Source organism: Vanessa atalanta, chromosome 24, assembly GCF_905147765.1.
Source record: "Vanessa atalanta chromosome 24, ilVanAtal1.2, whole genome shotgun sequence".
In the NCBI taxonomy this organism is placed as follows: domain Eukaryota; kingdom Metazoa; phylum Arthropoda; class Insecta; order Lepidoptera; family Nymphalidae; genus Vanessa; species Vanessa atalanta.
The window spans coordinates 8,486,207-8,630,385 of NC_061894.1; the positions used below are offsets into that span (position 1 = coordinate 8,486,207).

Consider the following 144,179-nt stretch of genomic DNA (forward strand, 5'->3'; position numbering starts at 1 on the left):
GTGAATTGATTTTGAAGCTCCATTTGGAACTTTTCGGAGCCTTGAGCAGCCTGGAGCATGGTAGGTCGGAGAGTAGACCTCATCATCTTTCATCATCATCGATCTTTCGGCTTTGAAGTCGATATCTAGAGTGCCTCTAACCAAGCGGTGATCACTACCGGTATTAAACCTGTTGATCACTGAGACATCTCTAAATATGTGCCTTTTATTCGAAATGATAAAGTCTATCTCGTTCCTTGTCACGTTATCGGGGCTTCGCCAGGTCCACTTCCTCTGGGGCTTCTTTTCAAAGAAAGAATTCATCAAAAAGAGCCCCTGCGCTTCGAGAAAGTTTACCAGCATTTGCCCCCTGTGATTTCTGCAGCCCAAGCCGTAAGGTCCGACTTTCGATTCACCTATATCTTGTACTCCCACTTTAGCATTAAAGTCTCCCATAACAACATTGCAGTGGGCCTTCGGGGTGTTGTTGAGGGCCTTTGCGATGTCCTCGTACATCGCTTCTACCACATCATCAGAGTATGCCGAAGTTGGCGCATATACCTGTACGACCTTCAGGGAGAACCTGTCGGAAAGTTTTAGGACAAGGTATGCTACCCGGTTCGACACACTACTGATTTCTACAATGCTGCTAATGAGATCCTTTTTGACCAGAAAACCGACACCACCCTGGGAGAGTTTATCACCTTCGCGGAAGTAGAGTAAGTTACCGGACTCTAGAGTTATCGTGTCCTCCCCCTGTCTTCGGACTTCAGATAACCCCAGTATATGCCAGTTTATATGACTTAACTCTACTTCTAATTCGGCGAGGTGATGGTCCAGCCTTATCGAGCGTCCATTATACGTTGCCATATGTAGTCGTCTTTTGTGGTAGCCTGCCATGAACCGGTGATTCTTTGCACCCCCTGCCCTGCCGATACCGCGACCGCTACCTTGGTCGGGCCAAGCGGGCTTGCCGGTAACTGGGGGCCTTTTTTTATGCGCATCTACCATGTAAGAGGATTTGCCCATACTCGCCATGCTGGGCAGGCGTGTTGGCGAGCGCAGTAGGGGTAAGTTGTTTACGGGGGAGACGCTGCTGCCCATCCCCCCTTTTCCCCGTCCCTTAGTCGCCTCTTACGACACCCACGGGAAGAGATGGGGGAGTGCTATTCTAAGCCCAGCACTCCACGAGTAATTACTTAATAAATAAAAAAAAAATGTAAATAAAATAAACTATTAAATATAATTCGTCGCTCGTCACATCTCGTTTATAAATATGATTTTCGATATAAATCTAGTGGGTTTTAAGGCTAAACGATAAGTTTAAAGGTTACATCATTATTTTTATAGTATTGTTGTGTTCGATTTTGAAGGTTGAGTGGGTTAGTGTAACTACAGGCACAAGGACATGAGGTTTATAATTTAATATTTAACATTAAGTTAAGTGCCACGGTAAGTCTATCTACCTGTTTTAATTCTCAGTGGGGACATATAAATTTAATTGTATTTAAATAACAGTCTACGTAATTTAGTTGGTGGAAAAAAGTAAAAGGAAGATGTCAAATAAAAATATATTTATACTTAAGTTACTATATTTCAATTCCACTGGAATTATCTTTAGGAATGATTGTCAGAATAACGGGACTCTACTGGATGAGGAGGTCAGAGAATCGGAAGCCAAAGCGTTTTTTGAGAAGGCCTAATTTATTTTAAAGGCGCTTACCAATAGGCTGATGGAATTTACGAAACTTACATATAACATCTAGCTATGATTACTCATGAAAATGAATGTATAACAATAAACATTGTAATTATTATGATTGCATGTATTTTTTAATAATCAATGTGATACTAATTAAGAATTCATTTGACCTAAGCCATGAATTTCTAGATTAAAAGGTACCCCAAATCTTTTAATTTTTTGATTGAGACTTTTACGCCATGCCAGTTTTGGAATAGTTTTCGTTTGTTTGTTTAACAATCTATCTCTTTGCTGAGTAGTTAAAGGTAAAATCCGCTTTTGACTCCTTAAGTCTCTCCTAAATTGTAAGAGACTATTGTAGTGCCACCTGGGAATGTAAATATTATCGTTATTTTCAATGTGGGGGTAAATCTTCGTTTCGCTTTGGTCTCCGAAAACAATCCGAACTATTTCAGATGGCAATTTATCTTCAGCCACTCGACCTTTCTTGTACTTCATTTTTAAAGTTCTAAGAAGTTGTTTTTGTTTTTCATGTAGATGCTTTAATGGAATCGGTGCATTGTTTTGTATGTAATGCCTGAGTTGTTCGATCACGTCATTTTTAACAGTTTGGTAGTGACTGACAAATTCATCTGGAGTAGGATCGCTTTCGGACGATTGAAGATCAGTTGCTTTTGCATTTTGATTTAATTCTAAAATATATGATCCTTGTTTGTTAGTTGCTTCATCTAAATCGACGAATAAACTATTTCTTGTAAGATCTACAAATTCGCTTTCTTCATTACTTGGTCTCTGCTTATTAAATATTACAATATCGATGTCATTATTGTCTGGTCTACCATCGTAATCAACACTGTACCTTCCATATCCGCACCTGTCTCCAACGCAACGTAATCTTTTGTCTAATTCTATATCGTAGGAATCATCGTTGTCTCTTTCGTTCGGTTTAAATTCCTTTCTCTCTAATTGCTCATTAAGTTCATTGACAATTTCATCAACTTCATTTGCTACTTCATCTTCTCTGTTCATGTCACCACATCTAGTCCCAGTGCATCCACACCTACCAGTTTTTTTACATATTCTATCGGTCTCCGTTCTTAAAATATTGTCCAGATTGTATCTCTGTGTACGGGGCTTCACATAAAGATTCATTGTCTGTATGTTCATAAGATTGGGATTATTTGTTTTGTGACCATGTCTGTGATGACTTGGTCTATTGTGATTTAGTTGACCGAACTCCAAGTCCCTGTTTTCTAATGTACCTTGCGCATGAATACTATGTAATAATTTCTCTATGTCTAGTATAGTATTTAAGTTCTGAGAAACACTTATTCCGAAAATGCTACATATTACTAGAATCGTTAATAAATTTCGAGACATTGTTTTAGTTTGGGAGTATCAAAAGTAATATACCATCGTTATTATTAAGAATTGAAATCAATTCCATATGTTACATCATAATCAAAGAATGTTAAATTAACCGTATAATTGAAAAAAAGTATTAAATTTTTAACAAACATGCGTAATGATTTTTATGGTTGACGTAGGTGAAATTAACTTAGCTAAGTTTAGTAGTAGTTACTAGTTTCAGTAGATACATAATGTTAAAGACTTTTAAAAAATTTAGGACAGCAGATGTTCCTCCCTAAGTGGTTGTTAGGAATATAACAATAATTATAATATAGTAAAATTGTCTATGTCTACATTTCATTGTCTTTGATCTAATATGTGACAGTACGCCAAAAGGCTATGTTAGAGAAGGATTTATGCCGGAGGAATCTGTAGTAATATTAATACAGTGTAATTACTAACTAAACAAGACCAAGAACTCAATAGTGATAATAATATCTTAATTACCTTTGTTTATAAATACTGGCACTGTCAGAAGTATCCTTACACCACCAAAGTGTCTTAAATCCTGTGATCTAAGACCCTATATCCCTTGAGTCCGTCATTCGAACTGGATAACAGCTGCAAAACGGAATAGGTTGATTAAATGGCATTAGAATTGCTGGTACGAAGATAGATCATAATTTTTCTTTTTTAGGGACCTGTAAGGAATTTACATTGTATCGAAAAAAACTGGCTAGAAAATTAACTTGTACTTATTTCTATGAATTAAAATTATAATTATTATTTTAAATTACTAATCCTGCTAGAAAATTCATCATTTTAACTTTTTTATATAGGTAGACAAACAAATGGGCAAATGGGCCTTCGACACTGGACATTTGAAAATGTTTCAGCAAATAATCGACCACTATACTCTTGATTTATTTTGACTTCCTCTCCAAGTAACCGTTACCTATGAGAATAATTAATTCAAACAAGACTTATAAATACGCACTGTACGAAATGAATATACAGCTGTTACAATTTTCGCGATTAGGACTCTATAAGATTTTTTTTCATCTGATAATAAGTGGTCACCACCGCCCATAGACAAAGGCGCTGTAAGAAATATTAACCATTCCTTACATCATCTATGCGCCACCAACCTTGGGATCGACGATGTTATGTCCCTTGTGCCTGTGATTAAACTGGCTCACTCACCCTCACAGAGTACTGTTATGTGGCGGTAGAATATCTGATGAGTGGGTGGTACCTACCCAGACGGGCTTGCACAAAGCTCTACCACCAAGAGGAATTTATCAGTGTCGTTGTATTCACCTTCCTAAAAGTAGATGGAATGCATTTGATTCGTTCAAATAACAGTCTTTATTAAATTATTTTAATTAAATAAAGGAAAATATAAAAAATGTTAAAAATAAACGATTGTGAAAAGTTTTAAAATTATTATTTTGATAATTACTACAATATCTCGCTATAATGATACAATATAAAGTCTAAAAGGTAAGTTAATCTGATTATCTCGACCTTAAGTTGATACATTATCAACTTAAGGTCTCTGCAAAAAACCTTCAATTTTAACATCTAAGGGGAAGGCGTAGTGTAACAGTATTTCTCTCTCTGGATCAGATATCATACGTCGACTTTGTTTCGACCCATGCAATTCATCAACTATATGCTGCAGTCTTCTAGCAGATACTCCATGTTCATCATCGTGTTCTCTTAAATCCTTAAATCCAGCATCAAAATTCTTTAGATTAGCATTATAATCGTCCACATCGCCACCTCCGCTGTTCATGTTGTCATGATAAGCGAAATTGTCATCAAATCTTCTCATAGATCTCATTTTCGTTATAATCGTATTCGCCAATTGACTGACATGGTCTTCAATTTTCTTTATAATCTTCTTTCTTATACTTTTCCTTCCCTTTCTCGTGTTCAGAAGGTCTACCCAAGACTGTGATTTAGGATTATCTGAATCATAATTTCCATATTTATCTTGAGGTTCAATATTTTTATATTTATTTTTCCCTCGTCTTCTATATTCTTCTTCAGATTGCGCATCGAGCATGACATCTTTGTAGGAGTTCTTCTGCTGTCGAAGGATGTTCGCGACGTCAAATCTGTCATTTCGATCGCCAAACGTAACATCTGGCCTCATACCGGCGAATTGACTCAATGACGGAGTGATGAAAAAGAGAACGAATAAATATTTCTGAAATAGTACCATAATCTGTTAATAAAATAAAACGCGAATGAAAATAAATGAATCAATAAAAAAGAAAATAAACGTCAGCTAAATAAAGTGGACCAAAAGCTGGAGGACGTTTTAAATATTTTGCCGTTAGTGACGCACAATATCTTTTGTTTGATAATTAAAAAAGACAGTCGAGCAAATACGCCACCTAATAGTCAGCCTACCTTTGTCTATACATATTAACTTTGCAAAGAAATATAAACCACTCCTTACACCATTAATATGCTATCAATATGCCGTAAACTTCAATTGAAGATGTTAGATGTTATATTTCTTGTAACTATAATTACTCTGGCTCACTCGCCTTCAATTGGAACCCAGTAACACAGAGTATCAATGTTTGGTAGTAGAATAATTGGCGGCTTTACCAGTTAACTAGGTTACCTAGTTACATCGGCTAACCTGTTACATAAAAATGCAACAGACAAATCCTATAGGAGGCAAGGAACTATTTTATACTATTATATTGTTTACGTCATAATACTTTATTTCATTGAATTTAACTAAAAAACTATGACACATGTTTTATTTACCATTGTAATCCAATTTATCTCGCGTTAATAAAATACTAAAAGACTAAAACCTTGTTGGTATCTACCAAAGTTTCTGCTTATTCGGTAAGTCATAAATATATATTTTTAAACGCGAAATGAAATACGCACGGATGTAATGTCATAAAAATAATAATTTTTTGTTATGTATATAATTCAACTAGATTTTTAATTGAAAATCAAATGAAACCATAAAATTGTCAATTATTTTTTAATTTATTTCTATGATGAAGAATTTTAAAAATTATCACGTCTTCGAGGAGTACGGTAGCCAGGAAGTGCATATGAATCAGGCAAAAATCCCACACGACCCGGTTTTTCTCTCAGAGGCCTTTCTTATTGTTTCAGTTGCCTGAAAAAAAAAACTTAACCCGTGCGGTCTGGTTACCAGATTTGTATAAGCCTAAATTTTGCGCTGTTAGATATTCTACCGCCAAGCAACTATTCCTAGTATTGGTCCGTTCCGGTTTGAAGCCAGCTCCAGAATCAAATGAAATCAAAATATACTTTATTCAAGTAGGCTTTTACAAGCACTTTTGAATCGTCATTTAACAAATTATTTAAAATAAAGCTACCATCGGTTCGGAATGTAGATTCTACTGAAAAGAACCGACAAGAAACTCAGTAGTTACTCGTTTTCTATATTTAAAAATACAGTCATGTTAGTTAAATACAATTATATATGTATGTTATGTCTCCTGCCTGGAAGTCAGCAAGCATTAACTCCACGCTTTTTTATCATAGATATAATCGTGTATCGAATAATATGCCTTCTTTTCCAATGTATTTTTTACGATTGACTTGAATCTATGAAATGGAAAAGTTAAAAATGTCTACGGTGCCAGTGTAACAGCAGGCATAAGGAATTTAACATCTTATATGCAACGTTTGGTGCGCTTTGGAGATGACTCCGAGCTGTTAATGAGAATTTTTCGACAGAAACACCCATAATGTTTTATCGCCCCGACCTGGTGCTTCAATAAAGGACATATATATGCTCTTATACATTTAGCTATTAATGGTATTTTTGAATTCGGTCTTATCGTTAAGATCGCTCACTTATGTTAGAGTGGTGGTGAAATTCATAATCCAGAGAGATACGAGTAGAGAGACAAATAAAGAGAAAGAAAAAGGTAAGAAAAATAATTTCATTAAAAAATTAACAATTATCGTAAAGAAAGTATGTATAAAGTATATATGTAATTATCACAATAACACTTTTAATAATAATAATAATAACCCCCCCATGGGACCACCTTGCCGTGGTGGGGGGGCTTAAGGGAAGGGACGAATGGTCATCAAGAACTAAACCATATATACCCTGTTAATAAACGAAACAGGAGATACATAAATTTAATAACCGCTAATACCTTGGCTATGCCCTTCACAACTAACGGTCCCAAACCCAAAACCCAAATGGAGATGAGTAAAAAAGAATACAATTTACGGCCGCTTCCCGGGGTTCGCCGGGGCGCATCTGGAGCCGATGCTGGATGCTACAGCATGCGAACCATCGGTGGTGAGGAGCTGAGCAGGCGGGCACTCATCAACAAAAATGTTACAGCCGGTCGCTGTGAGTTGAACAGGCGGACTCACAACGTAGAAGCTACAGCCGATCCCTTGGGCAACGAAACAAATACCCCTTCGACTCGCCCCCAGCATATGACCCAAGCAGAACACGAAAAGGATTCCGATATGCTTAACGATATAATTTCAGCTTCACCTTCACCCTTCAACTCATATGAATCACCTAGTTCATCTCAACTTTCATACCAGGTTTCATCAAGATCAAACACAATTTCACCTATGTCTGTGGATGTTGTGCAGGAGGCACATGCTATTGAACCTGCACCCGCCACAGGTACAAATCGTGCGCGTAAAAGATGGTCAGACGAAATGAATAAATTCATCTGGCGCACGTACCTCATTGCTACAAAATTGAACACCAGTAAAATATACCTTGCTCATCTACACCACGAATTTTCACTAAAATTTCCTCAGATGCAGGCATCTAGACAGAGACTAGGTGACCAATGCCGAGCTATAGTCAGAAATAAATTACTTTCTCAAGAAATATTAGAACAAATAAAAGAAGAAGTAACAGAGAGCCTACAACAAACCAACAACCAAGATAGAACACAAAATATTCAAACTAATTTAAGCATGCAAATACACAATAGCCACCAACAAGGTATAAAGCAGAGAAGAAGATGGACCACTGAGTATAATGAAACCATTATTAGAAACTACTACACAATTACAGAATTAGAAGCAAATAGATCAGCTTACCGTCAACCCCTTCATCAAGCGGTAATCGCAGAACACCCGGAATTATCAGAAGTAAGTGAACAGCGAATATCAGATCAGCTTAGAGTTATTTTAAATAACAAAATGATTAGTGATCAAAAACTTAAAGAAATCCGTGAAGAAATATCAAACGATCTTCGTTTGCGTCGTAACCATCTTGAAAATACTTCACAACACTTGACTATACCACAAAATACGGCATCCGCAGAAAACAACAACCACCCACATATATCACCACAAACACAACCAATACTAGACATTTCTACAATAGCTGAACAGGACCAAACCCCTAATTATCTAGATGTGGAAAAAATTAAAAAACAATACAACATTACATTAGAAAAATTTCAAAACACCAACCCAATTAGCCGTCCCTACATACCAAAACAAAACAGCTCAAGAAAACTAGCCCAAATTATTAATGTCATTAACACCAAAGTACTGCCTCAACATATTTCAGTCGAACAAGATTTTGTGACCACTCATACACTTATTTACTGTGCTGCCTACACAGCGGCTACCTGCAATGGAACTAACATTAAGGACATAACTAGCCAACCTTGCCAACTCCAGAAAAGAATACCCGCATGGCAGAAAAGGTTACAGAAAAAGATACAGAATCTCAGAAGAGACATCGGAAGACTCACAGAACATATTAACGGCAATAGGACAAATAGGCTTACCTTACTAGTAGAAACGATAAAAAATAAATACAAAATACACTCTCAACATGAAGAACCTAACTCTAGTAACGAACATTTTCTTGACACCCTCAAACAAAAACTAAATGCCGCATCTAGTAGGCTGAAAAGATATTTAAATTGCACTCTTAGAAAATCACAAAACACACAATTCTGTAATAATGAGAAAAAGTTTTATAGAATCTTATCATCTGCCACACAACGCAACACTAATACAAATACACAAGACATAACACCACCACCAGCCAATGCAATACATACTTTCTGGTCTAACATATGGAGTGATCCAGTATGTCACAATACAGACGCTGCGTGGCTAGATACAGACCACGAAGTAATTAATTCTATCGAACCTATGAATTTTGAACATATATCTGTAGAAGTTTTCATGCGAGTACTCAATAAGGCGAACAACTGGAAATCACCTGGTAGTGACCATATACACAACTATTGGTATAAAAAGTTCACATCAACCCATTCATTACTACACAAACACATGAACAATTTCATTCAAACACCAAACATAATGCCGCACTTTGTTACACAGGGCCTTACCTTCATGATACCAAAAGACACTGACCATCAAAATCCAGCTAAATATCGTCCAATTACTTGCCTGCAAACCATTTACAAAATACTTACAGGATGTATCACTGAACTCCTACACGAACATATTGCCGTTAACAATATTCTTGCTGAAGAACAAAAAGGATGCCGAAAAGGTAGACAAGGTTGCAAAGAACAGCTCGTAATAGACTCAGTAACAATGAAACATGCTATTTCTAAGAAAAAAAATATTAATACCATGTATATAGACTACAGGAAAGCTTTTGACTCCATACCACATAGCTGGCTTCTTTATGTATTACATCACTATAAAGTTCACCCACAACTTATTTATTTCCTTGAAAACTCTATGCAAAACTGGAAAACAACTCTTAAAATCACGGGACATGCTAATACTGAAACACCTGACATCTTAATACGACGAGGAATCTTTCAAGGCGACGCCCTTAGCCCACTGTGGTTTTGCCTAGCGCTAAATCCTCTCTCAAATATGCTCCAAAAATCCAATCTCGGCTACATTATTACCACTCCACACAAAGACACCACTCTCACACACCTCATGTACATGGATGATATTAAGTTATACAGTAACACAATACAATCACTACATCACCTTGCAGATATCACCCAAACTTTCTCAAAGGACATACACATGGAATTTGGAATAGATAAGTGTAAAACATTTTCGGTCAAAAATGGAATAATCGTCCCAAATAGCTACATGTTAGAATCAGGAAATATTATTGAACCTTTAGAAGAAGAAACTACTTATAAATACTTAGGCTTTCAACAAGCTCGGAAGATTAACCAAAAAGAAACAAAAAATAGCCTTAAAACTAAATTCAAACACCGCCTAAATATCCTTTTCCGATCTCAACTCAACTCCCACAATTTATTTAAAGCAATCAATAGTTACGCAATCCCAGTACTTACATATTCTTTCGGCATAATTAACTGGTCCCAATGTGAGCTCCACAACCTTCAACGTATCATTAATACTACTCTAACTGCCCACCGAAAACACCATCCTAGATCTTGTGTCCAAAGAATGACTCTACCCAGAGGTGAAGGCGGACGAGGCTTAATAGATATAGTCAATCTGCATAACAAGCAAATTACATCCCTGAGACACTACTTCCATCAACGCTCAGAATACTCTCCACTTCATGAAACAGTAACGCTCGCAGACAAACGCTTCACCCCACTAAACCTTAAAGACCGACACCCGCAAAAAAACGAACGGATTACTGACATGAACGAAAAAACTGCTTTATGGAGACAGAAATCCCTTCATGGAAGACACCACCACGATTTACAGCAATCATATGTTGACAAAGCAGCGTCAAACGCTTGGCTGAGGCGTGGTGAACTGTTCCCAGAAACGGAAGCTTTTATGTTAGCGATCCAGGATCAAGTCATTGACACCCGGAACTACCAGAAGCACATAATACGCTCTAATCTTCAATCAGATGCATGCCGACACTGTCATTCTAGTCCTGAAACCATTCAACATATAACTTCTGCTTGCCGAGCCCTTGCGCAAACTGATTATAAACATCGACACGACCAAGTGAGCGCTATTATACACCAACATCTAGCACACAAGTATAATTTTATAGATAAGAAGATCCCATACTATAAATACAAACCCGACACCATACTAGAAAATAACAGATACAGGATATACTGGGATAGAACCATAATCACAGATAAAACAATACATTTCAATAGACCCGATATCACACTACATGACAAAATTAATAAAACTGTTTATCTTATTGACATAGCTATCCCTAACACTCACAACATACAGTTGACAATTTCGGAAAAGCTTAGTAAATATCAAGACTTAGCAATAGAACTGAAACGTCAGTGGCGTGCAGACACCATTCATATTGTTCCCATAGTCATCTCATCAACTGGGATCGTACCTAAAAGCCTACAACGCAGTCTCGATATATTACACATATCTCATCACACTAATCATTTACTCCAAAAGGCAGTAATCCTCAACACTTGCCGCCTCACCCGCAAGTTCCTTACGACCTCATCCATCTCAGCTGCCATTACCTAGCTCCTACTAGCGCTTGGCTACGGCCCGTGTGTGTAGGATTTAGTTACCTCATAAGAGAGAAAAAGTAAAATAACAATATAATAATAATAATATTTTCTCGTAACTTTGTTTAAGCCCTTTACAACGTGTGCAGAAATTTGATATTAATTGTACTAATATTACAAAGGAAATATAATTTTCTAACAAAGCTAGCAGGTTGAGTATAATGTACTAAATATAAATAGGTATAAAATAAAAACGCAAAAGTTACTACTAAAACTATTTTCCTCGTAATCCGTCGCATATGACCACGCGCGGTCGGTTTGGCGGGAAAAAATGCAAATGGCGGCGCAACGTGACGTCACGTCCGCACAGATGGCGCGCTCTGATGTTGTTTTAATTACAGCAATGTTTTATTTCATTTCCAGCTTTCCCGTGCATCTGGATTCTTCTTGCGTGATGTTGGATAGAAACCATTGCAGCTTGTTATATTTATCTGTGGAAATGAATGGTTCATGTTAGATTACGCCTAGACTCGTATATAAGTAACATACAGGAACAAATTAATTAATTTGCGAATTTCGTTGGTATTAAAATAACATTGTTTTTTTTTAAAAAGCATTTTTAATTTATTAAATTATTAATAATTAATTTAGATAAGTGAGTAGTTTGAAGATATTATTTTTCTTTAAATTGTCGAACGTTGGCTTAAATTTTTAATAAAATTGAAGTTTTTTTTTTAATTTGACAGTAAGGCAAACGCGTAGATTATTTCGTTCATTGGTACTATAAGAATATGAAATAATATATTTTTTTACAAAATTATTACATTTATTCAATCCAGGTATGTTTTGGTATGCTTTTATCGCCTAATCGGAGTTAAGTTTTCCCATGACCCATTCGATTAAAGTAATTAAGTTTTGAAATTATTCAACAGCAATAAGATCCGGTAAGCATTATTGATTGCAAGTTTCCAGTTTCCATTTTCATGTATTATCTGTGTTTACTATACATCTCGTGCTCGGCGGCGAAGAAAAACATCGTGAGGAAATCTGCTTGTGTCTAATTTCAACGCAATTCTGCAACATGTATTTACATCAGAATTAATGAGAAATAGAGTGCTTGAAGACTCTTCAAACTTTCTCCTCAAAGGGAGAGCCTTAGCCCTGAAGTAGAAAATTTACAGTACAGTAAATACAGTATTTTTAAAAGCTTTTATTTAACGTGCATTGTACTAAGTTTATTAGTTTACCGGATTAGTAAGCTGAAGTGGCAGTGGGCTGGCCATATTTGTCGTAGAACCGATAACCGTTGGGGAAAACGTGTTCTAGAGTGGAGACCGCGTCTCGGCAAACGTAGTGTAGGACGTCCTCAGGCACGGTGGAGTGACGATTTGCGCAAGACGGCTGGCAGGAGCTGGATGCGAGTTGCTGAAGAAAGACCACAGTGGCGTGCATTTGGTGAGGCCTATGTCCAGCAGTGGACGAATGCGGGCTGATGTGTGTGTGTGTACTAAGTTTATTCGGATGGAATCTTTCCATTCAATTTTTAAGCAGATAACTTCATCCAATTGACTAGCTTTAATCTCAAACAAATTGTGCAATGACGTTGTATAAGTTGATAGTAAAAGTTTTACAGGAAAATTTTAGCGCAAGCTTCGTTTTAATAAAGGATATTTGGCTTTTAATTTATTTAGTTTAGTATGTCTCTTTGGTCTAGTCGTCACTATAAGTAGAATATATATGAGGGGGTGCATCTTACCAGAAAATCTTAGCTGTACAAAGCCCTACCACCAAGTATTTGGGTCAAACTGGTTCAAAATACGATTGCAAGATTTAAACCAAACATACTAGTACATACGAAGTCAAATAAAAGCAAATATTAAATTCTATACGCATAATCTATGACAATCAATGTTAAACCCTAGATGACCTTTTGCAAGCAAGACAAAAAGGAATAACACTTCATTAATATTGCACGGAGTTAATGATTGAAGCGAACAGACGCACCTGAGCCCGGTCTGGACACGTGTGCGCAGGTGTGCGTTACACGAGACACGTGCGCACGTATAGCTCACCAGTCGTTGTTTTACGTGAAGTTTGGGATTAATTAAAAGTCACATAAATTAAAATGTCGATTTTTTTATAGAATAGAAGTTTCGTATTGTATGTGTATATTAATTATATTTTATGTTGCTAAATAAATTTCCGGATTTCCTTCAATTTATGTCGTTCTTGTGAGTTGGAACATCTTGGATGAATAGTGCAAAAACCTCCATTAAAAGTATTGTTTCCACTGGTGACAGGAGGGCTGGGTCATTTTTTGCCCAGACGATCGGAATTGCGGTTCAAAGAGGAAATTTCATGTTAGCATTGTTGCCACTATTCTACGCGGTCATTATTTGTACAGTAACTGTTTTTAATTTTTCTTTGTGTATAGTTTAGGAATAGTTTAGTTTTTCTAAAGAAAAAACGATTTCAATGATTTCAAGATTAAATTTATGTCGTTGTTCTGTTACGAGTTGGAAAATTTGATACTTGGTATAATAGTGCAAAAATATTCATTAAAAATATATCAGCCCGTCTTAACCTCCTCTGGTTACAGGAGGTTGCTTATTTTTCCTTCAGAGAATTGGAATAAAAAAATATAAAAATAATTCAATGGGAAAATGCTGCTAGCATTTTTGTGACCATTCCACAATCGTGATTTGACTACTACTCAAATCACGATTGTGGAATGGTATTTTTAATTGTATTTTGTATATATATATTATATGTTATAGGTTGGCGGATGAGCAGATCGAACATCTGATTGTAAGTGGTTACCATAGCCTATAGATCTTGGAGCTGTGAGAGATATAAACCATTTATATATCCTTAATGCGCCATCAAGCTTGGGAACTAAAATGTTATGTCAGTTGTCACTGTTATTACACTGGCTCATTCACCATTTAAACCGCACCACAATAATGTTACGTATTGCTGTTTGAACCTGGTCTTATAGTAGTGTATTTAATGAGTGGATAGTTCCTACCCAGACGAGCTTGCAAAAATTTTTTGTATTATAGACCATCCTCAACAACTATGCAGGATATTTTATTGTAAAAGAGTTTAAGTAAACATGTGCATTAGTTATCGCCTTACTTTTATAATCCGATAGGGCGTCATTTCGACACGACAGTAGAAATTTAATTTCTAAGTATCTTGTGCTTCTCAGATGTTCTCCCCATAGAAATTCGGTAACTTTTGATTGACTCAACTTGGCACAAATACAGGACATCGGGATGTAAGCTTATATTACTAGACTCTAATTTTATCTGAGATACACAAATGACCGACTTAAAATCAAACTTTACTTTTATATCGATGTTATGAATTTCATCAAAGTCAACACATATTAACTTACCTCTTTTTCATCATCTATGTAATATTTTAGTTTTTTTTTTTGCTTTTTTTTTTAAATATTGGAAAACATCACATACATTACTCTTATCCCAATGTAAGTAGCTAAAGCACTTGTGTTATGGAAAATCAGAAGCAACGATGACACCACATACATGATCGTGTAAAATTTTGGTTTGAAATAAATGAAAATGTCCCAAAATATCGTCCAAAATCTGTACAATTATATGTACAGACGACGTCTATAATTATAAATAAGGATACGTTTTTTTTTATTTTGCATATCATAAATATAGACCATCGATAAATAAGCACGAAATGAATTTTCTTTTCAAAAAATATTTAAAATATATTGTTAAATTGGACTTGGTAAATAAATGATCTTATCAGACGTCAGTCTATTTTAGCACGTGCCCTGTTAAGATCTCATAATTATTCAAGTGTTACAAAGCTATTGTGAATTTATGGCACGCAAAACCACCTGTACAAACCGTAACGTGTTCACTTGTTCCAACAATTCGCTACGCACAAAACAGATGTCAAAATAAACGTGGAGACAATAAGGATGGCTGTTCACTATTAATATAGCACCGTATCGCGTTACGCAATCAAATCTAAATCTTTGTTTTGTCATAGCATAATATTTGCTAATTGATCTGTCTAAAATCTTTTGACTTTTAGATATGTGTAATACCAGAGAAGAATACGAAAAAAAACTTAGTTTTTTTTTTAATAGGTACCTACTACATTATAGGGCTTTAGTTTTGATTGTGTGATTATAAGACACACACACGTAACTACTGGTACAAGGATGATGACGCAATTAATGTAAGGGATTGTGAATATTTATTACAGACCTTGCCAATTTATGGATGGTTGTGACAACTTATAGGTATCCCCATTTGCCATTGGGTTTAAATATCTATTTGAAATAATTACAAAATAACTAATAAACACAGACTGTTTACCTTTATATACCTAATATAAATTTGAATATAGACTTATATCAGTTTGTATCATTAAACTCCGTGGATTGTTGAGTTAAGAGACACGTCGCAGATTTAATCAAACTTCAACAATTTGAAACGCTGTCGTCAAGTATATCGGTATTATATAGGTTATTTTTTGGAGTATGTGCCCTGTGCACAGCGTTACAGGACTTAATACCAAGACAAATAGACGACGTTAGAGCCTACATCTTCACATCAATGTTATTCCTCGAAGCGTTTCTATTTATTATTTCTCATGTGCACAACCATGACGTGGAACGTCCATCCAGCGTATTGTTTCTTGAGCATTACAATCTGAGTATCTACAAAGTTATACTGAATGGGCAGGGCAAGGCTTGTCTTCTAGGTGAGCACATTCCATATTAGGCTGCATCAGTACTTATCAAGTGAGATTATTATATTGTTAAGATAGTGCGAATTATAGCTGACCAGTGAAGAGTTACCCTTATATAAGAAGTATTTAGAAATATCTAATATCCGTTCTACGGCAATTATTTATTTGTTTTGTATATTCCTCATACCAAGTTAAGAGTCTTTAAATAAGCACTGGATTCTATTTGCGTGTTATGATTGCATGTGGTCACAGGTTCGATTCTCTCTTGTACGCATTATTATTATTTCAGTGAAGCATTGTCATGAAAAAGCTCGTTATGAACATTATTATGGACAAGCTGTTACTAATATTAATTTTATAGGCTTATATTAAATGCAAAGACTGAGAAGGTAAGAAACTGGTAAGAAACTCATTTAATACTTTATGTAATCAATCAGTATGCTGAATCTATATATACTTAATAATAATTTAATTGTCTCTACCTAAATTAACTTAATCAATCTCAAGAAATAATCTCTACTATGGAACATAATTTCTCATTCGTCAAATCATGGTTTGTAAATTAATCTATTAATAAATAATAGGCCATTTGGTAAAGCCTAATTGAAAAATCTACTAAACCAATATACATAAATCTTATACCTGGAGATGCAGCGGTTTTCGGAGAATTTTCTCGGATATATAAAATTGAATGAATGAAGAGAACGAAATAACAAACGAGCTACTATGCGGTGCAAGAGAGCTGATATAACAGCAAAATCTCTCTATAGCCTTCTAAAAGACCTTGACATGTCGAGATCGGTAGTAAGTTGAATGATAGAACGAATTTCCAAAGCTTACTTGTTATATTTGATTAGGCGGGAAGAGAAACACGAGGCAAGAAGGTGAGCGTTGATGCGATGCACAGGGGCCTTAAACTTAGGCCTTAAACCCAGGTCACAAGTTCGAGGAACTGATTCAAGTTGATAGAAACGCAAACGTACAGTGAATCCATGGAATGTTAGGTTGACTTGGTAGGGTTATGCCAGCCCGTCTGGGCAGGTTTCACCCACTCATCAGATAATCTGCAGTCAAACAGCAATACTTAGATTTGTCACACGAAAAACACGCATTGGTGTGATGTAAGGAATAGTTATTATTTCTTACAGCGACAATGTCTATGGGCGGGGTGACCACTTACTATCAGATGGTCTATTTGCCAGACCGCCTTCCTATCACAAAAATAAATTAAATGAAACTACTCATAAATATAAGTTGGAAATAGATTTGATTTTATATTTTATGAGAGTAACATGCTGTCACGATTTATACGTTCAACATTTTTAATGTATAATTTTACCTGCAGCATTACGCGCCCTAACACTCACAAAAACCTTTACCTCCTTTTTAAATAAATAAAATTATAACCCCTCGAGGGGTGAATTAAAAAAAATTGCCTGGGTCCTTTAAGGGGCTTAAGCTTATTTCGATATAACGAATTTCATCAAAATCTGTTCAATGGCTGAGTCGTGAAAGCGTAGCAGACAGATAGTTACTTTTTCATTTATAATATTAGTACTGTAATTAGTAGTATATCAATCACCGTACAATTGTAAATACCGATAGATTGTAATCTATCTCGCGAGATTGTAAACTGCCGAAACATTGTGAACTGTGATTGAACTCAAAGTAAAACGTCAAAAAATTCGATAGTTGATGATATTTCGGTTAGGTTAAGTTAGAGTTTTTATAATTTAATTTTAATTAGCTTCGGTAGATTATAATCTACCGAAAAGCATTAGCATTAGCAGCCCGTAAATGTCCCACTGGACATTTACGGGGGAGAAGGTTTGGAGCATATTCCACCACGCTGCTCCAATCCGGGTTGGCGGAATACACATGTGGCAGAATTTCGTTGAAATTAGACACATGCAGGTTTCCTCACGATGTTTTCCTTCACCGCCGAGCACGAGATGAATTATAAACACAAATTTAGCACATGAAATTTCAGTGGTGCCTGCCTGGGTTTGAACCCGAAATCATCGGTTAAGATGCACGCGTTCTAACCACTGGGCCATCTCGGCTCCTACCGAAAAGTAATGCGTTAAATTGTAAGCCGTATGTTACGGTTCACAACGCACCGAGAACAAGCAGCCGAATGAGTCGGCCTAATTACAAGGAAAAATACACAACTACCCACATCCTGGACATAGTCCACCTAATATTCAGTCACGTCGTCAATCCCACCAGAGACAAGACACTCACTCACGGATGTGCGTGTGTGTGTGTAATTCGTGTGTAAAAACAGGTGCAATGTTTATATTCTACTACCATGATGTAAGTAACTGCTCGTATATACCCCAGCGTAAAGGCCAGCCCTCTTAAGGGTGACCTATTAAATGTATCTAATGGATTGTATGATTTCTGTATAAATCAAATTATGATATTTAAGTAGTTTATTGTTAACTAGCTACCCGTCCCGGCTTCACATGGGTGTAATAAGGGTCTAATAATTTTATTTAGAGTGAAAAACAAGAGTAAAGTAAAATTCTAGATTTTCCTTTTAAACATTTAAAATTCTCGGCGTTATTATAAAATGCATGTTTACTTGGTAGGTGGGCTTTTGTGTATGGGTACCTCCCACTCATTAGGTATACTGACGCCAAAATATAGCAATACACATTACTGTTCTGTTCCAGATTGAAGGGTGAGTGAGCTAGTGTAACTACAGGCACAAGGGACATAACATCTGAGTACCCCATGTTGGCATAAGGAATTTTTAATATATCTTACAGTGCCGATGTCTATGGTGGTGACCATTTAATATCCATTTGACCCATTTCCCCGACCGTTTACCTATAACTTTAAAAAAAAAAGTATTGTGCATATAAACCTTCCTCAGGTATCATACTGATGATGAAAATTGCTTTAAAATCCGTTGCGTAGCTTATAATTGTAAGCAGCTGCAGCATGTAAATCTCTAAGTATAAAAGCATCCATTAGTTTGGAAAATGCCTCTCCTCTCTTAAGGTTTAAAGGTTATTCTTCCACGTTGATTCATTTCGGATACACATGGGGCAAATTTTTTTACAACTGGGTGCATATTTCCCCAGGATTTCATTATTTGTCTCTTCAACGCTAAACACGATATTAATTGTGATCACAATTTAATTGTATTTCAATTGCGGATTTGTGTAAACGATCTTTTGACGCAATATGGATAATTTTGTAAGGAGAAATTCGGAACTCACCGCAGATGCCTAACGTGAAATGTCAGATTGTTACATATGATTATAATCATTACGAAATGGCGTATCATTGTAAGATTGACAACATTCCACGAGTGATACTCGAAGTGTATTCCTACGGAACAACGCTGCCTCGGGCTTTTATCAACAAAACGAAGTGTATTCTTTAAGACGTCGTCTACCTTCACACTTCTGCCGCGCGTTCATTAAAAAAATGTCTAGAATTGTTAAATTCAGTTCAAAACAAAGTCTCCTAAAATTTTTTTTCAAGTTACTTTTCATTTTTGAATACAATGAGTAGGTATATTTATATTTTTATATAAGTAATATATAAACTATTTACAGATAATAAAATATATACACAATATCTTAGTAATAAAATAATTAATTCCAATTTTAATAATAAGCGACACTCAATTAAAATATATTTTACTTTCGAAGATTGGTACCGATAATTGTGTAGTTTATATTTTCATCTAACAAAATTGATAGAATTTAAAAATATATTTAAAACAATTTGAAAAGTTTCAAAGATTTAAAGTAAGTTAAGTCTTCAAGCCCAGAGGTTGAACAGAATTCGCACCCTATAAATGCTTTCAACGAAAAACAAACGGGGCATGCCGCCTAACAACAGTTTTCATTAAAAAAATCAGTTTTCAGCGTCGGGCGGGCTTCCCGCCCTCAGTCGCCTTCCGAGCGCGCTACCGGAAGGACGTCACGATAATTTGCCGCGCGATTAAACGTAGCAACGATAAAAAATTGCGTTTAGAAATTTTGATTGTATATATATTTGAGTTATACAAATTATAATTATTATTCGTGTTTGGTTAATTTTGTGTGTGATTTATTATACTAGTGGATGCGAGTGTAATAAAAATCGGGGGAAAGCTGCTGGCTGTCAGCTGTCAAAACGTTGAGGTGAGCTCGGATAAAATTTATCGGCGTACTATAAATTAAGGGAATATGTTTTATGTAATCTTTTTCATGTTTTCGTGATAAGTTGAATTAAAAAAAAATCCTTTTTTAAACGGCTGCATTGCTATAACACTGAAGAAAATGTTCAATACGATTTTATTTCAAAACCAAAACATTTAAATCAAAACCATAAAAGTAAGCAAACTAATATTAGATTAAGCTACTAGATTTTTTATCTGTGGGATAAATTATTTTTTTGAATTTTGACAAACAATTTATCACACAGACTATAAAAACGACATATATAATATTTCATTATATTTTCATATCAAATAATTAAATTGTTTTTAAAACATTAAATGATGTAAATATATAATCAAGTTGGTCTTAAAAGTACTTTAAAACAGTAATTTAACAAAATGTTTCACTTCAACATAGGATTTAACGTTAGAGATATCAATTTAGTGAAACTCTGTAGTTACTCTGTTTTTACTCAAAAACACAGAAGATAGAAATACTTTGGTCACGCTATAACTTGAGAACTACTTTACCGATGTCATTCGTCGTATATAAAGTTCTGGCCGAAGGAAAAATTAAGAAAAAATGTTTACACATTTTTTTTTTTATATTCCATTTCGCATTGAAGATTCGGAGCTAAGGCAGGACGTCTGTCGGGTCAGCTGTAATAACTATGAAATAATGCATTACACATTCCCAGTGACTATGTACATATGATATTTAAGTTATATATTTTCAGTATATACAGCACAATATCAGTAAAAATAAATATAAAATATTATTATGTGTCGTGGAACGCCACCTGTGTCCCAGCTGGCTTCAATCGAGTCTTACGCAGAACCGATTTACACAATATTGTCTTATTTTAAACTAGCGTACCGACCAGGGTTTGTATGCACTACATCATCCCTCATGTGTGTTATCCCAAAATATGTTTAGATTACGAGCATTTTACTAGTTCTAGTCTATTAAGTAAAACTTAAACAAAGAAATGTACAAGAGATTACGTTTTTTTAATAGACTTAAAAAAGTGGGATGTTCCAAGTTCACCTGGTTCATGTGTAGCTTTCTTTTGTTCGTTTTTTACGTTGAATTCAGTACTTCATAAAAGTCCCGTCTCTATTCATGTTATTTTAATTAATTGGGATGGTGGATGATCAAATGGATCACCTTGGGTAAGACACGTTCACTAAAAATGAAAATAACTTTTTACAGCAGCTCTACACCCCCAAAATAGGGTTTTAACGTCTCTTGTTTCTGTATTTACGTTTGCTCAAACAGCGAACCGGAATACTTCAGAAAGTAGAATAATTGGTGGTACCACTAAGACCTGTAAACACAACACACACAGTAAAAAATAGTTATAGACTATGTAAATAAAAATATATATATTTTATATAAAAAAAAAAAATATTTTACTGTGTCTGATTTTTTTTATTACCTAGCGGGATCAAGTTTTATCTTTTTACTTTAAAAATTAAAATATTGTTCATTCAGCTCAGTTGAATTTATTTTATTAAATCGCCTATAAACCTGAGCTGTTTTTATACGACCTAATAATTTCTGTACCCGATTATTTTATTAAATGACTATTGGGTTATCTTAAATATTGTAAAGGTACTTGTATTTTATGATGTAGGTAGGCGGACGGGAAAATGAGCCCCAAAATGGTAAGTTGTCAACACCCTTAGACATTACCGCTGTAAGAAGTATTCAACTTACATCACTGTTGTTACACTGGCTCACTCACCCTGCAAATCGGAACACAACAATATTAAGTATTGCTGCTTGGCGGTAGAATATTACTTTAAGTGGGAGGTACCTACCCAGATGAGTGTGCACAAAACCATTCCACCAACCAAGTCATATCACACTCAAACTACTATTGGTTTGATTCTAGTGAAATTTCAAATAAAAGTAGATTATGTAGGTGCATGCATAGGATGCTTTATTTAAATAAAAAACAGTTAAAAAATTAGTCAAATTTACAGCTAATGGGTATATTAAGCCCTTTCAGATTGTTTATGTTTAGAAGGAGAGATAATTTATAAGTTTATAATTAAGACTTTTTATATAATATAGTTGGTGAACGGAAATATTCTACTTATTTTACTTATATCTGCGAAAAACGCAAGTTTAAGAGACTGTCTCACGTTGTACACGGGTTCAATAAATATTTAGGCATTTAACATATTATTGCCTACAATTTAAATGATTAATTTATAAATTAAGCATTATATCTTTTTTTTTTTAATTTAGATCTGTCAAACTTCATCGCGCCAAAATTGTGCTATAATACTGTCAATACTCATACTAAAGTTTTTTTTTTAACATTAGTTATTAAAATCGGCAAGGAGTCTCGTGCGTAATGCCTTAAATAAATATAAATAAACGATTTTATTTTATCGGTAAAGTGTAGTTCGATATCGGTGAATATAAATAAAAGGTTATTAGATTTAATAAAGGCGGCACCTGGTAGCAGCTGTGCTCCGCGACATTAAACCCTTCAGCCGGTGCCTACGCTCGGATTTTTATTATTTTCATCTACAAATCTTAAATCCATACTTTCTTTAGTAGGAAAAAGTCTAAAAAACACACTTAAGTGCAGATATTACTCGCACACTAAGTTGTCTGTAGTGTTTTATTGATTACTAGTTGTTGCATGCGGCTTTGCTCGCTCGTTTTAGGGGTTACTCGTCAGGTGTTAGGTATAAAAAGTAGCCTATGTCCTTCCTTGGAGTTCAAGCTTGCTTTATACTTAACTTTATCAAATTCGGTTTAGTGGTTTAGAGCCGCAGAAGACAGGCTAAGTAACTTTGGCGTTTATAATATTAGTAAATAAGGAAAGATTACGCTATAGACATTCGAAGAAATTAAAATTTTTCTTTCTATCACATCGACGCAAGTTTCTCTAACTTATTGTCGCTCTAAATGCAATAGTAAGAGTCTGCTAAGATGCTTGTGGTGAAACGACTCCTCTTCTCTTAACGAGAAAGATTGGAAGACACATTTAATTGTACGATATCTTTTATAGGAACATCTCACAGGAGCATTTATTTTTTATAAGAAAAATGTATAATCTTCTCACTCACTGATTAATCACGAAACTATAACACAAACTTGAAATTTGGCAATTTCCTTATAGTGCGTAGACATCCGCAAAGAACGGATTTTACGAAACTCTACCCCTAAGGGGGTAAAACGTGGGTTGCACATATCACAGTATGCTGGATGAATGTGTGTGTAAATAATAGTGCTCTCTATTCGGATATGAGTAGGAAGAGTTCAGGCGCAGGACCACTGGCAGCTTTCAGATTCTAGCTGCTGCTGAATCATCAGTCAATGCTAAGATTATCTGTCAAGTTCTATCGTCGACAGGAAAAGCATATATTAGGTATTTATGAGAAATATAACTTGAATTTAAGACATTAATCGGTTTTAACATCTTAATTAGATTATATGTTGTCTGTTTGTGTATAAGTACTCATTGTCATAGCGTTAGGTTGAGCGTTTTGAAAGCCGAAGTGATGCAGCGTCATCTGTCGAGGTAGTAGTTTTTAATAAAACCTATAAAGCCTGTAAATATCTCACTCTTGGGATAAGGCCTCTTTCTTTTGAGAAGGCTTGGAGTTGCCTCGCTGGATACACAGGTACCAAACTTTCATACGATACATGCAGGTTTCTGAATCATAAAAATAATTAAGCACATTAAAATTCAGATGTCAATCTTCGGTCAAGATGTACGTGTCCAACCACTGGGCCATCTCAGCTCTACGCTTCATAGAATAATATATTTATTAATTCAATGCCTAACTAAGCTAATTTCCTGCAAAATATATATTAAGATTTTGATTTTGATATTTATTGTAATATTTTTAATGTGAAATTGTTTCAATGTTAAAGAATAAGTTGTTAAATATATTTTAAAATGCGGGTCGTGTATAAATTACGATGCGGGTACTCTAAGGTGTGAGATGTGAGCGTCTGAATGCGGGCGGTCAAGATTTATTACAAGCTGGTCTTAAACCCGCAGTCTAATTGTTGAATAATTGTAAATCACGATAGCATTGGCTTTAAAATTTACAACAATATTATATATATTTACGAGAATATAGATCTCTTCGAAAACGGCGACAATCATTGTATAGACACGAGGAGGAAAGGTATACTAATAACACCTAGTTTCCGACTTCGCAGAGTTAATACGTTTTCCTTGGGTAGGGTATGCGTTTCTACGAGTATAATAAGAATCCACAGCTATTTTTAAATTGGCCTATTAATAATAACCTTGATAAATAAGGCATATTACTCAATGACAAACTCTGTTATTAAAATAGTGATACTACTGAGTTTCTTGTCGGTTCTTCTTGGTAGAATCTATTTTCCGTTTAACTTTACGTTTAATTCAACACTCCAGCGTTGACTTGACACTACCTGACGATTCAAAAGGGCTTCAATGAGCGTATTTGAATTGAGAATATTTTGATACTGCGTTAAATCTGTGTTACTATTATGGAAGTCACTTCGAAACATAATTAGGAAATGATGATAACATAACAATACGCTATTCTGACGCGTGTGTCAAAACATATACCATCGCGGACTTTTTTGAAGACATTTTTAAGGTGTTTAATACTGTAGGACGTTATTTTGATCTATCTCGTAGGGTTCAGCCAGCGTTTGCTATGTAAACGCAGAAAAGTCTTTATTTACGACATCACTTTAGAAACCTCTAAAATAATTGTTTCTCTATTATACTGTGCATGTATTATACATAAAAGTGTTCCTCTTGAATTAATCTATCTATTAAAAAAAACCGCTTCAAAAACCGTTGGTTAATGTTAAAGATCAAATAATACACAGGGACAGACAGCAGTAAGCGAATTTGATTTATACTACATACACATGTAGTGATAATTAATATAGTCAGTATCACATATCATACACTGACATTTTAATATTCGTGTTCTGCGGTGAGGTTCGAGTTTTTTGTTACAGAATAGCTTTACAGAACTAGTTAAAATTGTATGACAGAACTCGTTTTAAATACAATTTAAAATGAAATCTCTTACAAAGCGCATGTGTTGTGAACAATGGGCTTACACCATAGAAAAGTCCCCATATTATTGGGGGGTTGTAACAACTTATATTCGTATCGTCCGTGTCACCGCACCTGCGCTGCTGACGATGCAATACCGTAGGGTTGGGGGAAAACTTATCCTATATCATTTATATTTGAGTTAAATTTTCGCCATTTTTCGAAACAGATTTCGTGTTCATTTATTTAATTCACGAGTCTCCAACAACAGATAAACACACTAAATACATATTCTTAAAATTAAACAATGCAAGGGTTACATTCGTGTGCTCCTTTAATTATAGGAGACCACAGCGTGTACTAAATAATAATTTAAATCCGATTAAGATAAAAAGTGAAAAAAATATACGTAGCAGTAAAAAACAAATATAAATTAGTAACTTAAAATTAAGATTAGCTTATTAATAACCGTAGGATTCTGGATTACTAAGGTCTGGGTGGTGTTAAGAGAGACTGTCATGTTAGGTTTTTGCTCGTTATGGATCACCATTGTTAAATGGGAGTCCAGAATGTCCATCATCTTACAGGATATACCAACACAGCGAAACTCCAAAAATTATTGAGGTAAAATTATTGGGTATTAATTAAGCAAGCTTGAAGTCCAAGGATAGGCTTCTTTTATAACGCCCCTGACGACCTAGTCGTCAAATATACATATATATATATATATATATAATGACCATCTAGTTACATATATATTTGACGTATCTCATTATCGTAAGTCAAACTTTTAATTATCATAAACAAAACATGAGTTTAATTAGGAATATATTTTCAGATAAAATATACAATAACAATTAATTTATTTTCGTGTGGCAACCCTACACGGATGTGCACACATGTGGATGTGGCATCGAGCTACCGTGGGCGGTTTATTTAATGCCTGTGTATCGTATCGTTGCCACTTCCCTTCACGATATATTTTATTTTCATACATCTGTTTAGTTTTTAAATTCGGAACGTTCTTAATTAGAACACTGAATGATCTTTAAACTAGTTTTAATTCAAGTCAAATCGAAATATTTTATTTTATTTCGAAAATACTTTTGAGTGTTACCAGTTCAAAATATATGTTAATGTTATAAGAATTATTTGTTTATAAATGAGATAAACGAGAAATAAAAATTATCTTTCGTATGTTGTGAGACTTTGGTCCGAGACAGTCATATTGCGATGTTTGATTTTGTTAGCAGAAAATGACGTCACAGACAATTGAAGTATTGTATAGAATAATTAAGATTAGCACTTTATTATTATTATTTATTTATTTTATGATATAGGTAGGCGGACGAGCATATGCCACCTGATGTTAAGTGGTCACCACCGCCCATAGACAATGGAGCTATAAGAAATATTAACCATTCCTCACACCGCCAATGCACCACCAACCTTGGGAACTAAGGTATAAGATATAACATCTTATACCTTAGTTCCCAAGTGTAATCCCTTGTGCCTAAACTGACTCACTCACCCTTCAAACCGGAACACAACAATACTAGGTACTGCTGTTTAGCGGTAGAATATCTGATGAGTGGTACCCAGACTTACTAGCACAAGGCCCTACTACCAAGTAATTTTAACTAACTTCAATGGCTTCCTCAGAGTTGCCGAAACAACTTATTACACGAACAATAACTTGATGAAAATGCTAGGAACATTAAAATAACAGATAATTTCCGTTTAGACGCCGTCCATTATATATGTCACGCAGCCCTTTCGATATTTTTCGCCCCTTTTACATTTCGTCATGTTCTCTCCCCTATTACGTATCATTTCGTAATTTGTAATAAGAAAACTGTATACATATAATTTATTCTTAAAAAAAAAACAACCTGTTTATATGAAACTGCTGGCCTCTAGGATTTTTCTCATTTTTGAAGAGAAGGTTTGTAGTTTGTCCCCCCCCCCACGCTGCATTAATGGGGGTTGATAAGGTTCCTCACGAGATTTTCCTTCAACACTGATCACAACGTAAATTATAAATACAAATTAAGCTCTTTAATTCAGTGTTTCGTACTCTGAATATTTTTTTAAAATTCACGTCTTTTTTACCACTAGGTCTTAATGTAAAAAATATTTATATTAAGACCTTATATATATAAATAAAAATAGCTTCTATACAAATCACGACCGCGTTGAATGGTGGCATGAATGTTAGCAGCATTTCCTCGTGGAATCGCAATTCCGACCCTCTGGTTAAAAAATTAACTCCTGTCACCAAAGAAGGCAATAAGGCGAGGTGTTAACTTTTAATAAAGGTTCTTGCAATATTACATATAGGGCAAAAGTAAAACATTTTTGCGTGATTAGAACATGATATTCAAGCTTATCTGATAATTTTATATACTAAAACCGTTTCTTTACTTTTACGTTTTACTTTTAAATACTAAATAGCGAATTGCCGCTATAATGGCCGCACACTAAGTCATGCAAGTCATCATTAAATTTGTTTTTATTATACTGTTTGTTTCCTAAAATATTAATAAATATAAATAGATCCCGTTTATCCATATACGCAAATTATAAAACGGCCTACCTAACGCTGAACGCATAGGGCGTTCGAATGTGGGGCGGCTTTTATAATAAAAATTAAAAGTCTGTATTACTTTTTTGAATTTATAATTTTTTGGTGCGCTATTACTATGAGTGAGTTTTTATGGTGCGCCCACTGGGTGACATTAACGATACACGATGAAGTTGCTCCCTAAACCGAGAATTAAGTGTCAATTCGCTCGAAATAGACAACTTCGAACCTTATTTTTTTTAGAAATTTTAATTTTTAAATTTATGCTTATTTTAATTTTAATCTTGAATTTTAGAAGTTATCATTGTATTGAAAACAATCATAAGGACAATATTTTTATCGGGTGCAGGACCAGCGGCATTATACACCAATTTAATGGTTTCCAATGCACATACACTGTACACACTTCCTTCTTCCAGATTTCGAGCTGGTAATGAGAATTTTTCGCTAGAAAAACTATATAACTTTTTTATATACCTGATCTCGACGTCCTGGGTCCAAGGCCCAGGACATCGAGATTTGTGGCCTTATATCTAGACTATTATCTTTTTATTGTAATTTATTATTTGCGTGCAATTAATAAAATATATTTTTAATAATTTAACGTAATACTATGTATTATTTATGTAATGAGTGTTTTCTTTTTATTTTGACTTTTATTTGAGTCGAGAGGGCACAAATTATTTCGCCAATGTCAAGTGACATTGACGTTTAAAACGGCGCCATTCTTGCGTTTGCTCGGGTCAGCGCTGACAGTTGACACTAAGCCATTTGATATTTAAAATAGATTTAAAATTAACTACACAAATCTTTTGACCCAAAGACGTCGACAAATAAAAATAGCGTCAGTGAAAACGTTGCTCAGAAATAGTGCTCAATTTAAACCACGTTCACAAGTCAATTTTCATCTATGTTAAATAAAAAATGATTTGAACCGTCTGAACGAGACATTCAATCAAATTGTTCGGCCTTTCAACTTTCGTTCACTCAATTTAAAATATTATATTTATTTCAACAAATATTCGATGTTGTTTAATTTCAACTCTTAAAATTTTACATATTTTTATTATTTTTTAAATTAGTTAAGCAGTCTTTTAAATGGGGACGTCTGGGCAGAAACGCAGAAGGGCTTGCACTAAGTCCTAAACGAGTAAGAAAACTAGCATATTATGACAATTTGGGTTATTTATATGTCACCGTAAAATTGTAAACACCGTTAGATTATAATTTATTTCACGAGATTGTGAACTGTCGAATGCTTGGGAAACGTAACATACTGCTTACAATTTAACGCTTTACTTTTCGCTAGGTTATAATCTACCGAATCTAATTAAAGTTTAAGTAAAATTATAAAAACTCTAACCTAACCGAAATATCATAAACTATCGAATTTTTTTACGTTTTATTTTGAGTTAAATCACCGTTCACAATATTTCGGCAGTTTACAATCTCGCGAGATAGATTACAGTCTATCGGTATTTACAATTCTTCGGTGCCCGATACTAATATACCCAGCCCGCAGAGAGCTGTCCCAGCAGTGGTACGCATGCTTTCATTTAACTTTTATTACTATTTATATTAATATATATGTCAACAGCGCCGGATTACCATATGGCTTATTGGACTTCAGCCCAGGGTCGTGGATTCAAGGGGGCCACAGCTAAGTCAAGCCAAACTCAAAAATAGACAGTAATGCGAAAGAATACATAACTTTATTAAATTAAACAGATCGTATGGTTTGCAGTCCTGCGAGTCCTGCAATTAATCAAACTCATTAAATTAATTTAATTCAAGTCTACGTTCAGGTGTGTTTGAAGTGGGCCCCTAAGTAGTTTTAGCTCAGGGCCCCCTAAACTTACAGTCCAGTCTTTATTGTCAAGATATTACGTTTTAATTGTTTAAAATAAAACAGACGACAATCTGAGTGTGTCTGACAAAGAACGAAGCGTGTCTATCGTGTCTGTATACATGTGTGCACATAACGCACGCACCACAGTTTACACAGGTGGCTGGGTGTTTTAATTTTAGTCGCTTCTGTATATTTATGTAATATAGCTTTTATTGTCTTGCGGTTGTTAGTTTTTATCGCACATTATTTTAATAAAGTTTTAATACAGTCGGCCGATTTATTTTACGTGATAAAGATTTACTACACAAAACGAAAGTTTTTGTGTAAAGAGAATTTCGATCACTAGCGATACTTACTAACGAGGGAGAGGAAACTCATCAATAGCGCAAAAGATATTGTAAGGGATTGACAAGGGCTTGTCTATTTGTACAGCTTGATGGTACGATATTGGTAAATGGTGAATTTTATACCCGGCTTAACAGAGGGTTTCAGTCCAGGTCTCTTTAATATCTGTATTTTAAGGAGACCATTTACAAATTCATTCAAATATTAATTAGTAGCCAGGACCGGATCTGGAGGTCTGGAGGCCCTCGGGCAACAGAGGTGTTGAGGCCCCTAATTATTATTTGAACAATTTCATTTATACCAGTAAAATTTGTCAATAATTTATTTACTCTTTGTATCAGTGTCTTTAAAACAGTAATTAGTAACATTATTATAATTTGACTATATCCAGGATCCGACGATTTCCGACGTCATTCCGATTAAATTAAATGAATTTTATTTAAAGCCACCACAGCTTAAAATTTCGTGTATGTAGTTTATTAACACGTCTTAATAGATCGCAATATTAATTAAAAAATATATATAAATTTAAAATATTTAACTCATTGCTTTTTTAATGCTTTTACGAAACTCTATTTTAGTAAGTAAAACATTATTTTTTTTTACAATATATATAAATATATACACACTTTATGTATTTATCCTTTTAATTTTCTTATCTTATTAACGTATGTAACGATCATATGCACATATTAATTCTGAGTTCTAACTTGGATCCTGCTTTTCATGATAAAAAGCGTACTACATATTATTTTATTTTTTCGCTTAGATTGTACTCAGTTATACATTCGCGAAGGAATCTTAACAATTAGACGTAAATTGTACAGACTGACGTTAAATTTATTATAATTTGTTATTGCACTGTGAATCTCCAATAATAAACTACGGCTCGTAATTAAAGGCGCATATAACGTTACAGTAAACACAAGCACAGCTGCGCACACGCATACAGGTGGTGTTTGTGTGCTAATGTCAGTAGACAGTGACGTGAGCTTTTTTAGAATAACCGTTCCGTAGGGATGGCGAATATGTCTCTGTAATTCGTGTAGAAATTATTTAGATATTATTGACTAATTATCTCTTATCTTATCGGCTGGGGTGGATTCTGACAGGTCGGTCTGCTCTGGGTGTGGACGTGGTCTTCGTCATGATCCTCGTAGTACAAAACTATGGATTTCGATAATTTATCAAAACATACTTTATTAAAGTAGTATTTTTCGAGCACTTTTTACATAGCTATAATAAGTAAACCTACCGCCGGTTCGGAATGTAGATTCTCTCGAGAAAAACCGGCAAGAAACTCATTACGGTTTTTAACATTTAAATAACAAAGTTATGTTGGTTAAATATAGTTATATATATTATATCCTACATGAAAGTTAACAAGTATTATTATTATTATTCCACGTTTTTTTATCATCTATATAATCTCGTGGTCTTGTGTTAAATAATAATAATATGTAATACTTAACCAATGATTGCTCGGTCCAATGAATTCATCAGAGAGATGCTGGAAGTGAAATATCGCGAGGAAAACTGCATACACTTGGAATGATAATTAGTTACGCGTATCAAACCGAATTAAAGCAGTGTAGTGGATTAGTTCAAAACTTTCTTAGCATAAAGATAGCTTACCATAGCTTAATCCAGCAGAGTGATATTGACAGGCAATTTAATAAGAGTAAATATATTAATCAATGAGGCGACATTTTGAGATACCACTCAAAATGTCGCCTCATTGATCAGATATGCACCACTTAGATGTCCGTAAAACCACAACAGCGCGATTTTTAAGGCATTTTCTGCCTCGCACAACCACTCTGTGGAACCAGCTTTCGCCGACGGTTTTTCCGAACCGATACAACTTGGGAACCTTCAAGAAAAGAGCGTACTTATTTCTTAAAGGACGGCAACGCACCTGTAACCCCCCTGGTGTTGCAGATGTCCATGGGTGGTGGTAATCACTTTCCATCAGGTGAGCCTCCTGTTCGTTTGCCCCCTATACCATAAAAAAAAAGATCCCTAGCTGAAAAAATCTACTGAATCAATCTGTACATATATAATTCTTATAATATCACAAGATGCAGTACGTTTCGGAGCTGTGCCCGCGACTTCGTGCGCGTTGTTTTGTATTTAAGTTATTTGGATATTGTAGCGTGATTTTATTTTTATTCTATATATAGTTCTAAAATAAAAGTAGCCTAAGTAACTACTTATTACATCCGCTATCTGCCAGTGAAAGTCCCGTCGAAATCAGCCGTTCCAGAGATTAGCCAGAACAAACAGACAGATAGACAAAATTGAAAAAAAATGTTATTTTGGTATATGTACCGTGTATACATACACATGTATTTAGTAAAAATGGGTTATTTTAATTTTACAAACAGACACTCCAATTTTATTATATGTATAGATTATACATGGTAGACAACATCTCACTAAATAATAAAGACTCGCAATTCCTTCGCAACTGAATTAGACGTTAATTATAAGAATTTAAAAAAAGTAATTAATAAATTCAGCGCAGGATGCTGTAGATCCGCTACATTCTTTGGTCAGTTTGATAATAGGCGTCAATGTGTATAAACTAAGATAAATCAGCAAACGGCATGGCCTATTTTCGCCGATACGGGCTTGTACCACCAGCAAAACAATTACAATAGAATTTATTTTTAAGCATTCCACTGCAGACAAGAATTGGTTGATTTTATCCTTTTTACTGCGATATTATTTTATTGTTATTAAATGGTGTAAATTATATTTCATTTTATTTGTCATTTCAAATAGATCTCACCTTTCTCTGAATTTCGAAATTAATGTGCTATATTCTGACGGGGAGATCAGAGTTTTATGATTGTACATTACGTAAGTATGGTACGGCTTTGTGCAAATAAACCGAACTGTACGCTTTGAAATGCAAGAAACAACAATTTCTTGATTAAAATTTTCATAAATTAAATCTATGTTTATAACAAAATATATAAAAATTGTAAAAATAAAAAAGCGTGATTCATCGATATCTAGGCAAGATGTACCAAAAAAATAATTATACTTTACTGACATACGCGTAGACGTCGTCCTGAACCGGTGGTATCACGTTTAATATACTCTTAAAGCCTTCGAAGAATTAATTGATGCACATTATTTATTTATTTATACACCAGTAATTATAATGTCAATTAGTACGTCGTCGTTTCAGTGTGAAAGGTGAGTGAGTGTATTTATAGATTAAAGAGTGGCGATGTGTCACCAGCTAACAGCGCTGGCAATGAATGACATTCTTAATGAGAATATACTTTATTCAAGTGGGTCCATGCTAGTATTTCTGAACCAATTTACAAGATTCAATTAAATTGAATGTTTATAAGATATTAATTACATATTTAGTGAGGCAAGTCTGACTGCCTGATTTGTCTAGTGATAAGATATAAGGCAATAGGTCCCGAGGTCCTGGATTATTCTTTATTTTTCTAAAATTATAATTTTCTAAATTTATCAATCTTATTCCGGAGTTTTAAGTTAAACGTGGGTACGTTTCCGTGCCTCGGAACTGCGCCTGAACTTCTTTAGGTTGTGCCGTCCCATCTGATTATTAGAGTGAAGAAATAGAGAGTCCATCTGTGTTTGTGCACTATAATATGTCCAGCAAAATGGCTGGTGTCTCTGGATATTGGCCGAAATCGGTCAGGGGAATATTATTTTTTATATATTATTGCTTATCCGCGAGATAAATTCAAAATAAAAACTAACTTCTGTTTGCGTGGATTTGATACCACGTACGTTTTGTTCAAGATCCAGATTCCTTCAATTCAGCGATCACTTTTATCACATGTAAATTATATCTTTAACCTTTGATTGTAAACATTTAGAATAACAGCGCAGGTTATATAACATATTACTTAAGAGAAATAGTAAAAATAAAATGCCGAAGACAAAAAAAAACGTTTTCACGTTTTGCTGTCGCTCCCTTGACCCGCATGTTCCCCTTGCTTACCTCGCCCGCACCGCCGTAAGTTACACCAACATACCGAGAGTGTCCTCTGCGGGCGACCGTTGAATACAATTACTGATTACAATATTAGCTCAAGGCTTATCATCAACTCTTCTAAATGGTTTGTATTTGAAGACAAATAATATTCCTTAAACTTACTGTTATGGCATAATATTATTAATGAAATTAAGGTTCTTTTAGAATTACAAACAAATATTAATGACTTGCTTTATACTGCGGCTCACTGGCTAGTAAGTTCCTCTGCACCCCTGACACCTGTTTAAAAATCTGAAAATTTAATGATGATAACTTCGAGTAGTTAGGCGATTCAGCGTAAGAAACAAACTCACTTTACTTGGTGGTAGGGCTTTGTGCAAGTCTGTCTAGGGTAGGTACCACTAATCACATATTCTATTAAGCAGTAATAGTCAGTATGGTTGCGTTCCGGTTTGAATGGTGAGTGGACCAGTGTAACTAAAGGGTCGATGGAGATATTTAGGTCCCAAGGTTGGTGGCGTATTGGAGATGTATGGAATGATGAAAATTTCTTAGGGCACCAATGTCCGCTCGGCTATCTTTTCCATAAAAAAATAAACGGAAACAACGCGTTTCAGAGAACGGTTTTCGGATAAAATATTATTGTATAAATAGCAGCTTTTACCAGTTTTACCGTGACGTCATCGTTTAAGTTCCGTCATCCGTGCGGCCAAGCGAGATAAGAACAACACAAAGAGTCGCCGTCCGTCGTTTCCTCTTCGCTTTGTCGCGTACGTGTGATCGATCCTTTATTGCTTCAAGGGTCCAATAATTAATAATTAATTAGTAGATATCAAATAACATCATAAATTCAGATTAAATAACAGTGCTAGTAATAGGTATAATATTTTTACATTTAAACATTTGATTATGCCTAGCAAAATCAAAATACAGTATATTCAACTAGGCTTTTACAAGAACTTTTGAACCGTCATTTAACAAACTATTTAAAGTAAAGCTACCTCCGGTTCGGAATGTAGATTCTATCGAGAAGAACCGGCAAGAAACTACTAACTCTAGTTACTCTTTTTCAATATCTAAAAATACAGTCATGTTAGTTAAATACAATTATATATGTATGTTATGTCTCCTGCGTGGAAGTCAACAAGCATTAACTCCACGCTTTTTTATCATCAATATACTATTTCAGTACCTAATAAAATTCCTCGTCAACGCATTACTAAAATTTTTTACCATCCAAGAGTTCGTACAAATCTAGGTGCGCATTCTCCACTTGCTAGGATGTGCAACTTATACAACTTCTTAAATAAAGAGATAACAGATTTGGACATGTTTCATGATTCATTTTCAAAATTCAAACATACTCTGCATAAATATTACTCTCTAAAATTGTAACTGTTTCACTTTTAATTTTATGTGTAGTTGTTTACATAACTTTATATATATATAATGTTGTTGTTTTTTTTAGTAGTAATTTAATTTAGTTAGATTAAGGTGTTATTGTTGTCATAAAACTTCTCAGACAATGTTGTGAATACCTGTAATTGTTGTACATATGAAGACCTAATACTTTTGACTGTATATTTAATATAAATGTTGCATATGTGTACTGTTGGTGTTCCTAAATAAATAAATAAATAAATAAATAAATAAATATACTCTTGTATCGAATAATATGCCATTTTTACCAATGTATTTTTTACAATTGACTTTAATCTATGAAACGGTAAAGTTAAAAATGTCGGCGGAATTGTATTATCAAACTTGTAATAAAAAAACCATTGTAAAACAAAATAAGGTGTGAAGTTGTCTATTTCGAGTGACTTGACACTTAATTCTCTGTTTTGCGACCAACTTCATCGTGTACCGCTAATGTCACCCAGTGCACGCACCATAAAGACTCACTCTCATCACTTTGTCAACGCGCTAAAGAAGCATTTCTTTTAAAAGCATACTAGCAATGCCCTAATATTATCCAGGAACCATTAATATACCTATTTACCCCTCCTTTTAAGCTTGTCACTTGTGTCAGGAGTGGGGACGACAATCGCCCAAAGGGGTCGTTTTTACATCGCTAAGCGACCCGTAGACCATTGCGCTGATGACATTATAACTTCAATAGTGATAAATTACTAACAATAGATTAACTGGCTGTTTTAAACTAGCGGAATTAAGTAAATTAATATCTCTTCAATGTCCCGATGTGAGGCCAACTTATTATTGGGAAGGTGTCGAGTTTATTCCGATATACTTTACTTAGTGTTATGGCTTTGTGCAAGCCCGTCTGTGTAGATTAAAGTCGCTAAATTAGTGTCAAACAATAATACTTAGTACTGACGTGTCGTTTGAGGGGTGTATGAGACATAAGCAAGGTTGGGGGGCATTGGCGATATAAGGAATGATAAACATTGCTTACGCCGCCAATGTTTATTGGAGTTGGTAATCACTTAAGACCATTTTCAACACAGATCAAGAAATATAAAAAATTTAAATGCGATCGTCTATTTTTAATCAATTTGTTCTTTCTACTATTTTAGTTAGTGGTACTTAGACCAGATATAGTTACTACATATATAGCTGCAAAAAAAGTCCAAACGTCTATATTCAAGAACAAAAATCTGCCATCGATTCGGACAGAAACACTAGAAGATCTGAGAAGAACCGGCGAAGGAAAATCATAAATATTACTCCTGCTAGTAAATCGCCTGATCGTTTCTCATTTCGATCGTGCTATCGGAAACATTCTCACTGTCTGTTTATTCAATTAGATTGTAATTGGTTAAACGTACGGTAGTATTTGTTAGACGGTCCGTCGGTTGGTTAGCCCGCATCAATAAATGTGAAATGAATGTGGAATAATGGGTGAATATATACCTTATTATCGTTATGTATGAGTTGTTGAGCCGAGCTGGCCGATGATTGCGAGTTCAAACCCAGGCAAGCACCACTGAATTATCATGTGCTTAATTTATGTTTATAATTCATCTCGTATCCACCAACCCGCATTGATCTGCGTGGTGAAATATACTCTGTTACGTATGAGTCGTTGTTAGTGAATATATAAATTCTCTCATTAGTTGTGATAAAATCAAAATATCCTTTATCCAAGTCGACTATTACGAGCACTTTTGCTCACCTGGAATCATCCTCTGTAATGATTTAAATTTATTAATTGGCAAAGTTAAAAAAAAATACACGAATTGTATTAGATATATGAAGCCCCATGCAGGCTTTATTGACATAGATATACATATAATGTTGTCTTAGATTTTCGCGATTATTACACATTGAAATAAAACTAGTTTTTAACGGATTTAATCGCGTATATTAATTATTTTAACATGCCGACGTTTCAAGCACTTTGCAGTGTTCGTGGTCACGGGGACACGGGCGATTAAATCCGTTAAAAACTAGTTTTATTTCAATAGATATACATAGGTATATATTGGAGTAATAGCGCGAAAACCTTTATTAAAAGTATAACAACTTCTCTTATTGCCTCTACTGGTGACAGGAGGGCTGGTTCATTTTTTGCCCAGAGGATCGGAATTGCGATTCAACAGGAAAATGTTGCGTTCTTGCCACCATTCCACGTCGTCATGACTTTACAGTACGTAACTATTTTAATTTTAAATTTAATTAATTCTTATATAGATTAAAAAAAAAGTGTATATGTGTAGGTACGCGGACCCACATGGACAACTTGATTGTGAGCATCACTACCACATAGTCGTTGTAAGAATTATTATGTATTTCTTACATCACTATTGCGCCACCAACTTTGGGAGCTATAACGTCATCTCCCTTGTGCCTGGAGTTACACTGGCTATAAATCAATATTATGACACGGCAGTTATTGAAATAAAACTAGTTTTTTTTTAACGGATTTAATCGCGTATATTAATTATTTTAACATCCTGACGTTTCGAGCACTTTGCAGTGTTCGTGGTCACGGGCAGACTGCAAAGTGCTCGAAACGTCGGGATGTTAAAATATCTAAGACAACATTACGGCGGTTATTCTTAAGGGAAACTGCGTGGGTGGTATTATAGTCCACAAGAATGTGCGCAATTTGATTTAAGACTAACAGAAACAATTTAACGTGTTCTGGAAGGTATAGAAGTTCACATTAATGATTTCCTGTTGTTAAGTAATAATTGTTAAGATGTTGCATATTGGTTGATATCGCCGCGAGTTTACACTCTACTGTAAAGTATTTTCTCTATTTTTCAAGAAGTGGAAACCTTTAGAAATGTACTTGAGCCCCTCGAGGTGGAATCGGGTTAAATGGGATTCCTACCTAAAACCACTTTGATGGCCGTCTTCGGCCTTGCCGATCGGAGAGATTGTGAGATCGTTTCGATATAACTCATTCGCGGTTCTGCACTCCGCTCGTGGCTAGGCGGAGCTCACCTTAGGGTACGCAGATTAGCTAACCTAATCCGGCTAGTTAGTACGGCAGCTCAAGGCCACACTAACTGCTATTCTTTTCAGAGACATCTGATATATCACGCGAAGACCCTTACGTCTTGTTTTTTAAGCCTCAGCCATCGTGTGTGCTGTAGGAGTGCCGAGACGGCTCCTCCACCGTTTATTATATATTTGCCCTAAAGTTGCACCCTGTTACAATTAGTTTATTTTATTAAAACCAAAAACTTATCAATCTGAATTGCACCAACTGTGCACAACCAAATGGTGATACATGACTATAATCATACTAGTTGCCGCCTACGATTTTGCACGCAAACGTGGGCCGAAGGGATAGGAGTGTCAGGTGCTAGGTGATTGTCCTTTTCCGTATCCCCGTCAAAGTGTATGCAAAGTTTCATGATGTTTGTTTGAGTAGTCCAAACGTAAAGGGTTACAAACAAACTCATTTTCACATTTCAAATATTAGTTGTATTTCATATTAAAAACAAAAACCGTGAAAGTCTAGCAAGTTAAACATGTGACATAGATGTTTGACGGAGGCGAGTAAACGAAATTAATTATATTATGTTCGTCATTAAAATAACTCTATTGCAGCCAAACTTTACTTTTAATTAAATTAACTATGTACATTCAGAGTAAGAAAACCTTCGTCAGTTTTCAAATTTATTCCTTTATCAAGCCGTAAACTCTTAGTACCTTTTCAATCTAAAGCATTATTATAGCTTTTAAATGCTATAATATATACTCTTTGCTAGACACTGCGACTTATAATGACATTGCGACGCAATATGTCCTACTCAATCGGTAAAGCAGGTTATCGCTCATACTGAGCACGCGAAAATAGACCTTAAGGTGACGAACCTTTTCTTACCCTAACTGTACATAATAAGTATATTAAGTAGTTAGTTAGATCGTAGGTACTTATATTATTACTTATTACATGTCCGCTTGAGTGGGCATTTTATAAAAAGGGGGGGAAAGATCAATGCAATCCAAAAAGTGAATAACCTTTAATCATCTACGGATGATTCCATTTCGATACGTCTAGTTCTTCTCACGTTATTGATGCATAAAGAAAAAAACATTGTGTACATATGTGCGTACTCAATTAACTGCGGCTTTACCCCGCGAATTTTATAAAACTTTACCTTTAGCACAGAGACTGTCACCTCCCATTTTACCCAAAGGGGTGAATTAAATAAGCCTATGTCTTCGAGACTCGAACTATATCCACCTTTGATCTAAATCGTTTCAGCAGTTTAAGCTTGAAGAGGTAACAGGGAGAGCTACTGTGGCATTTTTAATGTTACTATAGATTAGTAGTTTTGACTACATATTTGGATTTCTAATCGTCAGTCTATTGGTTACCATATACCACCAGGTCGCTCATTGGTCAGTTTGTCTATGTATTAGAAAAAAAAAGAAATACATGGATTTTAGACGACCTCCGCGGTCGTGTATTGTGTATACGGTTTTCATGGGTACGTCACTCCGAGGTCCCGGTCGAGTCGATGTAGAAAAAGTTCATTAGTTTTCTATGTTGTCTTGGGTCTGGGTGTATGTGGTATCGTCGATAATTCTGATTTTCCATAACACAAGTGCTTTAGCTACTTACAGTGGGATCAGAGTAATGTATGTGATGTTGTCCAATATTTATTTATATATATATTTGTCATAGTTCATTTAGTATTGGATGGAATTTCCAAGTCCAAGCAAGTCGCGTTTGGGAACTAGTATGCTATCAGTCCATGGATAGATTAGTTTCAATATGAACAACTGAAAAATTATGATTTAGTCTTAAATCGTTTGCCAGACAGAGCTGCGGGCAGATAGCTCGTATTCATTAATCAATTACTGAGCATCTGTTGTTTGTGATAAGAGATGATGGCGCCCGCATCGCGAGGGCAAACGTTTTTGGTGTATTGTATCATTTGTGGTGTACTGCGGGCTGGATGAAAGGAAATTGATAAATTTAACTTTAAACAATTCATTTGTCTAGACTACATGTGATATTTCAACGCTTATGTTTCTCTTTCCGGTTTACTTTTCGTTCCTATTTTTTGAGTATTAATCAATTCTATGTATTGTTTAATGTTAAAGAATTTTTATCAGAGTAAATTAAATTGATTTTTGTAGTTAAACTTACTTACGAAACGGCGCGTCAAAAGTAAGATATTACGTTGCCGTAGAAATGACGTCATAAAATGTCACTACGATGTCAGTTGCGAAAGAGAATTAAATTATATATATATGTATGTATATCATTCGTTTCGTATGTTTGCTCGTCAAAGATTGATAGTATATGTATGGAAGCATCAGGAAAGTTAATTATTTTATAGATAACTATCAAAGTCGTACTACGAAGTATTACGACTTAACGTAAAAGACGCGTACATAAGCACGCCCACCTTTTTTAAACCAGGGCTGTTGAAAGCATGGCCCGAAGTTTATGTTCACGTGGTTTATGTGACGTGATTTTGATCTCTATTTAATATTATGTAGAGGGATAATTTTGAAGGCAGTTGCAGTTTATTTGACCACATGAAGTACACTTACGAAGTAATTGTTGCATTTGAGACATGATTTATATGAATCGAGAAATTATTGGGTATTATATTGGAAAAAAAATCAGTAAAAGCCCGGAGTCTGAGACATGGAAATTTTAAATTTTAAAATAATAATGAATACTATAAACTCGTCAAGATCTTTTTTATTGACAATATTTTACTCAAAAGCAATTTTCTTCGCCATAAATATATTAAACTACATTTTAAAAACATAACGATTGACAGCCGACGTCACCTGTCACAGCCGAGTGCCGCCATTTTAAAACTCATATTTCCCGCCAACGATACGGAACGTTCAGAAATCTGAACGGTCGAAACCCACCTGTTCCCACGGCATTATTGGAATGAAAGTTAGTTGATTGGTTTGGTTTTAATCAAACTTTTGCTTTGCGAGTTACGTGTGCGTGACAGCTCGATTATTGCTCACGGATTTATTTTATTCGACACACGATTATAAACATGGATGACGTGGGTTTAATGTGAAGCGGTTTTCGGACGTTTTCATGTCATGTTTTAAACTTTTTTTAGGAACTATAACGGATATTAATTATTTTATGCTTGTATAGTCTCAATTGTGATTTATGAACTAGTTGTGGATTGCGACTCTGTTATCATGAACATATTTAATATGATTTATTGAATTTATTGATTTATGTGTATTTACATATATACTCTCACTAAATGTCATACAAACTTCTAATTCATCCAACTTGATAGTTGATATTTACAAAAATCCTTTCTTAGTAAGCGTCTTTCGTCGGAACTTGGGAAAAGAAGAAACTATGGTAAATTTCCTTTCAATCGGACCTCCGATGTATGTATCCTGCATAAAAATCCCACATCATAATTGCTTTTCGTGGAAAAGAGTAACAACAGAGTTTTTAGGTGATTTTTATAATTACTTGTAATTTTGTTAAAATTAAATTTAAAAAAAAAAAAAAAAAGATTGTTATTATACATTTGCAGCCCGTAAATGTCCCACTGCTGGGATAAAGGCCTCCTCTCCCTTTGAGGAGAAGGTTTGGAGCATATTCCACCACGCTGCTCCAATGCGGGTTGGCGGAATACACATGTGGCAGAATATCGTTGAAATTAGACACATGCAGGTTTCCTCACGATGTTTTCCTTCACCGCCGAGCACGAGATGAATTATAAACACAAATTAAGCACATGAAATTTCAGTGGTGCCTGCCTGGGTTTGAACCCGAAATCATCGGTTAAGATGCACGCGTTCTAACCACTGGGCCATCTCGGCTCTCGATTGTTATTATAATGTTATCTTATTTAAAATAAGTAATATAATATAATAATAATTATTACAGAAATTCAATAAATTAGATTGAATATCATTACGTTTTCTTCTTCTTCTTTTCATCTTCAGAAGGAAATCGCTACTAGGCAATAAGAAAATTTGAGCTGCACAGTTGCCTATTTAAAAAGTTTATAAAAGTAACCTGACCTGAGGTGACTATTTATCATTTGCCCAACTGTGGGACGTTGACGAGCTGGGAAGTTGTCAGGACTGTAATAATATTCTCTTCATTGATGATGATGAAGTCGGCGAAGCCATAAAAGTGCTCAAGTATGATAATAAAGTTGCAATATTTATTCTCGCACTCTCGTCATCTCGTACGGGGCTGAATAGTTAAGGCACAAGTTCAAAGGTCCTATGTGTATTCTGAGAGTATGCACTGCCATCTTTTATATTCTCTTCTGCTATTGAGAACGTTTAGACAGATGAACTCAAAATCTGTGTTGGGATCATTCAAGTAACTTTTAGATCGACATTTTACTGAATTGTATTAAACGTAAAGTGACCACCGATTTAAGTAGCAAGAAGAACCGGTAAAAACCTCAGTAGTTACTCTTTCTTTTGTAAATATATTGTGACGTAACTGAGTATTTCTACTTTATAATATTCCATTATAAAACGACCGGACAGTTCTCTTTTGTAACTTTTATTAAATAATGTTTTATTGAATCCAGAACCTTTGGATCTGCAGCCAAATAATCTAGACATTAGACCAACGAAGTCACCTGCAACGTGTCTCGAAGCGGTAACATAGATTTAAGTTAAATACATAATACATCTTCGTTACACGATAGTCGGGTAAAACTTTTCAAAATTTAGAAAACCGTATTCCATATCTAAATATTTGAAATTATAAGTACTAGTGATGTGTGGAATGTATTATTAGATTTCAGATTCGATAATTTAACTTTTATCGTTGGTAAGTCAGTAAGGCACTGATTCACTGACCCATTAATCTACTGTCAAACTATGATACTTTAAATTACATACGGTTGGAATGATGATTAAATAAGTGTGATCACAGTCAGACATTTAACATTAGAAGGCGAATTAACGGCTTAAAAAGTGCTTTATATTTTCTTCAGTGCGATTGTCTATTAGAGAAAGGGATTTTTGTCAAAAGGTCATTCACCTTTCGAAAATATAGTATACAGTAGAATTATCTAGTGCGTAATATAGTCAACTTAAATTCTGGAAAATATTTATCCACTAATGTTCAATCGATCCTTAATCGTAGAGATCTTTACGAAATGAGAAATTCAAGAGCGGAACTGAATTAGTTTAAAAATTTAAACCTCATGTCAAAAAAACTTTGAGGATATTACCCAATACAAGATTAAATAATGATAATTAGAGATAAAAAAGCGTGAACTTAGTATTTGTTGTATTAAAATGTTGGCAAAGAGTAACTACTGACTAAAAATCTACTTCCCGAACCGATGTTAGCTTTATGAGCCTCCTACTCGAATAAAGAATATTTTGGTTTGGTTTTCATTGGTTGTCTTATGTTAAATAATTTAAGGAGTTTTTGTAACCATTTGTGATGATTGACCCGAAAATTTTAATTTTGTTTTTTTTTTTTTTTAATAACATAAATCTCCTCGTTATATGTGCGTCACTACAATATTTGATTCTATTGAAATAATATTATCTAAATCTTTTTGACCATTTGGTGTCTCTTCATTAAAGTTCGACAAGAAAATATTATCTCAACTGTTTGCTCTTTAATTACATTTTTTTCTTTCTTTTATTTAAGTTTATTCTTCTTTTTCGGGAATTTGTTGTACAAAAATGACATTTCAATGTTTTAATTCCTATAAATAGTTTTTCATTTTGTGTTGTATAAATTATTCACCTTAATAGATAATGCATCTATAGATCTAAATTATAAAAAATGTGCTAATGTTAATTAACACTGGTGAACCGACACAATATATCGTAATTGTAAAAAAAATAAAAATATATATAATACATGTTATGATAAATATGGAACTCATAAATATCGATATTGATAGTACAAGCCCATCACTAGTGGGGGGTAATGGAGCTGTCAGCGCCAGGCGCCCGACACTTGGGCCTGAGCAAAGGATTACAGGTCGGATGTCAGACGAGAAAGGGGGGTTACTTAGTGTGGATTTGATGACCGAAGCATCGACTTATTGTGAAGGATCGTTGATTTACCGTGAAACGAAAATTTCGTGTTTAGTGTTCGTATATAAAGACTAGCATAATTAGACTTCGTACAGGTGAAATTAATTCTAAATGGTTACCCTTTAAAGTTGAAATTTCCTTAGCGATTATATCTGGGCTGCGCGTTGATTGATAATCAAAACAAACAAATCGATTACGAAATGATTTCAATGTAATGCGACTGTTATGATTACTTACCTTGCTATTTTTATTACATTAATAGCAAAACCTAGCAGATATTCTGTCGGTGTACCAATGGCCATGGAAGGAAGGCCAAGGAAATGCTGCAGCACCATCTCGTAGCGACAATGTGTTCTGGTAAAGTGAAATTTTTACCTATAAATTTGTGGTCGAAGGGATCTTGGGATCATTTTTGCGTATGCAACCGCTGCCCCTCTTGTCTTTCACACTCTTCAGTCAAAACGCCTCCCATCCCCCTCCTTTCTCAACCATGCCTATATCAGATGCAAGAAAACTTTATACGCAAGATTTTTCAATAGAAAAGTTCGCAACCGTATATCTTCATTCTATGTTTTGAGAATTACACACAAAATCTCATGAAATAAATGACAAATTAGTTTGAAATCTTATTATTGTAATGGTAAGTGGTCATCACTACCTAATTGACATTAGCGGCATAGGTATGCAATTGGAACCTTGGAAACTGGGATATTGTGACCCTTGTGCCTGTAGTTACAGAGTAACACTGGCTCACTCAACCTTCAAACTGGAACACAATAATAATTGCTGCTTAGTGGTAAAATATATTGGTGAGTAGGCGAGAACCTGCACGTGGACGTGCAACCACCAAGTAAATATATATTTGAACGCATGGAAAATATTTGTGGTGTGCAGTTATTTGAACATCTATATATGAACAGATCTTTAGAGGAGGCCTTTGTCGACAGACAAGCTGTTTAACTAAAGCAACCAGTTGCCGATCGCTTTAATACAAATTAGAATTAGACAATATATTTAGTTTTTAACAAGTAGGCATGTATCAATTAATTGTAAGAAGAAGCAGCATTAAAGGGTATTTTATTTTTTTATTTATTTATTTATTTATATGAACAGATACGTTGATAAACTTGGTTTGATGTTAGTTGATAACTGTTATGTTATTAATAAATTAATTTAATTTTAAGCTAACCGCGTTTACTATGAGATATCCCATTATACAGAAATCTACTATTGTTTTTTTAGCTTACGATTTTTTTTGTAATATGCCGTTATAAGTTTTCGCTCCGTATCTCGCTCGTGAAATAATAACAGCTGACTTACACCGATACGCCATTTTAACACGCGTATCCAATTGAAATTAGAATTATTATAGACAATACAAATATGATATTCTTACAATTACTGACTAGAGACTGACATAAGTCTATAGACCAATTTTTATTTGTATTTGTCTCAATGTAATCTACTTAAGGGATGAATTTAAGAACATATAAGATCATTTTTAACTAATAATAAGAAGAATTTCAACGAATATTTGTCCAATATTTATTTAGAACTCGGAAATATAACTAATATATTTCCGAGTTCTAAATAAATATTGGACAACATCACATACGTTACTCTGATCCCAATGTACGTAGCTAAAGTACTTGTGTTATGGAAAATCAGAAGTAACGACGGTACCACAAACACCCAGACCCAAGACAACATAGAAAACTAATGAACTTTTTCTACATCGACTCGGCCGGGAATCGAGCCCGGGACCTCGGAGTGGCGTACCCGTGAAAACCGGTGTACTCACTACTCGACCACGGAGGTCGTCAAAACATTGAGAAAAGGCGTACTTCGCTTCATCCACAATTTAACCCTCTGTGATGATGCATTTTTAAAAACTACTTTCTTTCTTTCTCTTAAGCCTAAATACCGAATCCCATATTTCTAACTTTCAAAAATGATGGACTGCCATATAAACTTTATGTCTCCCATTTCATCCTCTTTGATTATGAATTTTCCAAAGAGTTTGATCAAATTTCTTTAACTCATTAATATACACCTAAATACCAGTTTCTCAAATCAGATATTTACCATACAAACTTTCATCCTTAACTAAACGTCCAAAATTTCATCACGTTAGATCCACCGGTGTAGGAAGCGTGTTGTATGTCGGTCAGTCATTTTTAAATCTTATTAAGTAGGCAAGCAGGCAGACTGCCAAAGCCACTAACGCTCGTAGACGTTGACTCTGTAAGAAATATTAACCATCGCACAAATTGTCAAAGCACCACAAACCTTGGGAACCTTGGGAACTAAGGTATAACCTTGTGGAAATTAAAGCAACCTTTGAACTCAAAGATTAAGACATTGAATTCTATTATATGCGAGTTTTTTTTAGTTCTATTATTAAATTTATTTTTAAACTTTAATAGTTATATTCACTTGGTAGTTGGGCTTTGTACAAATCCGTCAGTTAAGACTAAATTTTCATATCTCACCACTAAATATAAGCTAAAGTGGTGTTAACCGATTCTAAGTTCAAATCTGGAAGGCACCGCTAAGTTACTAGTCATTGCCTGCAGATTCGCCCTCTTTTTAAGAGACAGGTATAAAAAGTCAATGTCCTTCCTTGGAGTTCAAACTTGCTTCACTTAAAATTCTATTAAATTCGGTTCAGTGTTTTAGCCGTGAAAGAGCATCAGATAGATAGAAAAAAGTAACATTCGCATAAATAATATTAATATAGATTTTATGCTCAACGGAGAAGGAAAACTTCGTGAGGTGCAAAGTCGGATGAAAGTACTACACGTGTCCAACATCCCGCAGGCAAATTTAAGCATCTAATGAGGAAAATTGACACTCCCAACTGTGAAGTACATGGTGTATTAGAAGATGTCTCACACTTGTTATTGGCATGTGTCCGCAACCACATTTTGAGAGAAACACTAAAATATGAACTAAATTTAAATTTGTTTAATATTTGTGCTTTTAATTCTGTCCTTAGTAACCCTACGAGTATTTCAGCAATTAAAATTTATGAATTTGTTAGTGATACTCTCAAACTGATTTAGTCATACTTTTTGAACCAATTTAGGTTATATTTAGCGTGTAACGATGGGGCCATATAAGCTCCCTATAAAGGCCCCATAAAAATACTAGATATAAAAAAATATCCCGCATTGGAGCATTGGGAGGGAAATTCTTGAAATCTTTTCCACAAATAGAGAGACGATAGAAATTATACATTTACAGGGTATAAAATAAATCAACATAAACATACTATCAGCTTAAAATCATATAACATATAAATTATAATATTTGACCCAGATCATAGATCGTGAAACTTAACGCAAAACTAGAAAAACTAAATTACGGAACACATCAAACGAATCAATTTGGGTGCTTCAAATAAATAAAGCGAAGGCTGCGGTTGACAGGCTGCGAGGGATGGCGGGCACAGATGTTGCCCCCCACCCCTTGAAGGATTACAATTATCGGTGGAAAAGGTACTTTTCGGAAAAGGTTTACAAATGCATTGATTTATAAATAGTTTCATGTTTCATACATATTTTGTGTAAGATTCGGCTTGTAATAGTTTTAATAATAGGTATACTACAACTACTAAAATTGACATTTAAGTTTTGACAAAAAAATGTCAATTGAATGACATGAAAATATAATTAATTTAAGGTTTTAAGGTTCTTGGCATGTCGAATTGTTATATGAGATTCAATTAAATATAACGATTATGATGAACTACCGTTAGTTCAGAGCGTGTTTAAGAAAAACTGGAAAAATTTTGATTTTATTTTGACTCTTTTTATATATTATTAAATTTATTATATATATATATATATATATATATATATATATATCTTAATTTTCAATTTTGTTATAATTTTAAACGTATTTATATGAATTCCATTGATAATTGTTTATTTAATTACACATTAGTCAAAAGAAAAAGTAGAATTTCGTATTCTTTTGTTACAAATCTCGCTAATTGTGTAATATACTTTAACACAAAAACGTTTCTTTAGTAAAAGAAAACAGCTCATAATTATCCCAACGCTGGGCTAAGGCCTCGCATACCTTTTGGGGAGTAGAAGCTGTGGTGGCTATTCGACGTGCTGCTCTAATGATATCAAGAGACACGTGTGGTATTTCTTTGAAATTAGACAAATGCAGGTTTCATCACTATGATTTCCTCCAACATCAGATTACAGTTATTTTTATCCTTATTATGAATATTGTATTTTCATTTATTTAATATATACTAATAATATGACGAGGTATATAATTATTATATATTTAACAAATTGCACGCAATTTGGTCCAATATGACTTAGTTTTATTCTTGTACGATTCTCGTTATCAAAGCCATGCACAAGGTTATGTATTTTTGAAGTTTTTTTAAACAAAAGAATGGAAGGTGTTGTTAATTCGTCAACTTAATATTAGAAGCTTATAAGTGTTTTGTGCGTGTACTCTAAGGTACTAAGTTGTATAATACATCCAACCGGCAAAGTTAGTACATTGTGCGTTACATATAAATTTCAAATAACTAAAATGTGTTTATTATTATTGTATATGTATGTATATACTACTATATGTGTGAAAATGAAATTAAAAAATAAAAATATATATCCCGCTGAGTTCCTTTCGCCGGTACATTTCATGTCCGAGGTGTTAATTTCCGAACCGGTGATAGACTTTTTTTGACTTTTGACTTTGACATACTGCTATTTATTGAGTTTGGGTACAATACTAAATTTATGTTACAATCAATCACAATAAGAACATATATAATTGTTAAAGGTGACAGATCAGTTTAACAAGTGTATGTAATTTATGTTATTTTATTAGCGAATGCGTACAAAGGACTATTATTTAAAAAATTAAGCATAAAAATTCACATTAGCGACAGCTAAACGCTATAATATTATACGATTTCCTAAATGAAAATCCATATAACACGGCAGTCGGTGGCATATGGTGGCGCTCCGCGATCTAACAACACTAGATGTGGCTGGAGCGTAGTTCGCGATATAAAAATGTTGGATATTAATAATTAATATGTCAGAGATGTAAATAAGTATTTTGTTAATTTTGTCAATATTCCATCATTCCCTAAAATAAATGTTTATGTCATCAAACTAAAGAAAAATTTAATCATCGCATAGATTTTTTTATTATAGATTGATTTCTGTATAGACTTTAAATAGTTTAATGGAACTTTGATATGAGAATTAATAAATGAAAGTCTTACTAAACTGTATTTAATCCGAATTGTCTATTACCAACATAGGGTATTATATTCTTAATAGTTAGTATTAAAATAGTATTGAATATCAATTAAATATACACTACTAAACGTAATAATCAAAATGTACTTTATTCGAGAACGTTCTTTCTTAAAAGTTCTTTAGTACTCATGAATAGACGTCATACTCATTTAAAACTTAACATAGTTTAGAATGTACATGCTACCGAAAAGAACAGACGAGAAATTCAGTAGTTACTCCTTCATACCGATTAAATTATACACACACACACACATGATAAATGTCATTAGAGAATATTATGATGTCATGTCTAACATTAAGCGTAGTTGATACTAAATCTGTTTCTATGTTTAAAGTGGGTTTTGCTGTTGAGAGAGAGAGAGAGAAAGACAGAGTTATTGTACTCTGCACTTTTCTAAATATTACAATATGATTAATCTGTAAATTTATAACAACGTCGCTTCTTTCATATTTTATTTACTAGGTACGCATAATCCTGTTAAAGGAATATAATTCGAGTGCCACTTTTAGCCGAAAAATAACTTAAAAATGTATCTTCCAGCAGCCCATACATCAATGTCAACATTCATTAAAATTTGCCAAACCCGCCGCGCCCGTCGTCCACACCTGACGCCCGGCTACGAGCGAACTGTGCCAACTGCGGCTCCTCTGTTTTGTTACTCGTACATTGCCGTTTTACGGCAGGCGACTTGAAGAATTGCCCAACAAAACGATCGATATATATTCACCATTGCGAACGCTGCACTGCGTTTGTTGTGTACATTACTCATTAGTCTACTGCTGTTAACTATGTAATTTGTTGAAGGGAAATTGCTCGCTAATACATTGCTCGGTTATAATGGATGAAATTAAGAAAGTTCTTGTATAGCGCGCAATGGATGGAGAATAAATCGTTAGTTACAACTTTTGTGGAACGTGGTAGCGGTTCTTGGTTGTATCAGGTGGTGCCCAAATCTGGCGGCCATATTGATGGGAAATTCAAGTTTAGTTCGGAAATTGAATGTTTGTGGATTTTACTGAATATATTTTTGTACATACACAAGTACATTAGTGTGTTATTTACTTATATTTGTGTATATATGTATATTTACAACTATATATTATCTAATAATTTGTTTTTTGATGTAACAATGACTCCATGTTTGATATAAATTTGAATAAAATTATTAACATTATAACTATTCTCAATAAAGCTCTACCATGTTATAGAACTAGTAGTTGTATTTATAATTAGTTGTCGCCTGCGGTTTCGCTCGCATTTTAGGGTTTAGTTGTCTGGTGTTAGACATAAAAAGTCTGTGTAATGTCCTTCCTTAAAGTTCAACTTTGTTTTATAGCAAATTTCATCAAATTCACTTCAGGGGTTTGATTGTGAAAGAGCAACGGACAGAAATACAGACTGACTTTTGCACAACAATACAAGTATAGATATACTGTTCTGCGTGGGAGTTATTGTGTTAATGTAACATACATATTAAAGAACATATAATGTTTTATATACATACGTGTATTTTTACGTATCTTAAAACATGTAACCCCGCTAATACCGCTCTATGCAATATGCATGTATTATACATACATATAAACCTTCCTTTAGCGTCACTCGCTTTATTGATGAAACCGCAGTAAAATACTTTGCGTAGTTTAAAATATCTAAGCGTACCGACAGAAAGCGAGTTTGTTTTATATGAGGTATATAATTATATATTATATGTAATTAGATAAATGCTATATATTAAAATAAATACATAGATATATACATTAACATATAAACTAGAAAAGAAAAAGAAAATGCTCTTTTAATTTTTTTTATATTGTAAAATGTCATATCAAAATGACTTTGAATTTGACCGTCATTGAGCCGTTTCATTCGGTCGTGATTTACGCTAACCCAATTATTAATTATCGATTCAAATATTTAAAATGAAATAAATAAATTAAATTTATCTTCTATTTTATCACGAGATTATTTCCAGCGTTCAAAAACTAAAATGAAATGTTTTTCAAAGCGTTATCAGTGATCCTTCTGTTAAGATAACTCGGGCACAGCTGCCTGTTCTCAGGGTATGCAAATATTGTTATCTTGACCCCAACTCGTCTCCTATTGGCTTACTGTTTATGCGTTATTGACAAAATGGCGTCGAAGCTTTCATTCGACAGTTTTTTAAATTTTATAAAAGACATTTTTTTTAATTTCACACAAAACTATTTTTGTGTTCTTAAATAAAACTAAATGTATTTTTATAGCATTATAATAGAATAAGTAAATTCTGCATCTGATGGTAAATTGTTTCTACTAGGAATTTTAACAATTCCCTATATCGCAACCTCGGGAATTGAAATGTTATGTCTCTTGTGACTGTAGTTAAACTGGCTTTGTTAAACTTCAAACCAGAACACAATGATACTAGGTATTTCTTTTGGCCTCTAGAATATATGATGTGTATGTGTATGTATATGGTTAGCCATTACCTACATTTATAAGCTAAACCAACCACCAAGTCAATATAATGTTTGTTTGTTTGTCTTCAATGCGTTCCTAAATGATTCTTCCGATCAGTCTCCTCTGGTCAGCAGAGTAAAAGTAGAGATTATATACACTTATTCTATCCATATGAAGCCGTACGGGTAGCTTGCCTTATATATAAAGATGTTATATCTATTTGACATATAAACACAGATTAAAGTTTTTCCATTGAAATTGTCTAATATATGACCATGATTGTTGTCATGAAAATGGTTTTTAAGCGATTCATACAGTTACACAGTTCGCACGGTTTACATTTGAGTATGGATATAACTTAATTTTGAGTATGGATTTAACTTACGAACAAATTAAAAAAATAAGATTATAAATGTGACAAAACTTTATTTCTAAGAGATTAATCTTTAACATCATACAAAAGTTCAAAGTGATATTTCTCTAAACAAATGAATATGAACGGATATGGTGATATTAATTTATAAGTATTGATACTTGAATTAGGTATTTTTCGTAGCACGCAGCTACGCGCTACACTGTCTCTACAAAGACCTCAAGTCGCTAACTCGTTTGAATAAAATCGAAATAATATCGTAGGATGTAGAAAAGTGTCAACATTGTGTTTAATTTTACAAATTAATATTTTAGTAACAAATATAAACTAAAAAAATGCTTGCCGTGTTTCTCTATCTTTTTGTCTGTCTGAACGGACAGAGTGATTCATGAGGAAGGATAGGTTTATAATTCATTACAGAGATTCTGTTCAAATTGACTGTTTTTTTATGATATAAGTAGACGGATGAGCATATAAGCCACCTGATGATAAGTGGTCACCACCGCACATAGACAATTGCGCTGTATGAAATTTTACCCATTATTTATATCGCCTATGCGCCACTAACCTTGGGAACTAAGATGTTATGTCTGCCTGTAGTTACACTGTCTCAATCATCCTTCAAACCGGAACACAACAATACTGGGTACTGCTGTTTAGCGGTAGAATGTCTGATACGTTTTTGGTACCCAGACGGGATAGCACAAAGCTCTACCATCAAATAAATGTATGACGATTGAGAACATTACACAGGCCATGTTATGTTATAGAATTAAATGTATTATGACATAAGCATTTTATGTAGACGCTATATCTTCCCGTACGAACCTGTGACGGGTTGTTAGTATGGAATCATTATATTAATTACACAAAAAGAAAGTTAAGCAACAGTCTGTAACTGACTTTATACTTCTCTTCTTACTTATTTAAAAGAGCCGAGATGGCCCAGTGGTTAGAACGCGTGCATCTTAACCGATGATTTCGGGTTCAAACCCAGGGAGGCACCACTGAATTTACATGTGCTTAATTTGTGTTTATAATTCATCTCGTGCTCGGCGGTGAAGGAAAACATCGTGAGGAAACCTGCATGTGTCTAATTTCAACGAAATTCTGCCACATGTGTATTCCGCCAACCCGCATTGGAGCAGCGTGGTGGAATATGCTCCAAACCTTCTCCTCAAAGGGAGAGGAGGCCTTTATCCAGCAGTGGGACATTTACGGGCTTCTTATGCTAAAATGCTAATGCTCTTACTTATTAATAAGTCTGTTTGAAGATTTTTCCTCGCGATATTTTGCTCTGAGCACGTAGTGAATTATAAATTATAAATATAAATTAAATTGTACTTGTCCAGATTTGACCCAAAACCTTTGAATATATTAAGAGTGATTATATCATTTAATGTTTTTTAAAAGAATTAAAATATTTTAAATTCAATTAACAATTTTCAAATTGTAAACATTATAATCCAAGCGTAAAGTCCGCAATTATCCCTATATATAAATGTTTGCAATGTTCGGACACGCGGCGCCATCTGCGGCCCGCGGCGGAACTAATTTATATGTTTGTTTGAGAAACAAGATTTGTATAATGTTATGTACATATGATTTTTAGATTATATAATAAAATTATTACATATTATATATTATGAGCATTTTATAATTTATTTATTTTTAATACAGAATGCACTTTATATTTCGATACCTCAGGTACTTAGGGAGCTACACTTTTTATATTTAGGTAAGCAAACTGGGGCATTCCCCTCAGTAGCCCATTGGCTACCTGATGATAAGTACTCACCACCACCCACAGATATTGACCTTGCAAAAAATATTAACCTTTACTAGCATCGCCAATGCGTCCCAACCTTGGGAACTAAGATGGTATGTCCCTTGAGCTAGTAGTTACACTAGCACACTCATCCTTTAAGCCGGAACACTACAGTGCGGAGTATAGAATATAGGATTATTAGATACTCAGAAGGGCTTGCAGAAAGCCCTTCAAAGTTTACTCAAGTTCAACTTCGTTCCTCCCACTTTAGACCCATAGGCTTATTTTAGATCTTACGATGCTTTTGAAGATGTACACCATAGTTGCAATAGTGCCAGTATCTTCGAATGAAGGTGATACTTACCATGAGATGACACACCAGTACTTCTGCCAAAATTTCCCCAGAAAATGGAAATAGTAGTAGTAATAACCCAAAATAACTGTATCCCAATTTTAAAAGTCGAATAGAGAAGCGCTGTAAAAGCTTTCGTTGAATGCGATCGAGCCTGCAATAAAAGAGTATTAAGTGACTCGCTAAGAACGTCAGCAAACATCATAACTCGTGGAAAATCCTCAATTATCCCGATGTAAATGTTTGCAGTCCTGCGCGGACACGCGACGCCACCTGCGACACGGTTCTAATTAAATCATATTTGCTTGTTTATGAGCTGAGCGCCATCACCGTGTGTACAACCTGAATGATGAGTATTCATGTTTGGAGATTATAGGATATGTTTTAAACTAGGAAACCCATTATTGTAGTGAATATATTTCCCGTAGATGTACCACAGCTAGACTTAGGGTTCCTCGTAACGTTTGTACGGAATAACACTGCTTTTTTTAAACATATATAATCCTAATTAAAGTAATCCTACATAGAATACTTATCTTTGATTGAGATGTTTTTTTTTTTACTTTTTCTGAAATAGGTCACATTTTTTAAAGTTTCCTTTCACATATTATTTACTTGCGGCTTTAACTGCGCGAGATTTATAAAACTTAACCTATAACAAACAAACCGTTACCCCCATTTTGCAACCTCGAGCGGTAAATTAAAAAAAATTAGTCCTTGTATATATTGTTGGACTCAAGCTATCTCCAAATAAAATTTCATCTAAATAAGTTCAGCGATTTATGTTTGAAGACGTAACAGGTAATTTCGCATTTATAATATTAGTAAAGGTTTTTTAAAACAGCTGTCGTCCAATATTGGCCCCTGTGATCTGTTTTGATGGGTTTTCTTTCAATATTTTAATATTGTCGATCGTGGTCTGGCGTAATTTTCGTAATTTCACGCCTTCAAAATCGTCAGATAATATTGACAATTAATCTGAAGTTTTAGTACAAATAATAAATCTTAAATACATTGCTTAATAAGATTGATATATACTTCATCGTTATATATATAATTTTTTATTGAAACTTTAGAAAATAAGGACTTTTTTGTCGTTATTGCGCACGAAAATGTTGTGTGTGCAAAGGCGTGTACAGCTAACCTATAATATAGAATGACTGTTTGAGGGTAAAGCTTAGAATCTTTAATTGCTACCTTACAGTGGACTGCAGGAAAGCGAATTGTAGCGACCACAAGATCACGCAAAATGAGATAAGATTAAACGTTTTCAAATTTAAATATGGGGGCTGATCCGAATAACAGGAATTATAAATGTTAACACTAAAGGCACAGACAAAACTCCGGTGGAAATTTAATTTTCGATGCTACTTTCTATATTTACTTTTTGGATTTGGCCTAATCGAGAAAACGTGAACTCATATCGAAATTTCTAATATAAATAATTAGTTAATTATTATAGTTTTTTTTATAATTTATCACAGGAACATTGTGCATTTTTTATTTCTAGGTCGTCTTGCTTAATTAAAAAAGTCACGAAAAATATCTTAGTTTAGTATGCGTAAATTAAATTTCAGTAATTAGGTATGTTGTTTTATAAAGCTTTTGAGTGTTTTCTGTGTTTATTCTGGTACTTTATTGGGTGTATTCTGTCCAGAATAATTGCTTCAAAAAGACAATTGACACATTTTATGTAGTTTTATAATATTTTTAAGTGTTTTTTGCTATTGTTCTGTTTTCTATCTTTATTGGGTTCAGAATAATTCCGTCAAAAAGCCACTGAATTATTTTACTGGTAAAACTATTCAAGATTATGTGGATTTAACACGTGTGAAATATGTAAAAAAATGAGCTGAGATGGCCCAGTGGTTTGAACGCGTGCGCCTTAACCACTGATTGCGATTTAATCCAGGCAAGCACCACTGAACTTCCTAGGCGGTGGAGGAACGTATCGTGAGAAAACCTACATGTGTCTAATTTCAATGAATATCTGCCACATGTTGGAGCAGACCTACTCAAAGGGAGAGAGGATCATAGCCCAGCAGTGGGATATTAAAAAGCTTTAACTTACTTTACTGCAATTTACAATACAGTCGATAATTTAGTATTTTTTTTAAAGAAATTGTATCGAAGAAAATAAAGTTGACTGTAAAAAAATCGTTTAGCTAAAATATAAAAGTTTGAACTATAAAATAAACTTCAGCCGATTTCGAGTTCCGAGATTGGATATAGAAGTTTTATTTTAAGCGAGTATTGATCCCAGTGGAAACTCAATAGCGACATCTGGCACCGAATCCTTATAATAATGCGGGCGACAGTTGGTCACCCCAGGGAGATATTGTGTTGTCTATCATAAAAGAGAGTCGACTCGTTTAAGCAATAATACAGATGTATTTGCTTATTGATACTGTTTTTATTATTTACACTCTGTTTAAATATAAAGCGGTTAAAGACACTCAACATATAAAAAATAACATGTACCTTCTCCAAAATTTTCCTGTAAGGCCGGCAACGCACCTGCAAACCCTCTGGTGTTGCAGATGTCCATGGGCGGTGATAGTCACTTTCCATCAGGTGAGCCTCCTGCTCGTTTGCCACCTCTAACATAAAAAAAGTGCTTTATCTTCTGGTATAAGTTTTACGTATATTGGCTTAGTAGATTTTTTAATAAGACATTACTAAGATTTTATTACTTATTACGAACATTTAATTGATTACTTTATTGCACAACAAAGTATATATTGAACCCGTAATCATCGGTTATGCACGCGTTTTAACCACTGGGCTATCTCTCTTCACTGGCCCATCTCGGCTCACCAGATATTCTACCGCCAAGCAGCAATCCTTAGTATTGTTGTGTTCAGGTTGGAACTACAGTTACAGTCTACAGTCCGAAATTAACTTACGTTTGGTTTTGTTTTACCTGAATCTTTCTACTCTGTACGTTGAATTTTGTTTCTTAATCAATTAACCAAAGATAAAACACAACCAAATCTTTAATACTAAATTCAACTACACTAACTTAAGTATAATATATATAATTATACTTTTGAATTGTTACACAGTATATTGTACAAGTATAAGAAAGCAACGGCTTGTAAAATGTACTACAGGGCACGTGAAAATGCAGTCTTGCTTGCCTAGTAAAGTTTCACTCATCTGAAATATTATAATCACAGTAACATGATATTAGTACTCAAACCATCAAGCAATAATTCTATTTCGAATAGATGGTAAGTGGTCACTAAAGACTTCTATACAAAGCTTGCCATCGTTATTATTAAATATTGTCTAGTTTAAATGAATTTAGATTAAATGAATTCTATTCCTTATTCCATGTGTTCAATTCTACCAAAAATGAATCTTTTCTGGAATTCCAGACGGTCAGTTTTGTCTTAGGAAATTGAAAATAAAATCGAATCGAACCCAAATTAGAATAAAATGCCGGCAGATTTACATCCAAATGTATTGATGCGACCCTGCGAACTATTTACATTTTCAGAATGATTTATCGCTTTATTTTTTAAACGATAATATTACGAAATCTTTGCAGTCTAAACGCCTGTAGCCTTGTTTAATACATAATAACAATAGCAATAACTCGGCTCTGTGCAAGCCTGTCTTGGTAGGTAACACACACTCATCATATCTGCAAAGCAGTACTTAGTATTATCGTGTTCCGGCTTGAAGGATTTGCAAAATTATATGTTTGTTCAAAATAGGTTTTCCGGAATAGTCTGTTTAAATTTTGGAAAGATCTAATGAGAAGTTTTGGCAACAGACAACGGAACTCTTCAATAAATCTTGGAATAGTAGCTCCAGCAAGCGCTTCCAAAACGGCCTAGTCTTTGCCACGTAATACCTGACGTTGTCCTCTTCTAATATTTCCACTGTCTTCATTTAAAGCCATGATTTAACCATCTCAGATCTATAACATATAACATCCTTCAGATTGAATGGCTGCTATATAGAGATTTTATTTGCAAGGGATAATATGTGTGCACACACACAAATGATATATCTGTTTGTAGATTCTTATATTCCAACGGGATCCATGTGCAGGACCCACGGCTTCTTAGACTTGGAATTGTTTTATTGTTATAACTCGTTATCTGCATTGTGTGCATTAACTCGTGCTTGCAAGATGTCTAAGTGTGCGTGAGATGATTGACTTAAGAGTACAGACAGCAAAAAAAATACAAATTATATCATATCTTATATATTAATAACGTAAGCCGATTTTTGTCCCAGTGATTATGGGACGATGGATGCACATAAAAAATCTGTTATGGTCTCATTTTGAAGATAAAATAAAGAGGATTCTTGATTGCAATTTACTTAATTGTTACGATTTAACAAAGAATTAGTATTAGAGAGCGGAAAATAGTTACTGGCCGGATACGGTTACCGGTACTACGACTCTATAAGAAAAAAATTAAAAACGTCAACAAATTTAAAGTATATTGTTAGACAAACCCCAATTCTAACTGAACTAATGTATAATATTTGACATTAAAAATTTCATTAAAAAAAGGTTTCATAATTTTGGCGCCAAATGTAGATGAGTGACTTGCCGTTTACAATGAAATGAAATCAACACAAACCCTGTGATAGGTTCCGAAATTCCGACAAAATCTCTTGAATAAACTTGAAATTTCGCGGGAGACCTACTAGTTTCTAACAATCGAACGATAACTGAACGTAGACAGAGTTTTCGTGAGTGATTAGATCTGTAGCTCTGAAGCTGCTACTGAAAATAACCATTCAAACCCAGGCCTTCCGGATCTGCAGCTGTAAACGTTAGATACTAGCCTAACACGGCGTATCTATAACACAGCTGACCGCTCAGCGAGTGACGCAATCACCGCGTGCGGCCATGTGGCGCGGGGGCGCGTCTTATTTATACACGGGAACCAGCTGTGCCCGCGACTTTGTTCAAGTTTTAAATTTTAACACGTCAACGGTTTAGAAATTAACAATTAAATTATATGAGTAATACCTACCTATAGATAATAATTACTAACCACAACGACATAGCACGCAAATAACACACTCAAACGCACATATACAGAAACACATTCACACGTTTTGCAGCTTATATACCTATATATATGACGGCGTCTCCTCATTAAGCAGTTGTAAACAACACTTGCAATGGCCGAAAATTGATTCACAGAAAAAATAAAAGAAGGAACATGCTAACTAGAGGCAGTTCCCCTCCGATTACGTTCTGAGCCGAGGTGCGATCTCATAGGAGACACCCTCAGGACGAACGTCTCTCTCGAGCCCGCAAGGGCTCAAACTTCAAGGATGGGTCTAGTCGCCGCAACGCCCGGTGACGCTGTAAAGGCCAGTAGGGCCAACAGCACGACTACAAACAGACACAAACTAGAGGCAGACTCTCTTGTCAAGGCTCGACCGGTGCACATGTTGTATCGTGAGCCTATATATATAACTATTCCTCGTTGATAAAAATGTTGTTAAAGTTTTGGGAAGAAAGTGGCCCCCGGCGCACACAACGTATAATTGTAATTAATGGTTTATATTCATTTCAATTGTAATTGTAACTATAAACTTAAATGGGACTTAAGATTCGAAGAGATGTAAACTTACTAAAGGCAAAGACCTTACAAAAGTAAATAAAATAATTTGTAATTCAGTGTTTAACGTATTGGCGATATCGTCTGTTTGTTTCTTTAATAGGAGCTATTTACTCGTAGATGGTGATGTTGTCTGGCAACACAAAAAAAGCACGTGCATTAAAGTAACCCTAATTAAATTATAAATAAGACATAAATACACCATGTTTGTGGATGTCTTATTTAAGTCCACGAAATTCTGCTACATTTTTGAGCACATCATTGAGAGTATCCTCCGAGTCCAGCATTGCGATCTTAACAGACTGCTTATTTACTTAACGGAAAAACGTTATTTAAAATCAACCATATAGCTTCTGATATGTGAACGGACAAACAATTTCATATACAGCTTTATAGTACGGAGAATATACCGTTTTTAATAGTAGTTAAATCCATTAGACCAGATGGCTAGAAGTTGAATATTGCTGAAATGTTGCGCTGCTATATATTAAGCGTGGAGTTATACAATGCAACTGTTATTGTGACGGAACGCGTGCCGGCCATGTGGCGCGGGGGCGCGCCGTATTTATACCAATCAACGATGCTTGCTCTTGATTTTTTATTAAAACTATTATTAATAATCAACTTATATATAGTAATCAAACTTATAAATTAATATTACTTACGTCGAATAATTATTTAATATTCAATTATCTTTAATAATTACACTTTCTTATTGATCGTCAAAATTCAAACCCCATAAAATCTGAGCTCATTAAATATTTCATCCTGAATTTATTCATAAGGGTAAAACCTGCATATATAATATGAGTTTCTACTATATATAATTTTATATAATATATAAGAACAAAATAGTATTATAAATAAATAAATATTAAATATTGGACAACATCACATACATTACTCTGATCCCAATGTAAGTAGCTAAAGCACTTGTGTTATGGAAATCAGAAGTAACGACGGTACCACAAACACCCAGACCCAAGACAACATAGAAAACTAATGAACTTTTTCTACATCGACACGGCCGGGAATCGAACCCGGGACCTCAGAGTGGCGTACCCATGAAAACCGGTGTACACACTACTCGACCACGGAGGTGAACTCAACATTGAATAGTAGTCTGTAATCATTTTGTTTTAATTTTGAAATACTCTTAATTATTAATTGTTATTTAATATTAAGGAAAAAAAAATAGGTCCTAAATATAAAATAGGTGGGGACATAAACACTCTTTTTCCTGGAATTCGGGACTGAAACGTCGAGGATGTACAGACGTGATGTACTTAATATTAATATAAATGTCTATACTAGTATTATAAATGCGAAAGTAACTTTCTCTGTTACCTTTATACGATTAAACTTCTGAACTGATTTAGTCTAAATTTGTGCTGTAGATAATTTGAGTCTCGAGGAAAGGCTTTCTTAAGCCACCACTCGAGGAGGTTAAAATTATACCACCAAACTACTTCGTTCTACTCATAACTATAGAGTTTGACCTAACGTCATTGCTTCGAAACAATAACTACTGGTAACAAAATAGCTTGTCGTAAATAAGGAACGAAGTTACTTTTGTTATATATCATTTATTAAATGACAAACACAATGAACTAAGTTAACAGAGATTGAGAATGATTCAATGACAATAAATAAAATTATTTTTAAATCCTATGTAATAAATAAAACAACAACAAAAAATAGTTTAAAAAATCTACTATATATGTATATAAAAGCGAAGTATCGCTCACTGATTAATCACGAAATCTCAGAAACGAGAACACCTACAAACTTGAAATTTGGCAGTTAGGTTCCTTATAGAGTGTAGAGTGTGTGCTAAGAACGGATTTTACAAAATTCCATCATACGTTACATTTCATGTTTTATAAATTTCACGCGGGTAAAGCCGTAGGTTCAGCTAGTATTATATAAAATCGTATACAACAGAGAGAAAAAGAGAGGGAATGGTTTCCAGGAGGGCATTCCAGGGGGCATAAAGCGTTTTCCTTATATGAAAATTTCTGCCAGTTCACTCTGTGAGCCGCGTAAAATTACTTCCTTCCAAAAATACACAAACGAGATATATTCATTACCAACCTAACCCTAATCGTAGTCGGTTAAACATGACAAATAGTCCTCAAGTCGCAGAGGGTGCTCATTAGAGGGTCGAGCAGGTGCGGTGCAGGCGTCACGTGACGTCGGCGGATAATTGAAGTTCAAATGTTTTCGATAGATTAATTATTCAATCTATATATTTAAGATAATGAAGACATTAAGATTGTGTTGTAAGACTACCTCGTTAATCTGGTTAACTTATCAAGCTGTATATCGCAAGCTCCTAAGTTTAAGGAACGCTTGGGTGCGAAAGGTATACAATTAGTGAGTTTATGTTTGATAGCACACCTTGGGAATGAAACGATCGCCTCCTGGCTGTTTCTATTCATATACGATTATGTATGTAATAAATTTGACAAAAAAAAAAGAGACCCGCTGAGTTTCTTTCGCCGGTTCTTCTCAGGTCAGGGTGTTCCTTTTCTAGAACCGGTGGTAGTGTTTAATTTGACCATCAATAAGTAAGTGTAATGCTTTTTGTTGAATAAAGGAATTTGAGTTGAGTTTGAGTTAATAAGCTCGGGTCAGATAAACATTCATTGGGTATTGAAAAAGCTTACGCTCCCGTACCGTTATTTGAACATACACTAGTGCACAGTAATGCGTTCTGCGTATTTGTCTGGACTCCCTCGAGACTCTATAACATGACCGCTGAAACCGAAATTGGTTAGAACGATTTCGTAATTACACTTTGTTGAAAATAGAAGTGTTGCACTTGCTTATTAATAGTCAATAATCTACCGAATCGGAAACAAACAGCTCAGACCTGAAAAGTAACAGCGAAAGAAACTCGCGGGATTATCGATACAAAATATATTTATTCATACAATATCAATAAATATATTTTCTTTATTTGAAATAGAGCCGAGATGCCCCAGTGGTTAGAACGCGTGCATCTTAACCGATGATTTCGGGTTCAAACCCAGGCAGGCACCACTGAAATTTCATGTGATTAATTTGTGTTTATAATTCATTTCGTGCTCAGCGCGAAGGAAAACATTGTGAGGAAACCTAAAATTGTATATTCCGCCAACCCGCATTGGAGCAGCGTGGTGGAATATGCTCCAAAACTTCTCCTCAAAGGGAGAGGAGGCCTTAGCCCAGCAGTGGGAAATTTACAGGCTGCTAATTGAAATAGCCTGGAGGCGATCATCTCATTCCTAAGGTGTGCAATCAACTAAAAAGTCATTATTGTTGTAATTACCTTTAGCTCACAAACGCTCTTTAAGGGTTATTTTGAATTTTACAATTGAATATTTTTAAACGTTTTCTGGGATCATGTTGTAAATACATTGTCCTGCGAAAGACTTACTAACTGTGTAATCGGGTAATTGAAATATTCTTGTTCCTAGTATTATTATACGTACGCAATGTTTCTGCAAAATAGTGGAAAAGTCAAAATAAAAAACTGTCACCATTTTGGAAAATAAAATACTCTGACATAAGCAGAATTGGCGTTTATCTTGTAATTGCTTAAAATGTTCAATATATTATAGAAATAGATAAAAGTTACATTTCAATTCATCTATAAAATCACTTATTGTATATTTTGAACCGAAAGCAAAACATAAAGTTTAAATGTTTTTCGGATTGAACTTTACTACAATATAAAAATGGTATATTAAGTTATTTATTATCTGTGTTCATTGCCACAGATACAACAAACAATTCAAAAGCAAATACAACAGTCACGCTCTCATTCACAATTTTTTCTAAAATGTAAAATCTATACTGGTATTTAAATTTAATCTTCGTTTAGTAATCGATTAGTTCATCACTCGTTTTCCGGTGAATGAAAACATTTAGCAGACTTTTTATACAATTTACTCAGCGTCCTGATATAAAGGTGTTCGATGCGGAACCAATGTTATTCCGTATGAAAACAAATTCGATACTTGACGGGTAATCTAATCGGGAAAATAACAATTTCAAATTTAAATTTTTGAAATAAAGTGTTCGCAGTTCCGTGTATAGTGTGAAGGTGGCGTGTATTCGAAGACAACTTCAACATTAACAGCCTGTAATTTTCCCACTGCTGGGCTAAGGCCTCCTCTCCCTTTGAAGAGAAGGTTTGGAGCATTTTCCACCACGCTGCTCCAATGCGGGTTGGTGGAATACATATGTGGCAGAATTTCGTTGAAATTAGACAAATGCAGGCTTCTTCACGATGTTTTCCTTCACCGTCGAAAACCACAAATTAAGCACATGAAAATCCAGTGGTGCCTGCCTGGGAACCCGAAATCATCGGTTAAGATGCACGCATTCTAACCACTGGGCCAACTCAGCTCTGAATTTGTTAAAAAAACATTAATAAATAAAGCGTATTTTTCAACACACGACGTATAGATGATCGAAAAGCGTGGATCTAATACTTTTTGACTCTCAGACAGATTATATAATTATATTATATACAATTGTTAACCTATTTTAAATTTGTATTCTAATTTTTTAAAATAGTAACTACTGAGTCTCTTGCCGGTTCGGTAGAATCTACATTCCAAACCGGTGGTTGCTTTACTTAATACAGTTCTGTAAAATGACGGTTCAAAAGTGCTTGTAAAAGCTTTCTTGAATAAATTATTTTTGATTTGATGAACAGGGGAGTCGTTAAAATTATTTTGTCTTAATTTACTGACCTACTATTACGCGCTAAGGTACTGTTCAAAATCTTTCCTCTTAACTCCATAAGCACCATCACTATAAATTCTCTTCTACGTATTTTTGAGGTGTGATTTTACTAGGTGGTAGGGCTTTGTGCCCGTCTGGGTAGGTATCACCCACTCATCAGATATTATACCGCCAAACAGCAGTACTCAGTATATGTTGGTTCCGGTTTGAAGGGTGCGTGAGCCAGTGTAACTACAGGCACACACATAACATCTTAGGTCCGAAGGTTAGTGGCACATTGGTAATGTAATGGTTAATATTTCTTAAATTATCTGTGGGCGGTGGTGACCACTTACCTATATCATAAAAAAAAAGACATTTTTTGCTCACACATACCTGTCTGTACTTATTGTGATGTTTTTTTACTTAAATTTATTTACTTGGATATATATTTGATATATATCCAAGCTAAGAAAACGAAACATATTTCATTCTGTAAACATTTAAAAATGTGAAAGGAATTTGTAAAATAATACAAGTGTCGAAATTATTAAAAAAAGTAACAAAGGAATTAGTGTCTATCTATTTGAGAAAGAAATTTTTCATGAACACTTAAAAACCTTTCATTATTATATCTTCATTTGTTTGTGAGATAAATCAACTAATTTTATTTTAATATTAATTTGTAATCGACTAATCATAAAAAGTAATCATTCAGATACAAGCCTTAAGCATAGATCTATGAGTGTTGTTCAGAAGACAGGAAAAAATCAATTGATATGTATCGTGATATATATCCGCGAACCCTGATTTTTAAAGACGTCTAAGAGATTACGAAGTCGTAGAACCGATATCGTGAAGAGAAACAAGTAAATACTATTATTGTCTCTGCATCAATTTGTTCTATGGAGTGACGCCAAGACAGATGGTTCGTATCTCCATTACCAGCGCAATTGTGACGGAACCCAGCCGCCCAACTCGGTCAAGTGCGAGTGTTGGTATAATATTTAATTTTAGAACGTTTCTATAAACGGAACTTTACTGATAAAGCCGGTTTACATTTTCATAGAATACATTTAACTTAAAACCTTATGTATATAATATGTACGTGGAGGATAATAGTTATCAGTCCCACCCTAAACTGGTACGGAACGCTTAAAACCTAAGTCTGTCTGTCTGTATGTTTACTATTAAAAAAATATATTCCAAGTGGAATTAATGAGTTCTTTTATAAAGTACAATAAAACTAATCGGTTAAAGATATCTAATTCTAAGTTGAGTTGGAAGATTTCACACACACATACATACATACTTACATTGCAAGTTAAATAAAAGCTTATAAAAATATATATTATAAAAAAAAATTAAAAAATCAAGTCAAAATGATCTTGCTAATGTCTATGAACAGTAGTGTCTATTTAACACCAGGTCGCCTGTTAGTTTCCCAAAATAGTCCATAACAATGAAGATCCTATTGAAATGAAACTCAAAGAGCTGAAATAAGGAAACAATGGAGGATGTTGCATTTTAAATTATAATGAAAATGTTTTTATTTGCAGATGGAGGCAAAGGTGAAAGAAGAAATTCCAGATAAAGATTACAATCAACCCACAACAACCGAAAGACGGAAATGTGAGTTTGTTCGATAAATTAACATACTTATAATAAAACTGTGATATGGGTGACAGATATGATACGAGATATGAAGACCCAGTGTTCTGTCTTTTTCTATCGAATGTCAAATCAATGATGCCAGAAAGAGAGAGTACTATTGACTAAACATCTGCCAAGCAATGTTTTTAAGTAAGGCCGCAAGTTTTCATGTGCCTGTCTGTGTTTATGATTTATCTCTTGCTCGACGGAGAAGTCTATAGAGAAGTGGACGTTGCCCAACTGTACGTTATTTGCGGAACGTTAAAAATATTACCCGTTTAATAAAACTCTAACTTCAAACACGAGATGATTTTTAAACACGAATTAAGTATAAGTAAATCAGCGATAAGGGAGTATGAACCCACAAAGGTCTGTTAACATTATTTTATTACCAGTGGCCCATGATAGGGCTAATATTTACGAGGCATTATTTTACTTATTTGTAAAGTACAAGTTATTTTATTGGTTGGCCTTTGTGAAAGTACCACCTACTCACGATATATTCTACTATCAAATAATAAGAGTTAGTAATGCCGACTTCCACTTTAAAGGGTCATAATATATTAGCGTCCAAAGTGGGTGCATTCGTGTGATTTCAGGAATATTCAATATTTCTTACAGCGTCAGTGTCTATGGGTGGTGGTGACCACTTACCATCTAATGGCCTACCAATTACATAAAAAAACAAAACACATAGAAATACCCCACCTCGGGTACTAGTGTTTATGAATTTTGACGAAATAGATCAATCAAATAAATCAATACCATAACGCCTCGCTAATCACGGCACCCTTCGTTATGTCACCCTACATGCCGAAATATGGCACCCAGTATATGGTTATATCGGTGTCATAAAAAAATAAGCAAGATAAATCAATATCTTATCGTCCCACTGTTGGACTTAGGTGTTTTCTTCTTTTGTGGAGATGTGACCTTAGTCCACCACGCAGCTCTAATGTGAGTTGATGGACACATATGTGATAGATTTTTGCTCGACTCTCTTCATTTCCCACCTCACACACTCCATCCATGTTTGCTTAGGACGTCCTACCAACAACCTCTACGCTCCTAAAAATTTGTACTCGACTTAAGCAGGTTTTATTACGAACGCGAGATATATTATTAACATAGAAGTGTTAGTCTGACTTTGTACTGGTTATCTTCTGTTAAGATCGCTCTAACCACTCGGCCATGTCACAGTACCTACCCTATACTTAAGAGCTTTCCTTTACGAGTCACCAATCACAACAGCAGGACTTAGTATTGTGTTCCCGTTAAGGTTAATATTTCTTACAACGCAAATGTCTACAATGGTGACACTCACCACCATGTGGCACACTTGCTTACGAATTTATATAAAAAATAAAAAATATATATATAACTCACTTTCGTGTCGCAAAAACATCACGATTCGAAAACGTTTAAAGCAATATCGCCCTTATAGTATATAGTACGTTTACTATATATGTATATAATCAGGTATTATTCTGTAGGCTTGTTTGTGGGAACTGACAAGTGTGAGGCGATCATAATCTAACGATAGCGACGGGCGGCACGGAGCGGTTCTGCGACGCAGATCTGAGTTGTTTTAGAAGCGGCATTACGGTTGCCGAACTGAGCTCCGTGGCTGTTTTAGGGGGAAGTCCTTTGTTTGTACAAGTGGTATCTAGTGCTTAGTTAGGGCGTACTGCTCTGCATTTTAGTAGGTTTTAATGATAGGTTTTTTAACTGGATAATTGTTATTTTATAGATAGTCTTTAGAAAGTTGATCTTCCTGATTCGTCTCAGTAGAATCTCGATTCCAAACAACTAGACAATTGAATTTCATTTTTGTTGTATTTCTAGAAAATATTCCGTAGTGTATTATTTTTTACTTTGACTTGTATTGATATTATAAATGACTCGCTTTCGTTATTATTTTAAGGTAATTTATCCAGAAAAGCGCAGCGTATTCTACTGTGCAAGTTTTATAGCCCAATATTGTGTGTGCCAACATAAGAGATCCCACACAAACGGAACGGTAGTGTAATCGAAGTCAGCTTTTAATATTTATGATACAGTACTAATTGGGCGCATCCAAGCTCCTAAGAGGAGCGACGGATTTAACTCGACATTAATTAAATTGTCTGTGCTTAATTTTCCACATAAAAAATGTATCCAGTATCTTTAGATCTTCGTAACATCCATTCTATAAAGAGCGTTGTATTTGCTTTCAGCGAAAATTCCGACTGTGAGTAATACGCCGTAGACACAACCTCAACACGCGACTACTGATCTCATTATTTATTTACAAATACATTACGATTGAAATAAAACTAGTTTTTAACGGATTTAATCGGGCAGACTGTCTGCCCGTGACCACGAACACTGCAAAGTGCTCGAAACGTCGGGATGTTAAAATAATTAATATACGCGATTAAATCCGTTAAAAACTAGTTTTATTTCAATGTGTAATAATCGCGAAAATCTAAGACAACATTTACATTACGATTTTTATCTTCTAAATAATGGTAATAAAACAACACTAATCGAACTATTTATTTTTATGGAACATGTTTTTCATACAGTATGTAGAGGAACTGGCGAATGGGACACCTGATCTAAAGCAATCACCACATAGATATATGTAATTTAATTAATCATTACTCATATGAATGCGCCATCAGACCCTTGCACAAAGCCTTACCACAAAGGGTCGCATGGTCGGTGAAGCAATCCTTACATTGTCAAATAACTACCTTAATGGTCTAGTGATCTTGGGTGGATTTCATACCAAGGCTGCCCTATAACTTTTAATAGTAAAATAAACAAGCAAATTCGTTTGTTAAAGGCTATGTACACATTTTTAATTACATATATAACCATTACTAAAATTACATCAAGTTTTGCCCCCCCCCCCCCGCGCATTATTGTCGTCCTAGGCTCGGACCTACCCTGACAAAATTCGCTTTCGACTATGTAAGGCTGGAGATCTAGAGGTCATGGGCTTTGAGTATAGTTGGTAAATTCAAGAAAAGCCCAGTGTTTAGTGGTAGTGATTAATTTGACAATCAATAAGTAAGTGTAATACTTCTATATTGAATAGAGGATTTTTTTAATTTGGTTTTGTATTGTTCACAATATGTGTTTACACACCATGTCACGGAAAACAACAAAAGTGAAGGCAGAACTTTCTCCGATCCTATCAAACACAAAGTCCACCACCGTCACTTTTTCAAAATTCGAAACAGCGATTTCAAAAACAATCAAACGGCGGAAAAACAATTCAACAATAGATTGCTTAAAATAAATGTCATAGCTATATTATAAAATTAATTTGAATTTGGAATTCTAAAGTGAGTCGGCAATTGCATAGGTAAGGTCCTAATGTTTCTGCCTACGTAACCTCAAAACATCTGCCCTGAGTTAAGCACCTGAAACTAGTACAGATATATCTAAAATTAGATAAAATTCGTACTTGTAAGTAAAATTTTGAGGTCAAATTCGAGGACAACGTTTTTATACGTAACGTTTCACGGGAAAACATCTTTGAAATTCTCATTTTTTAAACTTCGACGTTTGAGTGCTGGTTAGATATTTGAATTCGACGATGGAATATCGCACTAAAAATTTATTTCACCATTATCCGAGCTTACTAGAGTTTTTATCGATAAATCAGAATAAACGGTGACCGCTATTATACCGTGGGACGAACAGCGTGGTGGTGACAGATTAATGTTGATAGCAAAAATGATTACACGTCGTAAACAAATTAGTGAATCCGACAGTTATTTAGAACTAGCTAGCCGTCCATATTTCACGGGTGGAATAAATCCTTACTAATATTATCGAGGCGGAAGTTTGTATGTATTGATGTTTGTTACTCTATCACGCATAGAAACTTTACAATAATAATATTAGCTTATGCATTGAATAACGCAAGGCTATAGATAATTTAAAAGGATATTGCACACAATATCATTAAAATATATATTGAAAAGGTATCATTAACGAATGACCTTCTCTATATATATTTTTTTCTCGCAGAAAGCGTTTCTCCCACGTGAAGTGGAGCGTATGCGGAACTTGCTTGTACCAAAGACGACCCTAGTATACCGGAATACTTACTAAAATACCAACGGTACCCTCTCTGTAGTTTCGATGGGCGACACAGGATCGTTTTCGAAAGCTACCGTGACGTCCTGACGGTCGGCCCCATGCGGGCCTGCGAGGGCTTCCCGGGGTGTATGAATGGTACCTGAACCAACCCCTGAAATGCGAAACTGCGCGCGAAAACTACTGTCTACATAAATCGTATATTTCGTAATACATACTCTATCGATTTACACGGAACAGATTCAACAATAATTGTCAAGGATCAGCTAAAAAAAGTGTATTGAATGATACACCTAAACATTTTTCATGAATCAATCATAGAGGATTAAACACCTAATTCCTCAAAACGAGAGGAGGGCCACCCACCACTGGCCCATTTATGTATTTTTTTAATAAATTCATTATCATTTATGGTAACAGTTCTTTGTGGAATCAGACAACACTGTAAAGAATGTGATAGAATATATTACTATAGACTGTTGTTACTGTTCTGATCGTTGTTGTACTGTACTTTAAAATTGTAATCCAGTGAAAGGATGTTCACATAGCACAGTGCATACCAACCGCTACCAACAATGGTAGCCAAATTATTATATTCCTCGTGCATTTGATTAGACTGGGACTTACTTATCGCACCTTATCATCATCCTCCTGCCCTTATCCCCATTTTATTTAGGGTCGGCGCAGCATGTCTTCTTCTTCCATACTTCTCTGTCGGACGTCATTTCCCAAGTAACATTCTTTCTAGCCATATCGTCTTTCACACAATCCATCCATACATCAAATATAATCGAACTACTTGTCCGGCCCGACTTTGTACTCATTTTATTCAAAGTAACCCTTTGAAAAAAAAACCCTCATTTTATCCAAAGTAAAATTTTCGCTCATAAAGTTTAAATTTCCAAACATCCTTTTTGAGTGGATGCTGACGTTATAAAATAAACCTTTGTTCCAAATTTGAGCTTAAATCTAAAGACTTAGTAGTTTTGGTCGTGAACGATTTTATAAACATAAATGAAAGCTTCATCTTTAATAATATTATAAATGCGAAATCAACTCTGTCTGTCTGTCTGTTGCTGAATTTGATGAAATTTGTTATGAAGTTAACTTAAACTTTAATGAAGGACATGCTTTATGCACAACACCTAACGACCAAATACTAAAACGCAAGCGAAGCCGTGCGCTACAAACTGGTTATTTAAATGTCTAGATAGACTGTCAAAACTGAGCACGCGTCGAAATAAATAGTGGCCAGCAGTTGGTCACTAAGTACAAGCAACTAGTGTGCGTGCATAGTAAACTAGTCTGACGTTTGGTGAGTATCGACCGTGGCTGTCACACACATCTAGGTAATAAAGTTAGCTCGTTTTATTTTAGTTCTTTCGAAATGCGACACTCTATCTAGATTCGAAATAATGATGAAATAGTTATTAGTAATATCTCCAATATTTTTACTTGCACTTTTAACATCTGTAACGTGTAACTATGTTACATTAGGTAACGGCACAAGATATAATTTATTCTTTAAAAACTCCAGCTCATAAAACCCTGACCAAACATTAGGGCTCTTAGTATGAGCGTACTCTTTCCTGAAAGGCGGGCAACGCACCTGCAAGCCCCCCGGTGTTGCAGATGTCCATGGGCGGTGGTAATCACTTTCCATAAGGTGAGCCTCCTGCTCGTTTGCCACCTCTGACAAAAAAAAAATTGATTCGACAGTCAAAAAATAAGTTCTTTGCGATTCATTTAATGATAATATGTATCAATAATTAATGATAAAAATCAAAGTATAATTTGATCAAATTTTTAAACGTAAGGCTTCTATCGGTGCGACATTTGGATTCTAGAGTACATTGATGAGCCGGCTTCTACGAAAATAAGCGTCTTTATAAAAACTTTAGATTGACATAAAAAGACAGATCTTGTTTTTCAGGTCTCCTCTCTTTTATATTATAAAAATATTATATACATATATCTTGCTCTTGAATCGTTGTTTATTGACGACAACCGCATTCAAATCCGCTTAAAAGATCTTAGTGTACAGTACGGAAGCGATTTTTTTCATACCATATAAATATTGACACCAAAAAAAAAACATATCAGGCATAATAACTCCACGCCATTCATCATATATGTAATCTTACATAAGATAACATCTTTTATATTTATATTATTACAAGTCGAACCTGAGGATTTACCCGCGCGAAATTTAGAAAACTTTATCTATAGTACACAAACCGTCACCCCCTATAATACTTCCGGAGGGGTGAATTAAAAAATGGTACTCAAACTCCATACCAGATTTCATCTACATCGGTACAGCGGTGAAGTGGTAACAGCAGAGTTACTTTCGTTATTATATTAGTACAGATTAACTACTATATTTAGATGTGTGTGTGTTATATCAACAAAAAAAAATAGATATATTTACATAATTCATAACCACAAAAGTAAGAATTGAAACAAGGACAATAAAATCTTGTCAGATAGGTATACAAGTTCAGAAAAAGCAATTCCCAAAGACATTTTCGTAATAAAACATAGTACGATGGAATTGAAATTTTTATTAGCACGAGAGCGATCAGAAGTTCCCTTCTAACCCTCAGAAACTTCCCTGGGAAGACGTGCATCTGACGCATTCTCTGTTTTGCTAACATTTGAATAGAAAATTCATTTAAATCTTTTATAGGGACGAAATATGTTGGAAATTGTTGAAGGTTTTAAGCGTAATGTGTTTTTAAATTAATTCAATGCAAATGGAAAATTATAATGTCTTTAAAAACCCGCTTGAAACATCTTTATCAAGACAAGTTATCTTTGTCATGCTGTCTCGCTCTTTTTAAAACTTGCGTTAAGCATTAATTCAAGCCCATGATCCAAATGAACCTGAAAATCTTAACTGAAAATGGCAGGTTAAAACCTAGACAAACACTTTTGTTTATAGTTCATCTCGTGCTTGGCGATGAAGGAAAACATCGTAAGAAAACATGGTCTTAATTTCATTATAATTTTGCCGCCAACCATCATTGGAGCAGCGAGGTGGAACATAGTCCAAACCTCTTTAAAAGAAGGTTGGGCCATTTATAAGCTCTTATTTTATTTTTTACTTTTAACGCTTCTTCTCCAAGACGTCAGAGCGTATTGTTATATAGTCAGTTCTAGTATAAGAATAGTATATCCTGGGATTGGCGCGTTCAAACAACCAAACCCTTTTAAATATTAGAGATAGTATTATTATTTTTATACATTATATATAAGAGATATAATTGCCGTACTGTAATAATTTCTTTTTATAATTCTCGTGCTCGGCTTCCGGAAATCTTCGTTTGAAAAACATGCATCGAATGAAGCTCTGTAATACGTATTCCATCTAAACTTGGTAGTAGGACTTGAGACTTGGTGGTAGGCCTTTGTACTTGGTGGTAGGGCTATGCGTAAGCCCATCTGCGTAGCTGAAACGACTAATAATCGTATATATTGACTAAATTATTTACAAAAAGGGATATATCTCTTTCTGTTATCAGTAATTTTTCATTAGAGAGAAAAAGACAAAGCATTGTGTATACAGTCGCTATACAATGTTTATTAGAAAGGCGGTGAGCGATTAATCTTTACCATCACGAGCAACCTTGGACCTACCCTTACGAGAATATACTTGTGTTATTACGTAACTATAACAACTACCCAGTAGTTACAGAGTCGGATTTAAAGGTCGGGAGGTCGGTCCCTGGGGCCACAGAGTAGTAGAGGCCCTAGACCAACAGAGGCAGGGAGACCCTAATAAATATATTATGAATTAATTAGAACATTTTAATTAAAGATAAATTTTAAAACATTAATTAGTAACATTATTTATTTTATAGATATTTGTTAACTTGTCGGAATCACTGTCCCCCTCTAATGTGGAAGCCCCATGGCAGTTGCCTCGGTTGCCCTCCCCTAAATATGGCCCTTAGTAGTAAATCACTTGAATAGTAATCAAATATTTTGGACTCAAACCCGTGCAAGCACTGAATTTTCATGTGCCTAATATGAGTTTATAATTCATGGTCAAGGAACACATCATCAGGAAAGCTGTGTGAGTCAGATGAAATAAATAGGTACTAACCCTTCTTCTAATCATATAAATTTGTACATAAATAAAACCGACTTCTGATAATACTCCGAGCAAACAATTTATGAAGAAAATTCGAGGCCTTAAAATTTGATTGTCTGACAAGCAATGGGCCTCCTGATGGTGAGCCACAGCACATAGACATTGACGCAGTAAAAAGTTGTAACCATTCCTTGCATCGCCAATGCACCACCAACCAGGGGAACTAAGATGTTACACCCTTGTGCCTGTAGTTACACCGCTTTCTTTCTTCGAATTTAATAACGACCGGGAAATATTTCGTCCCAAGTAAAAAAATAATTTTCCAAATCGATTACGGTTCCGAAATAATAAACGTAAAACAAATACCACCAATTTGAGAATCTCTGTCTTTTTTTTAATTGGTTAAAAAGAACAATATGCCCAGTAGTGGGACATTTATCAGCTGTTAGTTACTTAAACTCACTTGTTACTTCTTAAACTTACCCTTAGCATCCCAATATGCAGAAACGCTTTTCTATTTAACAAAAACCATGGTAAAGTACTAGTTCAAATTCTTATTCGCTTTAAAGAAGAACTAATCATATTTTTTAATTTGAACTCTATCGTTGAGGTGTAGAGTTTATTTTCCTTTGTCTCCAATCGTCAGTGGAGCCAGGCGGCGAGTTCACACGGCACATTATTAATGCTGTTTACTCTCGGAACGGCCTCAAATCGATTAATATGATTGTCTCTTATGACCTATTACAATGGAAGCACAATTTATGAAATTATCATATATACAGGGCAACCTCGATATAACAACTAAATATTCGCTATATCAAGTAAATCGTTAAACTGAGGTTTGTTTTGTGGAGGTTAGGTTGGTCTAAAATTCGTTATAAGGAGGTAAAATCGTTTTATTCATCTCAGATTACGTACTTATCTTGTGACAATTTCTACTAATAAATGATAACACATTTTTGTCTGTAAATTATTGTATATACTTTCTTTTTGAAAACAATTAATGGTAGGTAACAAAAAAAATTAGTGGTGACTTTAAGGTTTTACGTTATATTAAGGTTGCACTGTATTTATAAAATAGGCTTATTTCTTAAATCTACATATATCGTTCAAAGTTGTCATGCAAGTTACACCTAGAAGTTGTTCTTTATTTAAGTGACTTCAAAAAAATACTGTTGTCAAAATTCGGCTGTTTTTTTATTTTAGTTTCCTCGGAATTTCGCTGTTTAATAACCGATTTGGATATATAAATGTTAATTGCCTTTTTGTATACTTACCATTTAATCCAATTTAATTTAAAAATATCACAAAGTCCTAACCTAACACGGAATAATATTTGAAGGCCTATTCTGTGTTAGTTTAGGACTCTGTGCTGTACATAATTCACCCTAGAAATTAATTCTATTGTCAAATATCTTTAATGAGTGAAAGAGACCGACCGACAGTGACAACAGCATCTTAGAAGCCTTACGATGTTAGTTTAGGTGTGAAGTCGTTTATACTTTTTACTTTTGCTTCGTGGTTCTAGTGGTTAATTTATAAAGCTGTAGATTTCTAGGTTCTGCCTTTAATAGCCGGTTGGAGCCAAATAATAATTAATTGGTTTTCCTTTTAATTCATAGTAACAGTCTTAAATTTGGAAGCTACACTCAGATTATTACAGTATGGGAATAGACATTGTTTGTGTGTTCGGACAAAATCGAGGACTTTTTTTCATGTCTTATTGTGAGGCGGACTGGCAATGGGCTGACGGTATGTGGTCACCACTGCTCATATGTTGGTAATGTAAGAAAAAAAAGATGATATGTCCCTTGCCTGTCTTTTAGAAGTAGGCTTTTAGAGGCACTTTTAAATCGTCATTTAATAACTGGGTCACTCACCCTTCAAACCAGAACACGACAGTTATCGTTTTTTGGTACTAGAATATATGATGAGTAGGTGCCACCTAATCTTGCACAAAATCCCACCACCAAGATGAACTCCTGTATTTCAGTATTCTCAGAGAATGGGCGCTGTGAACGAAATCAACCAGAAGGACGTCATCATTGTGCTGTATAAAACATTAAACCACTTACAGACGATTAAATAAAAATATAAAAATAATAAAATCAGTATGTTTCTACCTTTTCCTTGAACATAAATATTTAATAGCTACCAGCCCACAAAGGCAAACATGTATGATTATCGGCTTCGTTCAGTCGTCAAATTACTGTTATTTGCTTCAATATTTAAAGAGTTGATTTACAAAATGATATTCAATAGTTGTACCTTTTATGACGTATAAAGATTGGAAATTTAACACAGGTTTTATTTATGTTGTCTGTGCATTTTGTAAATGTTAAATTCTGACAGAATATTTCAGTTTGAGTCTTAGTTTTTGCTCATTCGGGATAGCCCAGTCGAATAAGATCACAAACGTGGTTGACCTCGAAAAATATAAGCAGAAATTTTCAGTCGGAAATCATTAGTCAACATTTTGGATTTTGGGATTCGAACCCTGTTACGTCATCCGCCATTTTAAATTTAAAGATGACTTTTTTGTTTATCGAATAACTCGTTTATTAGTTGTTGGGAATTAAATTTTCTACAATTTTGGTCCTTATCACTTTTTCCTAGGATCGATATTTTTCGATTTTTACCCTGAAAGAGGGTGAACCTAAATATATCGATTACATTACGTCATAAAAAACAAAACATGATCAACAGATATAAGATACGAAAAGGTTATAATACCAGGAATTGAACTCACAATTTTCATTGCAGAGCCTTCAATAATTGGCCTTCGGCTTCAAATAAAAAAAAACACAAATTGAAATTCTTTTCAATAAATTTATTTCTTTTGTTTAAAATAATTGCATTTGGCAACAGCTCTAACAATGTCTCTCAAATTTCCTATTAAGATAATGTTTTACATATTAAAAAACTATAACTAATTATTATAACTTGAGCCGAGCGAAAATCGGCACGACACCATAATAGCACTTTTTTAAAATCGTATATCCTTGTCAGTTTAAGATGTACAGAAACAAATAAACATAAAACAATTGGAGTGATGTCAATTATATTAACCGATATATCACGATGGGACCGAGGGCTCTTCACGAGTAGTGCCCTCCATACACTAGTGGCCACTGATCATCCTGTCAGCACAGCGCATTGGACGGCTGATCTCGGTCGGTCTTGCTTGTTGCTGGACGACATAATCTACCCCAACTATATTTTAACCTTGTATGATTTGAAGATCACTTACTATTAAATAAATTTCTTGCCAAAAATATAAAGTTTTATAAGCCATTGTCTATACTAATATTATAAATACGAAAGTAACTCTATCTGTTTGTCTGTTGCGCTTTGACGACCAAACCAATTAATCGAATTTGAAGAATTTAGTATGAAGCAAGCTTGACTTCCAAGGAGAGATATTGGTAATTTTTATGCCTAAAACCTGGATACCAAACCCTAATGAACGAAGCTGCAGGTGGCAACTAGTTATACATATAAATAAAAATGAATTATTGTATGCTTGTCGTCTTAAACCATTCAATAGATAGAAATGATAATTTTGGTCTATCATACAACTTCCACCTTAAGACATATAACTAAATGTATTATGTCTTTGTACACTACGTTCTCGTGACATCCACGCCTTGATATCATAAGAGTAAAATTCACGCAAAGTCACCCAGCCCATTCCGCCCTTAACCAAAAAATATTTCTTAGGATGCTTATGCTATAAAACAATTATATGTTCCAAATATCAGCATCAAGACTCAAAAGTTTTTTCTGTGCGTTAAAAGTCAGTGAGGACAAACTATTCACTGATCATAGATATATAAATAAATAAAATATTTGTATATCTTCGTACACCTCATAAGTGTTTCTAGTTTTACTGTTTCTCTACAATATTTTCGTAGTAATTGAGATGAAAAGCCCCGGGCGAGGTGTCGCCTGCCACGCGCAGCACTCGATAACGAGAAGTGTTGTTAACTATCGATGATTTCGTATCGATAGTGATTTATGAACTTAGTACTTTATTTACGTAACTATGTATATGAAATTTAATTAGAATTCTTAGTAAATTGTTATGAATTGCGTTGATTAAGTTTTAATTAATTTTAATATTAACATTTGATGTCAACTAGAGTAACATATAGTTTGTTTCTTGAAATTATAGTTGTACACTGCGTCGCGACTTTATTAATTACTTATTATTGATGATTATTATTGATGATTGATACTTTTGACATAAGTAACAGTTTAAAAACTGTTTTAACAATTGTTCAATACGTAGATGCTTTACTTTTACTTGATGATAGGACTTCGTGCAAGCCTGTCTGGGTAGGTACGACCCACACATCATATACTCTACCTCTGTAATACTAATACTCTATTCCAACCATAATAGGAAAAAAACCATGAGAGCAAATTGACGCAATATCATTGGTTGAGAGTTTGATTAATCTATGATATTCTTTATTGTACTATTAAATTTGTGTGCAATAATTATAATATAATATTTTTATAATCAAAAAAATATTTAATATATAATCAGCTATCGACATTTCGGTTGGGTGTACGAGCAACACTAGTCTGCAGTGGAGGGCTGTCGCTCGCACGCGGGTACACTCGGCACACCACTAGCACCAAACTTTTATTTATTCTGTCAAATGCACACTTCGCTTTTTTTGAACGCAATATCGCTTTCGTCCATATACAATGTTCTTGATGTTATATTTAATTATATAATCTTTACATAAATTAATTAATATTCTATGTCAGACAAAAATCAAAACAAACTTAACACAGAAAATAGGAAAACTTGTTTACCGTCGGATAGATTCCATAAAAGCCTACGTCAACGTCATCGACATTCCAACCGTCTATAGATAATGGTGCTGAAAGATTAACATTACCTAGATCGCCAATGCGCCAGCAATCTTGGGAACTAAGATGTCCCTTGCACTTGTAGTTACACTGGCTCACTCACCCTTCATACCGGAACAGAACAATAGTGTGTACTTCTGTTTGGCGATAGAATATCTGATGTGTAACTGTGTGCGTCTGATGTGTATGTGGTAACTCAGTGGGGCTTGCACAAAGCTCTATCCCCAAGTAAAAAAAAGTACGTTTTGCTCATCATGGTCATACACACATTGGAAATGTGGAATACTCCTTCAGCGTCTGTGCTGATCATTACAATCCATTATCTCGAAGGTTAAATCTCCTAGCGCAAATCCTTCAATGGCGTTACTTCGTAGACTACACCAGTCCTCACCGCCAGGTATAATTGTGTTCAAGCGCAGACTTGTTGTAAATATATTTAATAGGGTTCGAGTCAACGATGTAATGTTAAATGTAAAAGTTAAGTTTCGTAATGTAGATTTTGTCAAGAAAAACCGACAAGAACATCAATGGCAATGGTTTTGTCTACAAACTAAGTAAATTTTAATTCCTTTATTCGACATAGAAGCATTACACTTACTTATTCACTACCACTGGTTCGGAAACGAAATCACCCTCACCTGAGAGGAACCAGCGAAAGAAACTCAGCGGGGTTTTATTGTTAATTTGTAATTGTTTACATATATTCAATTTAACATAGCAGAAGTCAAGCTAATAATACAATTTAATGATATTATTTTTCCATATAAATTGTTATGATTACAAATAAATATTATTTTAAATTAAACGGTCAAAGCAAGAGCTATTTGGTCCGAGGTCCCGGGCTCGATTCCCGGCTGAGTCGATGTAGAAAAAGTTCATTAGTTTTCTATGTTGTCTCTTAATATAGTTTGTTAAATGACGATTCAAAAGTGCTTGTAAAAGCCTACTTGAATAAAGTATATTTTGAATGATAGATGGATAGTTTTCGACAACAAAACAAAAATCCTAAGTCGACTCTTACGACAAATTCTCATGTAATTAATTATTCGCTTAAATCAATGTCAAAAACATTATCATAAAATTAAATAAATAAACATTGGACAGCATCACATACATTACTCTGATCCCAATGTAAGTAGCTAAAGCACTTTTGTTATGGTAATTCGTCAAAAGATTATTATTTTTTACCTACTTCAAAAAAAGGAGGTTATCAGTTCGACATGTATGTATGTAACATTGTTAGAATTGAATTATATTTGTGTATGATGATCCATTCAGGCTTCCAAGCACGTGTGCTTTATTTCGTAAGTGTATGTTTGTCCACGAATTTCTCGAAAACTAAAAGTCGTATTGAGATGATCATTCTTAATTTAAGTTAGGAACCCTTCAACTTAAGGAACAATGTAACTACTGGGGTCCAGTAGTTTCAGAGGTAAATTACTCGTAAGAAAATATAGGGAGGTAGTTGTATAGTTATTATTTATTATCGTCTTGGTGAAGGCAAAGGGATTGCACCATACAGCCTAACCTTCAGTATTATTTCCGAGTTTCTTAAATGTCTTAAATAGTCGAAGAAATAACTAACTCATAACTGTTTGATCAACTTCCGTGTTTGTTATAGTTCTTGAGTTATGTGCGCAGTCATTGATTAGACAATTTGTGAATAAATTACATTTATACAATATTAAACCTTGGATGAAAAAAAATATCTATTGCTATTCGTATTAAAATAGTAACTACTTAGTCTTGCCGGTTCTCGATAGAATCTATATTCCGAACCAATGTTAATTTTAATCAGTCTTGTAAAATGATTCAGAAGTTTTTCGAAAGTTCCTTTTGATTTCGAAATTACAACAGGCCCTAAACGAATCTCAAACAGAAATTTCTCTTAATTTTTAAATTAAAATTGTAAGCAGTGATTGTCTATGCGTTCGCACGTAACTCATCACGCGGTATAAGGGTTGGGTTCGATTTAGGGTGGAGTTCCGAAGTGAGCGAGATCGGAACAAATTAAATAAAAAGACGTACTGAACTATATTTCTTATATTATTAAATATATGTACTAACTAATATTGTGAAGAGGTAAAATTTGTTTGGGTATGTAGGGGGAGGGGGGGTTGTTATAGGTGTTGTAATCTCCGGAGTTAATGAACAAATTCTAAAATTATTTTCAATAGTAAAAAGCTTCATTATTCCTTAGCGCTCGCTATTGGGTCTAAATCATATTTATATGATATCATTTTCTTTATTAATAATTATTAATAATCGATTATAATCGAGGCAAAGTATCAGTTTAGTAGGTTTTGCTCCTCCGTTTGTCAGCCGTCCCTTTTCTTTTGCTAGAGTAGAAATAAGACAGAAGACCATTGAGCTGACACTAGTAATAATAAACCATATTTAAAGCTTAACTGCGTTACGTTGTGATTAGTTTCAAGGTCGATTTTATATGCAGCGTTTTTATGAGTAACGTTTGAAGGAAACGCTGATGCAATCAACGGTGTTACTTTATACGAAAATATTGTATAAACGCGATATTGCCATCGTAATCTACCAAAAGCTTTAGAACTGTTTCATGAGTACACACACTGAGATCCTTTGTTTTAAATTAATTTAAGAAGGCTCACCCTGATCAGCCATCTGATGTTAAGTATGTATCTCCTCATCACTGTTGTGTAAATCGTTTGGTCCACCATCAATGTATCACGTGATATGTGATCTAAGATGAAGTATTCGTTGAGTTTGTAAATTATATTTACTCTGGCTCATTGAGCCATCATATTGAAACACAATAATAAATGTATAACATTTTGATGTTGAGTGGGTAGATGTGACGTCAATTCAAATCAATTAAATGTCTTGTCACGAGACATTTAAAAAATAATTGAGACTTGATTGGGCAGTGATTAATACATAAGGATGTTATCCAAATATCGCGGGTTCGAATTCATGCAAGTACAATTAGGTTCTCATGTGCTTTACTTGTGCCTACAATTCATCTTCAAATGATGCTGTGTATCCGCAAACCGAAGCTGGATTAGCTCGTGGATTTAAAGATATATTTATATCAAGGTATATTACAAATAATAGGAACATATGATATTGATTCTATGCAATAACATATAAATACGCATATATGAAATGGTGAATGCCTACGTGATACTTTTTAGTATTACGTAAGAAATAAAAAAAACGGTATCTATCTCGATGGAAGGAAATATGTGTCTTCAAATCAAAATATACTTTATTCAAGTAGACATACGATCATTTTTGAAACATCGTTTATTTTTATTTTTTAATGGCATCGGTATGTCTCAAATATGTCACCTGATGGTAAGCTGTCACCGCTGCCCAAAGAAATTAGCGTCGTACGAAATTTAAAAAAAATCTTGCATTACCAATGTGCAACCTTGGGAAATGAGATATTACGTTCTTTATGCCCGTGGTTATACTGGCTAACTCATAATTCAAACCGGAACACAGCAATGCTAAGTAAGTACTGCTGTTTGGCGTTTGAATATCTGATGAATGGGTGCTACCTACCCAGACAGGTTAGGCTTGCACAAAGCCCTGCCACAATTACTATTTCCGAAAAACGGCTTAGTAGTATACATAGAACTTCTACCCGAAGTTAGTATCTTGTCACGCAGGTCAACTTCACCGAAGTTTTTGTTTGTCATGAAATAAGATCGGAATATACTTTACGAAAATGATCTTCTATTTTTCGTATGAAATCGATTGTCGGGTAACCCGAAAGCGTCTGTCGTATAAACAGCGGTCGACATGCATCGGCACGACGTGTTTGCTCAGGCTGAGCCTGTGGAGGGGTCTCTAAACTAGCGGCGTGATTTATTTATCAGGACAACCGTTATATATTTAAGTAACACCGACTTTGATACGGCGTTTTAATAAAATCTATATGTAATGTTTCAATAACTATTTTGCTTGGTTTAAATAAAAATATTATAGATTTCTTTTGTAATTAAAGTTATCTGACGTTTGAATGATGGTTGTTTGATTCAATGAATCCATTCACCAAAGAAGGCGCAACCTTCCAAGTTCAATTAATAATCTTATCGAATATAATGACATTTGTTTGTTTTTGCTGTCATTACTCGTAATCGTCGCACGCACACTGAGCAATCTCGTAAGCACCAGCTTAACTCACTCAACTGATACACTCTGATAAACAATTTAACATAGAGGGATGGGGGTTTGTTGTGAATGAATATATCTGTAATCAAGTAAAATTCCTCGCTATCTTGTACGATTGCACATCATTAGGTCCAGGGTTCAAATACTAATGAGAGTTTTTCATCCATAACCAATTTGGTTTACGGGATTTTATTGACCAAGTGTTTAAACTATTTCGTCTTGTTGCAGCTACCACTTCCGGCAAGGACAGGAGATCGCCCGACCAAGATGAAGCCAGATCCTCTCCGACTCCTGGACCACCAAGCCCACAAAATAATGGAACTGCAGGTAATTCTAATATAAGATTAAATAATCTATCCTAACACCTGTCCTTACCCTGACACGTGGAAATTCGTTTACAAAATGTAACAAAAAAATGTAATCAAATACATTAAATGTGTTATAATTGTCCATAGCCACGCTGTCTTCAACGGAATCTCTGTCGCCACCTCTTCCAGAAGGGTCTAGATCAGCTCCAGCGTTACAGCGCTTACGACGCTTCCTATCAGCGCTTCAGCAATTCGCTTCCGACGTGAGCGCTGATACAGGCGAACGAGTACGACAATTGATTTTCAGCCTTGTGGTAAGTGATATTAGTTATACTTTAACTCAAGGCACTTCTGCTAACAAACTAATATATCATGGAAAACTATATAAGTATGTTTGTGACGTTCCTGGCAGGCTGGAGTAGTGAACGTTGAAGATTTTCAAGTAGGCGTTCAGGAGTGCACGAACTATCCACTTCGTGCGTCTGTGCCTGGTTTCCTGAGGGCTTTGCTGCCCTTGGCGCAGAGGGACTTGCACGCGAAAGCGAGAAGAACTAAACAGGTACAATTTATTAAATAATAATAATTTTCCGAAATTGTCAACTGTATGTTGTGAGTGTTAGTACAGTACAGTTATACAGTTGACAATTTCGGAAAAGCTTAGTAAATATCAAGACTTAGCAATAGAACTGAAACGTCAGTGGCGTGCAGACACCATTCATATTGTTCCCATAGTCATCTCATCAACTGGGATCGTACCTAAAAGCCTACAACGCAGTCTCGATATATTACACATATCTCATCACACTAATCATTTACTCCAAAAGGCAGTAATCTTCAACACTTGCCGCCTCACCCGCAAGTTCCTTACGACCTCATCCATCTCAGCTGCCATTACCTAGCTCCTACTAGAGCTTGGCTACGGCCCGTGTGTGTAGGATTTAGTTACCTCATAAGAGAGAAAAAGTAAAATAACAATATAATAATAATAATAACATGAATGCAACAGGCGGCCTTATCGCTAAAACAGCGATCTCTTCCAGGCAACCTTTGGACATATGACTGGTTGTAAAATAAATTGGGGATTACTTACAAATATAAATTCTTTAATCAATAATTAAGCATACTTAGTTAAAAATAGAATCTACCACTGTTTGTATGTTGGAATATTTTGTAATATAAAATAGGTTGGTGGATTAGCAAGATCTGATGGTAAGTAGCCATCACCGTGCATAGACGCAGGCCCTGTAAGATATATTAGGCATACCTTACATAACCAATGTGACCCTTGTCCCCTATTTCCCTTGTGTCTGCAGTTACACTGGCTTACGAACTCTTCAAACCGGAACACAAAATACTTACTATTTCCGTTTGACGGTAGAATATTTTATGAGCAGGTGGTGTCTCCGCCATAGTTTATTAAATAATTTATTCCTTCTCAGACACCTCTACAATATATAAGATCACACGAACATCTCATATTGGAGTCTGGCGGGGACAGCAGCGACATTTTCGCGCCGCAACAAGGAACCGGTAACGAAGCGGCAGCAAAACGACGAGCTAGTGACCCGTAAGTGGAACTTATTTTTTTTCCTTTTTTCAGAATTTCCATCTTAGGTGCCAACAAAGGTGTTACGTTTTAAAAGGGACATACCTAACCTCTTTTCTGCCTACCTCTTTTCTATCTCGATTAAATATATTATAAGGTTTTCATAATCAATATATTAATAGACAGAGAAAAAAGGTATTGAACTGCAGTACCTATTCGTCGGTTTCTTTTATTAATGGCATCGGTGGGCAAATGGACCACCTGATTGTAGGTGACCACTTACTAGCCAGACATTGTTGCCAACCTTAGGAACAAAGACGCTATGTCTCTTGAGCCTGTAAATTTACTAAATCTAAATATACTGCTTGGTGATAAAGTATATGACCGATGTTTTCAACCGATTTCCAACCAATAAAAATTGGATAGATTTTGAAATTCCGAGTCATATGGTCTTGTCTTAGGAATATTTACATAAACTTTTTCAACAAATGATCTGAATTTATGAATCGGCAAAGTTAAACATATCCGGGAAATTTTTATTGTCACAGCTGTTATTGTTGGTGTTCGAAATAAGAGGTTTTGAAATCGATTAATAAAAATAAAATAAATAAATTCTCTCTCTACTATCTCATTGCCTCTATCGGTAATATCATTTAGAAAATGGTTTATAATTGTATTTTGTTTTTCTAATACTACAAAAAATCCTGTAAAAGTCTCACTACCGGGCTAAAGTTTGAGGGTCCCTCGCCGTTTGAGGGCAAAGTTAGTAGCTAGATGAATGGATGAATGGAGGTTTTCTCGCGATGTTTTCCTGGACCATCGGGACCGGGTTTTAAGGCCCTGGGGCTACAAAGAAGTGGATACCCTGGGCAACAGGGGAATGGAAGCCCCTAAATATTATTTTACAAATTAATTCGAACATTTTCATTCCTGTCAGACAGATTTGTAAATAATATGTCTAATTTTTATCAGTAACTTTTCAAATAATAATATTTTGTTAATTTGATTGTAGATATCGATTCTTATTAATATAGATTCTGAGAGATATATCAAAATCTCTATTGTGCATATGTCCGGGTTGTCCGTCCACCCATCCCATAACTCAAATTGTCCACATTAAAATTTAGTAACACATTTTCAAGCCCGCAATATCAAGTTGTAATACGATATAATTAATATGACATAAATTATGATTAAGATAATTCTTGCATCTGAAGCTAATCGTGACTGTGTCACTTGTTCTTTGACTAAAAGTCAGACGTGAATGTTCTACCAATAGCCTTCAAGAACACGCGTGTGTCGCGGACAGGTTATTCGCCTCACACCGCCGACTTTATCAAAACATAAGGCTGGCTGCCTGTGTTACATCCTGTTATATATCCGGTAATATTCTGTTTTCAATAGATATATATTTGTTGTACTCTTGGCATTTCTCATATTTATTTTTAAACATAATGACTTTCAGTAATCAAATATAAAATGGTGTTAATTAAAGTACGTAAGTACATATATATCTGATAGGCTTTTAGGTAAGAAGCTTTTAGGTACTCCGCAATTTTGTCGTATAACCAATGACTGATTTTTAACAACGATGAAATACATTTAATATTTACCGATTTTGCTCGCGGCAGCCCAAGGAACTGGCTGCACAGGACATATAGTGCACAAGTGTGTGCAAACACAGGTGCACTGACGTAAACCGAAACGACGGAAACGTCGAATGCTGCTCCATTTCAAATTAATTGTAGAGCCGAGATATCCCAGTTGTCAAAACATTTATATATAAGCCAAAGCTGCGGGTTCAAACACTCTACTTTCATAATTGTCGTGCTGAGCGGTAGAACAAAACTAAATCTCAATGGGAGAGGAGGCTTTAGCCAAGCAATGGGATTTTTCAAGTGTTAATTGTTATTTTTAGCTTATATACTTTCCTATTGTATATATATTTATTTAAAAAATATCTTATCTAAATAGGGAAACTTAAAATGTAAAACTGAATCTAATTGCAAAATTTGAGCGAAAACGTTAGAGCCCTGCCGAGATACACGAAACTTTACATACAAGGAATGCACATTTAATAAATTATGTGTATATTTTATATTATAGCTTCGAATTAGCTCTGTCGTTTCGTGTTCAGTGAAGGACCTACCTAAGACCCTGTCACTCGCATGCCACAGGGCATAGTTGACAAATTTTTGCGGTCCAGTCTTTGTAGGCTGTACGAGAAGTTATGTGTTTATGATAGATTTTACGTGTCCTTGTTTTAATAAACAAGCCGTTTTCCAAGGAGGTTTTGTGAATGAGGTCTTTTATTAATGGTTAATAGAATATCTGTTCAAAACATGAAAAGATAGTAGGTATCATATATCAATTAATAAGATCCCACAAGGGAAAGGGTAATTCACCATGTATGATGGTATTATATAAGACTAGCTAAACCTGCGGCTTTATCTGCGCGAAATTTATATCATTCGAGGGGTGAATTAAAAACAGTATTAAGCCTATGTTTTGCTCGAACCTACATTTCAAAGCTACATTAACTTATTTATTTATGCTTTATTGCACCAACACAAAATACTACATTATAACTAAGGATTAACATTTAAAAGTTGCATGAAACCAGGCGGCCTTATCGCTAAAACAGCGATCTCTTCCAGGCAACCTTTGGAAGAGGTCTGGTTGTAAAAAATGCTTTAGTGCTTGTTACTAACATTATTTTTATCTACATTTAATAAGACTAATTATCTAAAATTTTGTTTGACGACCTCCGTGGTCGAGTAGTGTATACACCGGTTTTCATGGGTACGCCACTCCGAGGTTCGATTCCCGGCCGAGTCGATGAGAAAAAGTAGTACCTTCGTTACTTCTGATTTTCCATAACACAAGTGCTTTAGCTACTTACATTGGGATCAGAATTATGTATGTGATGTTGTCCAATATTTACTTATTTATTTATTATTATTTATTTTATTTTATTGTTGTACGTGAATTGTACAGATGTTTTGCATGTGTTTAAAGAACTATAATTTCGTATAACTGTTTATGTATGTGTGAGTGTTAATAAAGTTCTTATTTACTGCGTTACATGTTCACGGTTCAAAGTTTTATATATAGGGATGTATTCAGAGAAACTACTTATAATTTCGTTATTACGTGGTTTCGTATGTACATAAGTTAAGGCCGCGGTTTTGTTTAGCGCTGAGTTACGGTACCATTTGGCAGAGTGCGCTAATGGGCATTCGTTAGCATGTGCGCGAAATGAGAGCTGAGTTATTAGAACCGGCGGGTTGGCGTGGCCTCGGGAGGCACGTATGTCGGAAAATTGGAAAATTATATCGAATTCGTGTAATGACTTCACTCTATACTATTCTATCTACAGTCTGTTTAATTTTTGTATCGTTTTACAATTAAATATATTTTGGAACATATTTTCATAACAATAATTAAGACGTTAATTTCCTCTTATTATCGCTATAATAGAAAAAGGGTCTAATCGTTTCAATTCAAGGACTTAGAAAAAATTTTTTTTTTTTTGGACCAGAAACCTTATTGGACCATATCGTCACAATACCATGAATAGTTTAGCAACCAACATAAGATAAAAATACATACACTGGCTAGATTATCCAAACACTGGCTAGATTCAACTTATAAATCGGTTCACATAAAACTTCAATTAGGATGGACATGGATTAGCAAAGTTAAGAGGACGGATTTTGCTGGATGAGTTTTATAATTGGTATTAAATGACGATAGCACTTGTACTGGACCACGCGTGGACTCGCTTGAGGAGATAAAAGTTACTGACAATAATTACAAGGGATCGGATTTAGAAACCGGAAGTGGGATTTTTACATACAAATTGAACCTTAAACGACTAATGGACCAGTTTATGATGATTGGTCACCATAGACATTGGTACTTCTAGAAGTATTAATCATTCCTTATTCAATCAATGGGGAATCAACCTTGGGGATTAAGATGCTATGACCTTTGTTGCTGTAGTTACACTGGCTCACCCTTCAAACCGGAATACAAAAATGTAAAGTACTGTTTGTTTGGCTGTTGAATGTGTAATTATTACGTGGTACCTTATATTTGACGGTAACGTATTTGATAAAATGAGTGGAACCTACCTAGTGGTTAGAACTCGTGCATCTTAACCGATGATTTCGGGTTCAAACACAGGCAGGCACCACTGAATTTTCATGTGCTTAATTTGTGTTTATAATTCATCTCGTGCTCGGCGGTGAAGGAAAAGATCGTGTGGAAACCTGCATGTGTCTAATTTCAACGAAATTCTGCCACATGTGTATTCCGCCAACCCGCATTGGAGCAGCTTGGAATATGCTCCAGACCTTCTCCTAAAAGGGAGAAGAGGCCTTTAGCCCCGCAGTGGGAAAATTTACATGCTAAAAAAAAAACCTACCTAGTCGAAAAAGCCGTTGCAAAAAACCTACCCAGAAGGTAATATACCTCACATTCATATATTTGATATCAGTACGAATTGCATCCCTCAAAAAAAGTAATTTAAAACATTAGATTAAAGATATCATAATCTTAAATTAAATTCCCCGAGTTCGGCCTTTGATAAAACTAAAAGCTATTGCATAAATAATTAAATATCCATCGCAAAGACCGGCGAGCAGTGCTATCTCACAAACAGCGGCCTCTTGTTTCGATCATTATTTATTACTGAATGAACAAACTAGCGCGCCGCGTACTGAGCTCGGCTGAAGAGTTGAAATCATGGCGGTTTTTAATCACGAGCCTCTTTTTCTAATTGCACTGCATTGCACGAATGATAAATGAATAATCTGTACTGATATTATATAGAAAAAGGAAATTAACTGTGTATGTTTGTCTGTTGGTCTTTAACAGTCAAACCACTGAATCGAATTTGATGAAATTTAAAGTAATTAGTTTGAACATTGACGTTTTTATACATAAAGCCGGACGAAAAAACGCGAGAAAAACCGCGGGCGACCATCAGTTATCATAAGCGAAATGCCACCCCATTACAAGACTTGAAATTTAGCATAGTTACTCCCTTCGCGACGTAAACGCTCCCAACGGTGGTAATTTTTTCTTTATACAGGAGAAGCGGAAAGGACGCTGTCACCTAATGACCTACGAGTAAAGTAATGTTTAAAGCGGGTGTACCTCGAGGTACAGCTGGTATGGTATACATAAAGTCAAGTCGTTTGCGATACATCGGTTTTTGGTGGTAGGATTTCGTGTAATCATGTCTGCGTAGGTGCCACCCAATCACCATATAGTTTACCAAACAGCAATACTTAGCAGTAGTGTACCGGTTCAGTGTAACTACTAGCACAAGGATTATAATTTCTTAGCTCCCAGGGTTAGAGCGCTTGTGCCCTATAAGAAATGTTTAATGTATCTTACAGCATCAATGTCAAAAAAACGACGTAAATAAAATAATATTTCCGTCTTTCCTAGCCGAAAAATAAATATATTTTTATATTAACAAGTTGTGTATATTTGTACCCGTGTGAAACCGGGGCGTTTAGCTAGTTACGTAAGACTTATATAATTTCATAGTGTTAATGACACATAGCCCAAGAGAATTAATTAGCGGGGTCAGTAACGCACGTTGCAGCTCGGGTTCCGCGCCCGCTCGCAGCACGGACCGCATCATGGAACTTCGCCAATACACGCATTGTAGTCGATTGCATTTGAAAGATCGTTATCTATACGCGGTTTTTGGACCGCGTTCAATTAATTACCGAAACTTTTAAACAATGCCACGGCTTGGTTTAGCAGATATACAGTCCTTTGTTGATTAAATAATAATGGCTTTCGATATTAACTTTGCTTTTGTACTTATTCAAAACAATATTAATATCTCATTAATTATTATATCGGCTATCGTATAATTTTATAATTATATTTTGATTGTTCTATTTTTGAGATTTTAATTAAACTGGTGCAAAGTTCAAATTTCTGATTGGAAATGATTTCGAGCTAACTTAAATCAAAGCCGAGATGGCCCAGTGGTTAGAAGGCGTTCATCTTAGCCGATGATTGCGGGATGAAGCACCACTGAATTTTCACATACTTAATTTGTGTGTATAATTCCTTTCTTTCTCGGCGACGGAGGAAAACATCGTGACGAAACTTGCATGTGTCTAATTTCAACGAAATTCTGCCACATGTGTATTCCACCAACCCGCATTGGAGCGTGGTGAAATATGCTCCAAACCTTCTTCTCAAAGGGAGAGGAGACCTTAGCCCAGTAGTGGGAAATCTACAGGCTGCTAATGTAATGTAGATAAAAGGCTCAGCCCAGCGGCTCAGAAGATTAGAAGCGCCTGCGTCCATCATAACTATTTATTAAATGTCGTGTATTGTCACTCTTTCTAACATTAGTAAAAGACAAAGAATTAATATTTTGAAGATGCAACCGCTGTGATGAACTCCTGACGGATTTGGGCTAGGGCGACAATTCTCATCGTAGACGCTATGCAAAAAAGTTTTTTTTTTATTTCACTGGGTTTACAGTATGTAATTATATTCTTAGCTTTAAAGTTTAATTTGTTACGCGGACAATCAAATGATACTTATAGAGGTCACTACAGCCCCCAAAATAAGTTCAACTGAACCTTCAAACCGGAACACAATAGTATTGCTGCATGGCGGTAGAATATATGATGAGTGGGTGGTACCTTCCCAGGTGAACACGCACAAAAGCCTACCACCAATATGTTCAATTCAATTAAACTCCGTTCCGATTACGCCTTAGAAGTTATCTTTTGTCTCGTGTATTGGAAACTCGAGAACAAGTCCCGGTGGTTGTGATTTGTTTTTAACTAATAAATCTTACTTTTGAATTCCATTTCTCTTTGAAATATCTATAAATTATTTTAACGCGTTGATCAAGATAATATATTGAAGGTCACTTCTGCTAATAGATGTTGACTTATTTAATCTTAAATTAAATAGTATATATACTAGGATATTGGGTTAAAATTCAATAAATGAGGCATGTTAAGCTGCCGGCAGAGGCGCATTAAAAGCCTCTTTGAATAAATATTTAGATTTTGACTGCCGCGTTGGTCTAGTGGCTAGATATAAGGCCGCATATACCGAGGTTCTAGGTTCAAAACCAAAAATTGGGTTGTTTTGCTAAAAAATTCTGAACTGGGAAGTGTGTATTCTCCCATACTCTATGGAAAGCAAGTAAAGTCGTTAGTCCTGCTCGTGAGCTCTTTCGGGTTATGAGAGTGAGGGAATAGAGAGTGCCCCTGTGTACGCACACACTTGTGCACTATATTATGTCCCGCGTAATGAGCTGGTCTCCCTTGAGCTTAGCCAGCCTGACTGACAGAGCCAGGGCGCAATCATCATGATTATCATCTCATGATAACTTTGATTTTGATGGATTATAAATAAACGAGTACGTTTGTTGGTTAGTTTTGTAAAATTTTGAGCAAACTTGATGCTTTTAATACATTTAATTAATTAAATTAAGGAAGCACTCGTTTGTGGAGAATAATCTATACTAATATTATAAATGGGAAAGTATCTGTATGTTGCTCTGTCACGGCCAAACGACTGTACCGAATTAGATAAAATCGGTTTGAAATTGGTATAAAGCAACCTGGAACTCCATGGAATATAGGCATACAGGCTTTTTATGCCTAGCTTATTGCCAGTTTTATCAATCAGCTGGACATCATAGGTTTCCAAATTATTGGGAATGTTATGTTTATAACTTTATCTACCTTATACAGTCTCGGATGTGTTGTTGCCTTGCCGATTAAGTTAGAAAAATACTCATTACGTAATTATTACAGACTTTGTACAGCTTACGCCTATTGGTTAAAGTTTAGTGACATTTCACTCGATCACGAATATTGTTACAGCTTCTATGACCCTCAAACAAACGGTTCTCATGATGAGTACCCGCCGCACGCGAAACGCCCGAGCCTGTTCAACCCCTCTCCCTTCTACCCGCTGCCCAGCAATGCGAGTTTGTTCGACTACCATTCCTACCACAGCTATCATACCGCACAAGAAACTGGCTACGAAAGGCGAGATGGTAAGTTTTAAAAACTTCATTAGAGTTTTTTTTTTAATACAATTCATAGATACCCGGTACTCTAATGGGGGTAAACCAATGTCTCAGGAATCAGTTCCTTATTATACGCTTTCGCCCTACTATATGTGTTCTTCTTATAAATTCATATAATAATGATTTTGCAAGAGTTTAGCTTAATTACCAACAAAAATATCAGAAATATTGTACTCTGTGTCATATTTTTTAGTTTCATCTACATATTTCAGCATAAGAATAATATTAATTAGTATTTAAGAACATAAACAAATTATGACAGTGTTTTTAATACAATAAATATTTGGTATAATACGAAAAAGATTTTCAAAGCTGATATTTCCAAGTCTAAATGATTCGTGATATTAGGTGGCATCACAGTCCGAGATGTGTCATCCATGAATGCCCCATTTACGGAACCGAGACCAGCAGGATTGCTGAAGAGCGATGACGAATGGAAGAACATCAATACGATGCTGAACTGCATCCTCAGCATGGTGGAGAAAACAAAGAGAGCGCTGGCCATCTTACAACAGAGAGGTAAGTTTTAGACATTAAATTACACAAGATAGCCCGGTGGCAAGACTAAGTGGGTACGTGGATACTACTTAACTTTCATCTATTTAAATAAACTGATGAAGAAGAAAGAAAATTTGCGGTGAAGGAAAACAACGTGAGAAAATTTGCAATGTTGGATAAAATACAGCTGTATGTAACAAACCGCACAGGATCATCAGTGATAAGACTTCGAAATTCATGCGTGTGATTAAGTTAAGAGAAGACTTACCAGATTTAATGTTTGGCAAAAGTTATTTTCATAGGATCTTATGAATCCCAAGATAAGTTATAGTTCCATAGACTCCCCTGGAAGTCCAAGACTTATAAAGCGATACAAATAAATAAAACAACATAATAAGGTTATGTTTATTTTCTGCCCTCTTTAAACGCAATTCTATCTTCATCAGGAATTGAACCAACTGAGAGCAATGACATCAAACGAGCAGCGAGCGAAATCATGGCTTCAGCGGTACGACAGACAGAGGAGAGAGTCGCTGAAGTCAGGAGACGAGCTGAAGATGCTGTGAATCAGGTGAGATATTAATAAAATCAAAGCATTATTTCAGAGAGGTTTTCTAGTTTTTTACTTCTGTATTGGCAATAAAATAGATTAAATTAAATGTAAAGCAATCATGATAAGTCGTTTTATGTTTTTGTATATGATGGTAAGTGGTCACCCATAGACATTGACCCCGTAAAAATATTAATCATTCTTTAAAACACCGATGCACTAACCTATTCTTGGGAAATGAAATGTCCTTATTTATGTCCTTCGTGCCTGTAGGTATACTGACTCATTCACCTTTCCAACCAGAAATATGAAATAAAGAGTAATGCTTTTTTGTGTGCTACCACACACTCTTCAGATATCCAGGCGGGCTTGCACAATTCTACCATTACATTAAATACTACATATGTATGTACTATTCTACGATCAGGGTCAGTGAGCCAATGTAATTACGTAAGGGATAATTGTCCTTTCTTAGGCACTGCTAATGTAGGCGCTCAAAAGTTCAGGTATTCCTTCAGTGTTTCAGTTGCCAATTAAACATTTTGGAGGAACTAGTAATATTTTGATGACTTATTTATTGTTCGGAAATTATTGATCGATTTTGAGATTATGTTTTTATGTTCTGAGCACACAGTTCAATTTGACTTTGTCCAGGTAAAACGTCAAGCACTGTTGGAGCTGCAGCGGGCGGTGGGCGCTGCTGAGTCTAAGGCACTGGAACTGGTGTCAGCGGAGCGCGGCAAAGTGGAGCGCAGACACTCGCCACCCCCCGGGCGAGACCTCAGCCCTAGCGCATCGGGACAACAGAATGTAAGGCTGTATTCATTATTTGACAAGATATGTATGACAATGCTGTGTGCAATCTGGTATATAAAACTAAACAAACTTCTGTCAAAGATTAATATTTATTTGCTGTGTTTCGGTTTAAAAGTGATTGAGTCAGTGTCTTCACTGGTACATTCCCGTTGCGTATAAGTAAGGAACAGTTAATATTTCTTTGTGTGACCACTATGTGTAAGTATCTATGTGACCACTTACCAGCACATGATAGTAAATAGCTCATTTGTTCGTATTTAGGTAAAATAGCCAATGATTGGCGGGTACCCATGCAAACCTGCACAAATCCTACCGTCGCTAACAAAATATTATAATAATAATAATTAATGGTCTGTTGTCCAGTGTTGCTGGAACTGCGGCCGCAAGGCGCAGGAGACGTGTTCGGGCTGCAACGCGGCGCGCTACTGCGGAGCGTTCTGTCAACACAAGGACTGGGAAAATCATCACCAGGTATTCTTATTTTCATATATTCTATTTTATAATAAATTTGGACCTACTTTCTATCTATTAAAAAATTCCCAACCACCATTTAAGTTTTTTAAACATAACCTTTTTCAAATAACATGACATATAATTTCAGGTGTGCAGCGGTCGCGACCAAAAACCAACGACGTTACAGCGCACTTCCCCCCCAACGACCACAACTCTCACGAAAACCCTCCCCCGCTCAACAACCCCCATCACCACCCCGACTATACCGACAACGGCCACCGATAACCGCCTGTCACTCACCACGCTCAACTCCGCCGAGCGATTGTTGACGACCAGTCAGGAGAGAAACCTGGGATCTAATTCTGAACGAATTGCTCTGGCGACGCTGTCATCAGCTCAGGGGCTGATCGGAGCGATCGGGGGGAAGAAATGACGCCTCAATAGGGACTTTTTGGGGAACACGATAAAGTTCCCCAGAAAGATAAGACGGTAAACCTCTTAACCTTCGAATAATCACTTGAGATGTTCTGTGACGAGTTGTGTAATTTCTAAATTCGTTTTAATGTAAATGTATATATTTCATTTGGTTACATATTGTACAAAAGTCAATCTCACTCCAAATACATTGAAGATCTGCATTATAAGCTGCACATCTATTAATTCCCAGTGGAACAACGTTGTGAAACAAGTTCCGAGTCTTCTCCGTAAATGGCCCATGAGGCCTTTGTCCAGCAATGGAAATAAAAACAATTGACTTTTGTACAATTTGTAATGAAAAATAATGTATAAGATCTTGTTTTGAGCGTTTGTAAATATATGTTATTTTGTGTCGTAATTAATATTTAACTTGATTGTATATTTAGGATAGTTTTAGGATCTTTTGTAGTTTTAATAAGTAGTATTGGTTCTGATTGTAGTTCACAATTTAAACTAAACTAATTCCAAAAGACTAAATAATTACTATACTTTCCAACCTCGCTCATTAGAAAGAGATGACTGTACTTTTATTAGTGTCAAATTAGTTTAGTTTAAATTCAAATTGTTGAATAATCAGGACCAATTTATAACAAATCCTGTATTTAATTTTATTTACAAGATTTAAAATGGCGACTCCGTTTTGCCCGTGGCTAAGGTTTAGTCCATACATTATCCGGGTGCGAAGAATTTAAATGATAGCATTATGTTAGGAACAGATTTGATTTGACCTTTTTCTGGCTTTTTCAATAATCCAATTGTAAAAGAGTAAATGGAAGAAGAGTCATCGGGGTCAATCTCGTTGATTAATAAACTATCTGCGCGAGATATACTTTAATATACAAGAGTGCGTTAACGCACTTACTGTACTTGGCGCACTTGCACCCTGTATTCCTCGAAACGGCAATCTGGCACAATCTGAATATCTTCAAATGAAAACAAGCGCTTAATTAAAACGCATTATTCGAACATCAAGGCATAAATTTAAGATATTTTCTGCCTCGCACTATGTGTAATTTATAAGCCCGAAACCAAAAGTTCTGCAACGCTCTGCAGGACTGGTGTTGCAGAGCGTCATGAGCCTCCAGCTAATTTATCTAGGCCATTAACAACAAGCAGCTACTGAGAATTTCCAACAGAAAAACCCAAACAAATATTGACTTAAATCTCAGGACTCTTTATTATAATCTAGTGAATAAATCAATGTGGGTTTCCCCTACATGCCTCTTTAATCTGGTTCGTCTCTGGCCCAAATAGCCTGAGCTTTCAAAACTATTATGCAGAATGAACAGCGGTAGAATCAATAATTAAAGAAGCGAACCAGACTTGAGTATTTTTTGTGCAACATGCAAAAATTGTTCTACATAGACACATCAAAAATTGTCTGGAAGAGTTCAACAACAATAATCCTTTAAGTTATTCAAAGAATATTACTTGTCGATGTTAATTTTTTAAAGATTTATTTTAAAATATTTCCTTTATTATTTATTAAAATAATATTATTTATGTTCATAGTATTTATTCTTTGTGCCATATTTAAGTTTTAGTTGTAAATATTATGTAATAATATTGAAATAAATATTTATAGTTATTTCATAAATAATTTATTGTGATGCAACATTAACATTTAAAAGTGAATGTTCAGCTCTTTTAACATAAATTTGTGTCTGTCTTGGGTTGTGAGGTTACGGGTTAGGAAGCCGACTGGCATTATTATTTACCCGATTATTCAGACGAGAAAGTATTTGACTACATCAAAAACTTCATTCGGCTTAGTTATCCAGATGTTCGAAATTTATCGGGAAAACATCGAAATACATAGCTAATAATAACAGCTTAATATGGCCGCTGACAGCTGTCATATTTAAAAACCGAATCTTATTGTTAAAAAAAAAAAAAGATTTCTACGTGGTTATATTTTAAAATAAATATCAAATAATCTGAAATATATAATAGCATTATATAATAAATGTTCCTTTACATAAGTATATAAGATGTCACTTAAAATTCACTCACATTTTTTATCTTAAAGCACCTTTTTCTATGTTTCCTAGTAACGATGTGCAATATTAATTATTATTAATTTGTAAATTTTTCGAATTTAATATTGTTAAGATTTGTGTATATAAGTATATAGTTTTAAGAATTCATTCCGTATTTATGTCTAGTTCATGAAATATAAGAAAAATTAGTAACTGGTAACATTGGCGTTTTATTTTTTAATTATTACTATTATTACATTAACTGTCGGGCTTAAAATAGCAATACAATCATTTAAAGTAAAAGTATAATTTAATCAACAAGACATTTGCTTGTATTTTCAAAAAGTAATTTTACTATATAAGGTATATTCAGTAATCATCCCTTCATCATTGTCCAAAATTCATCAAAACAGGCTCAAGCCCTGACGTTAAAAATAGGCCGAACAGCTCTCTTTAAGTGAATGCACTTTCTAAGTCTGAAGCGGTACCAAAATAATTGTTTTAGAGTCATACTAACAGACGTTAAATGTCCCTATCGGGTTCTTTTTGTGTAACAGTTTATTTTTCGTGCACGCTTCCTCACAGCGTATTCCTTTGCCGTATGAGATAAATTCTAAACACAAATTTAAGCACATGAAATATAAGCAATCCTTACCCGGGTTCGAACTCACAAGCTAACCCAGTGGGTCATCTCAGCTTTTACAATTTTATTTAAAATCTAGCGGTGCCCGCGACTTCGTGCGCGTTTGAATTTAACAAAAAATAATAACTTTGTAGTTACTCCTTATTACATCAGCTATCTGCCAGTGAAAGTCCCGTCAAAATCGGTCCAGCCGTTCCAGAGATAAGGCGGAACAAACAGACAGACAGACAATAAATTGGAAAATATAAATATTTTGGTACCTGTATGTACCGTGTACACATACATATGCATTTAGTAAAAAGCGGTTATTTTAATGTTACAAACAGACACTCCAATTTTATTATATGTGTTAATATATTATATTATATGTATGTATTGATCAAAAACATTTTCTTGAAGATATAAACGTTGACATATTTTATGGTCAGACATCTTTACAGCGAGCAGTTTCGTCCTTGAATAATAAAAGTTATATCTAATTGGATTAGAATTCTACGGAAGTTTTTATGATTTAAGATAACTCTAGCCTCATTTGGACTGATATTATTATTTTATTGATTTTAACTTTCAATAGTGACCGCATTCCGTTTGAATCGACGGCAATACGGACAATTCTGAGTTTTTGCGATTACACTGAAATATCTCTAATAGTCCGCGATCAAGGAGGCGTTACGCGTCAGTTACATTGACGGGACTCGTAAAAATATCTTACAGTTTATTCAAAGTTTAGTTATAGGTATATTTTTTTCTGAGTGAGCGAGTAGTATTTATACGAAATGTAAGATTCGTCTGGCAACACTGAAAATTATAAAACGACTTTTGAGAAAATCATAAAAAGAATGACATATTTTGGACCAGACTCGAAAGAACTGTAATCCAAAGCCAGACAAGATACTTAAACGAAAGCGAAACTCAGGGAAACTCCGAGTCGAGTCAAGATTACTTATATTTCATTCGTCTGTCATAAAAGACGGATACTCGCAGGTAGATTTATTTTTACAGTAAATCCCAGGTTCTTATACATTATTTGTTAATTAGTACATTCAATTTAACATTGACTTTGTGACCGTCAAATGTCGCCGACGTTTAAATTTTGTCTATCGCGGCCACTGTCCGCGATGTCACATTGAACAATGAACACATTTCTCTTACCCTCTTAACAAGTATTCACCCAGTGGTCAAAATTGGTCGTAGGGCTTTGTGCACTCATCAGATATTCTACCAGTACTGCAGTACTTAGTATTTTTGTGTACCGGTTTGAAGGGTGAGTGAGTCAGTGTAACAAGGGACATAACATCTTAGTTCCCAAGGTTGGTGGCGTAAGGAATGGTCAATATTTCTTACAGCGCCATTGTCTATGGGCGTTAGTGACCACTTACCATCAGGTGACCTATTTGCTCATCCGCCTACCGATATCATAAAAAAAAATATACGTTGAAGATCAGACAAGATACATAAAATTATATGTGCTATTAACGAACATATATTCACACTGATATTCATTGATTTTAATTTAATTTTACTTGGTTGTAAGGTTAATTGCTGGCCTTTTTGTACCTTCTCCTCAAAGAGAGACGAGGCCTTAGTCCATCAGTGGGAAATTTACAGGCTGTTACTATTGTAGAGCTAGTAGTATCAAGTAATCAGCTCCAAGCCCTCTCCTCTAAGGGAAAGGAGTCTTTAATCAAGCAGAGCGACATTTACACAGTTATTTCATCAAATTCAGTTCAGTGTTTTGGTCGTGAAAAAATAACAGACAGACAGACAGACAGTGTTACTTTCGCATTTATCATATTAAATACCCATTATGATATAATGTGAAGTATCCACAGTACATGACAGTACATTATAACTAGAAATATATTTCCTAATTTTCATCATCCATCGACAGCATTGACGAAGCATAATTAAACCGGGACCGCGAGAGGACCGATTCAAGTACTTTTATCCCGCGTGTGCGACACGCCGCGACGTGACAACGAGGGTGACCATGATATAGAAGTTTTTTTTTTAACTAGAGTTCGTCCAGTTGTCGAAATCCAACCGTTATAGAGGTTTTGAGGAATATCTTTTATTGAGAAACTAAAGCTTGTCAATAACTACTAATAACTAATATTTGTGTCTATAGATCTTTCTTGAATGATCGATAGATAACATTTAAACCATTTTTGAAATACCTATTAAACGGTGCATCCAGAAAATACTGCGGTTGTAACATCATCGTTAAATATTGTTTGTCCGAAATATATTCCGGGAATCATGGTCAATATTCGAAAAGTAATTTCATGTGAGGCGAACGAGTGGTCAGCTCGTGACAACTACGCTCTGACAGTTTTGATTACGCTCCAAGAGACGACTCATGGCGATACGGGAACTGATGCTTTTGACAACACTTCGATTTTCAGAGCTTAAAGCTTTTCAAAATTGACGGTAAACGTTGTCATCTGAAATGACATGATTTACGCCTTAGTGTGATTCACAACCTGACTGCGTATGTTTAACTTGCCGATTCATAATTTCAAATCATTTGTAAAATAATACATTGATAAGATATACATACATATATGTATATGATAAAAAAGCGTGGCGCTAATCCTTGCTGACTTCCGGGCAGGATATATTATATAAACATTGTTAAAGTCTACGTATGTTACGATTTCTGCTAAATATGTGTTCATCAACCAGCATTGGGAAGCGTGGTAGAATAAGCTGAATCTCGCCAAGAATTTCCAAATAATTCTTGATGTATTATCCGTCTTGAAAACGGATATCGCTTTGATAATGTTAGTTAGGTGAGGAGGTGAGGGCGGAGAAGTGAAGGCTTGACAGTCTTTGTTCAACGGTAACATGGCCGCGAGGCGGACGATATTCGGCGACAGCTGCCATCTGTTCTGATATAGTAAAGAAGATTCTGGATAAACTTGCAAATATAGAATCAAAAATTTACTACTAATTAGATGACTTTTTTGTAATAAAAAAGTATATTTTGGTTATTTTCTTAGTATTATGTCATAGGGTACCGTGAACGCGAGCATCTTAACCGATGATTAAATTCAAACCCCGGCAAGCACCACTGAATTTACATGTGCTTAATTTGTGTTTATAATTCATTACGTGCTCGGCGGTGAAGGAAAACATCATAAGGAAACCAGCATGTGTCTAATTTCAACGAAATTTTGCCACATGTGTATTCCACTAATCCGCATTGGAGCAGCGTGGAATATGCTCCAAACCTTCTCCTCAAAGGGAGTGGAGGTCTTAGCCCAACAATGGGAAATTTACAGGCTGGTAATGTTGTGCCTTGGGGTAACGCTACAGATATTAAATCTGTTTTCATTTTACAAAGAGACTTCCTGTTTATTTATAATTTTGGAGTTAGAAAGTTCCTGCGGGATGTTTTTAACGAAGGAATACTTACAGTTGCGTCACAATATATTTACAATAATGTTGTGTATATTCACAGTAACTTTGACAACTTTGTCAGATATCAGTGATTATCATTGTATGAACACGAGAATTAAGGATAAGCTTATAACTGCAAAATTCCGACTTCACAAAGCCAATTAATCCTTCTTGGGGCAAGGTATTCGTTTCACTAATTAAATTCCATAGATTTTTTTAACTTTGCCGATCCATCATTTTAAATCATTTGTTAAAAAAATATATATAAATAAGGCATATTATTCAACAGAAAATTAACGATAAAAAAGCCATTAAAGATTAAAGATAAAAAATTATTATAGATATTTTAAATGTTGAAAAAAGTGACTACTGAGTTAATTGCCGAAGAAGGAAATGTATATTATATATATAAACTAGTTTTAAATTCCGACAATTAACGCGACAAGCGTGAATTCAGTCAGTTAGTGTTAAAATGTTATTAACTAGCCTGTTTTTAATATATTGTGGAAATAAAATTGCCCCGTTGATAAAAATACCTAATATTTTGGTCTCGCTTAAATTAAATATGGTCTTAAAATTGTAAATCTCTTTGAACATCCACATGACGGCTGACTTGACTTTGGTCTACGTAAACATGGCCGCGAGGAACATTACTCCTTGGCGGCATGTCTCAAACCTTGACGGTGAAGATAAGGCTTACACACATTTGCGTAGCTAAGCGAAGCGAAATGGTTTACTTTTTACCTTGCGGAATGAGCTTCTAATCGCTTGCTGAATAATGAATGAATCTTAATTATAAACACGAGACAACGATCGATTGAGATTATTTATTTCGTTTATTAAAACAAAAATATAGAGGGAATCTGCATGCGTATATTATAAGTAGTATATATAATACATAAAATTCCTTTTGTATATGTTTTTTCTCTTAATATATTCATACATAAAATTTAATCTTAATAATAAGTCTAACAAATGTAAGCACTGATTGGGAAGTCACCCTAAGATACAGGTTTAGGGGTACAGTTCATCTTTGATGTAAGTACGAGTATCACACTGTATAGCAAGCAATAAAAACTATTTATAATACTGGAGCCCCTTTTAGGCCGCAAATACCGACGTCCTGTCAAACCCCATGTCGGACTTAGTTATTGGGTTTTTCTATCGAAAAATTCTCTCTTTTTATGGCATAGGTTGGAGGCGAGCTTATGGGCCACATTACGGTAAATGCTCACCACCGCCCATAGTCATCTATGGTGCTGTAAGAAAAATTAACCATTTACATCGCCAATGCGCCACCAACCTTGGGGACTTGCACACGGAACGTGTTATGAGATTGATAAAGACGAAAATGATAACATAAACCCTTCTTGTCGTGAAATGAAGGGTTATAGAAATACCTCATAATCAGGATTCCAAGTGAAAGCTAGCTTAAAATGAATGCAGGTCGTTAAGAATAACTTCAACTAGGTTTTATATTTGGAATCCTGATTATGAGGTATTTCTATGGAAATACCTCATAATCAGGATTCCAAGTGAAAGCTAGCTTAAAATGAATGCAGGTCGTTAAGAATAACTTCAACTAGGTTTTATATTGATATATTTCTTATCGCTCTTGCTTCGCTTAGTCGCTTAGGTGTGTTCGATCTTTTAAATCGGAAGTTTGATAAAGCTTTGCTTGTTACATTTAAACGTGATTTTTGTAAAATAATCGTTGGTTTCGAGATTACAGAAGCAGTGTCAGAGCGGGCGCGATGGGTTTTCCCCGAACTTAGTTTTGTCATCTGTCATAGTTTGTAAAGCATCCAGGGAGTGCCCTCGAGGGGTTTCTGGACATTACAAGTTATAATGCTTTGAACATTATTAAATGAAATATATATTCATACAAAAACATGACAGTAACTCTAGATGTTAAAAGGGTAACTACTGAGTTTCTTGTTGGTTCTTCTAGATAGAATCAACATTCCGAACCGGTGGTAGCTTCACTTAATATAGTTTGTTAAATGATGATTCCAAAGTGCTCGTAAAAGTCTACTTGAATAAAGTATGTTTTTATTTGAATAAATCAATACATACTTTGTGTATGAATACAAAATTCACGCAAACGAGTCAAAGTGACTCATTATTTTTTTTTATTTTTACATTAACAGGCTGTAAATTTCCCACTGATGTGCTAAGGCCTCCTCTACCTTTGAGGAGAAGGTTTTGAGCATATTCCACCACGCTGCTCCGATGCGGGTTGGTGGAATACACATGTCGCAGAATTTCGTTGAAATTAGACACATGCAGGTTTCCTCGCGATGTTTTCCTTCACCGCTGAGCACGAGATGAATTATAAACATAAATTAAGCACATGAAAATTCAGTGGTTCTTGCCAGGGCATGAACCCGCAATCATTGGTTAAGATGCACGCGTTCTAACCACTAGGCCATCTCGGCTTTCATAGTCATTACAAATATTTAATTTAGCAGTCAATACACTATATTATAAACATCACAAAAGCAACCTTGAATAAAAATATCGAAGAACATAAAGGGAAACCTGTTGTACGTAGGAGTTTTTAAAAAATAAATTTTCATTTTCAATTATGTATTATTTTAGGCGATGAGTCGACGTAAAGTAGGGTGCCTTGCTCAGTACATCAAGGTTTTTAGATGTCAATTTGGCTTTATCATACAATTGACCACAGAAAGTGACAGTCTTTCATCCTGAGTGTTCAAACCCGAGCCCGTTCTTTAGTGGCAAGAATTAGGAAATTCGTTTTATTGTTGCCGCTGACGGCGCTGCTGAATCACAACTAACTTCACGAATAATAATTATTTACTGTCACAATTCACGTCACGGCTTGTAATATGTTTAAAAGTTACAAATATAAACATTATAGAGGGGAAATAATAGTTCCCGTTATCATTCAAGTGGTTCAGTGACAGTCATAATATTATTAATGGTGTGACTCGGGTCATTACAAGGCCGTTGTATCGCGGACTCCACTTTGATCTAATACATCACAAATCACTTAAATTATTTTATTAGTGAGTAACTATGGAGTTTTTTTATACATTAATCTTGTAAAGACGGTTCTTTTACTCGAATAAAGTACCTATATAATTTTTAATTAATATGGAAAAATATTTTCTGAATCACGTTAATATTTGGATCGCCGCAAACTATAAAGTGTCTCGAATTAAAATATAGAGATGTTATTTTGACGGTTTTTTTACTTGAATAAAGTACCTATATAATTTTCGATTAATATGGAAAAATATTTTCTGAATCACGCTAACATTTGGATCGCCGCAAACTATAAAGTGACTCGAATTAAAATATAGAGATGTTATTTTGACTTATGCCATCCGGAAGACGTTTTTAAATCTTCACCAGAACAATATTAGCAATGTGTGTGTGAAGTAACTGTCTGTGACTTTATAAAAATTAAGCAATTGCAACAAATATATTCAAAATATATCCAACTATTTAAACAGACTCGCTTATAAACACTTATGCATTATTTTAACTATTTTTTTGTGTGTTAATATTCGAAAGTGATGTGAAAATTACCGGTTAAATTCTATTATTTTAATTAGCAATTTTAAGGATTCTTGAACTGACATTTTATTTAAATTATATTGAAATTCGAATTTACATATTTATTTTGCTAATAATTTTACATTAAACCTGATAAAGATGTTAAAAACAGAAGTTATTCTTAAACCGTGATTCATTTCATATCGTGGAACAGATCAGTAAGGTCATAGTGGAACGTAGTCATGCGTTTACACGGCAAGTGAACTAACTCGTTCTGAAATTAGTCATTTAGCGAGCCAACCACGCGGACCACAGACATGAGGTCTCTTGTAAGTATTTCTTTGTTTTTATTTTTATAAATCAACTAAACATTAGTTGTAGACACTTATTACAGAAATTTTATAATTCGTTAATTTATATATAATTAAACTGTGATATAATTATGTTTATTGATTTTTATTATTTTTATGTTTTGTTTTTTATCTGTGCTTATATTTACTTTTTGTTTATTTATGTTTACTAATCTCGAGAAATGTTTTTAAAGTATATTTATAAATAATTATGATTCGCAGTACGATTTAATATGGTTTCGTTATATTTTTTTAATAAATGTTTAAGTTTTAAAAGTTTATATTAAATGACAAAGTTTCGTGTACTAATTTAATAAAAAGTGCAAATATATCAAAAACTCGGTGCCCAATATGAACAGTGTAAAATTTATTAGGTATATTTGAAAAAATACTATTATTACATTGTGTCACTTGTGATTTTAATGATTTTTTTTAATTTTAAATGAACAAAGGAACAACAAGTAAACTTTTTTTATGAAAAAGGTCGAATACAGCGACCTTTAAAGATCACCAGTTGGGACCTCCAGTACCTAATCATAATTAGTGATGTAGTATCGCAAATAATAACAAATAATCCCGCGTTGTGTTTTAATTTACATGAAATATATAATAATATAATTTTATTTGATAATTTAAATTTTATACGTGAAGTATTTAAGTTATGTTAAGAGTTTGTTCAATATTTAATCACTCTTATCGTTGTAGATGATTGCTATTTCAAATGTGTATTTAAAAAAATAAACGTATTTATGTTACTTAAAGTTTGTTTGATTAATTAAATAATTACTTATGTTTAATGTACGATTCAAGTTGTTCTCGATGTTTATTCGTAAATAGCTCGTCCCAACTTCATTCGGGTGATGAGAAATTTATTTATTTTAAATTTATTCTTAAATATACAAATCCTGGTTACGATCGCAAAGCCATCTTAATCACCCAGGACTCGTTCACATACAACAATTTATCAAAAGTAGTTGGTTTGGTCATCGTTTTAGAGGAAGTTCAATGACATAAACACGTACAGAATATATGTATATAATATTTACGTAAACATATTTCCGGATACGAATATTTCCTTTTAGAGAGGATGTTTACAAACTAAAGGCATTTCATCTTTGATTTCACATTTAAATGTGAAAATATTTTCGCTTCTGATGAGTTCCTGTTATAATGCACAAGTGTATGTCCAAACACAGAAAGTTCGGGATTTTTTTTTTAAGTTAACGCTTAACGATAATGCCATACAGAAACACGCTAATTTTAAATTCTGAGATGTTTCATTCCCGTATTCATATTGTTTTTTAGTCATTTCATGACTAATTGATGAGTCTGTTTTGTTATTACAAGCTTTTATTTAACGACACTTGTTAATGTGTAACGTGTAGGTAACCTTGCAAATATTTTCGTTCTAGTCGTCGCCCTCGGCTTCGTTCACATAAAAGTATTCTATGTCCTTCCTCGGAGTTTGAATCGTGCTAAATTTTATCAAATTCGGCTTAGTGGTCGTGAAAGCGTAAAAGACAGACAGAGTTACTTTCGCATATATAATATATTTTATATGTTTCCAGTCAAGCTCAGCCGATTGAGCTGAAACGTTCCACACAATACAATAAAATATTTCCATAGCCTGTTACAAATAGTTCTTATTAGCCTGTCTGTGTACCACTCATATATTCAACCGCTTGCCAGACCGTCTGTTTGAAATAAAATAATCTTGATTTATATTTGTAATACAACAATTATCCTCTCAACAAATTCGCTGGCATTCAAAACGTAATTTTTCACGACCGGCGATTTCATATAAATTCAATATCAGATGTATTTATTTATCTCTACTTCTGCATTGGAATCGACTATACAGGTCACACGAGAGAAGTGGTGCCAACTTGTAATTCAACCAATCGCATGAACCAACGAAATACGGGAACTCGATGTGACGGCAAATCCGACACAACTCGAAAGAGTTCAGGACCAATGGCTTTAGGTGCTCTCCGAGGCACAGAACACACGTCCAACTACGGGCTGTTGAAAAACTCGATGCCTTTTTATCAACCCGACTTGGGATCTGAGGCCCTATATCAAGTCACTAGACCAACATCATTATCTATACTAACATTATAAATGCGAAAGTAACTCTGTCTGTCTGTAACGTTCTTATGGTGAAACTTTTAAACAAAATTAAGCGTAAATTGCTATGAAACAAGCTTGAACCCGAAGGAAGGATATAGGCTTTACTTTTTTATAATACTAATATCTGACCAACCTCTAAAACGCGAGCAAACACGCGGGCGACAACTTGTTATATAAAATATTTAATAAAAAATTATATACTTTTTCAGATTTTATTCGCCGTCGTCTTCCTGATGACGGTGTTCGTGTATTCATCACCAATAAACCCTAAACGCCTGTTAATCAACAGACCGAAGGAACATGACATTTTCAAACGATCAGCGCAAGTAAAAGGAGCGAAACCGGGAACTAAAGGTTAGTATTGTTCCTTGCAACCATTTTAGTTGGTAGAGGACTCTGGGTAGTGGGTAGGTACCTCGAGGTAGGTGTCAAGCAGTGTTGTTGTGCTCCGATTTGAAGGGCAGGCACAAAGGACGTAACATCTTGGATCCCAAGGTTCGTGGCGCTTTGATGTTGTAATGGTTATATATGTATATTTCTTACGGCATTCATGTTTACGGTTGATAATGACTACTAACCATCAGACAGCCTATTAGCCGAAAAAAAAACAACTCATTAATTTTCCAGCGATAAAACTGCATGTCTTATTAAAAATTTAACATTATTCCGTTTCAGGGTACAACCCCCCACCCCCTGTAGACTTACGGAAAGGTGAATTCATGTGTGGGAACAGCGTCTGTAAACTCAAGCCGGGAGAAATACCTAAAGGTTGCAATGGGATCTGTCAGTACCCGTTAGATCCAATGCCATAAGTATTAACATATGTACCTATGTATATTTATAAAAAATAAATATATCTTGCCATTACAAATAAAGCTTAGAAAAACGAAGTTGTCGTTAAAACGGATTTTTGTCTTTAGAGTGTATTTCAGACGTTTCTTGTGTACATAGAGTTGCAACATTAAAAAAAGTATTTACGAATATATTAAAATAACGTTGTTATAATCTATGTATGTACCTGACTAAAATGAACTTAAAAAAGTAATAAGAATAAGGAAATTATAAAGAACTCCTTAAAAATTCTGTCAGCAGGGCTCCTCAGTCAGTCATAATGTTGGCTTGTGACTTTTTTTTCTAATTTTATACATTTATTAATAAAATAAATAAAACGAATTATTAGTTTTATTTTATTTGTGGAGTACAGATGTAAAAAGATATATCTTCGTGTATAAAAAGTGTCCCTTAAAATATATGAAATTAAGATGAAACTGCTGTAATTAAAATGAATACTCATTCATTTTATATTTATATTTTGAAATTGTAATTGAGGAAATTATGTACCTACTCAATTAGGTACTTTTTATTCATAAAAAGTATTCCCTATGTACAATAATATATTGTATATAATATGATGAATGGGAGATTGCTTATTTAATATTAAAGTAAAACACAAAACAGTTATAAAATTGATTTATTTATCAATTTTCTTCCTCGACTCCTCCCACTTCTTCTGGGACACTTTGAACGTGTTGAGGTCCAGCTTGGTCGCTATCAGCCTGCCGTAGTTGGTGCTGTTCAACAAGTTACTCTTATCCGACAGCTCTGTCATTATTTTGACCTTCTGTTCCGGAGACGATGCTTCAAAGATTTGCTCGAAGGCTCTAGACCCGTGCTGAGACAACGCTAGCTTCTGATAATATCCCTGGAGACAAAATACACATTAAAAAATATTTCATTAAACGTTAGTACGTTTTATTAATTGAGTGTAGTTATTTTAGTATTGCTTCACCTGTTTTATAAATAAGGCGACAGTTTCATTCTTAGCCTAAAAGAACGGGGTTGATGTCTTAAGGCCTAAAAAGAGCAATCAAATGTGCCAAAATATACCAAATCAAATTAATTGTTTTTTTTTTGGTTTAACATAAATTATGTTAGTATTTACAATTATTGTTTAATCGAACCTGCGTTGGTCCAGTCTATATCATAATTTCAACATCTTTATCCAAAAAGTATTACTTACAGTTACTTAGTTAGTTACACTTTACTATTAATTTTGTCTTAATAAAACTTTTTAATTTCTTAAATAGTAAATTGATTATAACCGGAAAATATAACATTAATTTATTGCTGACTTCCAGGCAGGATATATTACATACATATATAATTGTATTTAACTAACATGACTGTATTTTTAGATATTGAAAAAGAGTAACTACTGAGTTCTTCTCGGTAGAATCTACATTCCGAACCGGTGGTAGCTTTAATTAATATAGTTTGTTAAATGACGATTCAAAAGTGCTTGTTGAAGCCTACTCGAATTAAGTATATTTTGATTTGATATTGTTCTAATAGAACAAAACTGGGACACCAAGCGATCACTCGATCCAAGACGGCCGTCCAGTCTTGATACAAATATGTACATTTTACTCAATTAGTGAGTACTGAGTTTCTACTCAGGCAAGAAACTTACTATTTACTCTAAGAAATACAAATTATATTGTGGAATAGGGCGAAGTACCTTCAACTTCCATATGAGCTTGTCCCTCGCCTTGACCCCCACGAACTGCCCGCGACACAGCGCGTCCGCCACGTGACAGCCCTTCGGATCGCTGAATATGTACAACAGTTCTTCTGAAGAAAGTTCTAGAAGACCAGACACCGGCTTCGCTGGACGCTGAAAATATACATAGAATATTCATTAAATCTAGCAATTACAAGTGTCTAAACGCTAAAGGCTTGAAATATTTATAGGTATAAGTTTTTCTTGAAATAATAATCAAAACATAGTTGATGATTATGTCCTCCTGACCGATTCAGCTAGTCAATTGTTATAATCCGATAGGACGGTAGATCCGACAAGACCGGAAAGAGTCTCGGCGCAGGACCAACAGGTGCAAGTACAGACTTCAGGTGCTTTCCGCCAGATTAATGTAAAACTTGAAAATGTCAACAATTTTTTTAGTAAATATCGGCTTGTGGTTGGAAATATTTTTTTGGCCCGACATGTGTTATTTGCTTAAATACCTGAAAATCCAGTATTGTCTGCATCACAACAGACCCGTGGACGTTGATGAAGTAATCCTTGTTGTTATCGTTGGTGCCGAGGGGCAGCATCTTCAGACACTGCACCGGGAAGTGTTTCTGATTCTCGGCGTCCGAACAATTCAGTGCCTTTTCTAAATTCTGAAAAAAATAAGTACATAATTAATATATGTACAACATTTATATACAAATAAGTATGCGATAAAAATAATAAAGATATATTTATTTTTTAATTAAATATTTATACGCATGTTAAAAAAAAACAACTATTATTTTTATTTTTGTCAGTAATTTTTTAATCTACCCAAAAGGTTTATTGCCACGAGTGTCTCCCCAACTTCATGCGAAGGAGGAACGCGTATGTGAGAGCTGGGTGTAAGTCTGTCTGTTGTCTTGTCAATCTTCAAAATAGGTGAATTAATATTAGATGCAATTGGATCATCTGGAGTATTCCAAGGTACCGTTTAGCGTCTATTTCATTAAAATCGCTCGAATCTTCCAGAACTTATACATTTAAATATTATTATTATGACTCTGAAAGGTATTCGTTATTGTCTGATCTCGAGGCTTAAAACCAATTCAGGTCAATAGAGTAATTGAGCTTTGTTTCGAAAAATTCTCAGCAACAGTCCAGGGTCTGAAAATTGGAAATGTGGACACCCGTTCCGAAGCACGGGCTGCTCCTGACTCTGAACTCTCTTCGGTCATGTTGGATTTGCTGTCCCATCGGATTATGAAACTGAGGGAATAGAGTTCGTCGGTGATAGCGCCCACACTTGTACACTATATGTCCTGCGTAGTTAACTGAGACTTGAGATTGGCCGAAATCGGTCAGGGCGACATTATTTTTCAGGATTTTTCGCCTTACACTAACTCAATCCTGAAATCCGTTTAAAACTCACCTGTATAAACTGGATCTGTTTCGCTTTTATCCTGAGACAAGCTTTCGCCAAAGCTACCAACACGCCAGTGTTGCCGCACGCCAACAGAGCACCAAACTTGGGTGACAGTTCTTCAAACATTGGCTCAAACTGGGAAAAAAAATTACACATTTAGGTATTTGAATTATTTTCATGTCTTAATTAGAGTAATAAGTTTTTCACTTATAACGCGTTGACAACTACCGAGCGTGCGTTAAAATGAGCGTGTGTTACATCCTTTTATTTTAAAGCAATGCCCCATTTTTACTCTAATATTCCAAATAACCCCTCAAATTAAAATTAAAGCTTATGCTAGGAGTGAGGACGACGATAGTCCAAGGGGTCAGGATCGAACCTGCGACTTGTTTAACAGCTAGGTAACCCGTAAGCTATGCTGTGTCATTATCATCATCAAACATCTGATTCGCGCGATCGTTCTCCTTATCAAAGCCACGTAAACATCGACTAAGCATTTGAAAATTGAATGGTGCCCAATCCAGTGGGTTGACATATTCCAATCATCCTTATCGGCTCTTGACAAATAAAATGTAAATAATAATTTATAAAATGTGATCACTTTTGAATTTAAAGTTAGAGGCTAATCTTTCTGAGTCAGCCGGATTTATATTATGTATATTCACAGTAGTATTGATCACTTTGATAAAATCAGTGATAATCATTGTATGTGCACAAGAAGTAAGGATAAGCTTATAACGCCAAGTTTCCGACTCCGCAAAGTCAATAAATCATTCTTGGGGTATGTATAAGGTAAATTCTGCAGAAATTTTTAACTTTGCCGTTTCATAGATTCAAGTCAATTGTAAAAAATAGATTGGTAAAGAGGAGGAGAGGAAAGAGGAGGATTATTCGATACAAAATGATATTAAAGATAAAAAAGCGTGGAGTTAATGCTTGTTGACTTCCAGGCAGGAGACATAACATACATATATAATTGTATTTAACTAACATGACTGTATTTTTAGATATTGAGAGTAACTAATGAGTTTCTTGCCGGTTCTTCTCGGTATAATCTACATTCCAAACCGGGGTGGTAGCTTTACTTTAAATAGTTTGTTAAATGACGATTCAAAAGTGCGTGTAAAAGCCTTCTTGAATAAAGTATATTTTGATTTTGATTTTACAGGTTTATCTATAAGGTTACAATGAATACACGCCTGATATTATTTAAATCACATTATAATTTCTGTGTGTGTGTTGGAATATCTGCATAAAGCGTTCTAGCTGTATATTAAAACATACCTCTTCCTTGACGTTGCAGTTGTCTATCAACCGTTGTACGGTGAAGTTCAACATTGGCATGGTAGCGAGCTGACCTAACCGGTTGATGAAACACCGAGCATATATCTGTGTGTACATTTTCTTCCTAGACACAAACAGCGCTGCTTCTAATAACCTATAATAAAAATAAAATAAAATTAGTGTAATGTTTATTTCAAGTCCACTCAAGGGCTTTACTTGGTTGTACGGCTTTGTGCTAGCTCCTCTGGGTAGGTAGTACCGTAGTGTTAGCCAGTCAGCGAGTGAGCCAGTGTAACTACAGGCACAACAGACATAACATCTTAGTTCCCAAGGTTGGTGGCACATTGGTGATATAAGAAATGGTTAATATTTCCTTACAACGCCATTGTCTAAGGGCGGTTGTGATCGCTTACCATCAGGTGGCCCTAATATTCAGTGTTCAAGGTACATAACATCTTAGCTGCCAAGGTCAGTGGAACGTTGTAGATCTGAGAAATGATTATTATTTCTTTGCAGTACCAATGTCTATGGATATTGTTGAATAATCAGGTTTTGCATTTGCCATCTCTAATTAAAAAAAAAGCATTTAAAAGTTAATCTCTTATAATGACTATAGTGAAATAAAACATTGTTATATTAACACATCATTTTCCATAAAAACTGACCTTTGATTAAACATATTACATCAATAAAAGCTATAATATAAAATAATATTAGATATATACATTACACCAAGGTACGACTGAATGTATTAAACTAAAATTTGTGTAAGATATTGCCGGGAATCTGAAACGCGACATAATCCTAGGAAGTCGTTTATTTTTGTTACTCTGTAAGCGTTTAATAATAAATAATAATAAGTTTACTATTCTCTGAAAATCAAAGTACCGCTACATACCTGACGGCTGATTCACTCTCGAATACAGGCGGTAAGTTACCCGCTGTTAACTTTTGCTCATCTTTTGTGTTACTTGCATCTATATCGATTTTTTCGTCTTTCTTTTCATCTGTTCCCGTCGCCATCCAGTCTTCAGGCGCAAAACTTTCATTCAAAAGTTTCTTTATTAAGCTCTTTGTTAAATTTTTATCAACGTTTTTCACAGCGTATAACAGAACTTGTAACAGAGCTGATGTAATGTTCTGGTACGGTAAGTCTTTAAATTGAGGCCACGCTGACAGTCGATTTCCAAAGTCTTTGGCGATTTCTTTGAACTCATCCGGTACCACCTTATACTTCATCTCAGTTTGATGCGGAGGTATACCTTTTTTATCCTGTATTGCCTCTCTGAAAAGATTCACTTTAGGTTTTTCTCCCGGCAGCAAGGTAATACCGCTCAGACACTTTAATGCACTTCGTAGTATATGATTAGCGTATTGATCCCAAACGAAATCTTCTAAATTATTCAATGCATATTTACATATCTTTACCGTAAATTCGTGACATATATCAATGTGTTCTTTTGTATATTTATCTGATGGATTTTCTAATTTAACTTTTTTCTTCGGTACCTCCTCCTCTTCCTCCAATTCATCATTACTTTGTAAATGTTCCGTTGCTCTTTCACAAGATACTCGTAGTAAAGTTTCTATAATATGACTTGTGAAATTATCTGAACATAATCTACGTAGCTCTGGTGACAGTACCTCTATGTACCTCTGAAAATCCTCTGGTGAGGCATATGGAAGGAGCAGTTCTACGAGACGACAGCCAAGTTGATTCCCGACAACATTCAACTCTTCACCCTTTGTTCTCTCCAATACATTGGTAACCAGAGACTCTGTAACAAATCAATCATAAGTTTATTAGCAACTGTATTTGCAACCTATTGTGGTGAGACTTTTGTATGTTTTTCAGCCACTGTGTAGATTCATAGCTCAAAAAAACAAGCTTGTTGTTTAGTATGTTTGTCCCTCAATATATACTTTCTGTGTACACCTCAAAGGGAATAAGTTGTGCAGAAATGTATCAACCAAAGAATAACCAATAAATAAAATGTTATATGTTATGTGTCTTTAAAATAATTGGCATAACATTACACATAATCTCTATCTATATTATTAAGATATAAAATATGTATTTTATTTTATTTTCATTAGGACAACCAACAGAAGATACAATATTACATCTAAATTACATTTCAAAATTATCAAGGCAAAACTTACACAACTTACAGGTAGTCTCACCATGCATTATCATATTACACAATGTATGTATTGAAAATATAAATTAACATAAGCAATAATTAAAAATAAGAAGTTTAATACATTTTTTTTAACTATTATATAATGAATAATAATGAATAAAACCAATAAGATAACCATAAAATTAGAATTAAGCACAAATAAAATTATTTATTTTTCGATTGAACTGAGGGCAACTATCGTGACATATGTCTAAATCTTTTATTTGAATATTGATGGTGATGTATAACAATGATAATTATGATATGATGGAATTTTTTCCTACTTGCATTCTATATAATCTGATATAAAAGAAATGACTCATATTAAGTTTATATTGTATGTTTGTTAATAGAGAGTAATCTCTGGAACCAACATCCAATTCTAAAAAAAGTTTTACTTGTAGAAACCTACAATATTCTTGAATGTAGTTATAGGATATAGATTATGTTTATATATCATTTTCATATTAATAAATTGTAGGGTCACTAGTATGGTTATATACATACACAATTGAACAAGGTCACTGCCACTATAAAAATGGTTTCATCTTTTAAATCTTATCAACTTCTAATGTATCTGTTGGGTTGGTACATTTCCGCACAACACTGACCATTTGAAACAAGTAAAACCGGAATGTATAGCCAATACTCTTATGAAAATAAACCACCCACATAACTAGATTCGGGATATCTTTCTATTAATATTTAACATTTTATAGGGAACGAATGGAATAGACTAAAATTAAAAATAATTACAAACTTCGTTCGTCAGGATCTTCAATTCCTTGCTTTATAACGTCCAGAATTCCAACAAAATATTGATACAGTTCTTCCGGTATTTTCGTTCCGCGTCCCATTTGACCCTTTTTTGCATATTTCTTTGCATTTGATAAGAAATTCTTACGCTTCTTTCTATGCCTTTTCTTGTTTGGATCAACGGATTCTTCGCCCATTTTGTTTAAAGATTATTTTAGTTATTAACAAAAACAATAATAGTATAGTGTGCTTGTGAGGTTATGTGTCAAAATATTACGTCAAAATCATGCTTCATTGTTATGTATGTTTTAAAATAATTATTGAACGAAGTTCAAATTTAAACAGCCTAAAATGTTTTTAGAAGTAAGTGTTGGTCAATCCTTGTATCACACTGGAGTAACTATTAACACTATTTTGACTATTATTCCTGATTTATTTACTTTTATTAAAATAATAATATGATGGGGTAAACTCACTTGCCCCGAAAAGCAAGTAAAACCGTTGCTCTTGAATTTAAATACTTTCCGGTCGTGCTGGATTTGCCGAATAGAGAGTACATCTGTGCTTGCGCACACACTAACGATGGAGTTGTCTAGTCTTGAAAATGACCCGTGTGGCTGTAATCGGTCAGAACTCAATAATCAATCAGAATAAATAAATCAATAGGGAAATCCTATCTAAATATTAACAGATTACATCAAGATAATCTACTATACATTTTACCACCATTGATGTACTTTATTAAACTATCTATCTAAAACACTTTGAAGATTCTTTCATAATATGATGTTTATGTTAATTATATGTTTTTTGGTGTACTATACTTAATTATTTATTATAATTAATTAATCAAACAAACTATTTCGCGTTTTTCTAATACTAATAACAAATAATATTTTAAATACTTATATTTATTGTTAAGGTGCGTGAAAAATATAAACTGTAATGTATGATGAATAAATATTATAATTAGTATATTTTTATTTTATTTATATTATAATATGTTGAAATAGCGGTAGTATGTAAAATATTTCTGAACGTCTTAATCTACGTCAGTTTGTATTCTGACATATGCACGCTCGTAAAATAGTCTTACCGGCGATATTCAGACTCTTGAAAAAGATAATACGAAGTTGCAATAATTGCTTGCAAAACCTCCTTCAAATATGTTAGATTAAATGCCGGGCTTCAGCTAGCGCGGTGATTAACACACAAATATGCTACTGACGATTACAACACACAACACCTAGTGAACTAATGATCAGCAACATGGTGTAAAATAACATAAGCTTTATATATAAAAATATGAATAATATCATTTTTGTACTGACAATTTATAAAAAAATACTAAGGAATTTCTATTTCTCATAATTTTGCACTTTCAATAAAATAAATATGTTCAAGTGGTTAAATTTAGTCAGTTTTATAATGTAGGTATATATTCGCGAAATAAATACACCTAATTCTTATTTGGTCAGAAAAAATATAAAATCGGATGTCATAAAAAAAAAAAGTTGTCATCTCCAAACATGTTACATTAGGTAACATTATTATTGATAAAAAAACATTAAATATTTTGCTTACTAACTGATTGCTTACATATTGTCTCTCAAATTTTAAGGCCTTTTCTGATCAAAGTTATTTTAAGTTATTTTTGTTGCTGATTAGAAGCCGTTAAAGTTACTTTGCCTACAAAATACATTTAGCTAACTAAACCGCTTAAATTAGCTTAGACCGTTTAAATGACAACCCAAAAACACAAGTGCGTGAATTGTTAGTCCAGCTCGCGAAGAAATTAAAGAGAGTAGTCCATTATTAGGATTATTATTAAGTATAAAAAAATATTAATATATAAAACACGCTCGAAGCGAAAAACAGCATAAAAATAAATTTTTCATATGTTATTTTAACATATGTAAAATTTAGTCTGTAGTGTGTCATCAAGTTATTTTATGGGGTAAAACTGCTCTGAAACATTAACTGCAGTAATGATAAATATTATTAATAAATAATCATAGTAAACCATAGCAATGCATGCATTAACTACATTAGGTTTGAACTTTATTAAACACGCTACATTAGTTACCTACATTAATATCATTGTACAAACGCATACGACACTTGAATATTGAATAGAATTCCATTGTAGTTCTTCAATGAATCACGAATTAACATTCCGATTTAAGATCATAAGAAAGCTGCAACAGGTAAGAGATAGTGTATATATCCATTTCGTTCTTGCATTAATAAATTTCATGAATGCGAGCTTCATACCACACGATACCAAACAGAAAACTTGTTTCTTCACAAACAGTTTCCCGCCGGCTGACGAGGCGCGTGTCGCGTCTCTACGTTTAAAAATTTTAAAAATACGTTGGTACTTCTAAAACTTTTTACAAAAAAATATAAAGTGCAGTGAAAAAAAAGTTTTTTTTTTTTTAAATTTATATTAAATTCTATATTGTTTGGTTTTAAGTGTTGGGATTAGTGGCTAAGGTTGGTTTTGACATAATAATTAAAGAAAAAAAAAAAGTTGTGTGAGAGCGGAAAGGTCGTTGCCCTTCAGGCTTACGATATTTTATAGGATCTTAGCATTTATTAATTTAAATATTTTTATAACAAAACCTTTACTTTAAATGTTTTTAAATTACATTTGGAAATATGAATGTTCAATTTGATTCCGTTTATTTAGGATACTTATTTGTTTGTGCAATACCCTCAAAGGACGAAATATTTGTTTTACAACTTTAAAGAAAAAAAATCAACAATAAATACTTAATGAATTGATGTCTTGTTAATTAAATTATGACATCTGTATTAATTATTCTTCATGAAACTGGTTATCAAAGTTTATAAAAACAATTTTTTCGTTGAATCGGGTTTTTAAGCACAGACTAAATACAAACAAATTGCGTTAATTTAACATATTAAATAAATAACGTTTATGTTGGATACATATAATACATTTTAAATGTAATTCTGTTTTAATATTAAGATATAAAGATTATAATCATATTTTTTATAACTTTTTATTTTCTTTAATCCGACTTCGGTCTACTTAATATTTGTCATGTTCTTCCGGCGGCAGACATTAGTGCAGGCCGGTACACCACTCGGTTATCATTTACTCTACCTCCAAACATTATTATTTTTTATTGATATTCCAGTTTGAGCAAGTTTAACTAATTCTTCAGAAAGTCACAAACATTGAACCAATTGGTGTTAACTTAAAGTAATGTGAGAAACTTTTGACACCGTGTTGATAACATAAATATAAATGTTGCCAGTTTATCGTTTGTAATGTTTGCAACTTTGTTTTCAAGGAATATTTCAGCTATTATTATTCAAACAAATACGTGATGCCAACAATATTACAGTAATACTTGGTTGGGCTTTATACCGATACGCCTGGGTAGGTACCAACCACTCTACTGCCTTTCTACCACCAAACAGCAATAACTACTAAGTATTTTTGTGGTTCAGTTTGAAAGGCGATTGAGTAAGTGTAACTAGGCAGAAGGGACATAACATCAGAGATTCTAGTTGGTAGAACATTGCCGATGCAAGGAATGGTTAATATTTCTTACAGCACTAATGTCTATAGGCGGTGGTGACCACTTACCATGAAGTGACCCATTTATCCATCCGCCAACCTGTGTCATAAAAAAAAACAATGCATAGTTAGCAATTTAAAAAACCTAGAAAAGTCTATGACGTCATTCAAGTTTTACAATGACGTTATATGACTTTGACAATCGTTTAATAACGATAAATAAATTTTAAAATATACATGACAAATTAAAATGAAACACTAAATACAATAATATAGATGTTAATATTCAACCGAATATCAGTTTCGAACTAAATAAAACTTGAAAAGATTAAATAACAGACTTCTTTATCGAATACCGAATTCTAAATTCAAACATTCCTTTACAATTTCCAAGATTTGAAAAAGGAAAACAAAAGATTATTTTTTTTAATTCCATCGGATTTAAAAGTGGGTCTTAGTCATACGGTTTTATGTTTCTGATACCTGAATTCTGGTTTGTGGTTGCGACGTCCTACTACCTACTTGGGTCATGACTTGAATGACCCACTTGATAAAACTCAGCCTAATTGTAAACATAGGGTTCGATATCTGTCTAAAAACGAGCGTCTAAATATGCATTTACTCAGATAAATTTAAATTCTAATATAATAATGGCCTAACGACGAGTGCAGGTTGCACGTAAATCTACTTGTGATGATGATGAGGTCATGACCAATTCAGGTCACGGCGGTCAATCTCAAAGGAGACCAGCCAATGTCGCAAGACATATTGTAGTGCACAAGTATGTGCGCACACACACACAGATGCACTCTCCCTCACTCACATAACCCAATCAGCAAATCAGACACGACAGGAAAGAATTTCGGCGCCGGATTAATGACGTAATTACGTATTTCTGAGGCACGTGTACACTCTTTTAACTCGCAGACTTTGGGCTGTTCCTAAGAATTCGCGATTACGTCGAAAAACGACAGTACACATACATAACTTTTTAGCGGGCTTACCTGTGGCTCGAACCCAGAATCTCTGGATCTGTGTCCTTATATTCAGACACTAGACTAACGAATCAATCAATGCACCTGGTACTTACCATTGATTCAACAGGGTTTTCTACTTTCAAGTGTAATTTCAGTAGTTCGGGATGGCAAAATAAAATTATGTTTAACAATGATGCTTCAATCTCTCTATATTTCTTTACAATCCCTCACAATCATCCAATTGTTCGTTATGACAGCTCAATCATTTTAAAAAAAAGAAGTATGTATATGTATTTGTGCCAGTTTTAAATAGTGTGCCAAATAAAATAGTATTAATTATAGTTTAACAAATTATTAAACAATTAATTATAACAATAATTGTACAAGTACATAATAATGTAAAATAAATAGCTTCGATTATAATCATTATATATAATAATGTGATATAACTAATTATGACATCCTATGACGTAACACCGTATTGGAGGCTAGAGCTAGTCGCTACCACACGATTAAATAGATATCTTCCAAAGATTTGGATTGTATTCAATCTTAAAGAACCGCTAAGAAAGTCAATTATTTTATTCCCTCTTTCAATTTCTTCACTTATTGTCTACACGTATTAGTCACACAGACAAATTCAATCAGAATACCTTTTGGATAACGACGAATAGATTTATACTAGGATTACAAAACAGGACTCATTAAACAATCATTGTGAATATTAACATCATTGTAAATCTGGTTATTTAAAAGAGCAACTATGCAAGTTTCCTGGCGTTTCTTCTCACTGGAGGCTGCTTTCCGAAACTATGGTAGAGTTGAAATATTGACGTTTCAAAAATGCTTTATCGTAAAAATTACGTTGATAAAATACATTAGATTTGATTTAACATTAAACTTATAACATAAATTTTCAAATAGTAGTATGGAAAATCCACGCAGCGTTTGATAACGAAATAATACTTCGTATGTAACCCATCAGATTATCGGGAGCTCTAGTGCCCCATTATTGATTTAATCTAAACGATTCCAGCTTCAGTTTGCTTTATTAGTTAATACCAAAGGTCACGCAAAGGTCAATTGAAATCTCAAGTGCTTCAGCGGATTGGATACTCGCAATCAAAAACGCCAAGCTACTAATTAAAGTCATTAACATCTATCACTAACATCACTTGATGTTGTGTTCTGTAGATTTGAGACAAGATAAATATATAGCTGGGCTGAAGCTTGCGCTCATTTTAACGAAAAGGCTTGGAGCTGCCAGCACTCTGTCTAAGAAAGGGTGGGTGGATACACATGTGGCAAAACAATTCGATTCAATTTAGTTTCCTTACGATGTTATCCGTCATGAATTAAAAGCACTTGTAAATTAAATGGCGCTTGAACCCACTAACTTCAGTTAATATTCACATCTTCTAATCTTTGGGCCATATCGACTTGTATGACTTTACACGTGTAGAATGAGGTACCACGACCTAGTCCTGTTTACTATAAATAATTGTTTACTAACTTTATAATATGAATATTTTAATTTATATATTTTCTATGGCTTCAGGGAGAAACCGCATAAGTTCCGTTTCGATGGGGTTGGACATCTGATGCGTTTGCCTCTGCATTAATTATAATATCGCCATAATTAATCTTACACAATATGTTTTAGTATCTAATATTTTATACACTGTTAGTGAATAAAATATTAGATACTAAAAGAGCCGAGAGAGTCGTTAGAACGCTTGCATAAGGTGCTACCGATGATTGCTATTCGAGCTATTATTTAAATTCATCTTATACTTATTGAATAAGCGTGGTCTAATTTGCCCCAAAACTTCTACTCTAAGAAATCTAAAAATCTAAAAAATCGGGTTTGAAGAGCTCCAACCGTATATGTTCAGAAAATTAAAGGTGATTCTTGATTTCAATTTACCAAATTGTTACAATTTTAATAAAAAAATAATTTTAGAGAGCGAAACTGGCCTGTTAGAGAGCGGTATTACGGCTAAAACGTAAAATAAATTACTCCAATTCTGACTGAACTAATATATACTATTTGATATTAATAATTTTCATTTAAAGGAGGTTTTATTATTTTGTCGCCAAATGTAGATGAGTGACTTGCAGTTTACAATGAAATTAAATAACCTAAAAAATTGCATTGGTCTAAACGCGATGTTTCGCGGGACCCGCTAGTTGGTTCATAAGTGACGGTGTTCTATTTTGACAAACATAAAAATTACACATCCATACAACAGAATTGATTTACTTTTTTTTTAAATTAGTTAAAACTAGTCTGGCAATTAAAAACAAAACTAAACAATCACAATGATCTCAAAGCACCAAAAATTTAAAAGAGATACTAAACCGTCTCATTAACGTCAAAATGAGATAAAATTTTGGAGTCTTTTCATAATACATCGTTAACTTTTAATATTCTCTCTCTAAACTCGTAAAATATTCTTTTGTTCAGCTCAACTTGTCTAAAATTAAGCAACAATGGGCTATTTTAAACCAATTAGCAAACAACTTTGTGATATTGGAGACATAAGTTACAATAACAATGGTGATCACTTAAAATAATCGCTCGGAATCCGGGTCGTGGTACCCATTCCGAGGCCTTAGGGAACACTTAGGGACCAATTGGAGTAAAAAACGGATCAAGTACTTTTTGGGTAATTTTACATTATTAATATGGTCAGTTACAAAAAAAAAATTGGAGTCCAACGAAAAAGCTCCTCATTTAAAAAAAAGATTGAAATATTCGTGTCTTACGTCAAATTACTTTTTTGTCACATTTGCTGTCGAAACACTTTGCCTTTGGAGTAATGGTGCAAAAAGCTTCATCAAAAGTATAACACCTTATATTGGTGACAGGAGGGCTGGTTCGTTTTTAGCCACGAGGATCGGAATTGCGATTCAACGGGGAAATGCTGCCAGCATTCTTGCCACCATTCCACGCGGTCAAGATTTATACAGTAACTATTTTTAATTTATATTTGTATATATTTAAGCACTTAATGTTATCAATTCTTATGTAAATAAATTTATTTTTGTTGGAGTATATCAATCTGAAACAGAAAAAAAAAACCGTAGAAGCGAATATATCGGCATAAGGCACATTCTCAAGGAGGCGATATGCCCTTATGAGTACTAAGAGCGATAACCCAATGATCCATATTACAATCAGCCCGTTTTCGTGCGCCTGAACTCTATCCGGCCGTATCCTATAATAGAGCTGACATGGTGCAGTTAATCACAACGATCACAAATCAAAGGATTGGATTCAATACCAAATACATTTTATTACAATTGACAGCTACACTCGCCTGCCTTAGAAAGCTTTTAGACATTCTTGATTTTACATCTTTTTGATTATGAAAGTAACATAATGTAAAATGTACTAACATTTATACACATACTTAATACATTTCTGCGCGATTAGCCTTAATCCTCAAGATTGCCCGATCTGAATATAATTCCGCCAAGAACAAATTTAAAATCGAGTGTATACGAAAACAAAAATCTTATTTACAGGATGTAAATATTAAGCTAAACAGAACATAATATATTACAAACAAAACCTACGCTAACTAAATCAAACAAACTCAACGGGCGATATCTCATCGAAACGATCGTAAATTCAAAAATAACGAAGTACTTCCATCAATTTTACAAACAGTTCAAATAAGACCTTTGGCAAATTCTTGGCAGGAATCTGGCAGTGAATCTCGTTTTGGCAATAAAATTGAATTGATACGTTTACTGGTTAACTTTACGATCTTTATAACAACATATTGAAATAGAATAAACGACTATGAGCCATGAACAGCTGTTGATAGAATGATTTTATTTGTAGTAGGTATTATATAATCTTTTCACCACTATACAAGGTATATAAGTACTATATAATATTAAAATACATATAAAAGTGTATACATTTACAGTAAAACCTTAATAAATGCTGTCACCTTTCCCCGCGGTCATGATTTGAACAGCAACTTTTTTTTTATTTGTTTATAGTTAAAGCCTTAACGGTCATAATTCTTATATAAATAAATATATTTACGAGAAAACGAATTTAAAAATAAAACTAAACATATTGAAATTTAAATGTACACCACCATTTCGGAATAAGAATCTTTCAAACAAAAATATAATTTTGCAAAACCATCTAAATATGACGGAGAAATATCTGTCATACTAAACATAAATAAAAAAATATTATCCTCCTACTTTACTCGAAGACTGTTAAAAACTAAATGATACAAAACAACAAGAAACATAAGCTGATTTCAAAACGGTATACCACTCAATTTTGGTCAAGATTTTGATCCGAACGCTCATTATCAGTGCGTAAAAACTTCCGTTTGAAAGTTTTTCCTTAAAAACGGCAATGCCAGTATGACTTATAATACAATAATATAGTCTCAAAATTGGTGTAATGAACTCCTTCAATGTGCCATTTATTTTACATTACATTACATTAGCAGCCCGTAAATGTCCCACTGCTGGGATAAAGGCCTCCTCTCCCTTTGAGGAGAAGGTTTGGAGCAAATTCCACCACGCTGCTCCAATGCGGGTTGGCGGAATACACATGTGGCTGAATTTCGTTGAAATTAGACACATGCAGGTTTCCTCACGATGTTTTCCTTCACCGCCGAGCACGAGATGAATTAAAAACACAAATTAAGCACCTGGAAATTTCAGTGGTGCCTGCCTGGGTTTGAACCCGAAATCATCGGTTAAGATGCACGCGTTCTAACCACTGGGCCATCTCGTGCCATTTATATCCCGTTTAAAATAAATACGGTTTAAGCGGTACGAACATATATATCATCCTTTACTTCTCGCACGCAAAGTGACTGGTAGAATTAATTCTAACTAACATTATATGTGATAATGAGTTTGTTACGCTTTCTCGTCGTACTTACTACACTGATCGTCATTACATTTAGCTTACACGTTGGTAGCTACAGATAACACCTGCCAAATAAAGTAGTAGGCATCAGGTTCTCTCTACCTCGGAAACTCCTCTAGCTTGGAGGCCCAAAAAGGTGGGCCAACCGCCGGCGTGTCACGGTAGCATGCGCAAATGATCCCGAGATGCCCCCTGCAGATAATGAGTGGGTACCGCTAGTTTTTAGTGGGTATTCCCGTGAACTGAGGCGCACCAGACGTTTTCAGCACCGGCGAGTCCCATATAAGCGTAAGACCATTTTTCCAGCGAGAAAAAATGTCTTACCGACTGATTACTTTTTAAAAAGAATAGACTTATAACTATATGAATTTTCTAATCAGAATCAACAATAAAATTAATTACTTTAAATTAATAATTTTATCATTAACAAAAACCAACTAAAATGACAAATGTTCTATTTGGAAATTGTAATGGAGCAACCAAATTTCGCGCCAAAAAGTTAACGAAAGACCCTGTGACGGGCGATCGAACGCTCTTTATTTTTTTTAATCTGAAACGCTCCAAGGTATTGATGCATTAGGCGGTATGATTAGTAATCATTTATTTTATACAGTATTTCAAACAAAGAGGTTTAAAAACTTTCACTAAATGAAACTATATAACAACTTGGTTCTCACACTAATTTGCGCTCAGCTCGACCAATAAATGCTTCGTAACCAAAATCTAGATTAAATGCTCTTTACCATTTCTCTAATAGTACGAATTCTGTGTGTGAACTATGCATGCTTTGGTTTTGGGCAAACGCCAAATCTTAAAGTGCTCAATAACAATAGCTTTACGACTAGACACTTCTGTAAACAAACAATGTTTGTTTGTTCGAACGTTATTAAATTAGTTTGTGAGAACTTCAATTATTTTCAAGGATGCTTCGATACGTAGTCAGTTCACAAAAACAGTTTTAAGTGTTGTTTATGTGAGCTGAGATCGTCCATAATCAAAAAACTGTATCTGTCGGACAAAATTTTGCAACATGTTTAACTCCATTTAGAACTTAGCATATCTAAATTAGAAACCCAGCTCTAAAATTGACAACTCTGTTACTAACAGCCTTGTATATCAAATAAGTCTAACAGAGTATCTTAACATGAACTCAAAGACAATGATTCAGATAAAGACAATTTTATAACTTTTTAATGATTTGATACATTCCAAACACTAACTAATTAATCAAAGCAAGCTTTTCCTTATGAGATACAGTGTGTTTTTAAATATATTCAATGTGTAACCTAAATATAAGGTTGCAACCCGTAAATGGCTCCTGATAAGCCTTGTATAAACCATATACAATGACAACGTATATGGTACAATTTCATGCCATATTTTTTAAAGAATAGCGATAACCAAAAGCTCGTGCAAAACTAAAAGCTTGTGCTAGCAGTGACGACGACAATATCCCCTGAGAGATTAAAAAAAAAATGATATGAAGTTTTCAAAATTCTACTTAAATAATGTTTACATTTCCGACATTTAATTCGAAGTTATTTGATTTCTTCCAGTGCTAACTAACTTGGTGCCGAGATTGCTCGTTCCTATATTCGTGGCATCAGTGCACTGCGTTTACGGTGGGACTTAACCACGATACGTTTTAGCTAGTCGTTAATAACCAATGCCAAATTTATATGCAAAAACTATTCGTCTGGAATAACTACAAAGCATTGTATCGTGTTGCAACCGAACTCGTTAATACGCAAATAACTTATATAAAGTATGCTAAAATACATATGGAGCCGAGATGACCCAGCAATAGTTAGAACACGTGCATTTTAACTAATGATAGCGGGTATAAACCACTGAATTTCTAGGTGCTTAATTTGTGTTTATAATTCATCTCGTGCTCCGCGGTAGAGTAAAATCGAGGAAACCTTAAAACGAAATTGTGATACATGTGTAATCCTCCAATCCGCATCGGAGCAGCGTGGTAATAAGCTCGAACTGTTCTCCTCGAAGGGACATTATAATATATACTTTATTATATACATATAGAAATAAAACGAAGTTAACAACATGCGGTCCCTTATGCAACTATAGAAGCTCTCAAGTTTCACTGCAAAAATTTCAACATAGTTATAATCATACAGCTTGTGTCAAACATTTGCACAAACATTGGCGCCAACTATGACCGCAGCTTCATTAGCGGGTAAGGGGAGGTTTCAGTATCCCATTTTGGAATTTCGTTATGGTCGATTGAGCAGTTACGGCGTGAAAACGTAACAAATTAACGAACTTACTTTCGTATTCATAACATTTTGTTGTTATATTTCAAGTTATGAACTTGAAGAATTAGTTTTAGTTTTTCTGTAATGCTTTTGTTGCATTATTCCGTCATATCTTAAAATATACGCTCCAGTGCACAACGACGGAAATACTCTACTTATTGGTAGGACTTTTTGCTAGCCCGTCTGGGTAGGTACCACCCGCTCATTAGATGTTATACCCCTAAAAAACAGCACCCAGTATTGTTGATTTCCGGTTTAAGGGATGAGTTAGCCAATGTAACTACAAGCAAAAGGGACATAACATCTTAGTACCCAAGGTTGGTGGCGCATTGTCAATGTAAGGAATGGTTAATATTTCTTACAGCGCTATTGTCTATGGGGGATGGTGACCATTAACATCAGGTGGCCCATTTACTCGTCCGCCTACCTATATCAGAGGAATAAGGTCTGTTGAGGCTTTCATAACATCATGAACATTAGTAATTAATAAGTATCTCATTGCACGTGACCTAATTCGAATGACATAAATTGTTGGAAACGTAAGGCCGTGTACATAAACCGCATTACACGAATCGAGTTGCACATTCTTGATATCATATGAACTGATTAGATACTTCTTGCAGACTAGCGTCTAACCAAAAATTTACCCGTTTACTAAAAAAAAATCAAAATATACTTTATTCAAGTAGTCTTTTACAAGCACTTTTGTATCCAGTAGTCAATTTATACGTCTTTTTTATTTAAAATAAACACATACTTGAGAGAGACTTAATGAGCAACCTGTCTAGTCACTCTACCAGTATACACGATCAAAATATCAGTCATTAATAATATCGTCAATGCGCCACTAAAATTAGGTAAAAGATGTTATGTCCCTTGTGCTAAGTTACCCTGTTAAACCAGATCACAACATACTAAGTATTCCTGTTTGGCGGTGGAAATTACCTTACAAGACTATACCAGTAGAAGTAGATCAAATTTAAAATATAAAATAAAGGCAACGTGATCATGTCTTCGTTGAAGCATGTCCATATCATCCGTTGACGCGTGACTTGTAAATTTCTTAGCCGTGAGCTGGGGTCAATAATCGGAAATACTTTCTTTGTAGTCTATTTTAAAATACCCATGTAGCCCTGATGGAGCTCTTTTTTAACCAATTTTTGCTCATAAAGCGCATTGGCCTATAATACTGACCCGGCTGAACACGATAGCTTAGAACTGGATAAAACAAAATTGTCGTTTGCAATATATATAATTTCATTTTTTTTAACTAGTCGTGAGCAATCATAGAAATTAATAAATTACTGAAGGATTTTTTTATGGTATATGTAGGCAGAGGGATAAATGAGCACCTGATGGTTATTGCTCACCACAACCTATTGACATGGGCGCTGTATGAAACATTAACCATTCCTTTAATGAAACAACCTTGGGAGATGATATACCATGACGTTATGATTGGTTAACACAACCAAACGAAAACAACAACAATACTAGGTATTTCTGCTCGACTTAAAAATATCGATGATTGGGTGGTAGAGTTGCATGCTCACAAAAACCTACCACCAAGTGAATTCAGTTAAAAAAGTAAATGATTTTGTCGTATAAAAGCCATCAAATCTAATATCTACCGTCGAGGTGGAAAAATATCTGCCGCTTTACTACCGTAGATATAGAAAAAAATCATGGTCTTTCCTAGATTTTTTCTTTGCAATGACTGTTTTTTTATGCAATGTTTACTTGCTAGATGGTGACAGCATGAAATTTGCACATACAAAACCGATATATTGCGATAAAAAACCCATATCACCCTACCCATGTCATAGTCTCTAACTTTATAACCTACGAGAACCGCTTACGCACACACGTGCAAATTTGTACTGGACTGGTGGCTAGTCTAGTCAGAACAATGATGTTTGTTTTTGTTTAAGTTGACATAATGCGAGAGAGCCTAAGACGGCTGGCCTCTGACGACGCAATGGCTCCACGATCGTGTTCCGGAAGGGTCAGAGTCGAGCTGCTCACTGGCGATCATATCACCATTGATGTTGCTGTAAGTACATGCCATTTTTTTTTTTTAGTTTTGTTAGGCGGACGAGCAAATGGGTCACCTAATGGTAAGTGGTCACCACATTCCATAGACAACGGCGTTGTAAGAAATATTAACCATTCCTTACATCACCAATGTGCCACCAATCTTGGGAACTAAGATGTTACAAGGGACCTTGTACCTGTACTTACACTGGCTCACTCAACCTTCAAACCGGAACACAACATACACTCATACTGAGTACTACTGTTTGGCGGTAGAATATCCGATGAGTGGTTGGTACCTACCCAGATGGGTTTGCAAAGCAAAGACGCCGTTCAATATTTCCTAATTTATTATTATTAATTAAAGCCCTAACTAACCCCATTTAACTTACATAAACCATCCCATACCTAGACTTTAAAAGACTTTATTAAGGTTCTATTAAAGACTAAAAGTTAGTAAGATAATTTGTGTTTCAAGAGAAATTATGGGTATTGTCCAATTAGCTCTTTTATATTCCATAAACTAATTTAATTTCAGATGCTTAGAGATTACTATCTATCCATTTCAAATCTTATCTAATCTTAGAAGTAGATCATTTACATTCTTAAAACATTTGAAAACATTAAATGATAAGAAATTTAAAATCAGAGTCAAATTTTTAATATTTCATACTCGAAATAATTTCAAATTTTTCAGATTTTTTTTCTTTTAGAATAAATGAAATGTACTCATTTCTATGTTTATCGATTACAGAGAAAAGCCAGCGGAGGTGATCTCCTGGATGCAATTTGTGGTGATCTAGATATACTAGAGAAAGATTACTTTGGACTACTACACGTTCACCGAAGTGATCCTCGAGTCTGGGTAGACTTGAAAAGGAGGCTCTCCAAGACCTTTAGAAGTGAGAACAATTTCATAAAACAAGATTTATTGTTTGTAAAGTAAGAGCAGTAGCTGGGTAGTCCACATTAGTGGCTGCTTAAGATTTTTTTAGTTCCATTGCAGATTGATGAATAGATCTAAAATAAATTTTGGAATCAGATGTTTTATTAAAATAATTAATTTGTTTATGAACCGTTTTGATGCAGCTTCAATGTGGTCCCAACTTACATCTTAATTTTATAAATAACTTTGATGAGTTTCATTTTGGAAAATATGCTATATATTTTAAATAAAAAGACTTATAATAAATTACTTAATAAACAAATGTGCTTAAATAATCCATTGATATATGTTATTACGTAAATGTCATATTTATGTTATAGATGAGCCATGGGAGGTGAAGATGGCGGTAAAGTTCTACCCCCCAGAACCCTCAGAGTTAAATGATGAGACATCCAGATACCAGCTCGGGCTCGCAATTAGGAGAGATCTTATAGAAGGTGGGTAATAATCTGGCACATGAGCCAACCGATACGAAGAGGTTAATGCTCCAACCACGGGAACTGAGATGGTAAAATGTATCTTGGATCTGTAACTACACTGACTCACCCGTACTTTAAACTGTAATCAATACGAATCAGTTCTATTTCATGTTTCAATAACCATTGAGTGGGTAAAACCCAAAGGGATCCCGAAAACCTTCCTAACAAGTCAATTGTGTACCAAATACAAAAAATAGTATAACATAAGTAAATCATATTCATTAATAAATAAACACATCAAATTAATTGAAATTCCTTTATTCGATAAAGAAGCATTACACTTAATGTTTGTCAAACTAAACACTACTAACAGTTCGGAAAATAAAATACCCTGAACTGAGAACCGGCGAAAGAAACTCAGCGGATATATTTTTTTCTTTTTGTAAATTTGTAATAGCAAGAGTTGACCTTTTCATTCCGAAGGTGTCCTATCAACCTTGATCTCAATAATTGTATAATAATTTTTCGCACTTTTTATGAAATGACCCGTGATTTTAATTGCGCAAATCAGTTTGCGCAAGTAAACAACTTGAGGTTGAAGTCAAATATTCTATTTCCAGGTCGTCTCAATTGTTCAACGATCACATACGCTCTGCTTGCCTCATACGTGCTCCAAGCTGAACTGGGGGACAGAGAGGGAAGGGTAAACGTCGCGTTGCTCACAGAACACCGCGCTGTTCCTCTGCAAGTAATCACACCAGATTTAGAGGATAAAGTTGATGAACTGTATAGAAAACACAAGTATGTACTGAGTACTTTTATTTTTGTTAGAGAAAAATAACATGAGCCTACGAGAACCTCATATTTATACAGAAATAAATTCTAAGTTTTAGTAACAATTAAATAATCTATTATTTCTAATTGCAGAGGTCAAACTCCAGCTCAAGCGGAGCTGAACTATCTTGAGAATGCAAAAAAACTGGCCATGTACGGAGCTGAGCTGCATAATGTGAAGGATTCAGAGGATGTGGAAATCGAACTCGCTGTCTGCGCGGCTGGAATCTCCGTGTTGAGAGATGGGTGAGACTCTATAATCATATTTATGATAACCACGTTACAGAAGTAAGACTCTTAACTCGTACTATTTAACTGAAAATAAATAAGTATCTACTTGATATTGTATTTTCTGAATTGCCATTAAAAATGATTTCATAATGTTCGAGCGCCTGATGAGTTTAAAGAGCAACACGAAGCGCACACTTACAAGTTAATTTTAAGTTAAATTTTCATGTATACCGTTTCGACGGTAATTAGCAATTTTACCGGCATTCAGTTAACACGACTTATAAGTTCTCCAAATTCGCCTGTTTTGTTTCGTCAAGCCAGTTATCCCTTTTATATACTTAAAACAAAATATTGTTATTTTTTTAAGTAGATTTTAATACGTTTTTAGTAAATTTAAACTTTAATTAATTCGTTTAACCATATTATTACTTATATTACCTATTCATGCTTAAAAAAATGATTATGGTCAGAGGTTTTTATTTAAAATTAAATTAAATTGTTGAGCTCTATTTTATGTGTCTAGTTAGATTTTGTTTATTTCATGTTATTTTAATATTTAATCATGGCTGGTGTTCTGCTTTTTTATGATTAGCGAATTATTAATACTCTATTTATTAATGTGTGCAATAATCTTCCCGTTAAAATAAGTTAATTATAAAAACAAAACGATATCATAAAAAAATAAAAAGCAAATTTTCCCTAGTTTGGTGATGAACCGGTTCCCCTGGGCGAAGATACTGAAGATCAGCTACAACAAACGCACATACACGTTGAGATTGAGATCCAGCGAGTTTGACGAGTTCGAAACTCACGTCAGCTTCAAGTTGGCTTCGACTCGCTCCAGCAAACGACTCTGGAGGTGCAGCGTTGAGCATCATATGTTCTTCAGGTATATAACTCCATTCGAACAAGCTATCAAATCAAAGAGTCCAAGTCCAGTTCCAATGTCAAATGACCAACCTTACACTACACAAATACTTTACAAATCTTACAAAGATCGCCAATTTAAATTTGAACAAACATGAGTTTTCATGTTCAATTTGTTTTTGGAATTCATCTCTTCCCTAACGATTAATTCCATGTTTTATTAATTCGAATTATGAATTTAGTCATTTGAAAGATCAACTATGCCTATGGCCTAGAGACCTCTCTTGCCGTTCCTTCCCGCTGGAGCCTTTGGAGGCCGTTTTCCGAAACGGTGGTAGACGAAATATTGACGATTTAAAAAAAGATTTCTTGTAAAGCATACTTTAATAAAATACATTTATTTTGTGCTTCGATTTACTCGGAAGTTGAGGTGTTTCGATTTATAAACATACCACCTGTCGAAAGTGGTGACCTCAAAAGATTAACACTGTGCGATGTAACCCTGGAGCTCCGCTACCCACTGCCGCAGGCGCGAGACGCCGGTGGCGGTGGAGCGCGTGTCGGGCTGGCCGCGGCTGGGCGCGCGCCGCGTGTCGTGCCGCCGCACGCTGCGCCAGCTGCGCGAGCCCGCCGCCGCCTGACCGCTCGCCGCCCCGCCGCTGACGCTTTGTTTTTCGTATCACTCGAGGCATAGTCGAGCGAAAAGTATTCGCGTAGGCGTGTAAAAACTTTAGCATACGTAATAAGCGCCTGCCGGTTGATGAGGGGCAATGATGTAAGATTACGAACATGTGGACAGCATATTCGTGAATGTGTGCAAACACTTGGAAACGAAAAATTATAAACTTTTTAAATACTATATTCAAGTAGGACTTAACGAGAATTAGACAAGATTGTTTAGACTGCCATATTATAAATAAATAAATGTAATATCAGTTCTATATAAAGGTAAAATAAAATAGTTCTGATATAATTATACGTAAAAACCGTAGGATAAACTCAGTGCTAATTTACTCTAACAAACTTATACTAATAAAAAAGTATTCAAATAGCATATTAGTCATTCGAGTCCAAAATATGCTGACTTAAAGTTTATAATTTAAAATTAATATTTGAAAAGCTTTATTATAATAAGCTTGTAAAGCCAAGTGTATTATTTTTCAAGATTTATAAAAAACTCTATATAACAAAATGTGGATTAAAAAATTAAATTATCGCTTGAAGTCAAAGTAAAACATCAAATCCGAAAAACACCAAAAATACGTTAAAAGCGACACAGATTACATAACAGTTGCTACTTCAAATTAGTTTCAGTTTAAGCCACCAGATGCCGTGTATTTACATTAGTTAGACTTTCTTTTTTTTTTTAAATAATTAAATAAAAAGTTGCATACATACTTTGTTTTTTAAGGTTTTCTATAAATAAATTTAATGGTAATAGTAAATGTAATAATATTTATATTTTATACATTTAGTATATTTCAGAGTGACTGCCTCCTTAGTGGATAGTGGCAGATCCCGAGGTCAAATCCCAGGTTGGACCGATAAAAAAGTTATTGGGTTTTTCTATCGAATAATTCTCACCTAGCCCAGCCCTGAACAGCCCAGTGTCCGGAAGTTGGAAATGTATACCATGCATCGGAAAGCACGCAAAGCCTTTGGTCCGGCACCTGAAATCTTTCCGGTCGCGTCGGATTTGCCGTCACACCTAAGGTTGTCAGGTCGCCAAACCTAATAGCCGAACAGACCAGCTAGTTTGGCCGCAAATTTGAGTAAAAAGGCCGGACACCCTACATTATCGAAAATTTTGTGTCTCAGTTCAGTCTCATTAAAAGATATGGTAAAAAAATCGTATGTCCGGCTTTATCCGGGTTGGTGGAATACACATGTGGCAGAATTTCGTTGAAATTAGATACATGCAGGTTTCCTCACGATGTTTTTCTTCACCGCCGAGCACGAGATGAATTATAAACACAAATTAAGCACATGAAATTTCAGTGGTGCCTGCCTGGGTTTGAACCCGAAATCATCGGTTAAGATGCACGCGTTCTAGCCACTGGGCCATCTCGGCTCACCAACCCGCATTGGAGCAGCGTGGTGGAATATGCTATAAACCTACTCCTCAAAGGGAGAGGAGGCCTTTATCCCAGCAGTGGGAGATTTACGGGCTGCTAATGCTAAAAAAAAATGCTTTATCCGGACGCATGGCAACCCTAGTCACACCGGACTATGACATTAAGGGAATAGAGAGTACACCTGTATTTCCTGTTTGTTTGTTTTTTGTCCTGCGTAGTTGGCTGGTCTGAGGTCTCCTATGTTGCCCGTGGGCGAAATCAGTCAACAACAACAACATATAGGTGGTACAATATCCGACCGCCATTTTTCACCTATATTATATTTTAGTTATATCATTTATGAATAATTACCGTATATTATTCTTAACAACATAATTCCCTTGTAATTCATCAGTCAGCCCAGCTGTTCAATGTATTCAGTAAGATATTGCGTTCTTTAAGTAAAATAATTGACTGTCACCGTCACACTAATAGAGCAACGTTATAGTTTAAAATACAAAAGTCAAATACATTCAACACGCCATACAAAAATAATAATAAAGGCTTATAGATAACAAGTATGGAATCCGTTAACCTTATTATTTGACAGTCCAATTATTACCACAATTCATTTACAAATCGAATGAATGATTTTGTGAATATATTTCAATATATTCATTAAAATTGTGATAATTTAACAGAAATGAACTATAATAATGCAATAATTAGCGTCTTAAAACTATAATAATAATAACAACAATATTTATATAAAAACTTTTTTGTCGTAAAAACGTTCCATTTTTGTCGTGAGCAAAATGCGCTTTTATCGTTTTATTTAAATGTTAGTTTGTAGTGAAAATAATTTTAAACATTATCTATGACACATATTATTTGTTTAAAAATGTTTATTTTCTATTTTATTATTGATACTTATATTAGTTTTATCAAAATAAGTGCCATTACTGTTTTATAATTATATATATAATCAATTAATATGTGATTATATTAATTACATTACAGATAAGTTATGTAGCTAATAATAAATGATAAGTATTATTATTCACATTCTTGTATTAAAATTAAAAACCTCGTTCAAGTCTTAAATAATATATATGTAAACTTACTACCGGTTCAAAATATTTTTATATTATATTATTGATAATGAAAATTAAAGATTTGCAGATTTAATATCATCTCTATGTTTAACTAAATGTTTATAAAAAATATATTTTGCAACGAGTAGTTACTATACGAAATAACCAAAAAATTTTTAATTACTGTTTCATTGACCTTCCGTAATTTTTTTTTTTTTTATAGCGTACTATATTGTCTATACATTTTAATAATGTTTTCAAAGTAACTTGTTAATTGATGTGTAATTTTCTTCTTTGCTAATCTCTTAGCAAAAAAAAAGTAACTTTATTTTGTTTTAAAGAGATTAAAAGTTGGAATTTCATTACAGTTTTTGCCAGTTTCTTTTTTATTAGATAAATTACATAAATAAATCTAGTATCAATACCAAAACGGATTTATCCTAAGAATGTATTACAGATCTAGAATATTCACAATATTACCTCATTAAAAAATTGTAATAGTATGTGCACGACGAAAAAAGAATTAAATAAATAAACTATGAAATATTCTTTTTGTTTTATTTAAAATGCATTCAACACTGACTCACTCAGATTAATAATAAATGAGAACCTCGATATAATTAAGCAGTATAAAAAAATATTTTATTGTTAAACTATTTGAATAATAAAAATATATCAAGTTTTACCGCCTAATGCACCAATACCTTGTAGCGAAAAACATTTAAAAAAAAAGAACGCGCGGTCGCCTGCCACCGAGGCTTGAGTTTACTTTTTGGCGCGAAATTTGGGTGCTTTGGAAATACTATTTCTGAGTCATCAGAAATGGTAAAAAAAAGAGACTAAACGTTGGTGCAGTACATTTTGTATAAATAACTAATAAATATTTGGCTTACAATCCCTTTAAAAAGTCTCGTGAAAAGGGCTATAAGCGCTCTTGAAGTTATATGCGTGTAACCACACCACCGCTACGAGTTGGGCCTGGCCAATATGGCAATAAAATTTAAGCTGTAGCAGAAAGTACTGTGTTATTAGTCGACGCTGGATACTTACTTCGCCTGCTTTCAGACTGGTGACGTCATACAATATTTTGGGCCTCTCCGGATGTAAAAATATCATCAGCTATACAAACATTAAGGCCTCTGACGAAATCAAAACAGTTGTGCAAATATTTGGCAACTATTTATGAAGTGAAATGTATATGGCGTGTCTTTTTGTTTTAATGCTTTTCTTTACGCAGGTTACAGTAGAGTACAATTTTGCCGGTACGGCAGAAATCGTTACCTAAGGAGAAAGAGATGACAATCCAGGCGTACTTTGCCTCTCTTTCTCTTCCTTTCTATTTCTTTCTATTAATTATTGTTTTAATTCACATTGGTTTTTTAATAACAACTTAATATCTCAACATTTGTGTAGAATTATATGTTGTTAATTTTATATATTTATATTGTATGTGTTTCGCTTTTGTTATATGTATTTCGGAAAGCTTATGTTCCATTTTAAATGTTGTTGTACCTATAATTATGGCACCATTTATTTCTGTGTTTATCATTTAATTTAAAAAAAAAAATTTACAGCACATATGTGCTACAATTTTTTTTTTATTTAAACAGCGTATTATTATTGTGTGCTATGTTGGTTTACTGTATAAAGAATTATTTAATTCATACAAGAATGTAGCCTATGTATGGATTCATGAAGGTCACTTGCAAACGTTTGGGTCTGTGCCATAGCAACGGTGTGAGTTCGTTATGCCTTCATAGATATTTATTTACTGCATTTTTTTCTAATGTTTATTGTGGTTGTATGACCCGTGATAGAGCGTAATTTTTGCTTTAACTTGTATAAAATGAATATCCTACAACAGACCGCGGCTGGTACTTCATCCTCTATGCAATGACTCTGCGACGGGCGAAGACGTCTCACTGTCAGGAAAAGGCATTTTACCGCCTAATGCATCAACACCTTGTAGCATAATATTAAAAAAAAAAATTCGTGCGCCTGTCAGAGACAGGCTTGGGTATACGTTTAGGCGCGAAATTTGTGTGTCTCGAATGTAATATTTCTGAATAAATTTTAGTTGGTTTTTGTTATTTAAAGTAATTTATGTTACTGTTGATGGTTATTATAGTTATTAGTCTATTAATTTTTAAAAAATCATTTTATTTTATAATCAGTACGAGACAAGTAGTCAAACTATACAGTTTGACTACTTGACATGAATCATTTAAATATGTGTATATTTAATCGATTCATGTTAAACAGACTATTACAAGCATTAATATATACTTTATTAATAAAATGTATATTTATTTATGTAAAAACCAAAATATATTTTTAAACATCCAGTTTTATATAAATAAATTCATTCCGTAATCTGAGTGAAATAAAAAAAAGAAAATATATCGTATGAATTAAATAGATACTATTGCAAAATTACATTTGATTTACAGTAAAAAAAAAAAACAACATTAGTCAATTGTAAAGTGAACGGAACGATAAAAAAAAACTTGTAACTGTTTCTGAATCAGTATTTGACAAAAAACTTCCGGGGCCTGTTCTAAGTAGTAAGTGATCTAAGTAAATGTATCCGCATGCTTAACAATGTCCCGAAGTAAGGGATTTTTATATTAATTCTAAGAATTTGTCATCTGGCAACCTTTTTATATAACTAATAAATATAAATACAGAGTATTAATCTGCCTAATGCCGTGTTTTGGCACATTTTGTTTTCATAAATTTCAGATACTTATTATGAGTTAATATCTATATAATAAGTCAAGGGCTACACCTAACGTATGTATGACCGTGTAGTTTTATTACACTTTTTTAAATTACATATACATACATTAATAGGTAAATGATATACTTCAATTAACTTGCTATGATATGAAAATATTATATTTGTCTCGTTATTTGAAGTTATTTCGGGAAAGACATTTCCTAACGATGATAATTAAATTAAAACTAAGACGAGTAACACGCAGTAAATATAACATAATTTGAAATATCCTTTTTGGACTGGCAAATGTGCCATCTGATCGTAAGTGGCATCACCCCATATAGGCATTGTCGCCTTTAGAAATATCAATCATACCTTACAACGCCAAACCAACCACGGAAACCAAGATGCTATGTCCCTTGTCGCTGTAGAGCTCAATCACCCGGAATCGGAACACAACAATGGAAAGCTTTGCATATTTGACCGTTGAATATCTGATGAGTGGGTGGTACCCATTTTTTTTGTTTTATGTGACAAACGAGCAGTAGGCTCATCTGATGGCAAGTTACTAATAGGCCCATGTAGGTACATCTGCAGGTGCGTTGCCCGCCTTTGAGAGGATCTCTAGGAGCTGGCAGTTTATAATGGACTCCATTATCTTGTAGAACAAGGAGGTGGTGGATATAGGCCTATAATTGGATGGATCTGAGTCTTTGCCTTTGGGGTGCCTTTTTTAGGGATTGGATGCACCGAAGCCTAATGCATAAGGTTGTTGAAAAAGACGCGTTAAAACCGGTGGCAACTTGGGAGCACATATTCGTAGTACGATCGGAGGGCTGACTTTCCTCTTTTTTTTGGAGTCAACTTGGACGCGAAGAGAGAGCCTAAAAGATAAATATTCTCGATCGCCAATGGCCAATGGCACCGTCCCTGCGTCCGTCAATTCGCTGGTATTTACACTTACAGCACGAGACGCCGATGCGTTAGCCCATGTTTGTTAGCGGGAGCTTTCGGCTCAATTGAAAACAGATACAATTAAATCATCAAGCAAATACAATAACATGTTTTTAAACTTTTAATATATATTATCTGTTATTCTAATTCGATTTAGTTTTATTTTCTAGATAGCCGTAACGAGGTTAACCTAGTTCAGTATCAATTGAGAATTTGTCTATAAAATGCTGATATTAGTACTAGAAGGACAAGGTGTCCCATTAGATAGAACACGTTTACATTCAATGGCGGGAGATTACAGATAAACTTTATGATTAGAATCTAACCTAATTTTTATGTTATATGATTTTTAGAAAGAAGTTCTTTTACGACTGACGACGAGTGACCTAGCAGAAATCGTCACGTTAAGTAAAAGCGTTTTACCAGAAAGGTGACCTCTCCCTCTTTTTCTCTCTGTCTCTTTCTTTTATATACGGTTTAAATTGTTTTATTTTAACATATTTTTTTGTTATTGTTCACTGCGGAATTTTTAATGATAATTTTACCATTTTCTTATAATTAAATTATTCTCTAAAGCTGTTGTTTTTTTTTATTTTTTATTTTATTATGTAACGACTTCGTTCGTTCTTTTAGCCTAATTTCGTTCCAACTGGGCGTCCACGATATAGATTCCCAGATAATATATTTTCATTTTATTATATTCTCAATTTATATCATATAAAAAGTTATGTGTCAAAATAAATAAAATAAAAACATATATACAGTTCCCGTTAGGTAATAGGTGACTTATTTTTAAAAAAGCTAAAAAACTTGATAACTCGAAAATGGTTCATTTTTGCATCATGCATATGGGGGTCAAATTTATCGAAAATCCTATCCTCTCCCTATCACCTCCTAACGGAAATAGCTCGAATTACCAATAACCCTGTATATTGAGTTTGAGTTGCAATAAAGGTTATAAAAGTTTTTGATTCTTTTTTATTTACATCGCAACACTAAGTACCTTGGTTTTTCTGTCTTCCTAAAATATCCAACTTATTGTTAAAATTAAATTCGAATGAGAACAAAGCGACATAAAATATTTTATTGCCCCAAAAATTAACATTAAACTCAACCAACGATGTTGATAAAAAAATAAACTTGTTCTATTAAACGATGAGCGCGTGCGTCTAAACTGGGCCGAGGCTTTTAGGAAGGGTCTCTTCCAATGACACGTATAATTACTATAATTTTGAAGGATTCGGTGATTGTTAAATGAGACGAGACAATTGTATAGCTCATTTTACGGTCTACAATACTTATTGTTGTGTTTCGGTTTGAAGGTAATAAGTGTAACTTGGGATAAAAGAGTTCCGAGGGTCGGTTGTGCATTAGCGATATATTGGCAACACTATACATACAGGTGGCTCATTTTCTCGTCCGCCAACCTGTATCATAAGCTTTTATTAGCAGACTTGGATAAAGAATATTTTTATTTTTAAAAACAAACACAACAAGAAAATTCATGATATTTTCCGGTTAGAACATTTGAAATTCTCGGCTTTTCTTTAGTAAAATATACATATAAAACGCACTCTATTTATAATGAAAACCGTTGCGTTTAATCCGTTGCGTAGTTTAAATTCAAACGCACAGACGGCGGAAAGCGACGATATGTAGTGTATGTAGATATTACTACTCATACGTAGCCTTCTGTCGTGCTAATCAAAGACAACGAGATTTTAACATAGACAATTTTACTAATTTTTGATGATGATGATTTCATAAATTTCTTATTATTATCGTTTCCGAAGTAATAGATTTATTAAATAAAAATACAAAACAATATACTATTTTTATAAATATATATAATTAAAGTTCTAAAATACTTATGATATATAAAAATATAGAATTTTTAGATAAATCTTTTCGATACCTTCCGTAAGGACGGACAAAATTACATGAATATAACATATACGTATGTAAAATTTTCCATGATTAAAATTCACGCATTTTTTTGCTATAAATGCTTAAAGTATTTTCGAACACACTAAACATTATCAATAATTATAATCTAAATGAGTCAACGTCGTAATTAATCCTATTAGCATATAAGATTATTTTCTTCCTTGTTATTTTTAGAACTTTTCCATTCTGTTCTATTTAAATATTAACTTCCTGTATTGTTTGTATTCGTCACAAATAGGCCTACATTTATTATGGTATAGGCCTTCAAACTTGCAATAAGACTACTGTGATGTAAGATATATTAACCCTTCCTTACGTCGATGCATCACGAACCTAGGGAATTGAAACCTCATATCCCCTGTGCCTGTAATAAAACTGGCTCATTCACCATTATTAGCATTAGCAGCCCGTAAATGTCCCACTGCTGGGATAAAGGCCTCCTCTCCCTTTGAGGAGAAGGTTTGGAGCATATTCTACCACGCTGCTCCAATGCGGGTAAATTAGACACTTGCAGGTTTCCTCACGATGTTTTCCTTCACCGCCGAGCACGAGATGAATTATAAACACAAATTAAGCTCATGAAAATTCAGTGGTGCCTGCCTGGGTTTGAACCCGAAATCATCGGTTAAGATGCACGCGTTCTAACCACTGGGCCATCTCGGCTCATTCATTTCATTCACCATTATAACCAGAAGAAACTGGTACTAAGTGTTGCTGTTTGGCGATAGAATATGTGATGATTGTGTCGTACCTACCTAAATGGGCTTGCTGTTAGCCCTACCACAAAATAAATTTGTATTTATACATGTAAAAGTATATTTCGATCAAAGATAAGTCTTAAAAAGTAGCCAAAAACGCTGGAGTTATTATAGGATAAGTTTGTGTGAACAATCGCTTACTCTGTGGAATAAATATCGTATTCTGATGTGATGTCAGTAGCACACGAACGAAGAAAGATCAAGCAACGGCAAATAGGCCGGCAACGCACCTGCAAGCCCCCCGGTGTTGCAGATGTTCATGGGCGGTGGTAGTCACTTTCCATCAGGTGAGCCTCCTGCTCGTTTGCCACCTTATGACATAAAAAAAAAGCAAGGTTTACATGCCAACATCCTATCTACTGAAAATTTATTCTTAGCTTCAGGATCTGAATCGTATTAAATGGACGTTAAACTAACGTTCTAATTAAAAACACTAAATTATAAGTAAACGTAACAAAATAATAATTCACACAGTTTAAGCTAATTTAATAGTTTATTTTATTATTCATTAAAAATTCACACTGAGTAATTATATATAGTTATTAATAATAATTAAAAGGATTGAAATAGTTTTAATTTAAATAAATATCCAAGAAAAT

General features: G+C 34.4%; 5 protein-coding genes across 5 annotated transcripts; 3 read left to right on the plus strand and 2 right to left on the minus strand.

The window, feature by feature from the left end:
• Window positions 1–1,834: 1,834 nt before the first annotated feature.
• Window positions 1,835–3,061, minus strand: LOC125073551. Its single transcript, XM_047684412.1, has one exon. It carries the CDS (start codon window positions 3,059–3,061, stop codon window positions 1,835–1,837), a length of 1,227 nt encoding a protein of 408 aa, XP_047540368.1.
• A 17,074-nt stretch (window positions 3,062–20,135) lies between these two features.
• LOC125073423 (protein CBFA2T2) lies at window positions 20,136–98,202 on the plus strand. Its single transcript, XM_047684246.1, has 12 exons — window positions 20,136–20,357; window positions 66,749–66,821; window positions 84,298–84,396; window positions 84,525–84,691; window positions 84,790–84,936; window positions 85,817–85,944; window positions 93,810–93,985; window positions 94,367–94,537; window positions 94,963–95,087; window positions 95,721–95,876; window positions 96,246–96,353; window positions 96,484–98,202. Exons 2-12 carry the CDS (start codon window positions 66,749–66,751, stop codon window positions 96,766–96,768), a joined length of 1,635 nt encoding a protein of 544 aa, XP_047540202.1. The 5' UTR covers window positions 20,136–20,357; the 3' UTR covers window positions 96,769–98,202.
• Window positions 98,203–106,583: 8,381 nt separating this feature from the next.
• On the plus strand, window positions 106,584–110,014 carry LOC125073422. The gene is made up of 3 exons (XM_047684245.1): window positions 106,584–106,690; window positions 109,051–109,195; window positions 109,517–110,014. The coding sequence occupies exons 1-3, from the start codon at window positions 106,679–106,681 to the stop codon at window positions 109,651–109,653; spliced, it is 294 nt and encodes a 97-aa protein (XP_047540201.1). The 5' UTR covers window positions 106,584–106,678; the 3' UTR covers window positions 109,654–110,014.
• Window positions 110,015–110,296: 282 nt separating this feature from the next.
• LOC125073323 (nucleolar protein 9) lies at window positions 110,297–117,291 on the minus strand. The gene is made up of 7 exons (XM_047684104.1): window positions 117,007–117,291; window positions 114,962–115,841; window positions 114,064–114,217; window positions 112,786–112,914; window positions 111,866–112,024; window positions 111,360–111,515; window positions 110,297–110,543 (listed from the first exon to the last, which is right to left on the minus strand). The coding sequence occupies exons 1-7, from the start codon at window positions 117,197–117,199 to the stop codon at window positions 110,313–110,315; spliced, it is 1,902 nt and encodes a 633-aa protein (XP_047540060.1). The 5' UTR covers window positions 117,200–117,291; the 3' UTR covers window positions 110,297–110,312.
• A 1,940-nt stretch (window positions 117,292–119,231) lies between these two features.
• On the plus strand, window positions 119,232–135,169 carry LOC125073431 (protein 4.1 homolog). Its single transcript, XM_047684256.1, has 8 exons — window positions 119,232–119,498; window positions 130,655–130,776; window positions 131,512–131,659; window positions 132,024–132,140; window positions 132,743–132,923; window positions 133,050–133,202; window positions 133,891–134,076; window positions 134,584–135,169. The coding sequence occupies exons 2-8, from the start codon at window positions 130,663–130,665 to the stop codon at window positions 134,693–134,695; spliced, it is 1,011 nt and encodes a 336-aa protein (XP_047540212.1). The 5' UTR covers window positions 119,232–119,498; window positions 130,655–130,662; the 3' UTR covers window positions 134,696–135,169.
• Window positions 135,170–144,179: the final 9,010 nt, after the last annotated feature.

Bases quoted from the DNA above. Each gene is read 5' to 3' on its own strand.
- LOC125073551 (XM_047684412.1), bottom strand. From the start codon at position 3,061: ATGTCTCGAAATTTATTAACGATTCTAGTAATATGTAGCATTTTCGGA.
- LOC125073423 (XM_047684246.1), top strand. From the start codon at position 66,749: ATGGAGGCAAAGGTGAAAGAAGAAATTCCAGATAAAGATTACAATCAA. The intron at 84,692-84,789 runs GTAAGTGATATT...CGTTCCTGGCAG, and splicing joins AATTGATTTTCAGCCTTGTG to GCTGGAGTAGTGAACGTTGA. The intron at 85,945-93,809 runs GTAAGTGGAACT...ATATTGTTACAG, and splicing joins AAACGACGAGCTAGTGACCC to CTTCTATGACCCTCAAACAA.
- LOC125073422 (XM_047684245.1), top strand. The intron at 109,196-109,516 runs GTTAGTATTGTT...ATTCCGTTTCAG, and splicing joins AGCGAAACCGGGAACTAAAG to GGTACAACCCCCCACCCCCT.
- LOC125073323 (XM_047684104.1), bottom strand. From the start codon at position 117,199: ATGGGCGAAGAATCCGTTGATCCAAACAAGAAAAGGCATAGAAAGAAG. The intron at 115,842-117,006 runs GTTTGTAATTAT...GATTTGTTACAG, and splicing joins TGAAGATCCTGACGAACGAA to AGTCTCTGGTTACCAATGTA. The intron at 110,544-111,359 runs GTACTTCGCCCT...TTTTGTCTCCAG, and splicing joins AGCTCATATGGAAGTTGAAG to GGATATTATCAGAAGCTAGC.
- LOC125073431 (XM_047684256.1), top strand. From the start codon at position 130,663: ATGCGAGAGAGCCTAAGACGGCTGGCCTCTGACGACGCAATGGCTCCA. The intron at 130,777-131,511 runs GTAAGTACATGC...TATCGATTACAG, and splicing joins ATATCACCATTGATGTTGCT to AGAAAAGCCAGCGGAGGTGA. The intron at 132,141-132,742 runs GTGGGTAATAAT...TTCTATTTCCAG, and splicing joins TAGGAGAGATCTTATAGAAG to GTCGTCTCAATTGTTCAACG.